This window comes from Eulemur rufifrons, chromosome 16, assembly GCF_041146395.1.
Source record: "Eulemur rufifrons isolate Redbay chromosome 16, OSU_ERuf_1, whole genome shotgun sequence".
NCBI lineage: Eukaryota > Metazoa > Chordata > Mammalia > Primates > Lemuridae > Eulemur > Eulemur rufifrons.
The window spans coordinates 14,081,292-14,203,353 of record NC_090998.1 but is presented as its reverse complement, the minus strand read 5'-3'; the positions used below and the strand labels follow the sequence as shown (position 1 = coordinate 14,203,353).

At 34.4% G+C, this 122,062-nt stretch overlaps 1 protein-coding gene and 2 non-coding genes across 4 annotated transcripts; 1 reads left to right on the top strand and 2 right to left on the bottom strand.

Annotated features, from left to right (window-relative positions):
- Positions 1 to 3,637: 3,637 nt before the first annotated feature.
- ATF7IP (activating transcription factor 7 interacting protein) lies at positions 3,638 to 77,448 on the bottom strand. 2 transcript variants are annotated; one of them, XM_069491791.1, is made up of 14 exons: positions 75,814 to 77,448; positions 69,805 to 69,891; positions 68,368 to 68,513; positions 66,299 to 66,436; positions 54,583 to 54,648; positions 34,530 to 34,603; positions 33,884 to 33,972; positions 30,710 to 31,348; positions 24,207 to 24,271; positions 17,227 to 17,305; positions 15,102 to 15,257; positions 13,158 to 13,340; positions 10,697 to 10,809; positions 3,638 to 4,686 (listed from the first exon to the last, which is right to left on the bottom strand). In XM_069491791.1, exons 1-14 carry the CDS (start codon positions 77,444 to 77,446, stop codon positions 4,267 to 4,269), a joined length of 3,888 nt encoding a protein of 1,295 aa, XP_069347892.1. In that variant the 5' UTR covers positions 77,447 to 77,448; the 3' UTR covers positions 3,638 to 4,266. The 2 variants fall into 2 exon arrangements, with proteins under 2 accessions (XP_069347892.1, XP_069347894.1); XM_069491793.1 differs by having other exon boundaries at positions 69,805 to 69,888.
- A 4,442-nt stretch (positions 77,449 to 81,890) lies between these two features.
- On the top strand, positions 81,891 to 81,952 carry LOC138397750 (U7 small nuclear RNA). Its single transcript, XR_011235864.1, has one exon. It is a non-coding gene; the product is annotated as a U7 small nuclear RNA (small nuclear RNA).
- Positions 81,953 to 85,775: 3,823 nt separating this feature from the next.
- LOC138397730 (U6 spliceosomal RNA) lies at positions 85,776 to 85,881 on the bottom strand. Its single transcript, XR_011235854.1, has one exon. It is a non-coding gene; the product is annotated as a U6 spliceosomal RNA (small nuclear RNA).
- Between the last annotated feature and the right edge of the window lie 36,181 nt (positions 85,882 to 122,062).

Below are 122,062 nucleotides of genomic sequence, written 5' to 3'. Positions count from 1 at the left end.
GGACAAAACCCCACTACAGTTAACACTTATACAGACACCACTCTACTGTACATTTAAAAAAGAAAGAAAAAAATCCCACAAAAACCTTCAAAACCTAATAAAAATAGGGCAATTCACTAAAGCCCAGTTTATATTAGACATTAGGAAGGTCTTACATTGCCTTACTATTTACACTTTCAACTGCAATGAACAAAAATCAGGGTGCTAGTTTCCTACAAAGGATTTATTTTTATTTTTTGTTTGAAGTGGCTGATAAAATACTAAAGCCAGGATCCCCAAAAGGTGTTTGATTGCCCAGTTACCTTATTTGCCCCCCCAAAAAAGACATCATTTAAATATAAATGACGAGTACTTAGCTGATTCTACAAATAAAAAAAGGAAAACATATTTTTACATGATAAAATTATTTGAAGATGAGAAGACAAAATGTGTTTGTATTATTGTATTCCTCCCCATTGGCTGGCTCACGGGGATGAATGAGTTTCAGGAATTAGGTAAGTCTGCCACACTAACAAACTCCTCATGAGAATTGCTCTGATTTATGTGTGTGTGTGTCTCCCAAAACTAAAAGAGAAAAAAAAGGCATTTACCCAGTAAATAGTAAGGAAGGTAGAATCGTACATTGGTTTTAGATAGAGTTACTTGCAGTATTCTAAGACTGGGACATGGTTTTTCCAGAAATTAGAATAAAACAGGCCAACCACAGGTCAGTGATAAAATAACACAAAAAAATCATAGGATACTGAGGATACTGAAATGGCCCAAGAAGGAAAATCAGGGAGAACACTCGGAAGGTCTCTGCAGTACCCTACTGTGCTAAGATCACAGTGTGTGAAAGTGAGAAATGAGGATACCACAGGCATTACTTTGTTGATCTTGTACAGTACTGGAAAACGCATGGAACAAATTAAATGCTACCATGCAATATTAGCACTAACCTTGCTGCATAACTGATAATTTGGAGAATTAAAGCAAAATAACAAAAACTAAGTTAACACTTACCCAATGCAGTAAGAGAACTGTAAGGTGCAGCCTGACTAAGGAGTTCTTCAGACAGATGCACCCAAGACTCTAAGCTCTTTGCGTTAGGTCATTTTTTTTCAAGATATATTACCTGGCAAGGGGGATGGGGAGAGTAAGGAACACCTACCTCTCTGTGAGGCAAACGGTATCTCAATAAATTTTCACTTTTCTAGGAAGAAAATTTTCCACTTCTCTAATAAACTTATATACTGTGTTAAACAGTACACAGTATTCTGCATATTTTAAAAGGTGAGTCCAGAGAAATAGAGGAATATAGTTACCTCATAAAGTTAACTGTTAACAACAGATGTCTTTGTATGCAACTTATAAATTTACCAGCAAGAACATAATTTTTTAAAGAGGCTTACTCACACTTAAAACAGGGTGAAAACTACTCTGACAAAGTGCAAAGTAACAAACATCACCATTACCATTAAATGCCATATAAACATTCTACATTTCAGGCTGAAATATCAGAGGTTTCCAGGATTTCCAATAAGGCAATACCTTAGTATTGTCAGGCTAAAAACGTAGCAAACGTGCATTCCCAAAATGGGATAATCAAGCTTATTTTTAATACTTTGTGAAAAGATACCATGAAATTTTAAAAAAGGTAACCATGGAGTGCAAACTGCTACTAAAAAGTCTGTTATCAGTAGCTATTTCTAGTTGAGTCCTCCATTCTCTCTCACTAAAGAAACAACCAAATAAACAGTCAGCGTTCATCAACATTGAAACCTGCCCCAAATAAAAGTCTAGTGTTCTAACCTAACACTTTCAGTAAATCCAATATCGCTGTTGCCCCTAAGTCCCATGGCAGGCTAATTTGAGGGGACTATGTTATAATAAATATATTTTTTCCTTAAATAATTACAGTCTTTCTTTGTACCTTCCTTCCACCATCTGGAATAAAATATTTTAAGTAATTATTTTATCGCAGTAAATCTATTTTAAGGGTTACCATTTGAGAATTTATTTTTTTTCCTTTAACAGAAAACACAATATAGGCTAAAAGAATGAAATATTTTCATTATAGTGAGCTTTCTTCACCTGATTATATAATGCTATGAAAGTTTTTTTTAGTAAATTCAAATAAAGATGTTTATCAAGGGAACCTTTTGTAGGCTACCTAAGCAAATTGTTACCATGTAACCATAAAAATGGCTAATAAAGACTTATTTGAACATGGGGCTTCAATTCTGTAGACAGGAATGATCTTGAATACATAACAACATTGAACCACTGTAGGTAAAAACATATATACATGCAGATATAGATAGGTGTTCACATACATTGAGAAGATCATCAATTCCTTCCTTTCAAAATGTTCACTGTTGTGACGTTGACAACTTCTTTACCATTATCATTAGTCCTAAAATGAGTAATATTGACATAGTTGATTGGAAAATTTGATTCATGGAAAACTAATTCTCACTGTGGTCTCATTTTCTGAAAGTGAAAGGAAGGTTTGGAACATTTACTTTTTGGTAATCTGTAGGCTTTCTCCATCATCAAACCTCATACCTAAGATGACAGTACACTGACCAGTTAAAAAGTCTCTAAAGAGAGTTTCTTTATAGCTAGAATACTTCCTATTACAAGCCATCAAAGTTGCAAACAAAACAGCATTAACAAAAGGGATAACCCCCTCCTGCAATTCCAGAAAAATGAATGACGAATTTATTTTGAGAAGGTAAAAATATGAACTCAAATATTATAAGAGAAGATAACTAGAAAGTTATTTCACAAATTTCATGACTTTCAAAATATTCTCAACCACATCCTTATTCCTAAAAGAGCCCAGGCCTCCAGTCCTAAACTATCTACACTCAAAACACCTACCTGACACCAGTATAGCTGGCACTCATATTGAAAATCCATGACCTAAGCTGAATTTTACTCACTTTGAAGAGGAACGGAGATACACAGGAGGTTATATCTAATTGTTACGTAAAATGACCTGAAAGGATACGCTTTAAATTCTATCTGAAGCTGACAAAGGGTAAATCGGACTCAACTTGGCACCATCAAAAACAAAGTTAAAAGGTTAAAACAGGAAGGATGATAGGAGAGTAGAGAGGAAATGAAGCTTTCCCCTTGATATTTTAGCTCACTCTATTCTGTGAATTTTATTATTTACTTCCTTTGAAAGAATACTAAGGGATTAGTATTGAGTGATAGATTTGGGTGGTAAAATGAACTAGAATTGCTTTCATAATCTCTAACACGGTGTGCAACATGGATACTAAAACAGGTTTGAAGGAAAATTTTCTTACACAATATGGTTTTCTCTTGGTCCACTTTACACAGAGCTAAATAGTGACCAAAAATAAAAGCATCTATATTCTTAGAAGAAAATAGCAAGTCAAATTTTTGGAGTTAAATGTAGTGACACCACAGATGAGAATAAATATATATATATATATATATATATATATATAAAATATATATATGTATGTATATACGTATGTATGAATATATGCATGCCTTGGTTTAAAAATTATTTGGGGGTATGCTATGGTAGAGATGAAGGAGAAATAAAGAGTGAACGGCTGAAAGGGAAGAGTAAACAACGACGAACATATGGCCATGTTTATTTTTGCAGTTAATTTTTAAGGCACAAAAAAAAAGTATAAGCCAGATTAGAAAAGGGAGGGGCCATTGCAGACCTTTTTCACCTAATTAACAACCCAGGAGAAGAGACAAAAGAAAAGATGAATAGATACTTTCCTGTGTTCAAATTAACCTATTTTAAACTACTTAGCCATTTTGCTTTTTATGTATTTCTTTGGGTTTTGTTTAGGTTCAGTTTAAATCACTTAACTATGATCTTACAGATCCCTTAGAAGCAGAATCATGCTAGTTACATATCTCAAATCTTTTGGTATACTTACTTCATACCGAAAGAGAGATAAATTTGAGAACAAAAATGGGAGATTCCAATGCAATAACACATAAATAGGGAAAAACCACACAAACATACAGACATATTGCCCAGCCTCAAAACTAAAGCAAGGTACACATTTACATTTCAAAACCCTGAAACTTAAATTGTCCAGGAAAAGATTCTTGCTTTGTGGGCTGAGTTTATTTTACTTCTGGTTATAAACAAATGTAGTGTATACACACATCTGTCCAAGAAATCTTGCACAATGTGAATTTTACATTGGGTATCATGCACAAGATTAAAAACAAGATCAAAAGTGGAACTTTTAAAAGAGGAAGAGATAAAGGCTCCAAGGTTTAACTGCTCTGGGAAGAAGAGATCACATCTGTTGACTGAGGATCACAGAAAGGTCCAAAACGTCCATAAATATCCTTGGCTCGTACTGCAAAGTAGTATTTGCTGCCTGATACAAACTGGGTGAGAGTACATGCCATAGGCAAGGGAAGTGCCTTTACTTCCCCAATCTTTTTCCATTGTGAGGGCACAGTGGCACTGGGTTCCTCATGGTAAGCATAGAGATGGTAGCTATCAACAGTGGCACAGCTTCGATCCACCTCCAGGACACTCCATGACAGTACTATGCCATTTTGACTCTGAACTCGTGCTAGCTTCAAGTGTGGCTTCTGAGGCAGAGATGTGCTGGCAGCTTCTGGGGGCAGACGTTGTGGCTGTGGGGCTTCTGGTAAAGGTGCTGGGTGCACAGGGCGTGGGGGCTCCTAAAAAAGGGAAGAGTTACAATGACTGATAATGATCCAAGAAAACTATTTTAGAATGCTAGAACTAAGAGACCTTGGAGATCATACAGAGAGATAGCATTTTACTTCAAGAATTCTGGGAAGTACCAAATATCCTAGCCAAACTGGCAAGTTCTAGTTGGTAATTTGTAACCAATATGCCCCAAACAATGGTACTAAGCTTACTCCTACTATAATTCCTAGACCTTAAATAATTGAGTTTTGGGATGGTTCAACATATGCAAATCAATACATGTGATTCACCTCAAAACAGAATTAAAAACAAAAATGATATGATCATCTCAATAGATGCAGAAAAAGCATTTGATAAAATTCAGCAACCCTTCATGATAAAAACCCTCAAAAAACTAGGCATAGAAGGAATATACCTCAAAGTAACAAAAGCCATACATGACAAACCCACAGCCAACATCATACTGAACAAGGAAAAGTTAAAAAGCATTCCCCCTAAGAACTGGAACAACACAAGGATGCCCACTTTCACCACCCCTATTCAACATAGAACTGGAACTCCTAGCCAGAGAAAAAGAATAAAAGGCATTCAAATTGGAAAAAAGAAGTCAAATTATCTCTGTTTGCTGACAATACATACGATCTTATACCTAGAAAGCCCTAAAAACTTCTCCAAAAGACTCCTATATTTGATAAATGAATGAAGCAAAGTTTCAGGATACAAAATCAACATACAAAAATCAGTATTATTTCTATATGCCAATAATAAGCTGAAAACCAAATCAAGAAGTCAATCCCATTAACAACAACTACAAAACACATACACACACACACACACACACACACACACCCAGGAATATATTTAACCAAGAAGGTGAAGGATCTCTACAAGGAAAACTACAAAACACTGATGAAAGAAAATGTAGATGACACAAACAAATGAAAAAACATTCCATCCAATGGATCAGAAGAATCAATGTTGTTAAAAATAACCATACTGCTCAAAGCAATCTACAGATTCAATGCAATTCCTATCAAAATACTGATGTCATTTTTCAGATTTAGAAAAGAGCAATCCTAAAATTACATGGAACCAAAAAGAGCCCAAATAGCCAAAGCAATCCTAAGCAAAAAGAACAAAGCTGGAGGCATCATATTACCTGATTTCAAATTATATACTACAAGACTATACTAACCAAAACAGCATGGTACTGGCATAAAAATAGACACATGGATCAATGGAACAGATGATAAAGCTACACGACCTGACAAAATTGACAAGAATATACACTGGGGAAAGGACACCCTATACATTAAATGGTGATGGGAAAACTGGATTGCTATATGCAGAAGAATGAAACTGGACCCCTATCTCTCACCAGATACAAAAATTACCTCAAGATGGATTAAAGACTCGAATGTAAGACCTGTAACTATAAAAATACTAGAAGAAAACCTAAGCCAAACTCTTTTGGACATTGGCCTAGGCAAAGAATTCATGACTAAAAACGTCAACAGCAAACACAACAAAAACAAAAATAGATAAATGGGACTTAAACTACAAAGCTTCTGCATAGCAAAAGAAATAATCAACAAGAGTGAAAAGACATCCTGTAGAATGGGAGAAAATATTTGCAAACTATGCATCCGACAATGGACTAATATCCAGAATATACAAGGAACTCAAACAACTCAACAACAACAAAATAACCCAATTAAAAAGTGGGCTAAAGACATGAACAGACATTTTTTAAAAGATGTACAAATGGCCAAAAAGCATATGAAACAATGCTCAACATCAGCACTCATCAGGAAAACCCAAATTAAAACCACAATATTGATATTCTTACACCAGTCAGAACAGCTATTATTAAAAAGACAAAAAATAACAGATGTTGGCAAGGATGTGGAGAAAAGGGAATGCTTATAAACTGTTGGTGAGAATGTAAACTAGGTAAAACCTTTATGGAAAACAATAGAGATTTCTCAAAAAACTAAACATAGAACTCCCATTTGATCCAGCAATCCTTCTACGGGGTATCTGCCCAAAAGAAAACAAATCATTATATTAAAAAGGTACTTGCACTCGTATGTTTGTTGCAGCACTATTCACAATCGCAATGATATGGAATCAACCTAAGTGTCCATCAATGGATGTTTGGATAAATACAATGTGATACACACACACCATGGAATAATATAATATATGATATAATATAAATATATATACACTGTGAAATAAATAAAAATAAAAAGCCCTTGCTGATGGAACTTCATTGTGAGAGACACTGAAATAATCATCTACTTGTAACAAAATAATTTAACATTTAGTTTTCTGTGCTACAGATTCTCATTTTAGCATTGTGTAACATTTTTCAGTATCATGTGGGGCAGCCAATATCACATGATATTGGTATGCACAGCTATACTTTCATTTTTAAGTTGTTTGTAATATAAAGACAGTAGCATATTCTTATAAATAAGCACATTAACACTTAATGTGTACTATGTTCTTGGCCAGTCTACATGAGAAAGTTGATATTTAAATTGGACTGTGAAAGATAGGATTTAGAGATGCAGAAATAGTTAACTTATCTTTCAGCCAATAGGTAAAGCATAAGCAAAGGCATGGGGATAGGAAAGTGAAGAGACTTATGGGCAAGAACAAGTGCTACCTTTTTCCTGGACACATGGCATATAAAGAATAGTGAAAGATAATTTGGAAAGGGAGGCTAAGACAGATAATGACAAAGCATGGTACTAACCTTAGGAAGCCCTACTGACTTGTCTAAGACTAGAACATCATCATCATCATCTTTATATCTGGGTTTTAAGATGACAGAATAACAATTTCTGCAAAATATGAGTGATCTTTTAAGTGGAACATATCATTGCTCACTGATTTATATTGGAAGTCAGAAAGCAAGTAAGATTACCTTAACTGAAATTCATCTAACAAAACTATGCTTTCGTATGTATTTCATTAAGTAGGTAGTTTGCATATTGTGAATTCTGTAAAAATCTTATGACATCTTTTAAAATCTCCATGGTTTCTTGAACGCCTGGCATCAAGTGATCTTCCCGCCTTGGCCTCCCAGAGTGCTAAGATTATAGGCGTGAGCCACTGTGCCCGGCAAAATCTCCATGCTTTCTTAAAGCTTAGTACCAACCAGTGCCTTGCACGTAGTAAAAACGCAAAAAGGATATGCTGATTAATTTCATAGAATGCAAATCTGTTGATGAAATGAATATACCTAGTGGGAAAAAATTCATATACATATCTGGAAAAAGGCCAATCCACTGTTAAAAAGCCAAAGAAATAAAGCTAGAGAAAAAAGAAACAAACTTAAATAAAACACTGAAAGCTGAAGAAGTAGAACTTATTTGAATACTAGCCATGTATTTCTTCTCTCAAATTATCTTTTCTCCTAAAATGACTTAATCAACTCAAGTAAATGACATTAAATTAAACATAAAGCTAGTAAGAGCTAACAGAGGATGGCTAAAGCCATGATCTTTGACTAGAGGGAGCATAGGAGTTTAAGGTGTTTGACAATAGCTTAAATGGCTACGATATCGCTTCTATTTCTTAAAATTTTAGGATTCTGAATCTGCTCATACCACAAAACTAGTTAAGTCAAATGAGTTTTTAGCCTGGGTGCTTGTAATCCTAGCATTCTGGGGGGCCAAGGCGGGACGATTGCTTGCTTGAGGTCATGAGTTCGAGACCAGCCTGAGCAAAAACAAGACTCCATCTCCACCAAAAATAGAAAAAAAAAAAAAAAAAAAAAATTAGCCAGGTGCAGTAGCACACACCTATATTTCCAGCTACTTGGGAGGCTGAAGCAAGAGGATCGCCTTGGGAGCCCAGGAGATTGATGACGCCACTGCACTCTATCTGGGGTGACAGAGCGAAACTCTATCTTAAAAAAATAATTAAAATAAAATAAAATAAGTCTTTGTATTGTTTTCAACACTGCAGTGCAGAATTCTACTGAAGTATTGCAGATAAAATAATGTGACATCAAGCATGTGCTTAAAAATAATCAAGTATTTGCATGAGTTGTGGGAATAGGTGAGTGGTAACATGGACAAAATAAAATTGGCTATGTGATGATTAATTGTTGAAAATGAGTGATGGGTCTGTGGGGATCATTATACTATTTTTTCTTTCATGTATGTTTGAAATTTTCCATTTAAAAAGTTATTAAAAGTTGCATTAAAAGAAAGAATATTTCTCCAGGGTATTCATCTAAGACAACGTACATGGAATGCTGGGTTTTTTTTAAATAAAAATTTAAAAAGCTCTGATGGGTTATAAAATTTGCAAAACTATGCTATAAATAGATTTTTGCCATATATTTTTTTGAAGAAATATGGAACGAAAGAACTTATTTGTAGCTGCAAACAAAAATAATGGCATATTTGCCGTATACCTTAATAGGGCCAGATCTGCAGCACTGTGAAAACATTCTGGAAGTGCTGAGCTCAGGCAACCTAAGCTTTTAAATGGCTCTGGCTCTGACACTAGCTTGGGTAATGACAATGAGCAACAATTTAACATTTTATACAGTATCCTCTTCTATCAAAAGGAAAATAATAACTCTAATTCTCACAGCGTTGTGAGGATTAAATAAAATAATACATGTAAACAATTTAGTAGATCACTTAGAACAAGGCCTAAAAAAGAAAAAAGAAAAAGAAAGAAAACAACTTAGTGGAGTGCCTGTTATATGGTGCTCCATTAATGATAATTTTTTTCATTGCAGTGAAACAATAAAAATAATAGGTATTAAGAGCATAACGTCTAGAGCTGGAATGCACGGGTTCTTGAGAGGTATGACCTTGGGTTGGTTACTCAACTTCTCTGTGTATAAGTTGCCATATCTGTAATAAAAGATAAAAAAAAAAAAAAAAAAAGTAGTCTAGCAACAGTCCTCTTAAAGGACTCCTGTGTGAGGACCAAATATATTAACAGCGCTTGGTACATGGGAAGCACTCAACAAATTACAAGCATTTAAAAAAAAAAGGATGTTTGCTAGATAAAAAGTAATATCAGCTGTACAGCTGATATAACTATTTTGATATAACTTCTTTAAAGAAAAATGCTAACTACAATAATATGCGATAACTTTACAATCTCCCCCTCACTTCTCTCATAGAGCCAGAATTTCCATTTCCATTATATTTCATACCAAATACTGTCATAATCATGTCACAGGATAATGTGACATTGCTTTGGAAGCTAAATCTAAAGAGAAATCTTTCTTTTTCTCTGTTATCTCTTAATAAATGATTTCCCAATACCATTGGATTACTTAAAACAATACATTGATGACAACACAGCAGCTAAAAGTGGTACAGGTTTGGAGGCAAAAAATAAAGTTAGAACAAAAAAAAAAAAAAATCAGAAATACCTGCCTTAATTTAATTAATGTGTTTATTTTTGAGACAGAGTCTTGCTCTGTTGCCCCAGATAGAGTGGTGTCATCATAGCTCACTGCAACCTCAAATTCCTAGGCTCAAGCAATCCTCCTCCCTCAGCTTCCTGAGCAGCTGGGACGACAGGTGTATGCCACCATGCCCAGCTAATATTTGTTTTATTTGTACAGATGGGGTCTCACTACATTGTTCAGGCTGGTCTCGAACTTCTGCCTTCAAGGGATCCTTCCGCCTTGTCCTCCCAAAGTGCTAGAATTATAGGCATGAGCTACCGTGCCCAGCCCCCTTCTTAATTTAACCATGAATTGGAAATAGTCTATTTCACTTCACATGTCCCAGCTGTGGACCTGCTTTTGTACAATGTACACCACAAGCAAACTCAATGATTCTTAATGATCCTCATCCCTAGCAACATTTGTTCATAATGGTAAGATCAACTTTCTTAAACTTCTGCTGGAAAAGGAGAAAGACCTATCATTTCCCTTTGTTATAACTACTTTAAAGAAAGATGTTAACTAAAATATTATTTGATAGCTTTACAATTGAGAATTTTGTAAAGCCAAGCATGAACACTTACAGTATGCACTTGCGGTGGTCGGTGATGCACTGTGAGCTGAGGTCCTGCTGATCCCAAGGTTAGTCCATTGTTTACAACATATGTTGTTGTTTGAGGCACTCGAACTGTAACACCTACAAAAGAAAATTAAGGAATAGAACCAGAATTCTAGGGGCCGGGAGTGGTGGCTCATGCCTGTAATCCTAGATCCTTTGAGTTCAGGAGTTCAAGACCAGCCTGAGCAAGAACGAGACCCCGTCTCTACTAAAAAATAAAAAGAAATTAGCTGGACAACTAAAAATATATAGAAAAAATTAGCCGAGCATGGTGGTGCATGCCTGTAGTCCCAGCTACTTGGGAGGCTGAGGCAGAAGGATCACTTGAGCCCAGGAGTTTGAGGTTGCTGTGAGCTAGGCTGACGCCACAGCACTCTAGCCAGGGTGACAGAGCAGGACTCTGCCTCAAAAAAAAAAAAAAAAAAGAATCAGAAATTCTACTGTTAATTTGGTGGAACACTGATTAAATACTTGAAGTCAATGAAGCAATGTTTTCAAACTACGAAAGGAAAAATATTCCCGACGTAGAAGCCTTTTAAACATGAGGATAAAGAAATTTTCATGTATGCAAGCACTCAAAATAAATCTAACTTCCATGAACCCTTTCTCAAGTAGTCACTGCAGGATGTGTGCCACCAATATGAGAGAGAAAATAAAGAAAGAGGAAAACATAAAGTACAAGAAATAGGAGGTCCAGCATGCCAAGAAATAAATGGATCCCCACTAGGAGGGCTATGAATAAAAAAAATCCTAGAACACTGACTGTGCACCACATGCAGAGAAGGCAAACAGGTCAAAATGAAACACTGCTATTCAGAGGTTAGACATATTAAAAGTATCTTCATAAAGATCCCTGCTGTCTCATCTTTTTAAGCAAGACAGAAAGCTCCAGTAAGTCATCCTTGATTTGTGTTAATGAGGTTTCTTTCTTTCTCTCCATGCCCAGCTGATCAGCTAAGGATACTCACCTCACCCCACAGAAAACTGCCATGACATACACCAGGGCAAAAGAAACAGAAAATTTAGAGTACCACTGCCTTGACCATATTCTTGCCATATATTCACTACCTGGCCCATGCTATCATTCTACCAGGTACCCTGACTATGGAGAGCCTAGTTTCTCAGAACGCATTCCTGACCCTGTCAACCAATTTTCTAAGACAAGGATCTTGGTAAACTTAAGAAAGTTGAAGCCAGACTATAATCCAGAGACTCTATTTAGTTTATTTTCTCCTGGAAGCTATCATCTAATAATGGCACAATTTCTTTAAACAGCTAGATTTATTCTTGCTATTAAATTTTGCAAAACTAATATATATATATATATATATATATATATATATATATGTATGTTAGTGATCCCTATTATTGGTGGCAAAATCATAAAGAAAAGCAGAATGACTGATAGAAAAGGATGGTGATTACCTCTAATGGAAAGGGAGACAGAGGCAATTAAGGAAGGGCCTGCAGGAGGGCATGTAGGATACTGATATAGTTCTATTTCTTAACCTGATGAAGAGTTCATAGATGGTTCATTTTATTATTTTTCTTTAAACCTTAAGTATACCTTTTATATAAACTTGTGTTTACATGATATAGTCTACTACTGCTAATACATATAGGATATGTTAATATATAATTATAATATATATTAGTTGCATACATGCATGGCATATATGTAACTAACATACTATATATATAGGAAACCACAAGTTCTCTTCAACACTTTCCCTTCTTTTATTTCTCAGGCATCTTCCATATCTTTAAGACTCATTAGAGGCTATTCTCTGCCATGATTTCTGTCACTAGGCTAAGTCACAATTGATCACTCCCCCTTAAATTAGGTAGGGTGCCTCTTAATAGAGTGGAGAATAAACCAACATCAAATAGGGTACTGTAATAGTACAGACCATAAATAATTAAAGTTAAATTAAAGATAACACATATAGCACAAATAAGGTAGTATACATGTCCAATGTTCTCTGGTTAACTCTCCTAAAAGAAGAAAAATGAACTAATAATAGCGTTTTTTTGGTTCTCTTGTCATTTCTTTTTAAAATCGTTATTGTTTTTTTAATGACAAATAAAAATTATATATATTTATGGTATACAACATTATGTTTTGAAATAGGCATACATTACAGAATGGCTAAATCAAGCTAATTAGCATATGTATTACCTCACACACTTATTTTTTTTGTGGTGACAACACTTAAAATCTGCTCTATCAGCTATTTTCAAGTATATAATACATTGTTATTAACTATACCACAGTCAATATGTTGTATAAGAAATCTCAAACATAATAATGGTTTTAATAAATATAAGAACTTTTTGCAAAATCTAATGTCAACATAAGCCACTCCAACTAAATGCTGGAGAGAGCAACATTTATCTTGGGGCAATATTTAAGAAAAATCTCTTACTATTTTGGGGATTGACCTGCCGAACAGCAGGAGCCTGCATAACAGTTCCTCGCAAGGGAGCCTGAGCTGGTGGTGCTGGGAGAGTTGTATAAACCACTTGGTGGTTTGCAGGAGCTCTTGGTACAGGGAGTCTTGTGGTCACCTGAGTTACTGGACGATGTGTTACATTCACGGTAGTTGGAGCTAATGGAAGGCAGAAAAAGAGATTAACAATGCAGTAAATTCGATGTTAAGCAAACTGTATTAAATGGTAATTACTTTGCATAGAATCCAATTAACTATAACAAGGAGAGAAATAGAAATTAAGTCTCTTTTTATAATCTTACAAGATAAAAATGATAGAGCCAACTAAAATTAATAATATTAAAATCCAAGACTCAGAAAAAGAGAACTTAACACATTCAATCCCCTTCCGACTCTTTAGTTTGACGAGATAATAAGCACGTGAAGGTTTAAAAAAAAAAGGAGGGAGATTTGCAGGCCAGAGTATGACACCACAGGAGTGACTTACAGCAATTTATCCTTCCTTAATTTTAAATTGTTCTTAGCAGAGTGGAATTATGGGTCCTCCAGGCCTTCTGCCAAGGGGGTATGAATCCAAAAGAGTATTTTTGTACTCCCACAGTTCAAGAAACTGCCTGGCTATTATAATTCACATTTTGTTCAGGTGAAGTAACCTATCTTTTATTTAAAACAGTAAAATATACATTAAAATACAGACTTCCCCCTCCTCCACTCTAGCATTCCTCCTAATGTATGTTCCAAAGAGCATCAATACCTTGAGTAATGTTAATTTGATATTTATCAACAAATGAGTCCTAAACATTCACTGACAGCATAGAACTACACTAATGAAGATTTTTAAGAGTTAACACTTTATTAATAACAACTCTTTGAATTGGAATCACACTTTACAAATAACCATGCAGTATAATAATTATGCAATGAAACAATAAATCTACTTTCATATGAAAAAAATTGGTTTTATAATAAAATAAATTTGGAGAAAAATACTAGATATAACCAAGATAAAAAGTTTCCTTTACTAAAGAAAGACTCCTCAGTCTTTACATATCCTAACTTAATAAAGTCATATAAGCACATTCTTTTGCCTGGCGATGCTAACAAGGTAAAACGTAGTTTAACTTGGCAGGAAACTCTGGATAAGCATCTAGAATTCTGAAATCCAAATCTAAACAGTAACTACCATAACTATTAGGCACTTAGGGTATCAACAATAATTTCATAATTCAAAGATTAATTAACAAATGGTCTGCTAAATCACTATAGAAAACATCCTTATTCCTGTAAATTATTATGGTAATTTAAGTATAAATTTCACTGGATAAAATACCATTTTACTCAATATTTTCCTTAATGAGAAGAGTGCTTATATAAGTATTTTGCAGATAAATCCCAAGCAATATACTGTTTTGCAGAAGACAAATTGTCTTGATTGGCTTCCAAACAGTTTAGGAGATGTAGGTTATACCTTGAAAACGTCTGATTTACAGCTTCTTGAAAGGTAGCAAGCAAAATATTTGTGCATACATCCTGACAGTAGTATTAGGCCAGTTAAAACTATTTCAAGATAAGATTCATTTAAAATTTCTGTTTGATCACTTATAACCTCTTGGTTATACTCTGAACAAATCATGATACTCATCCCTTCTAGAGAAGCTACATTCATTTCTGCTGTTTCTAGGACATCTGCTGGCAGATGACAAAAACATATATATAGGTTAAGTCTTCTTTATAACCATTCTCTACCAGTGCTACTACTTAAGACAGTGAGCAACACTAAGTTATACTACGTTCAAAAACACATACGTTGTCTTCAAATTAACAATGTGAATTATTCTTAATTTTCTGTCTTATCTTTCCACTCAATTCCGTAGTCATAGTTAGGCAAAACTAAAGCTTCTGCTCATTCAGCAAATTTACCTGTAGGTAGTAAGTGTATGGTTGTCTGAGATGGTCCACTTGTTGGTACCCCAGATGGTTGAAGAGGCGGTGCTGGTTGTATTGGTTGCAAGGGTCGTGACACAGGCTGAGAAGAACCCATGGTTGATACAGGAGTGTGATTTAGCTTTTTGGGGTCTGTTAATTAAAAGCAAGATGTTATGATTGACAGGAAAAAATTTAGAATACAGGTCTTTCCTTTTTGGGTAAATTTTACTTTTGCTTGCTACTTGGGTATCACATTTACCTCTAAGAGAACAATTTCTTTCTATTTTACCTATTTGCATTTTTTGCTGATTTGAAAATGAGGTAAGGAGCATACATAGTTCACTACTGATTCTATCACAGATTCTAATTCACATTTATAGGAATTCAGTTTTATGCTGGTTATTTTTTATGAAAGAATCTTACTTCTGGATTCAATATATCACATCAACTAGCATAATTTCATTGCTTGCATAATTATATATCCATATGCCTATATCAAGAACATTTTCCTAGACAAATACCTATAAATTGATAAGTCTTTCACCATGATCTTGAATTTCAATTACTCTACTGTTGTTTAGGTTCTTTTGTTTGATAACACAGATGGTTGCTATAAAATAAATAAATGTTTGCATATAAAATGTTTACATCTCTGATAAAACCCTTAAAAATAGAAAACCACTATGAAGCTGGTGAGCCAAAAGCCCTTCTATCCAAAATGATCCCCACTGATTTCCATCCTATGGAATTCCTCACTAAAATATAAATAAAATTTAAGGCTTTATCAACTGATACTTTAATTTGGTGCTATTGGAGAACAATGTACTTTAGAATGGGAGAATTTGAGACAGACCCAAAGGTGGGGCAATGGAAAGAGGCTCCATGAGGCATGGATGCTAGAAAAGGAAATGGCAAGAGCACTGAAAACAAATTTTGCTTACTTTACTTTTTGATCCAGAATCAGCCCTACCTGTGTCCTCTCAAAAATAACCTGTATTTTATTTTGTCCTATAGGGATCAATGGATAGTCAACCTTGTCTATAAAAAAATCAGTGAAAGCAATATAGATAATTTGAAACTTTTAAAAATAATCATACTGGTACGAGTTCAACCCTGATAAAGGACGGCGTAAATCTCCCACTTTTACTTCAGTTTTATACAACAAAACTGACTTTAAATCAACTGTACAGCTATTTAACTTTGGTTTCCTAAATCCAACTAAACTATTCTCCAAAATATGACCTTTTAAATCTTTGGGATTTTTAGAAATTTAATAATAGTTAACTTAGCACCTGATCTTAACTAGATTTTCCACATGTTAATTATCACCACAGAGTTTTGCAAATATGTCTGTGTACAAAGTTATTCTGTGCAGTCAAATAAGATTGAGAAATACTTTATATCTTAAATAGTTCTTGGAGATTTACACTATAAATTAGCATAGTAAAGGCTCAGAGAAGTCTGCCTCAAGAAAAGACCCATTTAACTTTAAATCAGCATTTTCCCAAGCATAATACCATGGGACTTTTTATTCATGAAACGCCTATTAACACTATAGAAAAATGAGAACATACTTTAATATCTATCCAATATAGCTTCTAAATATTGTAACTCAGAATAATACTGAGTATTTTGAATATGCATGCTTTTTAAAATTACTTTCATTTTTCTTTATATAACTCTAAATAAATTAGTTCAAATGACCAAAATTAAATGTATACACACAAGTTCCTACATTAACACACACACACACACACACACACACACACATTTAATGTAGAGTCTGAGAATCTGAATTGGATTCCCAGGTTCTTTAATGACTCTGACTTGTCCTCCCTAAGGCTAATATTAAGTTCCCTTAACTATAATAACAGATACAAAAACAGAGGTGCTCCACCAATATTCTTCTAATTACTATTTTCCTCTACAGCTTGTTCATAGTCATGTAAGATTTGATTTCTATTTTTTAATTCTAACCTAAAAACTTTCATTCTAAAAGGGATACAAATATACCAAGCATATTGCTGTAAAGATGTGTCTTCATAGAATGTTGTACTGTATTAAGAGTAAACAAAAAAAGGTATCAAAGCATTCCTTAGTATGATTACTATTTAAGTACCTTGGGAAGCTGCATTCTCTTCATCATCCATTGTGAGATCAATGACACCACCTGAATCACTGCCAGCAGGTTTCCCACTCTGAAAAACAAAACTTCTGAATTTTGCAAAGGAACCCCTGGCACATATTACACATAACAAAAAAATACAGTAATAGTAAAGTGAAATGAGAATAATGAGTAGCTTAGTTCAATCTGGACACCTGAATGGCTTTACCTAAAGAAACAGAGTTTATCAGATAAACATCCCAGGATACCCGTGAGTTAAACATCTGCCACATGAAATACAATTTTCAAAGGAAATTCTATAAAATTTTTTTAAAAAAATTAAGCTGTACGTGGCATAGAGCTTTTAGAGCAATACATGCTTTAAGTGACAAGTGATTAAACAAATATTATTCATTTTCTGACATTTAAAATGTTGATCAATCCCACTCTGAATTATCAATAATAATCCACCAACACACCAAAGGCAATATTTAAAGCCAGAATTAAAGAATCTAAATGTTTTTTCTCCCTAAAAAATAGTATGGTATGAAATAGAATGATAAAAATATTAATAGTTATGGTATGATATGCTATTTACTGGACATCCAATTTGACCAAAGTCAACCCATTGTATAAAATCATTAGAAATATTAGGATAAAAACACAACTTCTAAAAACCACATGATAGCAACAAAAAAAGAAGGAAGGACAATATAGACCTAAAGAGCCAGGACTCTGAAGTCAGGAAGATTGAGTACATCTTTATAGTTCCAACTTATGAACTATGTGAATTTATGTGAAGAGATACTGTTCTCAATTTCCAAAATGTGAATATTGAGGATTTTATGAGGATTAATCCAAATGTGTGTATATAACATCATACATGACACATAATTGCTTAATAAATTATAATCACAATTTACTTTGATACATTATACGGAGATCAACTCCAAATGATTAAGATTTTCGTTGGCAAAACTCAAATTTTATTGAAATTGAAGAAAATAATTCTTTGACTTTAGAAAATCCTGGCCCAATCCCAAGATAATAATACATTTCTAAATCTTATAAATCTTTCTACAATAACGATTTCATAGAAAACTTATAAACAAACAATAAAATCTGTAAAATCCAAAACTGAAAAGTCCCCAACAAACCTCAAAGAATGTAAAAAGAATCTACTCACTATGACACATTAGCTGTAAGGTCCAGTTTTCAAAATTTACTAAGTTTTGAAATTTATAAAAAAAATTATCAAATAAGTAAGCAAAGACCAGTAAAGTGGAAGCCAACTTAGGGACAAAAGATAAGTCAACAGAAAATGACACCAAGCAGAGCCAGATGGTGCATTCAGCAGATAAAAACTTCAAAGTAGGTATTAAAAATATGTTCAAAGAATTAAAGAAAAATGTAACATTAATGAATGCATAAACAGGAAATCTCAAAGGAGAAGTAGAAACTGAAAAACAAAAATGAAAAGAAAAGGGCTGAAAGAAATGATTAATAAAAACTAGTGAGGTAGGCACAAAAGCAGATTGCAGGGAGCAGAAAAATCTCAGTGAAATAGATGCTACATCTATAGAAATTTCCCAGTCCACAGAACAGAAAAACAGAAGGAAATATGAAAAGAACCAGAAACTTGTGCAATAATAAAAAAGTTCAGCAAAGCCCTAAATGAGAGAAAACAAACAAAAAAAAGGGCTAAGATAAATTATTTGAATTTGAAGAATAACCAAAACTTACCAAATTTGGTGGAAAACATTAATTTAAAAATCCAAGAGGTTCAATGAACCTCACCCAAGCGGGACAAACACTAAAAAATTCACTCCTACACACATTAGAGTCAAACTACTGAAATGAAAATTTTGAAAGCAACCACAGAAAATTACATATTACAAAGGACCAAAGAGTTATTGCTGACTATTGATCAGAAATTATGGGAGCAAGAAGACACTGGAACAATATATTCAAAATGCTGATTAAAAAAAAAAAAAACAACTTTAAAGTAAAATTCTATATCCAATGAAGCTCTCCCTGAGAAAAGAAGGCAACAGAGACAAAAGTACATTTTTAGATATACAAAAGCCAAGAAAATGCATAATTAGCAAATCTATATTGTAAGAAAACCTTATGGAAATTCTTTAGTTTGAAAAGAAATACCAATTCAGATTCACAGGAAGGAAAGAAGAGGGCCAAACAAGGTAAACATGAGGATAAATATTAATATTCCAGACCATATATCTTTTCTGTTCTAAAATTCTATAAAATTGTTTTAAAATTCAACAATTGAAAACAATGTATTTATAGATTTAATTTACAACACATGTAGAAGCAATAGAGTATAATATATGTGAAAACAAGACCACAATATACATGAAAACAAGAATGTGACACACAAGGAAAGCAAGAGTATTAACAGGGTAAATATAAACTAAATATAAAATTGCAGAGTTCCTATAACTTAGAACTAAGTAATTCAATATTAATTCTAAGTATATTGATATAATTTTTAAGACAGATACATACTATAAACTGCCAGAGTAACCCCTAAAAAAAAAAAAAAAGAAAGAAAGAAAACAAAACACATATAGGTAGAAAGCCAGAGGAATTAAGATAGAATACTTTAAAAAAACTGACATGAGATAAAGAAGGAAAGAAAACACACAGAAACAACAACAAAACGGATGAAAAAAACAAAAATCAAATAGCAAAATAGATCTAAGCACAACCATGTCAATAATTATATTAACTGTAATGACTAAAAAGTATCAAACTGTAGAGATTGTCAGATGGATAATTCAGCAAGAAATCAAGATATCAAAAATAATGTTTTTTAAACCTAGAGATTCACTTTAAATACAAAGACACAGACTGACACTAAAAAGCTGAAAAATATATATATCTCATAATAGAGCATCAAAACATATGAAACAAAACTGACAAAATTAAAGAGAGAAAGACAAATTCACAATCATGTTGGAGACTAAATGATCACTCTCAACAAGCAATAGATAAAACCACTAGAACAAAAAACAATAAAGAGTAAACATACAGAAGATTGAAAGGACACTATCAACCGCACTAACTTATTTGAAATTTATAAAACAAATACATACTCTTCTGAAGTGTAAATGATACACTATACCATAACACACAGCTAATATATTTTCTAAACACAACAGCATTAAATGAGAAATCAATAAAAATAAAGATATTTGCAAAATTCCCAACTACTATGAAATTAATCACACTACACAATCTAAAACCCAAAAGGAAGTAAGAAACTAAATGATATGAAAATGCAATGTATAAAAATTTGTGGCTTGCAGTACTTAGAGGAAAATTTATATCATTAAATGTTTATACAGGACAAGAAGGAAAAATCTGCAATCATTAATCTAAGCTATGAATTATGATTTTTATTGATCATAACCTGACTGACACAATTCATCCATTAACACACACTACAGGTAGTCTCCTGGATAGATTTTATTTTTCAGAAATAAAATTGGTAATTATTTGAATAATTATTAACTGCATTTATAAGATAGTCATGATAACTAGCACTATTCCTATCAGACTCCATGCTAAATGATTTGCATTCATTAACACATTTAATCTTCATAATAACCCTACGAGGTAAGTACTAGCATTAGCTCCATTTTATAGGTGAAAAATCTAAGGTGTTAAACAACTTGGCAAAGCACCCACTATTAAGTGACAGGCACCAGACTGTCTGACTATAGAGCTTATTATTTCTATGCCACTAGGTGATCAACAAACATATACAAATACATGTATCTTTACATTTTTTTTCCTGACAAAACGTATCTGAGAAACCTTACCTAATCAGAGACATGTTTATAACAGTTTAAACAGTTTTTAACACTACAAATTTATTTTATTAATAAGTTAGCTAAGTATGTGTTTATTCCCCCAAATGATCAGTCTCATTTAGTAAACACTAAGAAAATTTCAAGAGAGCAAAGATATTGGCTTTTTGGGGGGGGGGGTCGGTAATTAAACAAATAACAAGAACATATCTGAAAGGTCGGGGGGTAGGGCACTTCAGCAGTTGTTAACCCAAAAGACCTGGTTGCTCACTCCTTGAACATCTCTCCAAGGAAACTTGAAACCATAATTGAGGCTTGGTCAATTATCAGTAATGTGACCCTTGGAAGATCACACTAATGATTAGTAATTTTCTTATATACACCTTGAACAGCTGACTGTGCCATACTGGCTCATCAGGATAGCTTTGTACAAATATCAAGACTGATGATGTACACTTGGGTTTCATTGTTGGGGCCTGGAGTTTCCAATGCCATGGCTAGTTACATAGAAAAATGTGGCTATGTGATTAGCCCCTCCCAGAAAACTTCAGACCCTGAGTCTCTATCAGGCTTCTCTGGTTAGAGACTCTTAGCACATGTCCCAGAGGTTAATAAGCCAGAAAAAAGCAAATCCTGTGTGATCCCAGACAAAAGAGGACTTGGAAGCTTGTGCCTGATTTCTCTGAACTCTACTCAGTGTATATTTTTTTTTCCTGTCAACCATGAGTGTAACCTGCTCCTCCTGGGACTTATGAGTCTTTCTAGCAAATCAGCAAAGTTCAAGTAATCTTCAGTCCTTCAAAACAATATAACTACAGATAACTACATAAAGAATTCTACACTGTTTTATAACATGTACTGATAATTTTAATAAATGAATAAATGTATTCACTATATAAAATATATTAGCAATCATTATGTAAAATGATATATATGAATAAAATACATAATTCATTATATGAATATGTTAATGAATACTTATTTGGGGGACAGGAAAATCTTTAAGGAATAGAAAAAGAATATTTTACATATGTAATTATTTCCTAATTAGCTATGGCTAAACAACAATCATTTCCACACTAGACATCTAGATTTCTTCTAATCTAAATTGCCTTAAAATGTTAAGAAGTACAACTAAGTTGGCTTGGTAAAGAAAAAAGATGTTAGCCAAGGGTGTTTAACACATTCACTGCCATGTGAGCTGTATTTAACTCACGCCAGTTTTAAGTCCGGGCCTTGTGAAAAATATGTAACTCACATGTCTCTTCTCACCTTGGGAGCCTCAAGAACTATTTTTCAAGTTGCATATAACTCACACATAGAAAACAATAAAAAATAACAAATTTTTCATTGAATTAGATAGGACTATTTTTTTTTTGAAGTTTTTATTCTATTTTCGTAATAAAACACCATGGCTCCAAGGAAAAAAAATTTTTTTTCTAGTGTGGCAGTCAATGTGTTAAAACGGGACAATTCAAAGAATCACATGCTACCTGTTTCATACTAGTTTCTACCTGTTAATAAGAGGCATATTAGGGTAAAAAGCTAACAAGAATTGCTTAATGTATTTTCAAAAAACCAATAATGTAATATTAATGAAGGTATTCATCACAATGACAAAAATTATTTGTACCAAAAAATTCAAGCTTACAAGCATGAATTTATAACTGAAAGGACAGTTCCATAATGGTTTCTTATTCCATAATAAAGCTCTCCTACTATATTTTTTATTCATATCAATAATAGTACGGTATAAATTAAAATATTTTAGATTCTAAAAGCTGTGAAGTGTGGAGTACTACATGAGGTTTTAGATTTCCTAGAATATAATAAGCAGTTGGGTGTAACTAGATTTTGGATTTTTGTAAATTTTTCTTGAATTTTAAGTATAACAAACTTTTATATTTATTTTGATTTCACTTATGTATTTATATTACATACACTATATTTCAGCTAAAAAGCTCTGTAGACAGTACAGTCTAATAGAATTTTTAGCAATGATGAAAATTTCTATATCTGTGCTGTTCAAAATGGTAGTTACCAGCCACATGTGGCTATGGAGACTTCAAATGGGGTTACTATGACTAAGGAACTAAAATTTTAATTCAATTTTAATTTTCTTTATTTATTATTTTTTTAGAGTCAGGGTCTCCCTCTGTTGCCCAGGTTGGAGTGCAGTGGCTCAATCATAGCTCAAACTCCTGGGCTCCAGTGATTCTCCTACCTCAACCTCCCATAGCTAGGACTACAGGCATGTGCCACTACACCCAGCTAATTTTTTACACTTTTTTGTACAGATGGGGTCTCACTATGTTGTCCAGGCTCGTCTGAATTCCTGACCTCAAGTGGTCCTCCCACCTCAGCCTCCCAAAGCACTGGGATTACAGGTGTGAACCACCATACCCAGCAAAAATCTATCATTTTGAAGAAAAATAGCCATAATCAAAGATCATTATGCCCTTGTTTTAAAATCTACATCCATATCATGCCTGATATACTCAAGACTTTGTTTTTCCAGCAATAATATGAGTTTCTTAAAATAATTAAGAGGAAGGAAAGAAAATAAAACTATCAACAGTCTAATGACTTTGCTATAAATCTAATACACCTAAAGCAAGAACAAGAACACCGTTAATACAGGGAAAAAGTAGCTACTCCATTACTACTTAGATAAGATTTAATATGAAAAAGTATCAAGACTGGCATAGTGCTAATAAGCTATCAGAAAGACAAAAAACTTCTTCCCAAATGACATTTCTGATCACCTTTAAGGAAACAAAATAGTGGTAAGGAAGAGGCAGGGTGGTATAAGTGAAGGTAAGCCAGTTGGACCTTCTCCAAAGGTTGGACCTAGAAGAAATTCCATGTGTTTTCCTTTTGCAGACAATCTTTACAGTAAATGAAGAAATACTGGACTGTCAACTGTATAATCCAACCAGTGAGTTAAAATAATAAATATAACATTATCTCTAACAGAACTACTAAGCAAAAAAATCTCAATTCTCATCCAACATCAGAGAGGCTGTGAGAAACTGGATAGTTGTAAAAACAACCAGACATACAACAATTTTCACTGTATCAAAGAATACTGAGGAAAATCCATTCTTCCGTGGGCTATAATTAGAATTTTACTTTGAAGTGAAAGGAAAAAAAAAATCTTACCTGTGATGTGCTATCAGCCGCTTTCTTGTTAACAGAAGCATCTATTGTTTTGTTTGTCTGGTTTTCTAAGAAGAAAAAAAAAAAAGAAAGAAAGAAAGAAGACCCATTTTTTAAAACATCTATAAAATATAAAACGTTATAGGTTGCTTTACATATAATAATTCATATAATTTTCCCCAACTGTTTTTCTGTCGACATTTCACATAGGTAAATGAACTCTTTCATAGATCACTGCTATAGTATCTTTCTGAGGGGCAAATTCACAATATAGATCAAAAAACTTCCCATTGACCTAGCAATTTAAACTCTATCCTAAGGAACACCTTGGAGAAATAATTTAAGATATACATAACTTAAACATAAATTAAATATTCTAACATGAGGAAATGGTTAAACAAAATATAATTATCCCCACGATGCCAATGAAGATGGAAAAAAACAAAACAAAACAAACAAAAAAAAAAACAGAAAAACAAAATATAATTCTTCCATACTATGGCCCTTTGAAGACATTGAAAAAAATGTAATATGTCAAAATGTTTGTAATAAATTCAGTAGAAACAGTTGCAGTGATTCTGAGAAAATACACAACCATATTTCTTAGTAGTTCAATCACATGATTTTTCTTTGCTTCTTCATTTTTCAATAAATTTGTACAGAGTTTGTGGTTAAAAAAAATAATAAAGTTAGTTTGAAGAAGACAGAAAATAAACCAAGTATGTTTTGCCCCAATTTCCAAAGGGAGCAAAAGACAGAAGGTATTAAATTTTAGCAAATGCTTTTTGAGTCTACTGAGGAAATTATTTAACTTTTCCTCTTTGGTAATGTGGCTTATTATCTGGAGTTTTCTAATGTTGAAACATCCTCTCCTTTCATTCTGCAGACAAAATTTTCTTGGTCAAAATAAGGCATTCCTTTAATTTGCAAATTTTCATAACACATATAGACAGACTAAACCAATTATGTTTTTTTAAAAAATAGAAGATAAAACTATCTATGTAGCTCCATATGTGCATATATAAAATCTGAACATCTAAAAAATCAGGTAGAATAAATATTCAACTGGTAAAACAGGTATTCCAGGGTAGTGAAATAAAAATGAAGCCCTTCCGATTTCTCTCTACTTGTGCTGAATTATTTTAATTCCTTTTGTATGAAGAATACATTAACACATTATTTACTTTTTAAAAAATATTTAAATTACTTCGATTATTATAAATGAACACGTTTGGACTATGAAGTTCCTGAAAAACTAACACAAGACAAATTCCAGATTACCGATCCTACACAGTGGAGTACTAGGATATACTAGTGACATTATCAAAACATCAGTGATTTACTACCAAACTTTCTTATATACAATATTAAAACACATATGTTTGAATTTGAACCACTTTTGTTTTCAAATAAAAATAAAAGGTAACTTACAACTATAACAATATTCCTTATTCTAGATTTTCAATTAACATTCCCCATCCTTTTATTATAAATTCCTCCCCGCCTTTTTTTTCCGACAGGGTCTCATTCTGTCGCCATGGCTAGAGTGCAGTGGCATCACCATACCTCACTGCAACCTCAGATTCCTGGGCTCAAGCGATCCTCCTGCCTCAGCCTCCCAAGTAGCTGAGACTACAGGCATGCATCACCACCATGCCCGGCTAACTTTTCTATTTTTTGTAGTGACTGGTCTCGCTCTTGCTCAGGCTGGTCTTTGAACTCCTGACTTCAAACAATCCTTCTACCACAGCCTCCCAAAGTGCTAGGATTACAGGCATGAACCACCATGCTCAGCCCCGTGATTCTTAATGTAACATTTTACAGTTTCACTACATTGTTTTTGTTTTCTTCTACTACTATCTACCTTAGATGACTTCTGAAAGTAAAAAGTTATACTCAACCTATCACTCGACAAAATTGGTCAGGATGCAAAATCAGAAACTGCAGCTTAAAATCCTTATATCATATGGGCCACATTTCTATCTTGTTATCCTTAAAAGTTATTGTCACTTAACCAACACCACATTTTTACCATAGTCATAAAAGTATTTTATAAGAATTAAACTAGCAGTATCTCTTAGTAGGTGTGGAAAATTGTTATAGAAACAAAAATAGAAGGTAAAATATTCATTCATTTAACTCTGTCCTTGAAGAAACTCAAAGGAAATTATGGTTGAAGAAGTAATTGTTTGTTCCAACTCTAGTTTTCTTACACTCTTGGAATAAGAGATACTTAGTGAAACCTGACAGCATACATTATATATGAATTATATATAACTCTCCCCCAAATCCATTCTTTCTTTAATGTCTAGCTTGGTAAATAGCAGTAGCATTTAAAAAAGTCTTAGAAATCTGAGTCCTCTTTGAGTTTTCCATCTCTCTTACCCACACCTAAACTTTTATCAATAAATTGATATAAGTACTGCCAATTCTACCTTCATGAATAACTTTTACATCTTTTACATGATCACATCTCACATCTAGCTCACTAGAAGAACCTCCAGCTTCCTAACTGTCCTCTCTAACTCCATTCTTACCCCTCCAAACCATTCTCCACACTGCAGCCAGGGTTTATAGATATTACCTACCCTCCCCCAACCCCACAAAAATACTTTAACTCCTATTTCCCCCGTTCTTCCATACATTATCTCAAACATTCCCAGATCTCCCATGTCCTCTCAAAGAAACCTGCATATTTTAACACTCATCACATTTATAATTAATTACTTCTTGAATGGCAATGTTCCCTATTTGATTGTAAGCTTGGTGAGAAGAGGGACTATTTTGTATGTTTCTGTGTGTCTACAGGATCTTAGAACAATACAGGAATTCACTAGTTCATGAATGAATGAAATTAGCTATAATCTGAGCCCTAAATTTCCAAGCAGCCCCTAGGAGTACATTTACTTTACTATAAACAGAAAATACTGACTTAAAATCCATAAGGATATATTGAAATATAACAAAATATTAGGTCATTAAATATGAAATGCCTATTTCAAATGAAAAGCGTAGTTTATTATATCTCAAACAAGAAGCAGTACAATTAATCAAAATAACTATCAACACAGTTTTGCCATCTTAACAGTAGCTTGTTTATGCCAGCAGGGAAGAAGCCTGGAGAGCGAGTGGCAATGAAATCATGAAAGGCATTTTCCACAGCTTGCTGAGAACTAAATATTTTTCCTTGCAAGTGGTCCACAGCCTGGAAGAAGTGGTAGTCAGTTGGTGCAAGGTCTGGTAAATATGGTAGATGACAGAGTTTCCAAGTCCAGCCTCTATAGTTTCAGCAGCATTAATTGTAGGACATGTGGTCAAGCCTTGCCTTGCAAGAGAACTGGCCTGTCTCTATTGACCAATCTCGGCTGCTTAATTGCAAGCATCCTCATCATTTCATCCAACTGATTGCAGCAGATACCACTGTAATCGATTGACCAGGTTTCACGAAGCTGCAGTGGATAATACCAGTGCTAGATCACCAAACAGACACCATTAGCTTTTTTTTGATGAATATTCGGTTTTGGACTATGTTTCAGCACTTCATCTTTATCCAACCCTTGCGCCAAACACTTGGGATTGTCAAAAAGAATCCATTTTTCATCACATGGGACAATACGGTGTAGACATGGTTTCCCTTTGTGTCATGACAGCAAAGAAAGGAAGGCTTCAAGATGATTTCTCTTCTGATGCTCATTTAATTCACGTGGTCCCCAGCTTCTTTATCTTGCCAATTTGTTTCAGATGGTCCAATGTTGTTGGAACAGTAACATGGAATCTTGCTGCTATTACACGCATAGGTTGAGATGGATTCGCTTTCACTACAGCTTTCAGCTCATCATTATCCATCTTGGTCACAGGTTGCCCATGTGGCTCATTTGCAAGATCAAAATCACCAGAACAGAACTTCTCAAACCACTGATGTCCTGTGCATTCATTAGCCATATCCTTCCCAAACACTTTGTTGATATTTCAAGCTGTCTGCACAGCACTAGTTCCATGACAAAACTCATATTTGAAAATAACACAAATTTTTGACTTATCTATGGTTTCACAAAAATTGCTCTAAAAAAAAAAATTGAAAGATAATCACAAGACAAACCAGGTATTTGCAAGAATGAGGATGTACCTTCACAATAAAAATAAAACAAGATGTCAGAGATACCAACTGTCAAACTTAGTACACAGGGAAATCAGACATTTCATACTTAATAAAATGAATGCAGCCCAGTCATAGAGCATATGTTCTTATTAAAAGTAAATTTAAAAAATAAAAATAAAAAATAAAAGTAAATTATACCTGCATGAGTATAGGACTTAGAAAGTTTTAATTATATAATCTAATTACTTTATCACATTAGGGATGTATTAAAGTTGGCTTCAACTTTCATATTTACCCAAAATTTGTTATTTGGCTTCGGCTGGGTTTTGGGAAGCTAAACAGCCAAATGCCTACTTTAACATCATTTATGGCACCCTTGAAATTACAGCTTTTGGATATAATCAAAAAACATGTTTTTATATGATCTCATTTTAATTAACATGAAAATAACATACAAAGATTGCAATTCACATTTAATCATTTTCAAATGTAGGTAAGCATTCTAAATGGAACTTGAAATGAAGATCTCTTTAATATAATTTAACATTAAAATATATAAATGTGTTAGTATTCATGTTAAAATATAAAATTTCATATTTGAGTATCAAGGTATATCACAGAAGTATTAATAGAATACTATAATAATTAATGACTGTGAAAACTATTAATTTTATATACAAAAAAGTTAACAGCCAAATTAAACACTGTTTAATAGCAATAGGTACTATATTACTATTACTAATAGTATGCATATTACTAATAGAATGCATCAACTATATAATTTTGGGAATATACCCTTTTTGTTCTATCAAATGCTCATAAAAACTTTAAGGAAACAGAATAATGAAATTATAATTCTAATATTTGTACAAGTGTTCAGAGTATGAACATTCATAACATTAAACAAAATAGTATTTTAAGTTACTCATTTCTTTTCACGCCATGGTCTTCCAGGAAAAGTTCTATATTTAGGAATAGAACTCATCTTGTGACCATGAATTAAAAACAATGTCAACTTTGCCTCAAAACTTCACAAAGAGGAAAAACTCCAAAATTACATAAAACAATGTCCATCAATAAATCATCTGACATAATAAAAAATACTAAGACTTCAAAGAAAAGGAAATTACAGAAAAATGAAGTGTCACCCAAAAATATTGCTTGTCCACTGACCGCAAGTAAAAGTAAGCATGTCTTAGTGTTGCAACATGAAAGTGTCCAAAGAATAATGTGGTAGCAGATAACACTAAGAAACATTGTCCTTGTACTACATAAACACTTAAATTATGAATATTATTAATAATTACATTTTCATGTAAAATCAGTTTATTCTTATATCTCAGATGTTCATTATATGAGGGTGATATTCAGCTTCAGCCCAATATTAATTTTGATCTGCCACTCATTTACTTTCTTGACAACTCTGTGAAATACCATCACTATTTTATATGAGAAAACACACTTAGGGAGTTAGCACATTTCTAATGGCTACATGACAAATAAAAAGTAAGGCTTGTGGAAAAAAAAATAAAAAATAAAATAAAAAAAAAAATAAAAAAAAAAAGTAAGGCTTGTGTATCTCATAAAAGTAATTTTGTACTTTTGAATCTGTTGCACATATTTCTTGGTCATTTACTACATCAACAGCAAAGATCCTATAGCAATTTCATATACACATGCTATCTACCCATTCTTGCCTGTCTTTCCAAAAGTAGTGGGGATATGTGAAGTCAGAAATGAATAATCAAGTTCAAGAATACACACAAATTATATGTTTTCTAGGAACAAAGAAGACAGAGTTTGGCAGATTTTAAATACACATACAGTTCAAGTTCTCCTTTTTTGCAATATTTCTAAGTAAAATATAAACATAATCATATGTCACATGGGAAAACACAGAAAAAACAAGAAGGAATCATTTTGTAGTAAATGAGAAAAGGAAGAACCTATTTTTACATTGTTCAAATTTGGAAGACATTGAGTATGAATGCACAAACGATTTTCCTAAATGGGTAAGGAAGATATGTGCTTTAAATTTTTCTCTTATAAGTATATACTATGTAAATTAGATACTTCAAAATATGTTTTATTCAGATACTCCTGGCAAATGTATCATAAAAGTAATTCACGATTCTTGCTACAAAGATGAAATTAAAAACTCACCAAAATTAGGAAAATTACTAAAAGATAAAATGTAAATGCTAACTTCTCACCCAAAATAAACCCCCTCTCAAACCTCATTTTAACAACATTTCTCTTAGGTATCTAAAAAATTACTAAAAACAATCTCAAGGAAATTCTATTTTGTTCTTCAAATAATGCTAGCCACTTAACCAAAAAAAGTTCAATCATCTAAAGGCCATTAACATGCTTGCATTTCTATTATTAAATCTATGTGGTGACTTACCAATTCTTGGGGTGGCAGTACTGTTCTGTTCTGCAGGAGATGAAGTACTAAATGCAGAAATTGGAATTTTCATCTGTATAGAACCTCGATTATTTGGTGGACTATAGAGTCCTGATGGGCCCACTGTGGGTAAAGAAGTCCTTGTGGCTTGTACAATAGAGTGTGCTGTTGGAACAGCCTGTACAGCAAGTGTTGTTCCTAATGGTGCAGCACTGGCAGGAGGGTTCCTCTGAATACTAGGACTGGGCACAGACGGAACGTTGTTTGGTTTGGTGGGATTTGGCAAGGATGGCAAGGATACTGGATTTTTGGTAAGACCACTCACTGCAGGTGGGCTTTGCACAGAAATGAATTCAACATTGCCAGATGGCTGATTCGTCACCAAAGTCCCTGGATGGCTTTGTAGTAGCTGAGGCTGGGAGGATACCGCAACAGGTACATGCAAAATCACTGGCAAAGGTTGTAAAGAGATTGTAGGTTGGGGATTTCCACTAGGCACCTGAGCAGTAGCAACTACTGTAGCTGTGTTGGGTGCAGGAAGAACTGTCGTCGTTGTCAGAGAACCTGAGGTCACTGGAGTCTGCAATTTAGGTTGAGTACTGACAACTGTTGGAGGAGTGACAAGATTGGTTGAAGATACTGTAGAAAAAAAACAGAAGTCTCAATTTAAATGGCTATCTCAATTTATCAGCTAAGATAATACATTGCATTAAGTACAGTAAAGTCTTTTATAACAAAATTTTTTCCAGATTTAAATTCTGGAAATTCTTAGAATTAAATTCTTAGAAGCATTTTGCTTTGGTATACTTGGCATATAATGAAAACCACACATGATTTATGATTACCATGGAAGACAGCTATCTGGGTATCAAAATAGTCTCTAAAATTTGTTATAATCCCTTCAGAGTAGCTAACTGGAAAAACAATCAAAAATATACTGAAAACTAATTAGGTTAAAATGTATAGATATTTTGGAAACTACACTAAAAACATTATAAATGCACTACAACACCAGCAATATAGACTCGAATAGTAAATCTAGAAAGAATCAAGACCATCAATGAATAATAGGTAAATTTAATCATCATATTTTATCATTGAGGCCATGTGAAACCTGTGCCTGTGGGTGAGTTTTACTGAATTCCCTAGGAGAAGAACTATTGAGGGAAGGTTCCCTCTCTATTAACACTATCGACATTTTATGATATGGAAGACAGCACTGAGTGAAGGCGGGAGATGAATTAATTAAGAAATGAGGGAGCATATACAAAAGAGCAGAGGAAATCGAAATGCTAGTCATTAGAGTTTTATAGTAATTTTGCTTCAACTACTTGTGTTTATTCTTACTGGAACAGTTTTGAAATATAAGACCAAATTTTTTTTCTCATTGGTTTATAGTCTTTCCAAAATCACAGGCACACTAGGAACAGCAATTCTCAAAATATGTTCCGGGGGATGTATAGGGTTTTCTGAGACCCTTTCAGGGAGTTTGCAATGTTAAAACTATTTTCATAACAATAACGACATCATTTGACTTTTTCAATGAGTGGATATTTGTATTGATAGAGCAAAAGCAACGGTGTGCAAAACTTGTGATGCCTTAGTACAAAAATCAAGGTAGTGTAGTGACCAACTGTCACTGCATTCTTCATGCTTACAGTAAAAGACAAAGTCAGTTTCACTTAAGGATGTCCATGATGATGCAGTAAAAACTATTAATTTTATTATATCTCAAACCTTAAGTAAGAGTTCTTCTTAATATTCTGTGTGAACAAACAGGCAGTACTTAAAAAACACCACTGCTGCATACCAAACCAGTAGTAGACTCTGCTTGGGTGATTCAAGGAAAAGTGCTTGTGCAATTGAGTTGTAAGCTAAACTAGCAGCCTTTTTCAAGGTAGACTATTTTTACTTAAAAGAATGATTTACAGATGCACTGATTATTCACGTTTAAGTATTTTACAGATCTTTTCTTAAAAATAAAACAAGTAAGGCAGTCACTTCAAAGAAAAAACCCAACAGTATTCATTGGCAATACTAAAATTTGAGCTTTAAAAACAAACATTAGAACTTTGGGAAAAACTTACATCTGTCATTGGGAGCATGAAATGACAGCTTCCTAAATCCCTAAAGAGTTTTCTGAGAGGAATTGATAGTGAAATTAATGTGACTGAAAAAAACTTATTAATGAAATGTGCCAACATTTGGAAGATTTGCATAACTTAGTGAATATTTTTCAAATAATGAATGAATGATATTAGTGAAAGATCCACCCAAGTGCAAGGTAGATGAGTGGATATTTATGGAAGAGTTAGAAAGGTTCATCGGCATGGTTTCAGATTCCACTTTGCAACTAGCCTTTAAAGAAACTAATAATTAACAGTGTCAAAGAATATCCACAATTATTTATAAGGGCCAGTGCTTTGCACCTCCATATTTGTATGAGCCTGGGTTTCCTTCATATACTTCAGCCAAATCAACATATTAAAACAGACTGAAACCGGATATAGATGAGAATCCAGCTATCTTAGCTGTCTTAACATTTTAAGCAAAATATTAAAGAGATTTTTGAAAATATAAGACAGTAACATTCTTTCCACTGATATTTTTAAGCTTGGGAAAATACAGTTATTTTTCATTAAAAAAGTGTTTTTATGTTAGATATTATGGGCTTACTATGTTTAAATGAATAAACATTTTAAAAATTCATTTTAATTTGTTTCATTTCACTGATAGCAAATATCAATTGATATAACCCACATAAACAAAAGCTCTCTGAGGTTCTTAATAATTTCTTAAGATTATAAAGGGATCTGGAAACAAGAAAGTTTGAGAACTACTATGATAGAGATTTGAGTATCTATACTGTATTTTCATGCATACTTACCTGTGACCCTGAATTTTTTTTTTTTTTAAAGACAGTCTCACTATGTTGCCCAGGCTGGATTTGAGTTCCTAGGCTCAGGCAATCCTTCCACCTCGGCCTCCTGAGTAGCTGGGACTGTATGTGTGTGCCACTACATCCCAGTTCGATTCTGAATTTTTAATAAAATTTTGTACTTAGACCAATGTGCCCAGTTTTTAAATCCATTTCAACCACAAAAGAATGTAAGAAAAGAGAACCAAAGCTTTCAATTCCTAAGAAAATGTGTTTTTAGTGTTTAAAAAAGTTACCTGTATTCATAGGCGTTTGAAAGGATGGTGGTGCACTCTCGCTTACATTTCTTTTGGACTCCAGCATCTGTCTCACTGTGCCTGCATTTCTATGAAATATATATACACACAAATAGTAAATGGTAAGCCATTCTGGGGGGGCACCAATTGATGTATAAATTGATGTAGAGAAAAAGCAGTGGCACAAAGGGAAAAGGGGCCAGGTTTTGCAACCCTAAATTGCAGGCAAATGCACTGCGGCATTGCTGGCACACAGACTTCTAAATGCTGGCATCTACGGCATTAGCGAAGAGCCTTCTTCTTGTATTCTAATAACAATACCTACCTTGAAGACCAAACTTAGGCCCTAATAAATATAGACATTAGTCTTTCTCACCCCTAACAGAAGCATTTCTCCATTATATGAGAGAATACTATTTATGACAAGTGGTTAAAACCTAGAGTGACCAAAGAAAGCCTTACAATAAAGAAGCAAAAGTAATAACCGCAAATGAACAATATAACAAAGCAGGAAATATATTAAGTATATCAAACACTTATCTGTACATAAATACATGATTACATTCCAAGATTCTTCTATAAAATAAAGAAAATCAGAACTCTGTTCTGCTATTTAAAAACTAGACAGACCATTTATAATTCTCACCTGTAAGGCATTGTATTATTGCTGTTGACATCATTTACAGACTTTCCTGGTGATAGAGGTGGGTTTGGTGGATTCTGGGGAGAAAAACATCAATGTAAAAATAAAACTGAACATACAAGAAATTTTAAAAAAATACAAAAGACCTTTAAATGCTTTGTCAATATATGATGTTACTTTTAAAATATAGTAGAAAACATTACTACCTGAGGCAAGAAATTGAATCTTGACATTGCCACTGGTTAGTTGTATCTCAAGCAAATAATTTACTCTGCTGAAAGCAACTGCTTATGATTTGAAAGATTAATAATGTAATTCCTACATTTCAGTGTTCTTATAAAGATAAAGAATGTGCAAATGGCTCAAATGCTATAAGGGCTCAATAAACATTAACAATATATTAATAAATACAGAGAATAATTAGACTCATTCATTCAATAAATAGCTAGTGAATGCCTACTATATAGCAGGCATAATAAGCATGTTAGCACCAGAAGTCCAACAAGGAAAGTGGTGTCCAAGGTCACAAATCAAAATTCTCAATCAAAATAATTTGTAAGATTTTATTTGAAAACATACTACCTGCCACTATGTGACTTAAATAATTTCATAAAAAGATGTCAAAATTCTAAGTTTCAGTAACAACTTATTTCACCCTTTTCCTCAAAACCAGGAAATACAGAAATGGAATTCTAATACGTATGTATTTATTACCATTATTTAGGCCTCCATCATTAATAATACTAGAATCATTTATTTCGTAAAATGGTAAGAATAAATAACACAACTCTACTTAAGATTAAATCAAGTGTAAGAATGACATATATTAAACCAAAAGTTGTTAGTGCTCAGAATTACATCGAGCAGATGCCCCTGATCACTTTGGATGCCTAGCGGGCCTCAAAGAACAAAGGCAAGACCCTGAGCTTACTACAGCACCAGAGAGATTGCAGTAACACAGACAGACAGCATGGGAGTGCAAAAAAAACCCTGTTTGCTAAAACATCAGAGGCTGCAATACCAAAAATAGACACTAGGGGAGCTCCAGAGTAAACCCAGGCAAATCTCTTCAGGTGGGAAATGGTAACACAAACAAAAGTCCAAAGATGACACACCTCCAAAATAAGGTTTTAGAGGCCCACAGAATCTCTAGTCAGGATGATTAGTGAAGATCTTTCTGTGTACAAAGACAGTGTAAAGAGACTGGGAGAAAGGGCTTGTTTGTTCAAATGGTCAAATTTCAACAAAAGATAACAAGACATACAAAGAAAAAGGGAAATATGACCCAATCAGAGAAATAAATCTCTAGAAATCAATCATAAAGAAACAGAGATCTAAGAACTATCCACCACAGAATTCCAAATAATTGTCATTAAAATGTTCAATGAGGTAAAAGAGAACACAGATAGAAAACTAAATAGAGCTGGGCATGGTGGTTCACGCCTATAATCCTAGCACTTTGGGAGGCTGAGGCAGGATTCCCTGAGAGGAGTCTGAGGTTGCAGTGAGCTATGCTGACACCACCGCACTCTAACCCAGGCAATATAGCAAGACTCTGTCTCAAAAAAATTAAAAAAAAAAAAAAAAACAACTAAGTGAAATAAGAAATCAGGAAAATGGTGCATGAATAAAATGACAATATTGACAAAGATATGGAAACTATAAAAAAGAATCAAATACAAATTCTGAAGTTAAAGAATACAATGGAAATAAAAATTCTCTGCAGGGGATCGAAAGCAGACTGGATCAAGCAGAAGAATGTCAGAATTCTGAAGACAGGTCACTTGAAATTATCAAGCCACCAGAGGAACAAAAAGAAAAAAGAATGAAGAAAAAGCAAAGAGAGCCTACAGGACTCATGGGACACCAACAGGCCAATCAATATATATGCATGAGGGAAGACAAAGAGAAAGGGGCAAGGAGCCCATTTATAGAAATAATTGCCGATTCCTCCCAAATTGGAAGGAGGAGATTAAAAAAACAAATTAAAGAAGCTCAAATTACTCTATCATTAACCCTAAAACACCTACACTAAGATACATTGTAATCAAGCGGTCAGAGTCACAGTTAAATAATCTTAAAAGCAGCAAGAAAAAAGTGATTTATAACATACAACGGAGTTTCCATAATATTAAGAGCAGATTTCTCAGCAGAAACCTTGCAGGCCTGAAGGAGTGGGATGATATAGTCAAAGTGCTTAATGAAAGAACTGACAGTCAAGAATACTATATCCAGCAATACTGTCCTCAAAAACTGAGGAGAAATTAAGACTTTACCAGAGAAAGAAAAAATGGAGTTCATCACCACTAGACCAGCCCTATAAGAAGTTCTAAATGAAGCCATTCAAGTATAAATGAAAGCATACTACACAATAACATGACTATACAAAAATGTAAACCTCTCTAGTAAAGGTTAATACTGAGACAAATAAAGAATCCTGAATTCTTGTTATATTAGTGCATAAATTACTTAATTTTGGTATAGAATTTAAAAGACAAAAGCATTAAAAATAACTATTAAAATATGTTAATGGGGGGGATTGGGAAGATGGCGGAATGGTGGTGACCTCCTGGATTCGTGCTCCCGGAGTGGAAGGCATGGGTCTCGGACTGCCACAATGCTAGAGGTTCACTCCCCCACAAGAACGGCGGTGTGAACCCACGGAGAATCAGCGTGGGACAGAGAGCGAGCGAGAAAGGACTGAGGTGATCGGGAAATATATCGCGAAAAACTGGAGAGTGCGGACGGTCATTAGAGAAGGGAGCGCGAGACGGCTGTACCCACCTCACCAGAGAGTGGGGTGGGTTCAGCCCCACAGGAAAGCATCTTGTTCCCCCTCTGACCTCCAGACCCACTCAACTGGGGATCTGCCCGAAGTCGGTGCAGAATCGCCCCGCGGGAGACGTGGGCTCTGCAGAGGAGACATTGGCGGGAGGCATTTTGGACCTTGGAGTGCTGTGCGCCGCCGAGGCGCCTAGCAACTGTCTCCTATACGCGGACGGCGGGGCTGCCTCGGTCCCAGCTCGAGCAGACGCCGATCTGTCTCGTTTAGGCGGGTGGCTGGATTCTCCCCTCCCGGCTCCTCTGGCCTCTGCCGGTCGCTGAGCGTTCAACCCCAGTGACAGTGCTGCAGACGGGCGGTCGCCATTGTCGGGTTTTGCAGCCTAAACCCGGCGAAGCGATTGGGTACTGGGCGGCTCCCTTCCCTAGTCCACGGACCGACTAAAAGCTAAGCCTTTGTGTGAACACTGAGTGGTTCCCCAGTCACGAGAGAGTCGAGCATGGACCTTGCGGACATTGGGGCGGGGAGGACCATCGCCCGCGGGAACTGCAGCGGCTCGGCTCGGGCGCTGGGCGAAGGAGGGCGCCGCTCCCCTCCCCCTATCCACTGTCTTTCTCGCAGAGAGAGACGGAAACCACCTCGGAAGAGGAAGAGGAGCAGCCCCCCCAGCGGAGGTAGCAAAATCCTGAACAACACGTGAAGGGCTCCCCCTAGCGACAGAGGAGGCAGCTCACCTGGCGCTCACGGCGTGCCCCTATCCAGACTAAAGCTGAAAGAAGGAATCTTAAGGATTCATCCAGATGGGAAGGGCTCAGCGAAAGAACTCTGGAAGTATAAAGAATCAAGCTGAAACCTCACCCTCAAAGAGGATTACTAGTTCGCCACCAATTAACACAAACCAGATTCCAAATAGCAACATGTCACAGGAAGAATTTCAAACATGGATCATAAACACGCTGAACAGCATGCAAGAAAAAATGGATAATCAACGTAAAGAAACCACAAAAAAGATCCAGGACTTGGAAGAAAAATTCACCAAAGAAACTGAAATACTGAAGAAAAATCAAACTGAACTCCTGGAAATGAAGAATTTATTCAAGGAGCTACAAAACACAGTGGAAAGTCTCAAGAGCAGGGTAGATCAAACAGAAGAAAGAATCTCAGAGATCGAAGATAACACTTTCCAATTAAATAAGTCAGTCACAGAGTTAAAACAAAGAAACATGAGAAATAACCATAGTCTACAAGAAATGTGGGATTATGTGAAGAAGCCTAACGTGAGAGTTATCGGCATTCCTGAGGGTGAAGAAGACAATAAGCAAGGGTTGAATAAACTATTTGAAGATATAATTGAGGAAAATTTCCCAGGCCTAGCCAAATCTCTAGATATACAGGTTCAAGAAGCTCAAAGAACCCCTGGGAGATTCATACCAAATAGGAAGACACCACGTCATGTAGTCATTAGACTGACCAAAATATCCACTAAAGAGGCCCTTCTTTGAGCTGTAAGGAGAAAGAAACAAGTAACATACAAAGGAAAGTCCATCCGAATCACGCCAGATTTCTCAACTGAAACCTTACAAGCAAGAAGAGATTGGGGCCCCATTCTCACTCTTCTGCAACAGAATAATGCCCAGCCTAGAATCCTGTACCCAGCTAAGCTCAGTTTTATATATGAAGGTGAAATTAAGACATTCTCAGATAAACAAAAACTCAGGGAATTCACCAAGACAAGACCAGCTCTCCAAGAAGTACTCAAAACAGAGTTAACACATGGTCCAGCACAAGAAGGACCCTCGAATGTAACACTAATCAAGAGATAAATATAAAAACCCAGTTATCATAATGGCTCAAGAGAGAAAACAGATCAATGAAATTCAACCCAACTTGAGGAAAAGCAATCTGTCTCACTTATCAGTTCTCTCATTAAATGTGAATGGATTGAATTCCCCACTCAAGAGACATAGACTGGCCCAATGGATAAAAAAATATAAGCCAAATATCTGCTGTCTTCAGGAAACTCATCTAACCTGCAAGGATGCATTTAGGCTGAAAATAAAAGGGTGGAAATCAATATTCCAAGCAAATGGAACCCAAAAGAAAGCTGGCGTGGCGGTTCTAATCTCCGATAACGTAGTTTTTAAATCAACAAAAGTAAAGAAAGACAAAGATGGTTACTATATACTGGTGAAGGGTACAATTCAACAAGAAGACATAACTATACTTAATATATATGCACCCAACCTAGGTGCACCCAGATTCATAAAGCAAACCCTACTTGATCTGAACCAAATGATAGATAACATTTTAGTAGCCGGAGATTTTAACACGCCACTGACAGTTCAGGACAGATCCTCCAAACAAAAAATAAACAAAGAAATAGTGGACTTAAATACAACGCTCGATCAAATGGGCCTGACTGACATCTACAGGACATTCTACCCAAAAACCACTGAATATACTTTCTTCTCATCAGCTCATGGGACATTCTCCAAGATTGACCATATCTTAGGACATAAAGCATGTCTTAAAAAATTTAAAAATATAGAAATTATACCATGCATCTTCTCAGATCACAGTGGAATAAAAGTAACAATGAACCCTAACAGAAATCCTCACTTCTACTCAAAGTCATGGAAGCTAAATAACCTTCTCCTGAACAATCATTTTATAAATGAAGAAATCAAGTCGGAAATCAAAAGATTCTTTGAATTAAATGACAAAGGAGATACAACGTATCAAAATCTGTGGGACACAGCTAAAGCAGTCCTGAGAGGAAAATTTATTTCCATAAATGCTTATACCAAAAAGACAGAAAACTTACAAATAGACAATCTAATGAATACACTCAAAGTGCTGGAGAAGGAAGAACAGATCGATCCCAAACCCAGCAGAAGGAGAGAAATTATTAAGATTAAATCAGAACTAAATGAAAAGGACAACAATCAAACCATAAGGGAGATTAATAAAACCAAAAGTTGGTTCTTTGAAAAAATAAACAAAATTGACACACCTCTGGCTAGACTAACCAAGAGCAGAAAAGAAAAATCTCTTATAACCTCCATCAGGAACACGAAAGGAGTAATCACGACTGATGCCACAGAGATACATGATACCATATATGAATTCTACAAAAATCTTTATGCACACAAATTAGAAAACCTGGAGGAAATGGACAAATTCTTAGAAACACACAGCCTTCCCAGGTTCAACCAGGAAGAAGTAGAATTCCTAAATAGACCGATATCTAGATCTGAAATCGAAACAGCAATAAAAAACCTTCCCAAAAAGAAAAGCCCTGGACCAGATGGGTTCACACCTGAATTCTACCATACCTACAAAGAAGAACTGGTGCCCATCCTACATAATCTATTCTCCAATATAGAGAAGGATGGGATTCTCCCCATCACTTTTTACCAAGCCAACATAATCCTGATACCAAAACCAGGAAAGGATGCAACTAAAACAGAGAACTATAGACCAATTTCTCTTATGAATATAGATGCAAAAATTCTCAATAAAATTCTAGCAAATCGAATCCAAGTGCTTATCAAAAAAAAAAATCCATCACGACCAAGTGGGCTTCATCCCAGAGATGCAGGGATGGTTTAACATACGCAAATCTATAAATGTAATTCATCACATAAATAGAAGCAAAAATAAAGATCATATGATCCTCTCAATAGATGCAGAAAAAGCATTCGACAAAATTCAACACCCTTTTATGATAAGAACACTCAACAAAATAGGCATAGACGGGGCCTATCTAAAATTGATACAAGCCATATATGACAAACCCACAGCCAACATCATACTGAATGGGGAAAAACTGAAAGCATTCCCACTTCGAACTGGAACCAGACAAGGCTGCCCACTGTCCCCATTACTTTTCAACACAGTATTGGAAGTCCTTGCAAGAGCTATCAGGCAAGAGAGCAGAATCAAGGGAGTCCAAATAGGGACAGAAGAGATCAAACTCTCACTCTTTGCTGATGATATGATGTTATATCTAGAAAACCCCAAGATTTCAACCAAGAGACTCCTGGAATTGATTAATGAATTCAGCAAAGTCTCAAGATACAAAATCAATACACACAAATCAGAGGCATTCATATACGCCAATAACAGTCAAACGGAGAACCAAATTAAGGACTCAATACCCTTCAAAATAGCAACAAAGAAAATAAAATATCTAGGAATATATCTAACTAAGGAGGTAAAGGACCTCTATAAGGAGAACTATGAAACTCTGAGGAAGGAAATCGCAGAACATGTAAATAGGTGGAAAACCATACCATGCTCATGGATCGGTAGAATCAACATTGTTAAAATGTCTATACTGCCCAAAGTTATCTACAGATTCAATGCAATCCCTATTAAATTACCAACATCTTTTTTCACAGACATAGAAAAAATAATTTTATGCTTTGTATAGAACCAGAGAAGACCCCGTTTAACAAAAGCAATCTTAAACAACAAAAACAAAATGGGAGGTATTAATCTGCCAGACTTCAAACTTTACTACAAGGCTGTGGTTCTTAAAACAGCCTGGTACTGGCACAAGTGCAGAGACACAGACCAGTGGAACAGAACAGAAAATCCAAATATAAAACCATCCTCATATAGCCATCTAATCTTTGACAAAGCAGAAAAAAACATACTCTGGGGAAAAGATTCCTTATTTAATAAATGGTGCTGGGAAAACTGGATATCCACATGTAGAAGACTAAAACAGGACACACAGCTCTCACCCCTCACAAAAATCAAATCACGGTGGTTAACAGACTTAAACCTTAGGTCAGAAACTATTAGAATTCTAGAAGAAAACGTAGGAAAGACTCTTACAGACATTGGCCTAGGCAAAGAATTTATGAGGAAGACCCCTAAGGCAATCACAGCAGCAACAAAAATAAATAAATGCCTCTCACAAAAATCAAATCACGGTGGATAACAGATTTAAACCTTAGGCGTGATACAATCAGAATTCTAGAAGAAAATGTAGGAAAGACGCTTACAGACATTGGCCTAGGCAAAGAATTTATGAAGAAGACCCCCAAGGCAATCACAGCAGCAACAAAAATAAATGAATGGGACATGATTAAATTAAAAAGCTTCTGCACAGCCAAAGAAACAGTCCAGAGAATAAACAGACCACCTACAGAATGGGAAAAAATTTTTGCATACTACACATCAGATAAAGGACTGATAACAAGAATCTATTTAGAACTCAGGAAAATCAGCAAGAAAAAATCAAGCAACCCTATCAAAAAGTGGGCAAAGGACATGAATAGAAATTTTTCAAAAGAAGATATAAAAATGGCTAACAAACATATGAAAAAGTGTTCAACATCTCTAATCATCAGGGAAATGCAAATCAAAACCACAATGAGATATCACTTAACCCCAGTGAGAATGGCCTTTATCAAAAAAACCCAAAACAACACATGTTGGCGTGGGTGTGGAGAGACAGCAACACTAATACACTGCTGGTGGGACTGCAAACTAGTGCAACCCCTGTGGAAAGCATTATGGAGGTATCTTAAACAGATTCAAGTAGACCTGCCATTTGACCCAGCAATCCCATTACTGGGCATATACCCAAAGGAAAAAAGGTCATTCTGTAACAAAGGCACGTGTACCCAAATGTTTATACAGCACAATTCACAATAGCAAAGATGTGGAAACAACCCAAATGCCCATCAATACATGATTGGATTAGTAAACTGTGGTATATGTGTACCATGGAATATTACTCAGCTATAAGGAATGATGAAGATACGACATCTCTATGGTTCTCCTGGAGAGAGTTGGAACCCATTATATTAAGTGAAGTATCCCAAGAATGGAAAAACAAGCATCACATGTACTCACCAGAAAATTGGTTTCCCTGATCATCACCTAAATACAAATCTGGGAACGACACCAATTGGACATCAGACTGAGGTGGGGGGGTGGGGGAGGGGATGGGGGTATGCCTACACAATGAGTGCATTGTGCACCGTTTGGGGAGTGGTAACACTTGAAGGTGCTGACTCGGGAAAGGGGGGGTGGGGAAAAAATATGAAACTATTGTTTTTAACTTGCACTGTTCACTTAATAATTTATCATGAATATTTCCCATATTATTTCATATCATTGTACAAGAAATAATGTATACATTATGAGGACATATTGTATCTAACAAGATATACTGTTAGACTCTTTGATTCTGTAAAATTAAATTGAAAAAAAAAAATAAAGATGAGGGTTAAGAAAAAAAAAACAACAACAAAAAAAAAAAACAAAAATAAATAAATGGGACCTGATTAAATTAAAAGGCTTCTGCACAGCCAAAGAAACAGTCACAAGAGTAAACAGACAACCTACAGAATGGGAAAAAATTTTCCCATACTACACATCAGATAAAGGACTGATAACAAGAATCTATTTAGAACTCAGGAAAATCAGCAAGAAAAAATCGAACAACCCTATCAAAAAGTGGGCAAAGGACATGAATAGAAATTTTTCAAAAGAAGATATAAAAATGGCTAACAAACATATGAAAAAGTGTTCAACATCTCTAATCATCAGGGAAATGCAAATCAAAACCACAATGAGATACCACTTAACTCCAGTGAGAACGGCCTTTATCAAAAAGTCCCAAAACTATACCTGTTGGCGTGGATGTGGAGAGATAGGTACACTCATACACTGCTGGTGGGACTGTAAACTAGTGCAGCCCCTGTGGAAAGCAATGTGGAGATACCTTAAACAGATTCAAGTAGACCTACCATTCGATCCAGCAATCCCATTACTGGGCATCTACCCAGAAGAACAAAAGTCATTCTATAAAAAAGACACCTGCACCCGAATGTTTATAGCAGCACAATTCACAATCGCAGAGATGTGGAAACAACCCAAATGCCCATCGATTCATGAATGGATTAGCAAAATGTGGTATATGTATACCATGGAATATTACTCAGCTATTAGAAATGATGGCGATATGGCATCTCTTTGGTTCTCCTGGAGTGAGCTGGAACCCATTCTATTAAGTGAAGTATCCCAAGAATGGAAAAACAAGCACCACATGTACTCACCAGCAAACTGGTTTCCCTGGGTGCACATTTGGGATTCACACCAATTGGGTATTGGACAGAGGTCGGGGCTGGGTGGAAGGGATGGGTGTATACCTACTTGATGAGTGCGATGCGCACTGCCTGGGGAATGGACACGATTGAAGTTCTGACTGGGGGGGAAGGGGTGGGGGGAGGGGAGGAGTGCACACCTACATGATGAGAGTGATGTGCACTGTCTAGGGAATGGACACAACTAAAGCTCAGACTCGGGGGGATGGGGAGGCATGGGCAATGTATATAGCCTGATCTTTTGTACCCCCTTAATGAGCTGAAAAACAAACAAAAAATAAAAAAAAAAATTTAAAAAAAATCAATATTCCCCCACAAAAGGTAGCCAAATTGTGATTTATGTGGACATAATTTTGCCTGTTCTTTAACTTCATGTAAATGGAATCATACAGTATGATCTCTTTTGTATCTGACTTCTTTTGCTTAGTTTAATGTTCTGGAGAATAATCATGTTGTTTCGTGCATCAGTAGTTTGTTCTTTTGTTATTGTTGAGGAGAATTCCACTGCACAAATATAATACAATTTGTTTATCCATTGTCCAATTGATGGATATTTGTGTTGTTTCTGCTTTTTTGCTTTTATGAATAAAGTTGCTGTATACATTCAAAAAAAAAATATGTTAATGAATACACAATATAAAAATGTGGTATGTGGCATCAATAACATCAAGTTGTGGTAAGAGAGAGAGATATAAAGGAGTAGAGCTCTGATATGTGATTAAAGTTATTAACAGATTAAAGCAGATATAAATATGCCCATATTTATATAGTTATAACTTCAAGATGTAAAGGGATCAAGAGGGGAACAAAATAACCAAAAAAAGCCAAAATGAAAATAGTAAGTCGCTTCTAATCAGTAATTGCTTTAAATGCAAATGGATGAAACTACCCAATCAAAACATAGATTAGTTTAATATACAAAAAAAACCAAGATTCAACCATATGCTGTCTGTAAGAGACTCATTTTAAAGACACACAGAGAATGAAAGGGAAAGGGTGGAAAAGATATTTCAGGCAACCAGTAATGAACAGAGTAAGGATGGCCATATTTACATAAGACTTTAAGTCAAACTACATTGTCTAAAGAGACAATGAAGGACATTACATACTGATAAAAGAGTCAATTCGCTAAACATAACAATTATAAATATATATACACCTAACATCAGAGCCTTCAATGTGAAACAAACATTGAAACTGAAGGGGAGATGATCGGAGAATCAAGATGGCAGACGAGGAAAACCGCCAGCCAGAGTGTCTCTGCAAGAAAGACAGATTTTAGAAGAAAGTGAAAAAAAATAATCAGGCAGATGAACATAGATCAGATGAGGGTCAGAAGGAAGAGTGCCTGAAACTCCAGGAGACTCCACATGAAGAAGTTGCAGAGAAGAACTGGAAGGAGAAAGGCCCCCCGAGAGGCTTAGAGACCAGCAACAAGGGTAGATGGAGTAGCTACATTTCCCCTCCCTTGCGTTTTGGACTGCGGGTGGGCTCCTAAGCAGAGAGACCTGCCCACACCAGCCCAGAAACGGCCATTGCCCGTGAGCCATGAGCATCTTGCGGACAGGGCACCTCCAGGTCCTCAGACCCCAGCCAATCGCCATATTGCTTCATTCTCCCCTCCCCCTTTGCCTACCGGCCACTGGTGAGAGAGACAATTTAGCCACCATCCGGAGGCATCTGCAGGGAATGGGACCTCTCCTTTTGGGGACCTACAGCAGACTGAGGGGCACTCAGATTGTGAGCTCCCTACCCACCTGCCCTCCCAGGTGCTGCTTGCCTGCTGACTCCAGGAGAGCAGCGCAAATCCTGAGGCAGAGAGACACTGATCCAGCTTGGGCACCCCGTGGGTGACTTGAGACCAGCACTCCTCTCCCTGGAAGGGTCAGGGATTGATCTCCAGGGCCCAGGGGACAGGCCTGCAGACCAGATCCTGTACACCCAGGCCTCAATCGCATTGCTCTGGGGCACAGAAGGGTTATTTGTAACGACCCTACTGAGGGTGTGTGCCTTCAGGGGCAGATCAGCGTGCTTGAGGGGCAACCCTCCTCTCACAGGAAGGCCATGCGCCTAGCCCAGGCTGCAATCCTGGGCAACGAACCTCCTGGCCTGCATAACAGCCAGGGTAGATCCACTGGCTTGAGGTCCTGCCTGTGGACAGAGGCCCGGGAGAAACTGCAGAATAAGGGAGGGTGGAAAGGAGCAAGGCCTGCTCTAGACTGTAGGTCTCAGACAGCCCCACCCCCACACACAGGCTTTTCTGCTGAGAGGGCCATTCCAGCCCCTCACTGGCAGCTTTGCCCAGAGGCAAAGAACAGACCTTTGGCCCCTGCTAACAGCACTTGTGGAGCTTGAGGGCAGGCTCACCCATCAACCCAGCTCTGCCCAGACTCACTCCCTGACCTGCCCCCACTGAGGTGCAGAATAAGGACACACCTGGAAGTCCCAGGGCCCCACCCACCACGTGAGGCACTAGGGTGCCTTTCCAGAGGAATGAGAGCCGGTTACAGGACCCAAAAACAACACTGCAGCCTGCCCCTCCCAGCAAGCGCCACCTACTGACAGGGAGGTCATTCTGCACACCCTTTTACTGCATCTACTGACTCATAGGGTGTGGTCAAATCTCACCCACAAACACCACCTAGTGGCTCAGAGACTAAACAGGGTGTGTCATCATCCAAACGAAAATCTAAAGGCAAGAAGCAGCAGCTGATCCAAATGGGAAGGAATCAGCCAAAGAATTCCGGAAGTATGAACCATCAAATGGAAGGCACACCCCCGGAGAGAAACACCACCTCTCTAGCAATGGACATTAACCAAACTCAGAACACCAAAATGACAGAAGAATTTCAAACATGGATCATGAGAAAACTGAATTATATGCAAGAAAACATGGATAACCAACATAAAGAAACCACAAAAAAAAAATCCAGGATTTGGAAGAAAAATCCACTAAAGAAATCGAAATATTGAAGAGAAATCAAACCGAACTCCTGGAAATGAAGAATTTATTCGGGGAACTACGAAACTGAAGGGAGAAATAGACAGCAACAAAATAACTTTTTGTGATTCAGTCTTGGTAGGTTGTATTTTTTTAGGAATTTTATCTATTTCTTCCTCTTAAAATTTTTATGGTGGTTTTTTTTGTGTGTTTTTTGTTTTTGTTTGGTTTACAAGACAGAGTCTCACTGTGTTGCCCAAGCTGGGGCCCAATGGCATCATGATAGCTCACTGCAACCTCAAGTTCCTGGACTCAAGTAGAAACTTCGTTACACCACTTTCAATAATGAATAGAACATCAGACAGACAATCAATAAGGAAACAGAGGACTTGAACAACACTGTAGAACAATTCGACCTAACAGATGTATTTAATACTCTATCAACAGCAGAATACACATTCTTCTCAAGTGCACATGGGATACTGTCATGGATAGATCATATGTTACAACACAAGTCTTAACAAATTTAGGAAGAATAAAACCACATCAAATATCTTTTCTGACCATAATAAAATGAAACTTGAAATCAACAAAAGGAAAACAAGAAAAGTCACAAACATGTGGAAATTAAATAACATGCTCTTTTAAAAAAACCAATGGGTTATATGGGAAACCACAAGGGAAATTACAAAATATCTTCAGATAAATGAAAATGAAAATATAATATACCAAAACTTAAGCAGTGTAAGCAGTGTAAGAAGGAAGTTTATAGTAAACCCCTCACAAAAAAAAAAAAAGATTTCAAATCAATAACCTAACTTTATGGCTCAACCAGAAAAAGAAGAACAAATTAAACCCAAAGTCAGCAGGAGGAAAGAAAGAATGAAGATTAGGGTAGAAATAAATAAAATACAGAATAGACAAAGAGAAAAAAAAAAAATCAACAAAACTGAGAATTGATTTTTGAAAAGATGAACAAAATTAACAAACCCTTTAGCTACACTAACAAAGCCAGAGAGCTGCCTCAAATAAAAGAAAATGAGAAATGAAAAAGAAGACATTAGACTTATGCCACAGAAATGGAAAGGATTATACAAGACTACAAAACAACTATACACCAGCAAATTGGATAACTTATCAACATAGAAGAAATAGGCTGGGTGCGGTGGCTCACACCTGTAATCCGTTTAGCACTTTGGGAGGCTGAGGCAGGAGGATCGCTTGAGGCCAGGAATTCAAGACCAGCCTCAGCAACATAGTGAGACCACATCTCTACCAAAAAAAAAAAAAAAAAAAATTTAAAAATTAGCTGGATGTGATGGCGTGCACCTGTTAATACCAGCTACTCGGGAGGCTTGAGCCCAGGAGTTTAAGGTTGCAATGAGCTATCATGATGCCACTGCACTCCAGCTTGGGCAACAGTGAGATTCTGTCTCAAAAAAAAAAAAATTTAAAAAGCAGAAATAGATAAAATTCCAAAAAACATAGAACCTACCAAGACTCAATTACAAAGACAAAAGAAAAAAAGAACAAATCTGTAACTAGTAAGGAGATTTAATTAGTAATAAAAACCTCCTAACAAACAAAAGCCCAAGACCAGATGGCTTCACTGGAAAATCCTACCAAATTATTTCTTAAATAAGGAATAATTAACAAAAATTCTCCTAAGAGAGGGAATACTTCCAAACTTATTAGGCAATCATTACCCTGATACCAAAGCCAGACAAAGACACTAAAAGAAAACTATAAGCCAATATCCCTGATACATACTGATGTAAAAATCCTTAAAAAAACATTCTCAAGCCAAATTCAAAAGCATGTTAAAAAGATTACATATGGCAACCAAGTGGGTTTATCCATGGCATGCAAGGATTGTCTGACATGAAAATCAATGTAACAATAAGATGTTAACAGAATGAAGGACAAAACTCACATGATCACCTCGATGCAGAAAAAGGATTTGACAAAATTCAACAACTTTTCATGACAAAAAACACTCATCAAACAAGAAATGGAAGGAAAGTAGGTCAATTTAATAAAGACCATGCATGAAAAACCCATAGTTAACATCATATTCAATGGCAAAAAACTGAAAGCTTTCTCTCCAAGATCAGGAACAAAGCAAGTATGCGCATTCTTGCCACTTCTATTTAATAGAGTACTGGAAGTTCAAGCCAGAACAATCATGAAAGAAAAATAAAAGGCATCCAAATCAGAAATGAAGAAGTATAATTATCACTGTTCACAGATGATATTATCTGAGATGGAAAAAATCCTGAAGATTAAAAAAAAAAAACCAATCTGTTCAAACTAATAAGCAAATTAAGCAAAGCTGCATGATAAAAAAAAAAAAATCAACCTGGCAGGGCACAGTGGCTCACACCTGTAATCCTAGCACTCTGGGAGTCCAGGCGGGCAGATTGTTTGAACTCAGGAGTTCGAGATCAGCCTGAACAAGAGCAAGACCCCGTCTCTACTAAAAATAGAAAGAAATTATATGGATAGCTAAAAATATATATAAAAAAATTAGCCGGGCATGGTGGCACATGCCTGTAGTCCCAGCTACTCGGGAGGCTGAGGCAGGAGGATTGCTTGAGCCCAGGAGTTTGAGGTTGCTGTGAGCTACACTGATGCCATGGCACTCTAGCCCAGGCAACAAAGTGAGACTCTGTCTCAAAAAAAATCAACCTGCAAAAATCAGTTGCATTATCTATATACTAACAATGAACAATATGAAAGAGAAATTAAGAAAAAAATTCAATTTACAATAGCAGCAAAAAGAATAAAATATTTAGGAATAAGTTTAACCAACTTCAAAGAATTGTACAATGCAAACTACAAAATATTGCTGGAAAAAATTTAAGGACACAAATAAATGGAACGACATCCTGTAGTTTATTGATTAGAAGACAATATACTGTAAAGTACCTATATTACCCAAAACGATCTGCAGATTCAATGCATTCCCTATCACTATCCCAATGGCATTATTTCTTTTGCAGAAATAGAAAAACACTACAAAATTCATATAGAATCTCATGGGATCTTGAATTGCCAAAACAATCTTTATTTATAAAGAAAAACAAAGTCAGTGGTTCATACTTCCTGGTTTCAAAATATATTACAAAGCTACAGTAATCAAAACAGTGCGATGCTAGCATAAAGACAAATACACCAATGGAACAGAATAGAGAGCCCAGGAATAAACTCACATGTATGGTCAAATGATCTTCAGCAAGATTGCCAGGACCAAACAGGAAAAGAACAGCCTCTTTGATAAATGGTACTGGGAAAACTGGATATATATGTGAAAAAGAATGAAATTCTTCACCATATACAAAAGTTAACTCAAAATTGATTAAAGATCTAAACATAAGAAATAAAACTAAAATTCTGTAAGGAAACAGGGAAAAGGCCTCATGAGATTAGATTTGGCAATAATTTTTTTATATATGACATTAACAGCACAGACAGCAAAAGCAAAAATAGACAAATGGGCCTATATCAAACTTAATAACTTCTGTACATCATAGTAAACATGCCTGCAGAATGTGAAAAACTAATCACAAATCACACATCTGATAAGGGGTTAATATCCAGAATATATTAAAAAAACACCCACAACTTAACACCAAAAACTAAGTAGCCTGATTAAAAATGGTCAAAGAACCAGAATAGACATTTCTCCAAAGACAAATGGCCAAACAAGCATATGAAAAGATGTTCGACATCACTAATCATTAGGTAAATGCAAATCAAAACCACAAGATATCACGTCACATCCATTAGGATGGTCACTATCAAAAGAACAGAAAGTAAGTGCTGATGGGGATGTAGAGAAATTGGAACCCTTGAGTACTGCTGGTATGAATGGAAAATAGTGCAGCCTCTATGGAAAACATTAGGGAGACCTCCTCAAATATCTAAAGGTAGAATTACCATACAATCCAGTAATCCTTCTTCCGGGGATATACGCAAAAATAATTGAAAACAGGATCTTGAAAAGGTATCTGCACACCCACATTCACTGTATTATTCAAAATGGCCAAAAGAGGAGAGCAGCCCAAATGTTCACTGACAGATAAAAGATGAAAAAGTTCTAGAGATTTGTTACACATAATGCGAACATAGTCAATACTAATTAACTATATACTTAAAAATGTTTAATAAGGTAAATTTTATGTTGTGTGTTTTCACAATTAAAGACAAAAAGAATTCTTAAAATTAAAAAGGAAACTATAGTATACAATTTAGATTTAATGCAAAATTTAACTGGGAATCAATTAAGTGACTGATTTTCACAGATATAGAACAAGTATAAAAAATGTCTTGACTATTACTTTATAGAAAGAACTAGGCCGGGCGCGGTGGCTCACGCCTGTAATCCTAGCACTCTGGGAGGCCGAGGCGGGTGGATCGCTCAAGGTCAGGAGTTCGAGACCAGCCTGAGCAAGAGCGAGACCCCGTCTCTACTAAAAATAGAAAGAAATTAGCTGGACAACTAAAATATATATATACAAAAAAAATTAGCCGGGCATGGTGGCGCGTGCCTGTAGTCCCAGCTACTCGGGAGGCTGAGGCAGTAGGATCGCTTAAGCCCAGGAGTTTGAGGTTGCTGTGAGCTAGACTGACGCCACGGCACTCACTCTAGCCCGGGCAACAGAGTGAGACTCTGTCTCAAAAAAAAAAAAAAAAAAAAAAAAAGAAAGAAAGAACTAGAAAGGATGAAAGGCAGTGATAACAGTCATCAGTCAGTATAACAGATTAGATTATGAATGTGGTCTTGGTAGCAATCAGCCTATGAAGGTTTTCTGTCCTTATAGAAATTAAAGTAGAAAATATTTTAAGACAAGTCTGAATGGTGGGGTTTGTTTTTACTGGTTAATAGAGGACCAAGGAGCAAATCTAAATAAAAGCACCTAAAGTCATCCTGGTTTGGTTGTTTGTTTTTATAAGGGGGAGAACTAAAGAGCTAAACATTCTATATCCTTCCTATTTTTAAAACCTAGCAAGAAACAAGTGTAAAATTATAATGAATACCATAATTAGAGGGCAAAGAGTTCAGACCAAATAAAGAATTTAAATCATCATAAACAAACATGAGGCAGTGAGATAACTGACAATTAAAATGGTTATACGTAATCAAGTATACTTTTAAAAATCAGCAGGAGTGCATTTCATGCATATAAGTCACCTTTGTAGGAATTAAGAAATAAAAGAAAAAAGTTCTTGGACTTTATAAAAATCTGAGTGAAAAGGAGAAAAATATTAACAAGAATAGGTAGAAAGATGGCATTAACCACAAGCTAATAAAGAAAGGCACAAAATTTGAAAGATTCAAGACCACTTTAACATTTTTCTTCAAGTACCATACACCCTAACTGATCAAGTTAATCATTTCCAATCTTAAGGAATTATAATATATGGTATTTGTTCCTTGTTTCAATACTACTTCTAGTTCTCCAAAACGGAAACTCTTCAGGGACCGCAATACTTTCATCTTTATTCCTTAGAGTGTCTGCTAATAGACAAGAAGAATTGGAAAGCAGTTTTGAGAACAAATTTGACATGCACTAAAACTGAAAAGTACACACAGTGGGCTGCACACTGCTTAGTTCTGACAGGAATGAAAGGAAAAAAGTGGAAATTCATAGTGTACAAAACAAATGGAAAAGTTTCAAAGATAACTGTTTGGTTCAGACATAGCAAAGTTAGACTTTTTAAATAAAAGGTTTACACCCATATTCTAATATAAAAAATAAAATAGCTGAGCTTTTACATTATAACAAAAAAAACAAAACTAAGAAATGGAGTTTGGAAATAGACAGTTAATTGCATTATTTAAAGAGACAATGAAAAAAATCTTTGAGTCTGACCAAATAAAAGTTTGATGAGATTAGTCTTTACAGAACAAAGGCAAAAATCAACTATCAGTTGGCTTAAGAAAAGAAGTCAAAGCTTAAAAAGTTAAGTAAAAAGAAAAAAACAGACATAAAGAACCGATTAGTGAGGGTAAAACCATAAAAGGGTAACATGAGGGGGTCCATTTATGGTGTCAACCCAGTTCTATATCTTAGCTGTGGCGGGTGGAGGCTACATAAATCTATACACGTGATCAAATTGCATAGAACTAGACACACACACATAGACACGCATGCACACACACATACAGTGAATTCACATAAAAACTGGTGAAAACTAACAGGGACTATAAACTAAACAAACTTATCAAGTTTTTGGTTTTGATATTGTACTACAGTGATACAAGACTTAACCATTGAGACAAACTAGGTAAATAGTTTATAAGATTATGTCTATTTACAATTGTTGCAACTTCCCGTGAATCTATAATTACTTTAAACTAAAATTTCTTTTAAGAAGTAAAGAAGATATGAAAATGCATCAATATAGAAAAATCTCTAGGAATAATAACTATTGAAATTATTATTGTTATTGGCAATTACTACGTACCAGACAATGGAGCTAAAAAGACAAAGAAATGTAACTTCCTCAAAAAAATTCAAGAGGAAAAGCAAAGAAATCCAACTAAACACCACAATGCAACATACAAGTGCTATGTTAAAAACTGAATGAATAATAAAAAAAAATAGAGGAATAACAAGATAATAAATAAAGGAAACAAAAAAAATAACAAAGCCAATTTATTAAAAGAAGACAATTTATGCTGTTATGTTTGGACTTAATTCTATATACTAAAAAACATTTGCAGTGTTTAAGGCAATAAAATGACTTAATCTAATCCCCACATATTACAATTGGAGCATAAAAAAAGACTGACTACACAGGGAAGAAAAGAGGCTAAGAATAGGAATACTATAAGCCATGGAATACTAAAATACCTTCAGGAAAATAAGAGACTAGACTAGGAAAACTTGCAAAAATTTAAAAGAAACAAGGTAAAACAAATCCCAAAAACATAATTTTAAAGATGGATAGAAAACATAGCTTCGAGAATACCATAACATAAAATAACTAATAGAAATGTTGCAATATGAGTATAGTAAGTAAAGATTAGAAAAAGATTAATTAGTTCTAGAGTTGCAGATCCAGAAACAACATACAGGAGTACGTAGTATAAAAGCAAACTTAAGACTTGTAATAAAGAGTTTCCTTCTTCGAATTCAGCATTTCCTAAGATTACCACATAGAGCTAAATATTAATTATGCAAGAATAGAACTTCTTACTTCTTGTCTTTTCTTAAGATCTTCTTTGGCTGCTCCAAACCGTTTGGTTAACCTGGCTATCTTGGCCTGAAAAAAAAACAAAAAAAGAAAGACATGGAAATCAACTGGCAATATAATGTTAAAAAATAACCCATGTACACATAACAAGAAACCCACAGATAACAGGATCCTCAGAAGATATAGGAGTAAAGAAAATAAGGCAAGCTCATTATAAAATATATACTTGGAAAATACAGAAAATCTTAATGAAAAGTGAAGTGGCCCTGAACTCAATATCCAAATGTAAACACTCTTAACTAGGTTAGCTCGTTTCCTCCGAGAACTATGGGTATTGCTCATATATCAGTACATTCCTGAGCTTGTGTTTTGTGTTATTTTTTAAAATAGTTGTAACCTCACTTCGTTTTCTCACTGAAATTATAAAGTGGGTATATCTGTAAATCATAAAAGTTCCCTTGCCAATACTACTTATGGATGTGGGCACAGGTTTTTTACTAACTGTAATATTTTCAATAGCAGTGCAGAGGCATGTTAATGTATTACTTTTTGAAATACTTAATTCCATATTCTGTTAATCTCTAACAATCTGATAAAAATGTTAACCTGCTGGTATCAACATTTGTCACTGAAATCATTAATCATTTGTACTGCTTATATAAAGAGTCTGATCACATATTTTACCCAAATATACATTCAAAGGAAAATTGAAAATAAAAAGTAGAATAAAAAGAAGGAATTATTATCACATCATCACATGAATATTTGGTTGTATTTCCTTTCAGTCTTTTACTAAGATATAGATGTGATATTCAGTTGTTTCAGTTGTTATTGCTGCAGCTACCATTTTAAATTAAATATATTTTCAAGAATATTAAACTAAACTTTTCAGTGTGTTCACAGGCCTGCCTAACAAAGAGCTCTGCCACAGGATTTCTTTTATTCAATATAAAGGCATTCATTTCATAAAAATGAGAAAAAGATATCACTTATTTTTAAAGTTTCTTTCAGAAGCAGTCACTTCTAAAGGAGGCCTCAGATCTTACAATATATGTTAAGTGCAATAACATAGCCTAGGGAATCAGTCACCTATGACTCCCAAAGATGAAGATTTTTCCTCAGGACTTAATTATCTATGCATATCTTTTTTGTTTGTTTTTTCATTTTTTGTTCTTTTCTTTGTTTTATATTTATACATATCTTTAAAGGCCAAGGACATACAGCATAATTATATTCCTGAATATGGGTTTACCTTTCTGGTAACTAAAATATTTCAAGTAACTTTTTCAAAAAAGGTATATGGGAAGGTATTTTCTGTGCCCCAACTTACACAACAATGTCTTTCTTATTTTCTTTAGTCGATTATCTAGGTGAGTATCTATAAATTGTATAGTATGTATAGTATCATTATTATTCTATTATTTAAAAGTGAAAATTAAAAAATCGTTTTGTATATGTTAAGTATATGGGAAAAGGTCTAGAAAGATACATTCCAAAGTTAAAGGTGATTACCTCTGGATCACCTTTAACTTTGGAATGTATCTTTCTAGACCTTTTCCATAAGGTCTAAGAGTGGGTCTCTAGTTTGGCAAGTATTCTGAGACTTTTTAAAAATGCATAAACATGTCTTTTTTTAAGTTCAGAAAAGTAATATTCTATTTTGCCTTTGATTATTACTACTTCTATTTCCTTTATTCTTGGTTTCTTCCTTAGGTATACGTATAATTTCTTGTGTAATGGAACAATGGTAGCTGTTTAAATACAAGTCACATAAGTTGTTGGGAATCAGACACATTGGGCCTTGTTTAGCAAAATGGATAAACCAAGAATTTCTTTGTGTATGTACCGAGAAATCTCCTAGGAAGTAACTGTCTAAAACAAGTTAATCTTGCATCAAGTTTGGCCTAATAACAAAATATTAGTACCCAAAAAAGTAAGTGAATAAACTGACACACATTATCTACTATTCAAAACTATCTTCTATAGTAAGCTGCTACAGATTTACTTCATTGGTGGGGAGGATAAATAGACTGAAAGAAAAAGTAAAATAGCTACTGTTAGTTAAAACTACTTAAAATTGCATTTTCTAAGTCATAAACACTGTAATATTGTATTATGAGGTGTGTTCAAAGCTTTTCTATTTCCTTAAAAAATCCAATTGAAATTTTAAGTATCCTGAATTTGTACTGTATAGTGACTTGAAAAGAATCAAGTCCTCTTATCTAGGAACATGGTATATCATCGGTGACTCATGTTTTCTTTTTCTGTCCTTTTTCTTCATAGGCGTCTTAAAAATTTCTTTTTAGGTTTATTCTTAAGTACTGACTTACTTTTAAATAACTACCATATGTGAAGAAATCTTTTTCTCATTACATTTTCTAATTGGTTGTTGATGTATAAGAAAGCTACTAGAGTATGTTGTTCTTATATGAGGCAATTGGTAAATTTGCTTCTTCATTCAGTAGTTTGCCAAGTTAATTCTATTGGGTTCTCATTTACCAATCATTACTCATTTTTTTTTCTGTCTCATTCTATTGCCCAAGACTGCCACCAATGCTCTAAACAGCAGCATTTATTAATAGGCATAGTCTAATTCTCAACTTTAATGGAAATATTTGTAATGATCCACTATTAAATATAATATTTACAACTGGTTTCTAATAGCTACCCTTTATAAGGTTCAAGGCATTTCCTTCCTATTTTTTCCATGAATGGCTGGTGAATTTCAACAAATCCTTACTTGACATCTATTAAGGCAATCATACTATTTTTCACCTTTTCTCTGTTAGCATAGTCAAATATAATTGTTAATACTGAACCAGCCTTACATTTATGAGAGAAATCCATATTCGGGAGTAAAACTGGACTATGTTTTCTTCTTGTGCTATAGAACTTCACAGTTAAGCTTGCTTCATCAAATAAGGCCTCATCTTTCTCAATATTCTGGACCAGTATATATGAGATGTGAACTGTCTGTTCCTCATAGATTTGTCAAAATTTTCTGCCAAAGCTTTCTGGGCTAGATGACTTCTTCGGAAATAGATCTTTGACCACAGTTTTAATAGAGGCACTCAAAATTTTAGGTTTTCTACTTCCTTTTTAGATAAAATAGATTCCATTGGTATAAGGTTGTTAACATAAAAAAGGTCTTAAAGAATCTCCTCTGGATCTTTGTCTCCTTTTCCAATCCTTGTGTAGTTTATTTGTAATTGTTTCTAGGTCAAAGATTTACTGAACCAACTGAACAATTTGTCTCAAATGTATTCAATTGAAGAATTTGTCCCTGGTACAAACAGTACTAAAAACATGTTAAGTATGAAAGTCAAAATATCACATTAGTTAACAGAAAATTGTTCTGATATGTACAATAAAAGAGAAATGAAAGCATTATTTTCAAATTGATAATGCCACATAAATTCAGTCAAGTATGAGTCCAATATATCTCAATGAACTCCTCTCATGGTCTTACACTTTGCTTTACATGTGTTCCCATAGGACTGGATGTCCTGAGTATTTTTATACACAGCCCATCAGAGTCAATAGTAGAATCAGGCTGAACTACATGTTGCAAAATAGGCAGCAACATTTGGGCAGAATGCCAACAATTTCCAAATAACCAATGGCTGTACAATGGTTAGTATCTACAATACCAAAAGCCCATATTTCCCTACCCAGAGCATGACCATAATGATACTTGATTTTGTGGCTAAAACAGGACTTGTCAATTTGCAAATAATGGCCTGGACCACCAAGCTGTAACGGATGCAATTCAAAGAAATGCTTGCATGCTTCACAACAGAAATTACAGATATCGACTACAGTATGGGCTGAAATTACAGTAACAGCAGAAGTCGCTTTCTCTGTGACTTCCACAGACCATAAGAATAGAAGATGAAGCCACATGTTAAGGGAAATTTAAAATTTTTGAAAAAAGTTCCTTTTCAGAAGGAGACCCATGATGACTGGGAACCCATTTCTACAAATAGGTGTCTTTGCATTGGCATTGTACCATCACTGAAAGAGTTGGTGACATGAGGAACATTTAAGAGCCGCCAATAGCAAAATACACTGCTTCAAGGAAGGAAGCTAGGAAACCTTGGTAAATGCCAGACCTATACCTCGCCTCATTCCATCTCTCCAAATTATTGGGGCTGTATCTTTAAGGTGGAGGCTTGGGTACCTGGAAGAGGATCGTAAGTTTCTGGTCAACGGAAAGTGGTACCATGTTCAAATTCTAGCGTTTCATACACTGAGGTTCAAATTCTGATTTCCACTCTTATTAATGGAAATCGCTGGCTGGGATATTTGAAATGTTGACAATAATAGGCTGCAGCATATCTTGAAATAAACTATCCATTGGGAGAGGTGAAATGGAAATTTTCTCAAAAATAAAACCACTAAAAAAAAAAAAGGAAAATTTAAATTGGACCCACAGGGGTTGATCACAATTGAGGAAATGATCTGTAGGACCCTCAGGACACACAGGGACAAACAGTTTAACTGAAGACTTTCACCTACAGGGACAAACTATTCAATTGATCTGATTTATCTACCTTTAATCTTCTCACAAAATAAGCTGTTGCCTTATTCTTCAAAAAGGGTTTCGTTTTGTTATTTTTACTAATTCCTTCCATATGCTTGAGGTTTACTTTGTTATTACTGTTTTACCCTAGAATAGGAGATGAACACATAATGTTTCTCTACCTTTTCTGTTTGTGAATAATGCATTTAAGGTTATAAATTTCCCTTTGAATACTGCTTTAGCTTTAACCTATAGGTTTTGCAATTCTTTATGTAATTCTATATGCCATTCTTGAATTATAGTTCTAGTCTAAAGAGTTGAGGATTTCCTTTTTATTTCTTCTTTGGAATTATCTGGAAGTATGTTTTAAGGGTAGGCAAGGCCTGGAAGGGGTAGAAAAGCTAACTATTTCTTGGTAATTGCACTACACAGTTGCTACTGAATGAACAAAAAAATGACAATTGTTAGCATTTTAGAATTTTCATAGAAGTTACTACAGTTCTAATCTGACAATGCAACAAAGACATAAACCTAGAAATTATACGTCCTTCTGCTTCAATGATAAAAATTTTGGAAATAACTGTTGGGACTGACCTTACAATTTAACATCACTGAAAAAATTAAAATACATAAAATTTTCACTATTTAGAAAACAATCAATCCCTAAAATATCCAGAAAATTATTATATATAATTAATTCTCTATGTTCAGCACTTTTCATTTGTCATAAAATCTATTGGCTTTGGCCATATATTCCAATGTTGAAAATGGTTCCTGCTTTTAAAAACCTTTTTGCTATAGAGAAAAGGAGCTAATTATTAAAACCAGGATTTAGTAAGTCATGTGAACAAAAGTCGTATCAAGCCAATAATGATTCAGAACATTAAAATGACTTTAAATAATCCCAAACTAGTCCCTTTTAAAAATTAATACACAAAAATAGTTTAAAAATCCATAAAAATCTAATTTATCTACAGAGAACTCTGCACATTAAACATCACAGCAGAACAGAAAACATTATGAACTTTGCTCTAAAGTCTGTATTTCTCAATTCTATTTCTCACCAAATTTTTAAACATATAGTAAATTTTTACACTACAACAAAATGATCATAAGTCCTTTAAAAGTCTTTTTTTGTAACTACAGTGTAAAAAAAAAGGTCACTAATACTAAAATTAATTATTGTTAAATTATTTATTCATTAAAGCAAAACACCTAAACCATACTTGATTATTTATTTTCAAATGTGTTTTAAGTTTGAATTTTACAAAATTCTTACTGTCTTTTGCCAAAGTCAGTCAGATGTAATACACAAATGAATATAAATGCAAAACAGGAACATGTGCTCAACTATTAAAGTGAGATACAGAGTAGTATACATACATGGTAATATTTTTAAGAAGTTTATCGTTAGTTGAACCTAAAAAACAGTAAATAATTTAACAAAGTATATAATTATTTGCTTAAGTATGTGATGTAAACTTCAAATGGTAGAGAACCTGAAAGTAATAAATATCAAAAAATATTGGAACGGGCCAGGCATGGTGGCTCACACCTGTAATCCCAGCACTCTGGGAGGCCAAGGCGGGAGGATAGCTCAAGGTCAGGAGTTCAAGACCAGCCTGAGCTAGAGTGAGACCCCGTCTCTACTAAAAATAGAAAGAAATTAGCTGGACAACTAAAGATATATAGAAAAAAATTAGCCGGGCATGGTGGCGCATGCCTGTAGTCCCAGCTACTCGGGAGGCTGAGGTAGGAGGATTGCTTGAGCCCAGAAGTTTGAGGTTGCTATGAACTAGGCTGATGCCACGGCACTCTAGCCCAGGCAACAGAGTGAGACTCTGTCTCAAAAAATATATATATGTATTGGAACGGAATGAGTGATGTCACCAAAAGATGGCTGAGGAAGGAACTCCGGGGTTCAGTCCCTTCTCAAAGCAACTAATGAGCATGCCAACATGGTCAGAATCAAGTTTTGCACAACTCTGGAGTCCACTCAAAACTTACAATAACCAAAGGAAGACCTAGGGAGGATGAAACTGCTGCTTTGTGATAGGAGAGCACTGTGGCCTTTTAAATTGCCTATTCATCATTCTCCACACCCAGCTCAGCAACAGTTGCGCAGATGGCAACTGGGACACCTGGTTCAGGTTGCTAGTGCCAAAGGAAGCAATATAGACCTTATTTCCAAAGAATCGTGGTTTGTGAGTATTGGCTGGCCTAACTAGTAACTCCTTCAAGGACCAACACAAAAGCTGGCCTTTGTTTCATCAAAATCTGAGCAACTCCCAAGGCCGGGGCAGCTCTCTCCCTAACAGTTTTTCCCCAAAATATTTAAAGGCACAGATATTGTCTACAGCAGCCTGGAACAAATGACAAAAATGGAGAAGAGCAATAAACAAAAAGGCCTAGGAAGCAAAAGGATGAGAAAGGAGATATATGGAGGAAAAGGGGGCTTGTAAAACTCTTTCACATACCAAGAAATGGAGAAGGCTATGTGTGTGACCAGAGTAGGATGCAGAGCTCAGAAAAGGCCTTAAAAGACCCTAAGCTTTCAGGCTCTGGCTGGCCTTCAGATTCAAGGAAAGCAAGTAATAAAAGATAAGGCAGGTTGGATAAGGCAAGTTGTAATTGGCCTGGCTAGGCCTTGAAGGAGTACTCCAACAAAGAGCCAATCTACAAATGGAAGAACATATTTTTTTTTTTCTTTTCTTCTTCTTTTGGATCCACCCATTTAAGGTAACACCAGCTGATTGCTAGGATAATGAAACACAGGCTTCAGTGGACACACATGACAAAGAATATACATACTTTCCAAAACATTAGAAAAGCTAGTTTGGGGGGAAAAAAAAAAGTTAATAAGTTAGTCTAGAAAAGTCATTAAACAAACAACAACTCTCAATGAGCAGCAAAAACAAACCCTGAGAAGGGGGAAAAAATCTGATTTCCAGAGTTGCCACATTATAATACACGTTGAATATCCCTTTTCCTAAATGCTTGGGACCACAAGTGGATCCAGAATTTGGGATTTTTTCAGGTTTTGGAATATTTGCAATATGATTACTGATTGAGCATTCCTAGTTTAAAAATCCAAAATTTGAAATACTCCAGTGAGCAGCTGTTTTTCACATCATGTCAGTGCTCAAAAAGTTTCAGATTTTGGAGGCTTCAGATTTTAGATTTTCAGATAAGGAATACTCAAGCTATTAACAGTATTTGAAATGTCCAATTTTCAACAACAAAAACAAAAAAAATTAGGAAGCATGCAAAGAACCAAGAAAGTATGGCTCATTCACAGGAATAAAAAGAATTGAAGGAAGCTCAGGCATTGGACTTACTAGATAAAGACAAATCGACTGTTTTAAATCTGCTCAAAAAAGCTCAAGGAAGCCATGGACAAAGAATTTTTTTTAAAAAATAGAAAAATTGGGTCTCACCAATGGAGACTATGAGTAATAAAAAGAAGTTACATAAGGAACACAATTACAAATTCTGAAACTGAAAAATACAATAACTGAAATTCACTAGAAGGGCTCAACAGTACATTTGAGGACAGAGCTGTAAAGAAACAGAATTTTGTATGCTATTGAAAATAAGTAGATATTAATTCAAACCTAATTGCTATAAAATTCAAATGTTAAGTGTAATCTTCAGGGTAACCACTAAAGAAAATACTGAAAATATATAGAAAGAGAAGGGAATAAAAATGACATACTAGGAAAAATAAATCACAAAAGCAGACAGTAATGGAGGAACTGAGGGAACAAAACAGGTGTAAGACAACACATAGCGTGGCCGAGTAGTTAAGGCGATGGACTAGAAAAAAGGTATAAGACATATAGAAAAAAAAATAATAAAATGGCAGAAGTCTCTCTTTATCAATAACTACTTTAAATGTAAATAGATTAAACACAATAATTAAAAGGCAGAGATTGTAAGACCTCATGAAAACTTAAAACTTGTGTGTATCAAAAGACATTATTAAGAAATTGTAGGCCGGGCACGGTGACTCACACCTGTAATTCTAGCACTCTGGGAGGCCTGAGGCGGGTGGATCGCTGGAGGTCAGGAGTTCGAGACCAGCCTGAGCAAGAGCAAGACCCCCGTCTCTACTAAAAGTAGAAGGAAATTATCTGGCCAACTAAAAATATATATATAGAAAAAATTAGCCGGGCATGGTGGCGCATGCCTAGAGTCCCAGCTACTCCAGAGGCTGAGGCAGTACAATTGCTTTAGCCCAGGAGTTTGAGGTTGCTGTGAGCTAGGCTGAGGCCACGGCACTGACTCTAGCCCGGGCAACAGAGCGAGACTCTGTCTCAAAAAAAAAAGAAATTGTAGACAACACATCAATCAGATAAAAAGAAAAATAATTAAATAAAATTTTTTTAAGAAATTATAAGCAATTTATAGAATGGGAGAAAATATTTGCAAATTATGTATCTGATAAAAGTTTAATATCCAGAATATACCAAGAACTCTTACAACTCAACAACAAAAAGGCAAAAAATCCAAATTAAAAATGGGCAAAAGAATTTAACAGACATTTCTCTATAAAAGGTACACAAATGTTCGATGAGCACAGGAAAAGATGATCAGCATCATTAGTCATTAGGGAAATGCAAATCAAAACTGCAATGAGATACTACTTCATACCAATAGAATGCTGTAATAATAAAAAACAACAATAATAAACAAAAATAAAAAATAATAAGTATTCGTGAGGGTGTAGAGAAGTGGAACCCTTGCTGGTAGGAATATAAAATCATGTAGCCAGGCTGGGCAGGGTGGCTCACACCTGTAATCCCAGCACTTTGGGAGGCTGAGGTGGGAGGATCACTTGAGGCTAGGAGTTCAAGACCAGCCTGGGCAACATTGGAAGACCCCCATCTCTACAAAAAATTAAAAATATAAAGAATAAAATGGTTTAGCCACTCTGGTGGTACAGTTTAAAATAGTTATTTTGGTATCTGAATTTTATTTCTATAAAAAACAGAATGTCAAAACAATACAGAAAGAGATGGGAACTAAATCGGGAACTATTTTAAAGTATACAATTTAATGACATTTAGTACATTCACAATTTTGTGCACCACCATCTCTATCTAGTTCCCAAATATTTTTGTCAACTCAAAAGGAAACATTTAAAAAATAGCATGATGGGGGCGGATTATTACAGGTGATTGAACATAGAAAATGATATGAAGTCAAATGTCCATATGAACATTGATAGTACTCTGTAGGACAGTGAAGGAACTGGTGAATATTAGGAAGAGTAGATCAAAAACTAGGAGATTCAAAATGAAAATCAAAAATGAACACTGGATTGACTGGTACACAATTGAGGAACCTGGACTACACAGAAGAGAAAGAAGAAAGCGGTATAATAGAAAGATTAGTACAAGGCTATGGAAGGACCAGAAAAAACTTAAAAACTAGTACCAGAGTGGTCATGTAAAAGGTTGTTACTACAATTAAGGAACTGGGTAATGATGGCCTAGTGAAAAGTGAAAAGAATTGAGATAGATTTTTTTAGAAAATAAAGAAGTTGTAATTTGGCAACTCACTGTGTATGTGAAGTGATTGAGAAGGATCGTTTTATAAGAACTCATGAACTGTCGATAAAAGGAGTAATGTGAAGACATTCCCTCAAGAGTTTTCCAAGAATTCAGAAATTGTCACTAAGAGGAACATTTGTAGCAAAGATGACTGGTTTGGTGTTGGAAAGATTCAGAGTCTGAGACTACAAAAAAAACAACCAAGTGCAATGTTTGTTAAATGTTAAGAGATCTAGACTTGCACCTTAAGTGAGAATATAGGAGTCAAAAACTCAGGTTTTAAAAACATGAAATCATAATTGAAGCCATGGGACTGATGAGAAACAATTAATGAAATTATTCTTTCATATATTCAGACATTTTCAGATTTAATTCAAGATTTTCAATAGTACTAGTCAAATAAAGTTTTAAAAAATCTGCTAAATATGAGAAACAAGGCTGTTTTACCCTAAATGATCCATTAAAAATACAAAGAACTTATTATTAATAAAGTATCACATCAAACAAAATTAACAGTATGAAATCAAGGAAATAACTTTAGCCTGGGAGATATAATACACCTAATTCTAGTCATATTTGGCTACAATTTGGTTCATAACTGAAATGGTGATTTAACTTTCATGGATCACTTTTCTCTCATTTGTAAAATAAGGCTCTATAAGTGGTTTTACAACTCAGCATCTTTAGACTCTGTTCATATTTAAAATAGCCTAATAGAAATGATACTTTTATTTATGACAGAGTCAATGTACTGATTCAAATTTCCAGTTTCTTAGTTTTGGAATAAAATAGATTACTATAGCATGTAACTACATGCTCATTTCAGCTAAGCATAAGCTCTGGCACTGTATGTTAATATATAGCTCTATTTAATAAAAAATGAAAAGTAGTAATTAATAAATATGGATTAGTACTAACATCTTTGAAACACAAGGTCCATGAAATGAAGTAGACTAATATAATAAGATTCCCTCGCAAATATTATTTAGTACTTATTATGGCATGCTAAATGCTATCCTTTTTTCAGCGATGGAAAAAAATTAAGAAACACGAAGTTAGGTACAGTAACTTTTGAGTCTCTGTTATAAGTTCAATTGTGTCCCCTAAAAGTTCTTAAGTCTGAACCTTTGGTACCTCAGAATGTGACCTTATTCGGAAACAGGGTCATTGCAAGGTAATTAGTTAAGATGAGTCATATCATAATTAGTCAAACTGGAATAGGGTGAGTCTGCTAATCTGACAGGAAATTTGGACACATACAGGGATAACTCCATATGAAAATAAAGCCAGAGATCAGGGTGATGTTTCTACAAGCGAAGGAATACCAAAGATTGTCAGCAAACCAAGAGAAGCTAAAGGAAAGGCATAGAACAGATTCTTCCTTCCAGTACAGCCCTCAGAAAGAACCAGTACTACTGACACCTTATCTTGGACTTTTAGCCTCCAGAACTATCAGACAATACATTTCCGTTGTTTAAATCACCCAGTTTATAGTACTTTCTTTACAGCAGCCCTAGCAAACTAATACAAGCTTATATTTAGAAATTAAATGTATTTTACAGTCAACTTCAAATATATATCCCAGAAAATAAGGTATAAAAATGATGACACATGGGTATACAATTCAAATCAGTGTACAAACCTGAAGTTCCGTAAGAACTGTTTTATGCCTCTTGTTACAGTCAATCTTTTCCACTCGTGTTTTCAAGTCTGCCAAAGTCTTATCAAATACAGCACACTGTAGCGCACACAATTTTTCTTCCAGCAACCACTGCATAACCTAAAGAAATATTTATTCCTTTGTTATGCAAAGAAGGCATTTCGGCAATAAATACTCTTAAGTACAGATAAGATAGTAATGATATATTAACTAATTTAATGAATAAAACATGCTAGAACCCATTAACACATAGCAGATTTAGTTATCTGCTAAAATTCTCCACTTCTACATATATAATATCTACCTCAAGAGGGTAATATATGCTAAAAATAGAAAATTTCCAGAGGGTAAAATTTTGAAAATAATTTCAAGGTATATTTCATGCTCAAACTACTTAAAGGATCAGCTTTTAAAACTTCTGTTACAGACTGATATTTTTGTAAGATACACTAAGAATGTCACTGCAATATCAAATTTCTATAACATTCCTAAATGCTTACTCAAAATTTCCATATTATCTCACGATGGACTCACAACAAACAGGACACCGGTACATGTCCATGAACCATGCTTGAGTAATACTGTTGTAAAGAATTAAACTCTCAGCACACATGAAAGTTTTCAAAATTCTTTCACATAGCTACCTTCATAATTCTAACAGCTCTATGAAAAAGAATGAGCAAGCATTATCATCTCCATATGCCAAAGAAAAGAAATGGGGAAGAAAAAAAGCCACGTTTTTACTTCCTCACTAATCCTTTTTCTAGAAAGTGCAGATATTTGATCTTAGAGGAAAAACACTGGTCTAACACTTATTTACAATTTCATCATTAAATATATAAGACCTTAAAAAACTAGTATCACTTGCGTTTCGTATCCCTCTCTTACAAAAAGAATTTGCTATAAACATTTGTGAATATGCTTTGAAAAATCTAAAAAATACTGAATATTTTATTTTTTTCTGAGACAGGGTTTTACTCTGTCACCCAGGTTAGAGCACAGTGGTGTGATCATGGCTTACTTGTAACCTCCAACTCCTGGCAGTTCAAGCAATCTTCTCACCTTAGGCTCCTGAGTAGCTGAGATCATGGGCATGCCCCCACCATGCCCAGCTAATTTTTCAATGTTTTGTAGAGATGGAGTCCTGCTATGCTGCCCAGGCTGGTATCAAACTCCTGGCCTCAAGTGATTCTCCTGCCTTGACCCCAGAGTGCTGGGATTATAGGCGTGCAACGCCCCCAGCTGCATACTGAATATTGTAATTAATTCTATCTCTAGTCCAACAGATACAGGGGGAGGTTTTTAAAGTCTGTACTTTAAATGTTCGTTTCCTATACATACACAGTGAGTGTGATGCGCACCATCTCGGGGATGGACATGCTTGAAGCTCTGACTCCGGGTGGGGGGGCGGGGGGACAATATATGTAACCTAAACTTTTGTACCCCCATAATATGCTGGAGGGGGAAAAAAAAAAAAAAAGTTCCTTTCCGTAGTCCTTCTAGCGCACTGACTCTATCATTTTTAATACTAACCCTAAAGTACACAAAAAAGAGCTTAGAATGTATTGACTTACAACCATAAAATCAGCTTATTATAAAGATTAAAATATTAATATATATGTATATCAACATGGATGAAGTAGAGCTAAAAAAATTTTTAATGAAAATAAAATGTTAATATGTAAAACTCTAATATTTCTTTTTCACTATAAGATAAACTTCAATACGAGAAGAAAAAAAGAAAAGCTAAAAAATGATATTCACTTTTATTACCAAAGCAAATAAAGGAAGAAGTCATCATATCTCCAGAACCATTTTGATAATCACTATGATCTCTAAAAAAAATTATGTAGCCAAAAAGAAGTCAGAAAGAATTTTAAAATTAAATTATCAGAGAGAGTAATATACTTTAAGCTCAACCACTTTCTTCAAGTTCTCTCTTTCTATGAGAAACCGGATATGACAGTAAAATACAAAATAATGTCAAAACCTAAATGAAGAAAGACAATGGTGCTTTTATTCAATATGCTTTTTAACATAACCTATAATACCTTTTGAAGCTTCTGGTTAATGTCTCCTTTGGCTGTAATCTTTACTTGAAATTCTGCCTCATATTCTTCTTCCATATATCGTCGACGTTTAGACTGTATGTTGTCCATGTCCTCTGATTTAGAACGTTTTCTTCTGGAAAACTCATCTGAGAACAAAACCCACAATGATCAGTCAGGTGTTTTTATTGCAGACTTTAATGCCTATTATCTATCCTCAGCAAAATATTATTTCTATCTATTACAACAGCATTCTTAACCAAGTATTTTATAAATTGTTTTTGTGATCAGAAAAATAGGTATATTGCTTTTAGCTTTAAACTTGAAATGATTTCAATATTCTAAATAAGAACCTCCCAATGGTTAAGCAATGCACACTGTGAACATAGAACATTCTTTGCTTGAAAACATATTAAATGGAGAACTACCTAACAATTGTATCAGGCAGAAGGTAAAAAAAATCATCTCATATTCATTCCCTTAGCTAAACTGCATAGTGCATATGAATCCTTCGACAAACTATTTGTTCTATCATAGATTTCTAATAAAAAATTCTTCCTCCTCAGTAAATACAGAAAAAATAATCATGACCTTAGGAAAATAGCATAATAATAATTATTCTCAACATATCCTAATGAATTTCAATTATACAAAAATAAAATTAATGTCATTATAATACTACATTTGGCAAAGAATATATACTCAAAAATCTTCACTTAGAAAATTTCCATTTCAAGTATTATTAATATTCAAGAGATCATAGGTAAATTTTATCTGGTTTCTTTTGTAATACTTAAAAAAATTAAAACACTAAAATCTCCACATTTTTTAAAGGCAAATGCTATTATGTGACTACAGCTATCCTTGTCTATCTCACTCTGTATCCCTGTCTATGTGCCTATTTTTTAAAATCTAGTTCTACTCTACAACTTCTCTTATAATTATCACTTACCCATGTTCATACATGGAGAGCAGCATGACAGGGAGAGTTACAGAACCCTGGTTTCCTGACTTCTAGTCCAATCTTTCTATAAACCTAATAATCGTCTGTCATTTCCCCCTCCCATGAAGTTTAACCTTAAGTAGACTGCAACACATACTTCCATTTACTTATATCAGCCTAGACAAAATTCTTACAGTCCCATTCTAAACATATATCTAAAACAATTTCTCAAGATACTCAATACCTTATTATATTTTAAGCTAAATCTTTCTTGTGGAACAATAAAATAAACAAACAAAATAAAATATTGAAGTGGATGAAGTAATACTTTCAGAGATTCTTGAGTTAGCCATCAATGAAATGATGTAATTGTAGCTTACTTAAATTGCAAAAGTTAATCATTTCATGGGCAGAAAAGGATACTCCATGGTCTTAAATACAGAAATAATTAATTATGATTTTTCAAACTAATGCAAGTTTGTTTTCTACATGCATACTTTTCTCAGAAGGTCTTTCATCTTCTTCATGTATTACTTGTTCTTCTTCCTCAGGTTTGCTGTCCTTTTCATTACTTTCTACTTCTGCTGTAACAAATATAAAAAAGGAAATCTTACTTTGATTGGGATTCTTAACAGCTTATTAATTTACAATTTTGGTTACTATCTGTTACCAAACTAACCTTTTATGAAATCAGAGTCCCAAAATGTAAAATTTTTCGGGGAGAAAGGGAACAGAAACAGATAGAAATGAATGACCAAGTCCACATTCAACTGTTCTACAATTCATTACAAATTCTATATGGGAAAAAAGTATCAGTATAGATTTTAAAAGAAAGAATCTTATTCAGTAATTTTCTGTCACCAATAAGATTAACAAAATGTGAAAGCACTTAGATTCCTTTACATTCACCTGTTAAAACTAGAATAGTGGCTATGACAATTATAAAAAAAAAATTACAACTACTGACAAATTCAAAATACCTAATATTTTGACCAGACAGGTTGAATCATTAAGTTACTTTAATGGTTATGGGCTAGTTCATAAATAAGGAATTGAAAAGTATCCTAAATATAATAAAAACTTTACTTAAAAATAATACTTACTTTGCTAAAAGTGCCAACAACTGAGGCAGGCACTTGATATATATAACTTCATAGCCTCAATATAATCCTACACTGTAAAGTATTTTTTGCCATCATATAGATGGGGAAAGTAAACTTCAGAAAGGTTAAGTAATTTTCACAAGAGGCATACAAGACATAACAAAGAATGCTACCAAAAAGATTGCTAAAAATGTCTATGGAATTATATTATGTTACAACAAATAAATCTCAGAAGTATCAGAAATGGCCTTTGATCAATCTGTCTCCTCAGATAACATAATCCTTAAGTGAGTGATAATGGGGCAATAAATTACTAATATTTGAACTTCGATTTTTCCCCCTTACATCACTGCAACTAGCTTCTCAGTGGCTTCAATAAGGTACGCTGTTTCATCATATTCTACAAATAATATTAAATAAGCAACAGAAAGTATATCACACTATATAAAGACTTTGATATGACAGTTCTTCTCCAGATATCAAGGTTTTAATCACAACAGCCCTGAGAATAGAAGTCAAGGTTAAAAAAATTTAGAAGACCTTTTAGGTGAAAATAGGCAGAGACAAGAATCACTGATAAACCTATTAAGGTTCTATAAATATTTTATTCACACTAAGATAAAACAAAAAAAGCTAACACAGTACATAAAAATTATTAAATTAACTTTCCATTTACTGCTGTTTGTTCATTATAAATATTTTAAGATCTCATCTCTCAACCCCAGTTTCAATGAAATGAAAATTTGTTTTGCTTTCTTGTAGATAGATCACAAACTCATTACAACATATTTTTTTCTATATATTTTTTTCCATTTCTTCCTGATTTTAACACTGACAGTTAGAAACTCCTGAACTTCCTAGTCCCCAGAGTTTCCAGAGACATAGAGTAATTGGGTTGCTTGACATAAAAGGTTTACATAGTCTTTATTTAGCAAATCCTCACATCACCCAAAGCACAAAATTAGCCATGGCTCCAATTAGAATAACTGCAAGCCACAGCATCCAGAACACAGCAAAGTAAATTGGCCTGGTTTGATCTGCCTCTTTTATGCATATGTTAATTCCCTCTCTTCTTACAGATATGTGAAGTTTACCTTGAGATCTCTTCATTTTACTCAAAACTTCGTCCTATCATCCAATTCCCATTTTCCAAGTATACCTAGATGATACTACTGGATTCTCAATACTTAAAAACACTCATTGGGATTATGGAATAGATTCACAGAACTAAAATTTATGCTAAACTTTTATGTAATGGAAAGAACTTGGGATAAGAAAAATGGTATTAACAGATTCTACAGGGAGGGATAAGGCCCTTTATTTCTTTAATTTTTTTGTCCATAAAGCCTCCAGAAAATCTGAGAGTGGGCCCCCTTCAACCCAGAATAATAATCAAAGGCCCTTGCACACAAACAATTTTATATATAATTTCAGGTAGTTCTCAGGACTCTTGAAACTCATCCAAATAATTAGATTAATGATGTCTTTTCTAGGATCTGTCCTTATTCACAGGTAAGTTTCTGTTGTAATCCCTCTGGTCTTCTGGAGTACAGCCTCATCACAAGTTGGCAAGTTTTCATGGTTCTATGTGTGGTATTCTTTCCTTACAACCATACTAGACAGTAAGCTCACTAAGGACAGGTACCATATCTTGCAATTTTGGTAACCCTAAAAATACCTATATGATGCCCGTTATCTTTAATAAGGTTCCATTAAGTAAAGGTAGAAAAGTGTATTTGTAAAGGATTACCAGATAGAATTTATATTAGGAAACTTAAATTTCTCATTTTCAGAATTATACCATATAGAACTTTATCTTAAGGAAATATTGACAAAAACAGCTGCCTTAGATCAAGGGTTAGAAAACTTTTTTTGTAAATGGCCAAAAAACCAAGTATTTTCAGTGGGCCACATGGTCTCTGATACAGCTACTTAATTCTGTACTTGTGGCAGGAATCAGCAATAAGCAATATGTAATATGCAAACAAATGATCATCGTTATATTTCAATAAAACTTTATTCACAAAAACAAATGGGGCCCACAGGTCCATGGTATGCCAATTCCTGCCTTAGATTACTGGTTCCATGAAAATATCTAAAACAAAACAAGAAATTCCTACAGAGTAATTAAAGACAACATACCCATTAGAAAAATGGGCAAAGGAAATGAAAAGGCAATTCATAGATAAGAAACTACAATAGGGCAATTAACATACTAAGATTCTCAACCTCACAGACATATCAGAAAAATGTGGCATGACTGGCAATTTTTTCCAGAAATTTCTTAAAGTCTTATTTAACCAATGCAAAGTTGCAAATAATATCCTCTATATGAATTTTTGTGCTACTTGTTAAAGCAAAACTCAGAGAAAAAAAGTTACATTTTATTATCTCACATTCTTCCTCTCCCATTCTCTCTGAAATCCAAATCAGCCTTTCCATGCTACCATTCACCAAAACTGCCTCTTGTCAAAGTCACCCATGATCTCCAGGTTGTTAAATATTTCTCTGTCATCTAACTCAGACGCATAGCAACGTTTGATATACTGAAAGGTTAATTACTCCTTCCTCAAAATAGTCTCTTTACTCGGCTTTTGTAATACCAAAATGTCTTGGTTTTCTTCCTACTTCAACGGCTGTTCTTTCTTGGTCTCCTTTGCTGGTTCTTCCTTATCTCTCCAATCTCTAAACGTGGAATGCCAAGAGCTCGATTCCTGGATCTTTTCTCTTCTCCATTTATACTCTGTCTGAGGTGATTTCATCTAGTCATTTCACTTCAACTAATGTCTGTATGCTACCTACTCCTAAATTTTTCTATACAATTCAAGCCTCTGCTCTGAAATCCAGACTTATATATCTAACTTGGGCAATAGTAGTCATTTGAAACTGATCTTCCTCCTATATTTCTCTTTCCAAAACCTGCTTTATTTTTGGTCTCCTTCAACTATAAAAAGAAAAATCTGCAACTTATATACTAGTGTATAGGACTAAGAGACTCCACAAAGAGAAGCCAAACACCTAAATAATAGCTAAATATAAATGGGTTGAGATGATAAAGGATTTTAGCTGAATACAATAAATAGTGACAACAAATTATCAGTAAATTTTGATTGATTAAATCATGCTATTTCTGTCACTGCTAATCTAAAGCAAAAATAAAAGGAAACCTTGAATTCTATTCCCATACAATTATCCTTATTAGCCTCAATTCATGTTCATCCTATTTATCTTAAAGATTCAAGGGACCAGGCGAAAAAAATCAACCACAGATTTTTTAATCTGGAATAAAAATCTGTAAGGAAATTACATCAGAGTTTAAAATCTGGTTTACTCTAAAACAGATTTTTCTTCTCAAAAATCTTACTAAGAACTAGTAGTATTTTTTAAACAGCAAGTAGAGGAGGTTTATAGAAGAAATGGTGCTAGCTTTGCTAACATGACTTGAAGGATGGTCTTGAGAGGAAAGACATGGAATAGTAGCTAGAGGAAAGTATATGGTACGGAGAGTACATGAAAGATACAACTGATAGATATACCTCCTCTAGTGTTGTCTGAAGTTTCCCAGAGAGAGAAATCTTTATTCTTTTTTCTCCTCTGAAGGAGGACCATAAGGCTTTTAAAGAACTTGCTCCAGTGTCACATTCTGTATAAATATTTATTGAATGAATGAGTGAAGTTCACCCTAAACAGTTATCTATTATCTTTCTAAAATGTAAATTTCATCATATCATTCTCCTCTGCTAGAAATCTTTCAATGGCTCCCTAGTGCCAATGCTTTGGCATTGTAACCAAGGTCTTCCATTATATACTTCTCTTACATCATCAATTATTCATTCAATTTACAAATATATCCTGGGCACTTACTGTGTGCCATGTACTGTTTTGGCCTGATGATAGTGATTCAGAGCAGGGGTGATAATAGTTATGAATTGGATTCTAGATCTATTTTGAAGATAGTACCAATAGGATTTCCTGATAGATTGAATATGGGGCATGAAAGGGGGGAAAAAAAAAGAAAGAATGGTTCCAAGGTTTCTGGCCTGAGCAAGTAGGATGGAGCTACCATTACAAGGAAATCAGACTCATTAAAACCCTATATTATACAAATACTGAAAGGCAAGGCTTCCCTGACTACATCTTGTGCTCTCTTAAAGTTTATCCTTCTCCACACTCCCAGAATACCAATTTAACATTATCATTGTATTCACAGCCTTGTATTTAATGACCTGTGATTTAATTCTTGTGTGCATCCTGAGGGCAAGTACTAAATTTTATCTTCAAATCTCTAAAACCAAGAAAGGCCTGAACTGTCTCTCTCTGTAAGTTTAGTTGAATGCTCTTTGGAAATAAAATGTCATCTTTAAATAAGAAAAAAATTTCTACCTCCAAAAGCTAGTATGATATACTGGGGAAGAAATTGTTCTGTGTCTCCTAGCTCTGCCACCGTTTTTGTTTTCTCATCCTTGATCACTTTGTTTCATGTTAGCAGTGTTTCACGTTAGCAAGGTAACTCCTTTCATAGATGTCTAAATCTGAGAGAATGTGATACAATGGGAACAGAAAGGTACTCTTGCCAATCTGAGGAAGACTGAGAAGGTTTCATGCAGGAATAATGTTTTTGAGTGTGACCATGAAGGCAAAGTAGAATTTTTCTCATTCTCTGGGAATAACAAAAGAGATGGGAGAGATAGATATTGAACAAATCATGAAGTTTATATACCTTTTACATAGGGAGTTTGAATCAACCCCAAAATAAAAGGGATCTAATGAAAGAGAGGGACAATAAAACAAGAGAATTGGTCATAGAGAGATTATCCGGAAGATGAGGGGAAGAGAGCAGGTTGAGTACGAAGAATCAAGAGGGCTGAGGAAGCAAATGGATAAAGTCTACTGAATAGATAATCAAGCTTTAAGCTTTCTGGCTTACAATAGTGATGTCATTCCCTGGACACAGAATATTAAAGAATAAGATTTCATTGTGAAGATTAATTGAAAATATGATATTTTACACTTGAAACAAAGTAGCAGGCTTTTGGATTCTAAATTATTTGTTCCCTAAGTGACAGCAAGAAAGAACAATTGCTAGGACTCTGATAAATTATGTACAGACTTCATTATCTCAGCATTATGGTGGTCCATTTTATCTCTATTCTCAGACTGTAAGGGCCATATTTTCTACTTATTTTATCTCCCTTTTTAGCACTTAGCACATGTTGCTCACAGAGTGGGTACTTTGTAATTATGAATTCTATGAAGAATCTATGAAATTAGATCCTTCTGTTGAGTCACCACCATTCTCAACTTTCTCTACAACTAAAAGAAATTTAAAAGTTTATTATAATGTTTTATTAGACAATTCATTAAAGTTAATAAAAATCTTAAAAATTTAAATGATATGCTAACCTGGAGAGCACGTTTCATTCTGTGATATAACTTCAGACTCGTCTTTTTCACCTGAAATATCCTCTTCATCAGAGAGGACCAAAAAGGCTTCTTTTGGCAAACTTTCACTACTTTCTTGTTTAGATGGTGAACCAAAAGAACTGTCCATTTTCTCTTCCAAATCTGGATTCGTCTCATCAATTGGGAGGAGAGAAGTTTTAGAAAAGCAGGTAAGTTCATCCTCAGCAGGTGCAAGCTTTTCCAAAATAGGAATGATTTCATCTGTTTCCATAGAATCGGTATTTTCTAAGATATTCTCATTTTTGTCATCTTTTATAACACTTTCACTAATGGTTTCTACAAGGTCTGAAGAATTTTCATCTTCATTCTTTTCACTTTGATCAATTTCCATACTGCTTGATATAGCCTCTTCTCTAAGAGCAAGCTCTGTAATAGTATCTTCCTCTACCTTCTTTTCATTTTCAGGAGGTAGATCTGAACAAATAATTGTACCATCTGTTTCTAGGGTTTCTTCATTAGCATCAAGATTACTGTCAGCTTTATTTTTCTCATCAATTGAGTCCTTACTTTGAATTTGCTCTAACTTTTCATCATGCCCATTTTTTCCAAGAAAATCATCATCATTATTGCTACTTGGTTCTACATTGTCAGTTTCAGGAACTGGTTCACAAACTGGTGTAGAACTTGGTTCAAAGGTGGGATCAAAGGCTGATTCAGAAGTCAGTTCACCAGAGGCCAGCTCACCAGTAGCCAGATCATCAGAGGCAAGTTCACCAGAAGCAGGATCACCAGAGGCCAGATCACCGGAGGCTGGATCCCCAGAGGCCGGATCACCAGAGGCTGGATCACTAGAGGCTGGTGCTACAGACCCCGAATCAACAGAGGCCAGTGCTCCAGGGGCCAGGTCACCAGAGGCTGGATCACCACAGGCACTATCACCAGAGACTGGTTCACCAGAGACAGGTTCACCAGAACTGGCATCACCAGAGGTGGCATCATCAGAGGCAGTATCACCAGAGGTGGCATCACCAGAGGTGGCATCACCAGAGCGGGGATCACCAGAGCGGGGATCACCAGAGGGGGGATCACCAGAGGGGGGATCACCAGGGGAGCAATCACCAGAGGTGGGATCAGCAGGGGAGCCATCACTAGAGATGGGCTCACCAGAAGTGGGATCGCCAGAGGCCAGTACTCTGGGGGCTAGATCTCCAGCAGTCAGATCAGCAGGGGCTAGATCTCCAGAAGCTGGTTCAGCAGTCAGTTTAGAGATTGGTTCAGGAGTTACGTTATTAGGAGACAAAGGTTCACAATTTAAATCATCATCTTGCTTCTTTTTTATGTTAACATTTAGGATACAGGGTGTTTCTTTCCATTCTGTTTTACCTTCTTCAGGGTCAAAACAAATCTCTTCAATGCCATTTACCTCTTCCTTGTCTTTAATATAATCCATATTTTCCAAAGGTGAGGTTGGGTCCAAATCTCCATTTTCATGGTTGCCATTTAACAGCTTGACATCAGTTTTCAAAAGTTCTTCTTTGACCTTGTACACTACTTCAAGTTGTTGACGATCACTCACTCTCATCGTTTTTCGAGCTTTAAAGACTTTTTTCTGAGGTTCTTCTATACTATCCATTGTGAATCTTTAAAAAAAGAGAGAAAGAGAGTTTAATAATTAGAACAGAAACTATCTAATTGTAGACTCACGGCAAATCTATCTTATAAGAGAAACAACCAGCATACTTCATGTAATTTTTAAATAAAGACATATAGAAAACTTAATGATCCTTGCTGTGGATTTTCATATTTATTAGATTTATGTAATACAAAATTGATAATGGCTACAGTCTATACTAGTAAATAAATTACTAGGAAATATTAAAAAAGGGGGGACTAATTTTCAGCCAGGCGTGGTGGTTCACGCCTGTAATCTTAGCACTTTGGAAGGCTAAGGCAGGAGGATCACTTGAGCCCAGTGAGCTATGTTCATGCCACTGCACACTAGCTCGGGTGACAGAGCAAGACTCTGTTTCAAAAACAAAACAAAAAAGGACTCATTTTCATTCTCAATATTAGAATTCAGAGTATGGGGGAAATGAATAAACAAAGAATGTAGATGAATTTAAAAAGGACATGAAGGCTGGGCATGGTGGTGAGCATCTGCAGTCCCAGCTACTCAGAGGCTGAAGTAGGAGGACCCTTAAGTTCAGGAGTGTGAGGTTATAGTGAGCTATGATCACACCACTGTATGCAAGCCAGGGCAACAGAGTGAGACCTTGTCCAAAAAAAAAAAAGTACATGAAGAAAAGGAAAAGAAAAATAAAAGCGTAAGAATAAAAGCAGTAGAGGAATGAAAAACAGGTATAGAAATAAGGGGAAAAAAGAAAAATTAAGGAACAGGTAAGGAAAGATAACATTTACAACCAGGCACATCTAGATTGACAGAATGTAAACATGTATTAACAAAAGATTACCAAAAAGAAAGTGAAGACAACTCACAACTGGAGAAAATATTTGTAAATCATATATCTGATGAGAGACTTGCATCTAAAATATATAAAAACTGTTACATATAAAATATATGAAAACAGTAATAAAAAACCAAATAACCCAATTTTAAAATGGGCAAATGAATAGACATTTCCACAAATAGGCCAATAAGGCAAATAGTACGTACGCAATAAACATCCTTAGTCATCAGAGAAATGCAAATCAAAACCACAATAAGATAACACTTCGCACACATCAGGACAGCTATAATCAAAGAGAAGTATGAGGCAAGGATGTGGAGAAACTGAAACCTTCATAAAAGGCTGGTGGGATTGTAAAGTGGTGCAACTGCTTTCAAAAACAGGCAGTTTCTCAACATATTAAACCTAGAGCTGCCATATAACCCAGCAATTTCACTCCTAGCTATATACCCACCAGAAATAAAAACATATGTTGACACAAAAAAATCATATACAAATACAAAAGCACTACTCATAATGGCCCAAAACTAGAAACAACCCAAATGTCTAGCAACTGATTAATGGATAAATAAAATGTGGTATTATCTATACAATGGAATATCATTCAGCCACAAAAAGAAATGAAGTACTGATACATGCTGTAACATGAATGAACCTTGAAACATGCTGAAAGAAGCCAGTCACAAAAGGCCACATACTGAATGATTCCATTTATATGAAATGTCCAGAATAGACAAATCCATAGTGACAAAGTAAATTACCAATTGCCTAGGGTTGGAGGGCTTGGGAGGAAATGAGGGGTGGCTGCTAAAGGGTACAGGATTTCTTTATGGGATAACGAAAATGTTCTAACATTGAATGTGGTGATGATTACACAACTGTGAATATGCTAAAAACTACTAAATTGTATACTTTAAATAGGTGAATTATTTGTATGTGATTATATCTCAGTAAAACTGTTACAAAAAAAGAAGAAAAGGGTTTAAAAAGTATACTGTAATGTGTTCTCTTTTTTGGTTAAGTTTTGCTATAGTTTTATCAATTCTATTTATTCATCAAAGAATGAACCCTTATCTTGGGTGAAATTTCTCAGTTTTACATTTGCTTTCTAGTTTCGGTGATTTCCCCTCTAATATTTATTTCTTTTCCCTTACTTTTTTTTGAAAGGGTTTAATTTGCCATCTGTTTCCTTAAGGTTCAAATTTAATCCTTAGTTTTCAATCTTTCTTCTTTTGGAATGTATGCATATAAAGCTATAAATCTCCCTCTAAGAGCTGCTTTAGTTGCATCTTGCATTTTAATGTATCACATTTTCATCATTATTCTGTTAAAATATTTTCAAATTTCGACTGTGATTTCCTCTTTTATCTGTGAGTTATTTAGAGGTGTTTCTTAAAAAGATAATACACTATGACCAAGTGAAGCTCATTTAAAACAAGAAGGTGGGTTTCACATCCAAAAATCAAGCAATGTCTATCATGAGCATGTTATGAAGCATTCTGGCTTTATTTCATTCCCACCAAGCGGTCTAATTGGTAAGTTTTGCCTAAACTCAATGAATGTCTAGTACCAGGTTGTTATTGACTGAAATGTGCAGCTTCCCCACTCAAAAAAAGATATACTGGAGTCCTAAGCCCCAGGACCTCAGAAAATGACCTTATTTGGATAGGGCCTTTACAGAGGCCCCATCAAATTAAAATAAGGTTATTAGGGCAGGCCCTAATTCAACATGATTGGTATCCTTATAAAAAGGAGAAAATCTGGACAGACAGACAGACATGCACACAAGGAGAATGCCATGGGAAGACTGGAGTCATGCTGACACAAGTCAAGGAACTACCAGAAGCTAAGAAGAGGCCTGAAAATAGACTCTTCCTTAGCACCTTCCTTAACATGGCCCTGACAATACCTTGATTTCAAACCTCTAGCTTCCAGAACGTGAGACAATAAATGTTTGTTGTTTAAGCAACAAAATAAATAAATTTTTTTAAAAAATCAAGCAATTTAATTCACGACATAAACAAAACAGAGGGGAAAAATAAAGGATCAGCTCAACAGATAAAGAACATTTATCTGATAAAATTCAACACTGATTCATAATTAAAACTTTCAGGAAACTAAGAAATGAAGGAAACTTATTCAGATCTGATAAAGGTTATCTACAAAGAAAACTACATATATCATACTTAATGGTGAAACAAGATCAGAACCAAGACAAAGAAATTTTCTGTAACCATTTCCATGTTAACACCTGATCAGTGCAATAAAGGCGAGCAAAAGAGGGCAAGGATTTGGTCCTGAAGAAAGACAATGTCACCAGTGAATAGTGGAATAAAACAAAAGTCCTTTAAGGACTAAGATGTACAGGAGCCAAGAATATTGCTTTCGTATTGGATATTTCACTTGCCATCACCATCACCAATAGGAATGATAGCAGCATACACTTGCTTTGGCCTGAGAAAGAAAAAAAAGCAGCCCCTGATGTCTAGGCTTAACTGATATAACTAAGGCTCAATGTTTTTAAAACTAGTCTGGTACTTGCAGCTAAGCCATGTTGTTCTGCTGCAGGACATAAAACCATCTCAGAGAACATTCAAGTCAGGCAAGGTCACTGTGCAATCCACAAAATACCAATATCCCAACCCCCACAAAATGAGTGACAGGAACTTTTTTACCAATTACAGCTTTATCCTCACAATAGTCTGTCCTCCTGATATAGATAAGACTTATTAAGATAAGACTTATTAAGATACTGAAGTATAGAATTGTCCCCATTTCCTGATGTCACCCAATCCACAGTAAGGATTGACTTCCTTAAACTCTCCCCAAATTAACCCAACCTATACTATACTATAACCAAATCCTATGCTAGGCTTTTTCTAATATCCTCTTACTGATATGTACCTTACAGTTTCCCTAGTGAACACTCCTCCCTCCCTGCAACAAAAAGTAAACCTAACTTGTTAAATTACCAGAGTGTTCCTAGTGTTCTTGGCTGAAGGGCATAAAACAATAAGCCTAGCCTATTTGCTGGAGGCCAATACACCTTGAGAATCTTATCAATTTGCCACATAACTCTGTGGTACATTCTATCTTCATTCTCTCACATTAAGCTGATTACTTAAAACACATTTCTTAGTCTTCCTAGCTATTTTATTTAAATTATGAAACTAAATAAATCTACTTAGAAAAATTACTTTTCAATTAAACAGAAACCTCAATGCAAAATTATAACAGGCATTATTTTAAGGGTCATTAAATAAAATTTAAAATTTCACTTTCAAGGTTTTTCCCTCCCCATCCATTACAAAGTCATGTTACCTGCAAAATTTTCTGCAAAGATGATATAATACAATGCAAATTTTGTCACTTTTCCTTGCTGATTCCAAACATACAAAATAATTAAATTTATAATATTAATATAAGCAGTATGCTTACCCTTTAAATATTTTCAAATACTGAACTGTCATTCTTTTGGGCTTTGATCTCATAATTTCCACATTTCTCAGATGTGATATGAATAGCTGGCACCAGTTGCATTAAAAGTAAGCTTCCTTTAAAAAAATTTTTTTTCATATCTTTTAGTAATCCAATTAAGAGCATGAATTCTAGTGTTATCGCTCTTTTAGAATTTGTCTAGCAGGTTTTCCGGTCCTCACCAGAAGACCACACCATGCAAAAAAAAAAAAAGGCATGAACTTGTAGACTGTGGAGAGACTCAAGGATTTGAATTCCAACTTTTCCAGATACTTACTGTGTGACACTAGGCAAGTTACTTAACATTTCAATTTCTTAGCTTTAGCTACCTTAAAAGGAGAATAACATCAGTAACTGTCACAGAGGTTGTGGTGAGGATTAAATGAGATTCTATATGTTAAGCACTTAGAATGTACTTAAGCACTCAATAAATGTTGTTATCATCATCATCATCTATACATATTCAGGATAATGTTTTTAGGATAAACTAAAGAGTCTGAGACAAATTTCTCTTAAATATTTTTGGTATTTCATATATGAATCAGAAAATCCAACATGTAAAAGTCACATTTAATATTAAATTGCTACCACCAAATAACATTTAATAAAAATAAATATAATCCAAAGCAAACTGGTTTTATCAACAAAGCTGCCATTAAATTCAGTAATAATAAAATACTGTAGAAAGAATTACAAAATAACTACCATCCATACCCACAAGGGAGCACACTACAGCCATTTACCAGATCTTTTATGGGTTCTAAGTGTAATGAAAAACAGACAAAGCAGTAACGAAGAAGCATGAACAACCAGTTTAAACTAGTTCGGCCATATCTGTGCAAGCCAATCAACGGTCTGCTCTTAGAAATCTATTTTGCATAAGCAAAGCATATTTAAGAAAGATACACATTAGAGAAGTGTATGTTACCTGCAAACAAGTCTCCATGGCTATAGTACCCGAATAAAATATTTAATTCTCCCGTCTGGGGCTACAACGCCATTCATAAAACAATTCTACAAAATAAATACCACTTTTTAAATGGCAACACTAGAATCATGAAGCTTTCAAATGACCATAATTCATTTTCACAGAAAAAAAGCATTTGTATTTTACAGCAGGAAATGTCTGCCATATTTAGAAGTAACTGCAAAACATGATGAAATAGTTTCTCCTGAAACTATTTTTTTCATGAGTAAAAGATTTTTAAAAAATGTTTTTAAGTCCCTACTCTATATATTATACATTCAGATTCAAGAATTGGGGGGCAGGGCAGGGAAATATTATTACTAATAAAATCTTTTCTACAAGAATTTATATTTAAATAACCAGAGGAGGGCTGTATTACCTGCAAATAAAGTCTCTATGCCTTAGAAATGTTTTTTAAATTTTTGGTAAATTATTTTTAAGGAAAGCCCAATGAGCCTCTTCTTTTACAAGTGAAAACACTACTTTCTTTTCTGCTTTATCCCCCTCCACCCACTCCTTTCACTCCTCTTTCTAGCAAAGAGATCATAGCAAAGAAACAAAGGGAAGCTGTTATGTCTTAGCCTAAAATCTGCCTGCTCAAAAAGCTCAAGAATTTAAGTGGCTGTTCAAGGGCTGCTCACAAACTCAGCCAATCAGCAGCCAGCATTCTGATTCCTGCCCAGCAACAGGAGACAAGACAATAAGGTCAGAGAAACATAGTTTAAAAAAAAAAAAAGAAGAAGAAAAAAAGAAAAACACCTGTATTTGCAATACTTCAGTGTGGTTCTTTGTCTGAAATAAGTAATCTAGAACATGGTTTACATAAAATCCTAAATCCATACAATATGCATTAAATATACACATAAATGAATATTTCTGTATCTTTTATGCTACTTTATCTTGCTTTAATAAATATTTTTGAATGTTTCCAGAAATACAAATTAATTTCCTACTTGGGAAATGAATCAAACATTGACAATATATAAGAACATATTTTTCTAAACAATGCAAAACTCAAATGTAAATTTGTAAAAGAAAACCTCATAGTCTTTACATTTATAAAACATTTATAATCAAAACTCCAGCAAAGCCTTAAATCTGAATGACTAACAATTACCTTCATACCCACCTACCACTATTATTATAGATTTCCTATTCCAAAAATTAACAGCATTCTGGACCCAAAGGATTACTAGGGATAGCATTACAAAGTGTTGTGTTACGCAGAAAGTCACATATCCCATGTTCTCACTCATAAGTGGGTGCTAAAAAATGTTTATACAAATTTATAAAAATGTATATGGATAAAGACAGTAAAATGATAGGCAATGAAGACTCAGAATAGTGAGGTGATGAAAGGGGGTAGATGATGAGAAATTAATTCATATAAAGTCCGTTATTGGGTGATGGACACCCTAAAGCCCTGACTTGACCACTATGCAATCTACGTGTATAACAAAACTGCACTTGTACCCATAACTTTATACAAACAAAAATAGTGTTGTGTTGTCTACTGCACTGAATGAACTTAGTTTAATTCATCCAGTGAAATTAAAATGTCTGATTCTTGACAACCTATATTGAATAGTATAAATACAATTAAAATTAATATATCCTTTTCCCCTTAACTGCCTTTTGCAGCAGGTTATAAAAAGGTTATCAGTTATCCTTTTGAAACTACAAAACAAAGGCGTGAATTACAAAGTAAATATTTATGTAAATTGAAATTATTCTTATATTATTCTATAGTTCTTTAGGTGTCATAAAATAAAGAGAAAATCTGTGATCAGAATTTTTTTTTCTCAAATCCACTACCTATTAACAAGTTTTAAAAAAATAAACCTCATTTTTCCCCCTTCATTACAGATGAACCTTGTAATTTTTCAAACATACCCAAGAGGGAGCTTGCTGCAGCCATGCTCTTAGTTATATAATCTCCCCACAGGAAAAATAAATCAACAGCTGCTTCAATGCTTCAGTCCAGTGAGAGAACTGAAATTCACCACCTGATTGGCTCAAAGCTATAGCTGTCTAAAACCAATCAGACATCAGCGTCACAAACCTTGCCCAGCAACAAGGGAAGTAGATGAGGGCAAGTGCTCTACCAAAAATCCAAAGGATGTGAAAATAAAGGTAAACAATGAAAATGAAACATATTAGTAATATAACCCCGGATGCTTTGTTTGAAAAACAGGTCTATGGTAGGATTTCTCTGATTAAATAACTAGGGTCCGTACTGCTTTCCAAGAACAGCCTTAATTAGGTACCAAGACTGTTGAGTCAAAAAGCATACAAACACAAACACTATATTAATTCAAAGTAATGTACATCTGATGAAATACACTTAAAAATAAAACCTAAATACTTAGAAAACATTAAGCAAAACCATTTAAGTAGATGTGGTACTTCTATCTTTGATAAAGTCACTCCCAATTAAATTCATGCTGTTAGCTGACATTGGTATAACATTTTTCTGAATGATAGAATACCAAAAATAATTTTATCCAAATTTGTTTTCATTAAATGGCTTAACTAAATATTAGTCAACGAGACTGAGTAATAATGACCTACTCTTAAAAAAATCACTTTATGCTGATGATTAGAAATGCAACTCTGTTACTAGTTTCTTTAAGAACCCCACTCTCAGTTGAAAACTATATGATTTTATTTTGCACAAATAAATTTTGCTTCAGAATTCTGTAATACTTCTGAAAATAAAATCATAAAGAATAATGTATTGCACAATACACGCTAATAATCTGCTTTGCTGTTTACTGGTGAACCTGACAATGCAATGACTCTCTCACTTTGACACTTACCTGCTCAAATTTAGAATATAGATTTTTAAATTTTTTTCATAAATACAGTTGTCCCTCAGTATCCATGAGGGATTGGTTCCAGGACTCCCCATGGATACCAAAATCTGAGGATGCTCAAGTTCCTTATATAAAATGGTGTAGTATTTGCACGTAACCTGCACATATCCTCCTGTATACTTTGAATCATCTCTAAATTACTTTATAATCCCCAATACAATGTAAATGCTATGTAAATAGTTGAGTTTTTTTTAAATTAAAAAATTTGTGTCATCCTTGCACAGGGGCCATGCTCTCTGTATCATTCCAATTTTAGTATATGTGCTGCCGAAGCTAGCACAACAGTTGTTATATTGTACTGTTTTTCATTTGCATTATTTTTTATTGTTGTGTTGTTAGCTATGAGTCTCCTGACTGGCAAAAAAGAAGTATCAATAGCTATTCTGCCATGTTTTAAAAAAATAATGATGAAATCTGTTCCTTATCTATCAAATACTCACAAACTCAATTACTGAGTGATCGTAATATATGATACCTCCACAAATTACCCCCCCCACCTATCATAAATAAACCTACTGATATTAGCTCAGATATCAAAATATGGAATGGAATATCCTCAAAACTAAATTTTAAAAAATAACCAACAACAAAGGAAATAAGGAATTGCTTTGCCAACAATTCTTTGAACAAGGTAGAAGTAAATCATGCCCTTGAAATTTTGATTACATCAACACCACAATAGTCATTACAGTCTAACTTCTTATTGCATTCACTGCTATGTTTTGAGAAATTCTAGGATGGTCCACATGAAAAAATGTAAGATACCTTAAAATCACTTCTCTAAGTCTATTTTTGGGATCATTCTGTTTTAAGGGCAAATTAAAAGTAACTGGCCTGATGCAACAAATGCCAGTTTAGGATATATTGATCAAATTACACCTCCTTACAAAATTAGGTAATTATCCATTAGGGCCCTACCCAAGAGCTTAACAAACTCCACCACCACCTATGCAGATAAGGAGTCAAATTACAGAAGGCTACGTATTTATTTCTTCAAGAATTTAAGAAATCATCTGTCCAACCATATTTTTCACATTTTGCTTGGGTGAATTAAAACACTCAAAATGATTTATAAGAAGTTGATTTATAAGTACAAATGCCAGGAAATAGCTCTTACTTTTCTTAATTACCCAACCTAAGGAGCAAAATTTGAGAGCTTACTTTCTTAACATGTTACTAGGTAGTGATGCAGTAACAAGAAAAAGAAAGAAACAACACAAAATTTCATTGGCTAATAAGAACATTCCTCTTCATTGTAGGACATCAGGCTGGAAAGGAACAGTCCCCACCCTGCAACTAGGTCCTGTGGCAGGTGGAAAAGACAAGTATGACAGTCATACAATATACAATGGCTTTTAAAGCTTTTGATTAGACATGGTATACATCACTTTCACTCACATTCCATTGGCTAAAGTCAAATTATTAATAGTCATTAACAGGGTGGAGAAACAAAAGGCTCCCACTTCACGTCACAAGGCAAAAGGCGGGATACATAATCCTCTTGCAGGAAGAGAGAATAATTGTGAAATATCATATAATCCACCACACTTTAAAATACATAATTATAAAAAGCTTAGCATAACAGAAAGACTTCTAGATTAACAAAACTGGGTTCTACTCCACATTCTAACATTAACACAGCAATCAACACTGGATAAATTACTTTAACTCTCTAGATTTCAGTTTCCTCAACTGTAAAACTGAAGAAGTTAGACGGAATTCTTGCTAAGTTCCATTCTAGCTCAAATTTTGTATTATTTATTAACGTCTGACTACACTGACACTTTTACAATTTCTTTTTCATTATGAAAAACATGCAGTAAGACATGAAGTCTAATATAATGAACATCTGTGTACCCAACACTCAGATGAGAATTATTAGAAATAAAAAAATAGGCCAAGTACAGTAGCTCACACCTGAAATCACAGCTCTGTGGGAGGCTGAAGTGGGAGGATTGCTTGAGGCCAGGAGTTCAAGACCAGCCTTGGCAATACAGCAAGACCCTGTCTCTAAAAAAATTTTTTTTAAGAAATAAAAAATAAAGTCCCCTTTATAACATAATAGCATACTCCTCCTCTATCCCTGACCCCTAAATGCAAAGATAATAAGCATAATCTTGAATTTGTTGTTATTATTCCCAAGCATGCCTGACAACCCCCCCACCTTTTAACTAACTAAACTATATATATATTGAAAAGAGAAAAAGCAACTGATGCTTATCAAGGAACAATTATATGTTAGACAACCAAGGCATATCCCGTTCTCATTTATTCGACAATTTATATAAACTCAACTTTACATATCATCTGAAGTAATAAATCAATAACCATGCTGCTATCATCCATTACACAGATAATAATTTTAACTTGGTAAGGTAAACAGACACCTAATTCAGCACCACAATGTTTTCATCAGTATAGACACCCTTTTTGTGCATTTTATTCTCTAAATTTTGATACCATTTTATCAGACTATTGAGCAACAAACTACATGGTTTTTGCCACAATTTTCTTCACTATCTCTTTGAAAATGGAGAAGTCAGTTAAGATAATTGGTAAGGCTTGTCTACTCAGCAAATGAGACTTGACAGTATACTCCTTCCCCAATTTGACCAGTCTGTTGAGAATTTGACCAATACTGTTAAGAAGCCAATACTCTTCCAACTGAGCTACAAATTCAAGACAATCCCTATCAAAATCACAGCTAGCTTCTTTGCAGAAATTGACAAGCTGATTCCAAAATTCATAAGAAAATGCAAAGGTCCCAGAATAACCAAAACAATCTTGAAAAAGAAAAATAAAAGTGGAGGACTCATACTTCTCATTCTCAAAACTTATTACAAAGCTACAGTAACTCAGACAGTGTGGTACTACTAGCAAAAGGATGGACATATAGATCAATGGAATAGAAATAAACCCTCACATTTACAGTAAATTGTTTTGATAAGGTCTACAAGACCATTCATTGGGGAAAGAATAGCATTTTCAACAAAGAGTGCTGGAAAGACTAGATAGCCACATGCAAAAGAATGAAGTTACACCCCTATCTCTTGCCATATACAAAAAGTAACTCCTAATGAATCAAAGACCAAAATTTAAAAGCTAAAACTAAAATCTTAGAAGGAAACACAGACATAAACCTTCAATGACCTTGGAATAGGCAAGTGTTTCTTAGATATGACCCAAAGAGAACAAGTAACAAAATAAGAAAAAAGAGCTTAACTGGACATCATCAAAATTAAACTTTTTTTGTCCTACAAAGACCATTAAGAAAGTGAAAAGATAAATTACACACTGGAAGAAAATATCTGCATATCATATATCCAATAAGAGACTTGTGTGTAGAATATACAAAAACTGTTACAACTCAGTAATAAAAAACCAAATAACCCAAATTAAAAATTGGCAAACGACTTGAATAGACATTTCCACAAACAGACCAATAAACCAACAGTACATAGCAATAAACATGAAAAAATGCTCAATAGCGTTAGTCATCAGGGAAATGCAAATCAAAACCACAATGAAATAACACTTCATACACATCAGGACAGCTATAATCAAAGAGAAGTACGAGTACTGGCAAGGATGTGGAGAAACTGGAACCTTCATAAAAGGCTTGTGGGATTGTAAAGTGGTGCAGCTGCTTTGGAAAACAGGCAGTTCCTCAACATATTAAACCTAGAGTTGCCATATGACCCGGCAATTTCACTCCTAGCTATATACACAACAAAAACCCATATACAAATCCTCACAGAAGCACTACTCATAATGGCCCAAAACTGAAAACAACCCAAATGTCCAGCAACTGATGAATGGATAAATAAAATGTGGTATTATCCATACAATGGAATATCATTCAACCACAAAAAGAGGCCGGGCGCGGTGGCTCACGCCTGTAATCCTAGCACTCTGGGAGGCCGAGGTGGGCGGATCGTTTGAGCTCAGGAGTTCGAGACCAGCCTGAGCAAGAGCGAGACCCCACCTCTACTAAAAAATAGAAAGAAATTATATGGACAGCTAAAAATATATATAGAAAAAATTAGCCGGGCATGGTGGCGCATGCCTGTAGTCCCAGCTACTCGGGAGGCTGAGACAGGAGGATTGCTTGAGCTCAGGAGTTTGAGGTTGCTGTGAGCAAGGCTGACGCCACGGCACTCACTCTAGCCCGGGCAACAGAGTGAGACTCTGTCTCAAAAAAAAAAAAAAAAAAAAAAAAAAAAAAAAAAACCACAAAAAGAAATGAAGTACTGATACATGCTGCAACATGAACCAACCTTGAAAACATACTAAGTGAAAGAAGCTAGTCATAAAAGGCCACACAATGAATGATCCCACTTACAGTCCCCTTTTATACACAGGAGATGCCTGAAACTGTAGACAGTACTAAACTCTATATACACTATGTTTTCTCCTATACATACATATCTATGATAAAGTTTAATTTACAAATTAGGCACAGTAAGAGATTAAAAATAACTCATAATAAAACAGAATAATTACAACAATATACCATTCATCAATTCATGAATAGAAGATTCTTCTTAAGGTAGATCTTAGCAACCTCAGCATATGATTTTTTTCCTTTCCTTCAAAAAGGAAACAAGAACTTTAACCCTTACACTTAAAGGGAGCACTTTACAGCTTCTCTTTGGCATATCCAAATTGCCAGCATCACTACTCTTATTCTTTGGGGCCATTATTAAGTAAAATAAATGGAACTTGAACACAGCACTGTGATATCTCAAACAGCCAATCTAATAACCTAAGTGACTGATGAGTGGATAGCATATACTTGTGGTTACACTGAACATGCTAGACAAAAGGATGGTTCACATCCTGGGTGGGTCGGAGCAGGACAGCATGAGATTTTTATCATGCTAATCAGAATTGCACCCAATTTTAAATTTATGAATTATTTATTTTTGGAATTTTCTATGTAATATACCTGTGGTTGCCTGTGAGTAGCTAAAACTGCAGAAAAGAAAACCGCAGATAAAAAGAGAGTACTGTATATAAAATGTCCAAAATAGGCAAATATATTGAGACAGAAAAGAGATTAGTGATTGCCTAGGGTTAGAGGGTTTGGGAGGAAATAAAGGGTGGCTACTAAAAGGTACAGGCTTTCCTTATGGAGTAATGAGAATGTTCTTACATTGATTATGGTGAAGGTTACACAACTCTGTGAATATGCTACAAATCACTGAATTGTACGCTTTAAACAGGTTAGTGGTACAATATGTAAATTGTATCTCAGTAAACCTGACATTTAAAAAAAAATGAAACTTCAGTTGAGTGTTTTTCATTTCTTTTTAACTTAACAATGTTTACTGAGTCACACTTTCAACATGGACAAAACAACTACACTAAGAGAATTGAATGTTGGTTTATACCTTAGAGAGTTCACATTTCTAGGCCAAAAAGTATATCTGTAATTATAACAGCGATGAAAGGCATTATACATTAAATAGCACCAATCTTGTTCCCTTGTGTCCTCATCTTAGATAAGCCACTTACTCTTTTTCCCTGCCCTAAATGGTACATAATTCCACAGTATGTTTATTTTGCAGGATTTTTACTAATTGGCATGAGTTACCCAGACAAGATAAAACAAGCCAAAAAGTAGTACCGAGGATGATACAGGTGAATACATCAAGTACAAATATTAGTAAATAGTAAAGTCTTCTACACACAGAAAATGCAATTAACTATCTTTTAGCAGAAGGACTAGAAAGTCTCAACTGAAACAGAATCATTCTCTTCTATTATAAGACGGTACTATAACCAAAAGGTTCCATGTAACTAATGCTGATAAATTTGTTTTAAAATGAGGTATACTTCTTAAACTTTCTAAAGTTACATATGGCTTTGACACATCTTAACAATACTGTCATTATTCAGATGACTTATCTTGCCACCATTTACTGTATTTGCTAGTACTTTAAAGATACGCTTTTAGTAATAATTATTATAAATGGACTCTAATGCTTACATTTACATGTTGTTTAATGAAATACTTGGCACCTTTCACCACATACCTTGTATAAGATTAATACACTTTAAGTATAAAAGGTTTGATGTCAGAAAATATCTTAAATATGATAACATTATGATGTGCTTCTAAAGTCATTTCACAAAAGAATAAAAGAGGAAGTATTCTGGTATAATATTAATGAGCTACATAGTGTTGGGAACATAGGATACACTTACTAAACATTGGCTAAAAGAATGATGCACTATAAAATATAACTGACATCTAACATAATTCTTAAGTGAAAAAACTTTTAGAAAGCAAAGACAATAATCTAGGACATTTTAACAAACATGTAAACTAATACACTGGCATGTTTACATAAAAAAAAGTAATAAAATACAACCACTGATACATTGCCTAGAAGAGGCAAAACATAGCACCATTAAAATTAATCAAATCTGACAAAAGAGAGGCATTTTTCAGGCTTATAAACCTTCTTAGTTTGATTTTCCATTTCAAATATAAAATACCCCTTTAAAAGAAATCTACATTTGCTTATCACTACATAATGATGAAAACCCTCTTTAAAATAAAAAACATACCCCAAAGGGAGCCCCCTGCAGCCATCTTAACAGTTCTTTCATAGCAACTGAAACTGAAATACAATTTGCATAGTCACTGTGGTTGGCTAATGAAAGCAGGGTCATGTAACCAATCAGAAACTAGAAGTTGGGCAACCACATAAGAGGAGAAATTTTAAATCTGCCTGGCAACAGCCTAAAAATAGAAACAATATGCTAGTATGAATCCTAGAATATATGTGTATAAAAGAGCAAAACCAGCAACCAAAACACTTTATTTTCTTGAGGAAAAAATATGTGCCTTGCATTTTATGACCTAAAATATTAATTTGACACCTTTTCTTATTAGGTACCAATTAAAGAAAAATGAATGCTAAGGTAAATAAATGGACCGTTTTCAAGTAACCTGCCATTGTCTATATTTTAATTGCACGTGTGTGTGTGTGTGTGTACATCCATACCTATATATTAATTGTTTTTCTATTTTCAGCAGAATCATGAAGCACCTGAATCACAGTTCTGATACATTCAAGGCTCTCTAAAATCTCAAAATCTGAACAGTTCTGCATTTTTTCTAGCACTTTTTTCTTGCAATTATTTGGGGAGTTGATTTATTCGTTAAAAAATCGTTTAGTGTGTATTAAAAACACAAAATTTAAATACTTATCAAAGCAGAGCTCTAAATAAGGCAGGAAGCACGCCTTATTCATTTTTTAACACAATCTTGTCCCAACATAGTGTGTCTTAAACATAGTAGGCATTCAATAATTATTTTCTCAATCAAGTTAAAAAAAATTCTATCAGTGAGAAAAACAAATTATCTTATTGCTTGTGTCAAGTAAAAGTTAAACATGCAAACAAATAATCTGTACAACACTGCTATTTTTGATTTTCCAATTTTGTCTGAAGTGGGGTAATGTTGACAATGCTTGAAATTTCTTATTCTGTTATTCAGATAACAACGTATTTTTACCATTCTAACTTTCCAACCCAAAAATGCTTAATATGCATGTTTCTTTGTACATTACAAATTTACTCTGGAGTAGATTTTAAAGATGTCAAACAATGTGCAGTCTAACATAACAACTATGAAGACAATTATAGGCCAGTAAGAAATGACCAAATGAAAAATTAAATGAAAAGGAAAGAACAAAAGAGAAAACAAAAAGAAAAAAAGAACACCTTTCAAGAATTTAAACTATAACTGCTGAAATGAAAGGCTGGTTAAACAGTCAAGTAATGTTAAAACAAATGCTATTTATTAAAATACATGTTCTATGCATTTCTTACATCAAATCCTCCATTAATGTGTTTTAATGAGATGATAAGTTAATTTTAAAATGTTTTCTTTGAGGAGGGAGGGAGTAGGGAAAAATAAATAAATAAAATGTTTTCTTTGGTCACTATTTGTTACCTAAAATCCAAAATGAATCCAAACATGTGACACTAAGAAAAGTCTAAACACTTAATATGAAATGGACTATTTTGATCATGAGTAAAGCTCGGAAACAATGTCTTTAAAACATACAGGCGTTGGGCAGAGAGGCTCATGCCTGTAGTCCTAGTAATTTGGGAGGCCTAGGCAGGAGGATTGCTTGAGGCCAGGAGTTAGAGACCAGCCTGAGCAAGAATGGGACCCCTGTCTCTAGCCTATAGTCCCAGCTAATCGGAGGCTGAGGCAGGAGAATGGCTTTAGCCCAGGAATCTGAGGTTGCAATGAGCTATGATGACATCACTGCACTCTAGCCCAGGTGACAAAGCAAGACCTTGTCTCAAAAAAAAAAAAAGAAAGAAAGAAACAGGAACACAGAGCAGTTTTAAGTAACAGAAGTTCCACTACAGGAAGGATAAAAATTAAATAATCAATCCATTGACTAATACTCTTTGTAATCTAAACATCTAACAGTGGCTAGGTTTTAAAATTAAGTTTAACCAAGGGTTTTTTTTTTTTTTTTTGGAGACAGAGTCTCGCTCTGTTGCCCCGGCTAGAGTGCCGTGGCGTCAGCCTAGCTCACAGCAACCTCAAACTCCTGGGCTCAAGCGATCCTTCTGCCTCAGCTTCCCGAGTAGCTGGGACTACAGGCATGCGCCACCATGCCTGGCTAATTTTTTTTTCATATATATTTTTAGTTGTCCGGTTAATTAGTAGAGACAGAGTCTCACTCTTGCGCAAGCTGTTCTGGAACTCCTGACCTCAAGCGATCCTCCTGTCTCGGCCTCCGAGAGTGCTAGGATTACAGGTGTGAGCCACCGCGCCCGGCCCTTAACCAAGCTTATAAAAACATAAATGCTGTTATTTTAAACATTAGTCTACGCGAAAAGTAGCTTTTTTTCCCTTTAATGTTACATTCATATGTGATGAACATCTAGAATCTACTTCAACTGTATTTATATCTTTAAAATATCTTAAATCTTGTATTTATATAAATCTTGTTTACTTATCTGAAAAAACTATTGTCCTCATCACAAAAGAAAGCAATGTGAATCAACCTATGAGTTACAATTAGTAGGAAAGTATATCACAAATAAATATACCAAATATTGCTAATAAAGCACAAGTGAGAAAAATTCTTTGATAATCCCAGGTATCAAATATCACCTTAAATATAAGTCTCAGCACTTCATATTTTCTTAAGCAGTATTTAAAGCAGTTATAATGCTTTTTAAAAAATTTTTTTGCTTATATTGGCCAGTTTTGTTTCCCAAAAAAATGAAAAAGCATGATGTTTGCAGAACATTATTCAAGTAGTCACATATCACATACCAATCAGAATTTGTGGGGAAGTGAATAATCAGGGCACTTTAGAACAACTAGTATAAGTAACTAAAATGCCCTAGGGAAATTTAGAGAGTTCCAGAAATATCATCCTGAATCCCTATTCTCTTCTTCCCCCTCCTACTCTTCCCCACACTAAAAAAATAAAATAAAAACACCACAGGAGTTTAAAATGGCAGCTGAGAGCCAGATGTTTTGAGGCCCTAACCTTTGTGTACAGAGGTCTACCTTTAATAACAAACATAACTAAAGAAAGAACCTTAATCCTCTTCCAGATTCTGGAGGAAACTTAAATTCCTCTTTGTACCAACTATTTTTCTTTTCTATAGTAGAGCGATATTGCTGGTTATCCCTCCTTGAAAATCTAATTAAAATTATTTTTACCACAACTTTGCCAGCCAATTCTATTTATAAGTCTACATCTTTCTTAAGGTAGACCTTCCAAAAAAAAAAAAAAATGCTTTTGATAGCAAGATCTCTACTGGGCATACAACAAAGAAGAGACCAGCATCTCCTCTGGGAGCAAAAGAAAAAAATTATGTTTCCATTCTAACATTTTCCTAGCAACAATGCAAGAATACAATCTCCTTGTTTCTGGCAAATGCTTGTAATTGGCTTAGTTTCATAGGTTGTGCCGTTAGAAGGTATTATCAAAAGTTTATAATGTATTTTTTAAAAATACAGTTTCTTTTATCCAAAACCAGGAATTACCACTTAGTTTTATCTTTTAGAACCTAGAAACATCTGTAGAGATCTGACCAAGAAATACTATACTTTGAAAATTCTCTTAACCTCTCCTCCTAATTATCATACCAAATGATGCATTGACTGATACCCATAAATACTGATAGTTCACATTCTTCAGCTCTCAAGTAAACCTGTCCATGAGCTGTGCTTGTTACTGAATTCAATTGTATATTTTTATTATAAATTACAGAATTCAATTAAATTTTGTGTAAACTGATGAAATATGAGTGCAAAAAAAGAGATATAAAATATGCATCCACAAGAGAGACAGATGCCAAAAAAAAAAAAAAAAACAGACTAGGTGTGAGAGATCTTAGGCAAATCATTTAACATCTGTAGGTCTAAAGTTTTCCATCAGAAATATAGAAAAATTAAATCAGAAGACTTTAAAGAATGCTTCAAGTTTTGGTTCCCTAACAACATTTTAAGAAATTACACCCCAAAATGCACTGCTCTTTAAACAATGATAAAGACAGATGGATTTATTCATGTATTCAATATTCATCAAATGCTTACATGGTCATTATTATAGGACAATTTTTAAGCCACGCCAAAGAAATGATGTGACTAAAAGTATAAAAATATAGTCTAATAATAAGTGTTACTTCATGTAGATTTGAATATACCTGTGGAAGAGAAATATAGGCAGTAATACAATGTATGGATATTTTTCTACATATACGACCATGAAAATTAGTTCTCTAATTTCAATGAACTGCCATGTCTCCATTACAAACTGTTTAATCCTAGTAATCAAAAAAATGTTTTCAAATGTGTAATTACAAACAAGACCTCTACAGAGCTGTTGTCTTCCTGATAGGGTTAGTATTCCCAATTTTTATGAGCCAGATTTCTGAAAACTGACACTGCATTAAAAAAAAAAAAAAATCACCCAATACCAAATGGGGGAGGAAGAGTATGCCTTTCTTTCCAATCTCAATTTCAATTGCACTTCTGCTCATAACCCTATTTATAATTCAGTTATAGTCACAAGACTTCACAAGTAGTTGCTAAGCAACAGCAGCATGCTGAGTTCAGGGCTATTGGAAATCTGGCTATCTGCCACATGAAAATATTATTTAACTGAGCCTAGAGCCTCCAGAATTTAAAAAAGAACAAGGAGGTGGTAGAGGAGGGGGAGGGGGAGAGGACAGGGAAGGGGGGGGGAAAGGGGGGAAAAAAAAGAAAAAAAACTCACAAGGAAATTCAGTGATAAATGCAATAAGCTACCTGGTACAGATAACTAGGCTCTTTCAAGGGTTCACAAATTTAGATCTAGGACCTTATTTGGTATTTCCAAATACTGTATTTCTCTTCTAAATTTTTTATCATACTTCATATATTGAGATAAAGACTCTGAAGCTATTCTACCATAAACAGAAAAAAATTCAATAAACCACATCACTGTCAACAGCACAACAATCAATTCAATATACAATATACATATTGGGCAAAGAACAGCACTTAAGAGAGACTAGGAGAGCAGTTTGTGGGAACTGGCTGTGACTGTGAGATCTTTAAGGCAAGGTGACAAACTATATATTTTCGTCAAATTCCTTTATCCTCATATGCCTGGTTAACTACTAAAAAATAACTTTTCAATCCAAATAGTACTGTTTTTCAATTTTAAGCATCTCTCATAACTTAAAAAATAGGTGTATTAGGAAACTTATTGACAACCACAAAGAGTTACAAAAATTAACTCATTTTTCAACAGAAATTGAAAAGACACTAAATGTCTTTCAGTATCCATTGATGAAAATAAAAATTAAAAACATAAATTGCTCCTTAACCTGATAAAAATCACTTCAAACCAACAGGAAACTTCATATGTAGTGGTAAAGTGCCATAGGCATTTCTATTAAAGACAAAAACAAAGAGTGTGATACCATATTCAATATTGTTACAGAAATCTGGACCAAAGTAGTAAGAGCACAAACAGGAGATATAATAAAGAAAACATTCAGAATTACAAGAAAAAGGCATCTAGAACTGTTGACATGAAAAAAATTCACAGAAGTAAGAAAATATGCTAAATATTAGAGTTCTTTTATAAAATATTAGAGCTAAGACTCAATGTAAAAAAAAATCAGTTCCTCCTGGATAAATTTTTTTTCTTTTTTGCCTAGCTAGGATCTGAACTTACTGGATAAAATTTATTAAAAGCAATTCTAACGAAAGTTCACTTACATATTCTGTAACATGACAAACTTTAATCTATAAGAGAAAAAAATGCTAAAAATAGGAAAAAAATTGAAATCAAAAGTAATGAAAAATGATGTTTGCCCTCTCATATGTGACAGCACATGACAGAGCAAAAATTATCATAAGCATTTTAAAAATGAGTACAATAGAAAAATTATCCAAAAGACAAAGACAAACAATAAAAGAATGTAATATGTGACAGAGGAAGTATCACAAATTAATAAGGAAGAAATGGATTTTGAAATGAATGATTGAGAATGGATCAAAACAGCAATTGAGTGTATGAGCACAGTATCAAACAGACTAGATATAAAATAATGGAAAATTTCAAAGGCACAAAAATTATTCCAGATAACCACAAATTTTGAGAAATACTTGAAAAAACAAAAGGCATAATGATCTAGGATTAGTACCCAGAATAAAAAAGAACATCTATCAGTGAATAAAAAAAATAATTCAAAAGAAAAATAAAGAAACAGCAAAAGACAATTCATAAACAACAAATATAAGAAAAGACATTCAACTTCACTAATAATCAGAGAAAGACAAAACAAAAAAGAGAAAATACATTTTTATACATCAGATTGGCAGCTATTTGTGGTTAGCATTAATGTACAGAAGTGAGTAGTTTCACACACTGGTAGTAGAAAAGTTAACTGTCACAACCATTTTTAAGGGCAGAAAAGCAGGAACTGTTCATCACTCTGACACACCAAAGGCACTTTAAGGCATCTACCTTAAGATATACTAGCATGTTTTACAAGAGAATGTATCAAGATGCCCACTGCTGCACTGTAATAGCAAAAAATGAAAAAACACGAAAAAACTTAGTATCTATCACTAAGAGAAAAGTTTTAAAAACCTACTGGAGCATCCACACTAAAGAACACTAACGAGTTTTTTTCAATGTGGTAGATCTCTTTCATGGGCATAAAAAAACTCTGAGAAATAAAAAATATTACATGTACAAAAAAAAAAATCATGGCACCACTCTTAGTAATTAATAGTGCAAACTCTGGGGCTAGACATGTCTTTTTAAACACCAATACTATCGTTTCCTGGTTAAGTTACCTGTCCAAGACATATATATCCTCTCCTTTCCTCGGTCCTCATCTATGAAACTGATGCTAATAATGTCTGTCCTAATAGAAATGTTATGGGAATTAAATGACATAAATAGAAAGTAGTTATATAAGCAGTCAATAAATGTTTCCTGTTTTTATGCCATTACATTTTAAAATACACAAAAAAATCTAAACATGTACATAGGCACCCAAATGGTATTTTTTAAGTCTAGAAGGATAAATGTCAAATTAATTAAAGCAGCTCACTGTGCAAAGACAAGGAGATATAAATATCGCCTTTTGCTTAGACCTGAGATGCCAGTTTAAATCGTCACATGAAAACATTCATATAATTTGTGTTTGAACAGTTAAATTAAACAGACTTTCTCTCTTCCATGCTAGTGCTAGGCCAAGGCAGCAGTGTCGTTTATGAATGTAAATAGGGAAATGACTGACACAAATACTATGCCTCAGAAGAGTGACAAATTACCAGCATATCCCATGTACATCAAGTACCATTTCCCCATCCCCCATAATCAGCTGAATTATTTGCATCCAACTAAAGTAGAACAGGAAATCTCAAATACAGAAAAAAATATAAACAAGAACCCCCAAAAAAGAAAAAGATTAGGTTGCCAAAGCCCACAAAAGCACTAGAAAATTAGTAGTTAGTGTAGAATGAACACAAGACATTTTAAAATAGTATATTTAAAAAATCCTCAAAGTGTGTGAGATCCTGTTTCACCCACAATAACAAGTAGATATAAAAAGAAATCAATCTGAAATCTTAGAAATTCAAAATATGAGCTTTATGAACTATATGAACACAGTTGTAGTGATCAAGTTAATCAAGACCAGAGGTTCTCTCCTGTTATACAAAGGAAGAACATACAAGCTAAGAGACATGGGGGATATACTTAGAAGTGACAACTTTCACTTAAGAGGAATTTTAGAAAAAAAGAACCAAGAAAAAAAGGAGGGGAAAGATTAAAAAAATTCAGAGAGCTAAAAAAAATGTACAAGTTTTCTAATAGTAAAGGACTACTGAATACCAAAACAGACTAAATTAAAAACAGCAAAATAAAAATTTTGGACACCTAGATGTAAGATTTCAGAAAGCCAGTATGAGGAAATATTAGTAATTTAGGAGAGAGTAAAAAAAAAAATCGTTTAACTACAAAGGATTAAGAACTAAACTGACATCAGACTTGTCATCAGCAATACTGAATGCTAAAGAAAAATGACAAATACCCTCAAAGTTCAGGGCAAAAGTTATTTTTACCCTGGAATTCTATTGCCAGCTAAACTAGCAATCAGCAAAGATGGAGAAATAAAGATATTAATTCTGAGCAAAGACAGAGAGAAGACACCTTTGCTAAAATAATTACATGAAGATATGTTACAGGTACAAAACAGCAAAAGATCCTAAGAAGGAACTCAGATAAGTAAACCAGCAAAGCTCCAAAATGTAAGAAAAACTCATGGACAGGCTAAAATAACTGAGGCTCAATCATCTTTATTATAAATATGTTATCTGTCCCAGATAATTACAATGTAGGAGTTAGCAGATTTAGAGTTTGCAGAATCTGTGGCAGAAATAAAGAAAACTATCAATCAGGGAAAAACACGGCAAGTTTCAAGATGGATCAAATGACAAACATGTCATTATATATGCATGATAAAGAAGAGACACATCTTATAATAAAGTAGCATAGAAAGGTTGAAAATTGAGGGATAAAAAATGATGTGCTAGGCAAATGCTAACCCAAAAAGAGGGTAGGGGTATATATATAAAATCTATATAGAACATATAAAAAAAGAATTCAAATTGAAAATCAAGTAATGGGACAAAAAAAGATATTTCCCATTGATAAAAGATACAATCCACTAGAAATGTGTATCTTTGATGTACTTAAATAATATCACTTAAAATCACATTAATCGAAAACAGGTTTAAAGAATTCAGGAGGAAACTAATAAACCTACAATCAGAGACAAACATACCTCTTTCTAAAATCTTCAGATAAAGAAAAGTAATAAAGAATGCATGTTCCAAATAACATTTAGAATAATAAAAAATAAATATTGTATTACATACTCAATAAACCCAAAATATAAATTTTTCACAAATACATCCCACATACATTAATACTGACCAGTTATATGATGACAAGAAAATCTTAATAAATTCAAAGACAAAAAAAAAAAAAAAAATCACACAAAGCCATACTCTCTGGCCATAATGTAATAAAGTTAGATATACCAAAAGGATGAGAGAAAGTTGTCTCTCTATAAATTAAAAAAAAAAAAATTTTTCAAACCTTTTAGATTAAGGCAGAAATCAGTGGAAAACAGTAACAACAAAGCACTAACAGAGTACAATCTAGGGAATTCAACTAAAATAATACTCAGATGAAAACTGATAGTCTCAAATGTACATCTTAACAAAAAAACACAAAGTCAAAAACACTACTAGTTAAGACAGAAAAGTATAACCCCAAAGCAAGGAAATATATAATAAGAGAAGACTCAACAAAATAGCAAGCAATCAATGAAACCAAAAATTAGTTCTTTGAAAAGACTATTAAAATGGGGGAAATTTAGGCCAGGCACAGTGGCTCACATCTGTAATCCTAGAATTTTGGGAGGCCAAGGCAGGAGAACTGCTTGAGCCCAGGAGTTTGAGACCAGCCTGGGCAACATAGCAAGACCCTCATCTATATAAAAAAATTTTTTTTTTTAATTAGCAGGTCGTGGCAGTGGTTGTCTGTAAAACTACTCAAGAGGCTGAGCCAGGAGGATCACTTGAGCCCAGGAGTTTGAGGTTCTACTGAGCTATGATCATACCATTGCACTCTAGCACAGGTGACAGAGCAAGATCCTGTGTCAAAAAACCAAAACAAAAAATGGGGGAAATTTAGCAAGGAAGATCCAGAGAAAGCATAATAAACAAACAATATTAGAAATTATGAAGGAGATATAACTATAAATATAATATACTTGGTTCAAATATTCAAGTGTATTAAAGTTTATCAATGGAATATAAAGAAAAGACCGAGGGATTTTAACTCACTGCAAACTCAAAAAAATTCAACTGCACAAGGTGGCTGCCAAAAATGCTAATGCCAAGTTAAACTGCAGAACAAGCATATAGTCAAGGAGAAGGAGGATATTTTTAAAGTATTATGTTTGGTTCTGAGCATAACAGATAAAGAAGGACTATTTTTAATTGTCACTTCTTAGAATGTATAGCAAGGAATGACTTTGAAGTTTTAATAACTGTAGAATGAGAGGATGAACATGCTAATCTGGAATGTGTTTTAAGAAAAATAACTGGAAAAAAATGGAGGATATTTAGCCTAAAAAACAAAGAAATTTTAATGGGCTTTCCTTTAAATAGTACAAATCTGTCACGTAAAAGACATACAGATACAGAAAAAGAGAATGAGATACAGACAGACAGACGTGAGGGGCTATAGGAGGCAAAAATAAAAATAATGAAAGACAACTTCATCTCAAAATCAACAGATGTTAATTTGTTCAGATGCCCAACAAAAGAAGAAACTGCTTTAAGAAATTATAGACTCTCGCTTCTGTCAGTAGAAATGTTGAAGCAGAAACTAGATAATTACCTGTCAGGAATATCAAACAGTAGATTCCTGTGCAAAGTGCAATATTGGAACTACTGACCACTTAGATTTATTTCATTTCAGAGATTTTGTGATTATACATTACTTGCTAAATAAATTTTATTATCTATCAGTAATATAAAAGCTAAAAACTTTTAATCCCCAAATTTGGATCACTCATACTCAACTTCAATAGTCTCAAAGATTATACATCTTTATCCTCCTGACTTTTATCTTTATCCTACATGCTTCTTTTTAGGTTTGTCTATACACAAAATACACCTCTGTCCTACTTTCCCTCATCTTTCTTTGCTATGACCCCCATATAACAGCATTCAATAAATTCCTGTTTTGGTCTAACAACTCCTTTTCTTTTTTTCTATATGTAAAAACCAGTCCATCTCAACTATCTTCCCAGCTCAACATTCTTCCAAACAATATAATAGCTCAAGAGAAGTTTCAAAAACCATTTCCCAACTGTTTTCAGACATGTATGTCCTACACACATACATGAGAGAAGCCTGACCTCAAACACATTAAGCAAAATTGATTTCTTTCCACTGTCACCATTTACCAGTCATAGTGAAATGGTTTACTGAGATAAAACACACAAAAACATATAAATTTCTACAGTTGAATAGAATACACATTAACACAATTTTTTTTTAAATCCAAGCAACATTGTCAAAAGGCAACAAGTAACAACGGCATGTGTCCCTGAACATGGAGTACAGCTTCTATCATATCTCGCCCCAGTTTTAAAGTACACAACCATGTACTAATAAATGACCGATTGCCTTTCAGATGTTAGAGAAGTGGAAGTCCCACCTAAAACTAACACTTTAATATTGCAGAAAGAGGCTGCTGCTTAATTTCTAAAGAGGAAGGTAAAAAGCAAAGAGCTAACGTAATTCCTTTCTTCCACTTCTCTAAACTAACCTCACTACCACTCTTCACTTTATCCTACTCACTCAACTCCTCACATCCATTCCCCCTTCTTACATCAATCAGTAATTTATTTCATCTCTGGCCATACTGATATGAATGAACATACATACTTGCATTTCTTTATAAGCATATACCCTCATATCTTCACAGTAGTGGTAATATATTCTTTATCTTATATAGTGCTTTATTTTTATTTCAATGGGATTTTGTTTTTCTGTATACAATATTTCAGGCATACAAAAAAGAATAACAAGTGCCTATATACCCTTAATCCATTTTAAGAAAGAAAATAATAGAGTCAATGGAATTCCTGATTAACAAATTCATTTTAGACTCTTTCAATTCACTTTGTTAAAATGGTAATAAGTTTAAATATGTGGAAATGGGAAGAATAAGGCTGGAACCAGAAAACTTGACATGTTACATGTATAAATTCAAATTATCTAATGTCAATGAGCCAAAAGTAAAAGCATAAGCACTATGATTTGTAATGGTGAATTTAAAGTGGTAATTTTAAATTAAAACTTTATACTTAGGTAAGGTTATAAAATGTCATCTCTGCACGTACCAGTTGGTGTCACTACAACTGAGAATATAGTAACAGACCATAATGAAAAAAGACCTACAACTGATTTCTATGTAATATGAACATATTGTATGCATGAGTAATATTCATATATGAAGCCTACTGCTAGTTCATTTCAATTCAGACGCGAGAAAATAAAAATGACATTTTTTTAAAAGACCAAATCAAAATATGGCATTCAAATCTCCTCAATAGTAACATTAAAAGACCTACCAATCTTGTTAGCACTAGAAGTAAAAACAAACAAATTTTTTAAAACTTCTCAATGGTGAGAGAGAAATATAAAGCCTGGGAGTTGGGGGCGGGGGGGGGGGGGTGTCACAGAAAAAGGACCTGAATCTCTTACCTGTGGGCAGAGCTTGATACTGTGAAAAGGACTTCCTCTTCTGTAAACCACTGCTATTTAATTCATTTGTATAAACATTAAAAGCTTAATGCAGACTTCTAGGTCAGCCTTCTTGAGTCTAAATTTCTTGTTTGGTTCATATTCATAAAAAAAAAGAAACAGGAATACAGTAGGTTGGCTACATATTAAAATTCCTTTCAAACAGTGGTTTACATCTGTTGTGTAGTTTGTGCAGCAAACATCCCATTAGCCACAAAAGCCAGAAACCGTCAAGACAGTATGTCAATGAAGCTCACAGAACACATAAAGTATATCTTCAAAATGACTGTTTCAAGTGAAAATGCCTAGAATCAGAATTCTTTGTACTGCTTTCTATGCTGCCAACTATTAGGTCTGCAGCAACTGTGTGCAGTTAAGTACCTCCCACATATTACCCAATAGCATCAATAGGTATAAATCTATAAAAGCAGAACTAAGCTTAAAAGGCTTATAGCCTCTCACTATTCCACATATTCACTGTCAATTGTGGTCTCACTACTCCTATTCTAATGCATCAACTCTGTTCTTTCAGTCCAAAAGGCTAAATTCTTACACGTTCCAAACAGAAAATCCAGGACACATATTATTTGCTGCCGTAGCACAGCCAGACTGCAGTTACAGCTAGCTGGCGCCAGTAAGAACAATTTACATAAAGCAATTCTCTTTTCATGACCAAACTAAAGGAGAGTACTGCTGAGTAAACCCTCCCCATTTGCTCCCCAACATGCACTGACTGGTTCTAGAATGTATCTAGTTATCTATTTACTGATATAATTCAAATCCAGGTAATAAGAGAAAATTAACATAATTGTTATATAACTGAAATTCCACTCCCACCACACGAAAAATATTTTTAACCCCCAGAGATATTCAAAAGCCTTAGCTTACTTGTGGCATAGACCAATATGATTACATAAATGCAATGGTTGCTGTTCTTAACAATCATTAAAAATACAAATTACAACTCACATTACTTAGAAGCTATTCTCATGCTACTCTACAACTACCTTTCAAATTTTGTCAATTAATTAACAGTAAATATCTTTAAATAGATTTGGTCTTAGAACCATATTGTCTAACATTTCACCGAATAATAAGATTTGTGCATCTTCAGGTATCACTATTATGATGGTTAAATAATTCAACACATTTACATTTATCACTAGTTAATATTACGAAAGCACATGCTCAGTATCAAAACCTAGGCATGTTAAATTACAATTACCTTCATAAGAACACATTCTGTCAGTGCCACATTCTTTTTGAAACTATATCATTCATGTATTGTTTTTACTGGCCAGATCTGACTGGGCAAGAGTTGAATTATTATCTATGAGGTCCTTTGTTTAAATTTTTTTTAGTTACTTTATGACGTACTAATACAAATTTTTTTTAGTTACTTTATGATCTACTAATGCATTCTTCTACATCTACACTGCTATTTTTCCACTTATTTTGTTAAGAGTATAGATATATTAAATTGTATTTTCCAATAACTATTCAGAAACTATTTTAGTGCCATATCTGAAATGGTAACAAAATGAAAATGTTTTTAAAATGCTAACTAGGGGTTATCTAAACTGTTTCTTATTTTTATCTTATTTCCAGCTGTTTTAAAACATACTTCTTGGCCGGGCGCGGTGGCTCACGCCTGTAATCCTAGCACTCTGGGAGGCCGAGGCGGGTGGATTGCTCAAGGTCAGGAGTTCGAGACCAGCCTGAGCGAGACCCCGTCTCTACTAAAAATAGAAAGACATTATATGGACAACTAAAAATCTATATAGAAAAAATTAGCCGGGCATAGTGGCGCATGCCTGTAGTCCCAGCTACTCGGGAGGCTGAGGCAGTAGGATCGCTTAAGCCGAGGAGTCTGAGGTTGCTGTGAGCTAAGCTGACGCCACGGCACTCACTCTAGCCTGGGCAACAAAGTGAGACTCTGTCTCAAAAAAAAAAAAAATAAAAATAAAAAATAAAACATACTTCTTAAGTTACCCTTACTATATATAAAGATAATGGGGCTCTAAATGAGGGGAATGATAAAGCTATAGCAAATAGTAGACTTCGAATATATAGATAATAATGTTACCTAGGTTTGATAGACTTCCTCAAACAACTATGTTCTTTTCTCAGGATCTGTGCCCCACCAAAAGCAAATGAAGTGACAGGGACAAATATAATTCACGTAGTATATGTTATATAAATTACCACTTGATGGGAAGAAAGGTCTTATATCAAAAGAGCTTTCTATGTACCGTGTACTGATCATAAAATCTCAGAGTTGAGAAAGAAACCTTAGAAATCATCTAAGTATTATATTCTTTATAAGTTGTAAATTTTTGGATGCTTCCTCTGTCTCTCTTCCCACTTGTATCATGGACCCTACTCTGAATAAAAGTAGGAAATTTTAGGTCCTTTGATTTTCAAAGGACCTAAAATCATTTAGTCTAACATAAAATACAATGTAAATAACAAGTATTTAATTATTTTTAAAAGCCCCAAAAGCTAATTATCTGACAGCAAACCAATTAATCAAAAGAAACTCAAAATCTCTACAACCTGCTTACTAAAAGTACCAACAATGGAAATTGTTGATCTAGCTCACTACTTCTCAAATGAATAACATTAAAAGTCTAGTGTTCTATTTCCAATCCACTACTTTTGTAAAATACAATGAAAATGAATTACTTGAAAAAGGAAATAAAAAAGGCATAAAAATTATGAGCCTCAATTATTTTATTATTTGATTCAAATGACAAAATTGCTTTATCAGATTGATACAAAAATTTCTAGACACTCTCGATTTCAGTTTTCATCTCATGGAGGATCAGAAACAAACAGTTCTTAGACTTACCACTCGTCACATTTTGAGGAATGCTTATCTAGCTTTTGGCTACCTATTCTACCCTACTCCCCAGTATACACAATCCTTTAGTATTTGCAACCTTCTCTATTATTTATTGTCTGTGTCTTCCCACTCTCTCCACAAATGTCAACTCCATGAGGGCAGGGGTTTTGTATGCCAAGCAACAAAACAGCGCCTGGCAAATAATAAGTGCACAATAAATGTTTGTTAAATTTGTTGAGTCCATTGATCAATTCACAGTCAATTTTTGTTTTCTTTCTACCATGCTGCTGTAGCACAAATAAAAATTCTTGTTTTGTCCCCTTTGACACTTCAAAGTCTTTACTTTGAGATTCTAAATACCTTGCTCTCTGGCATTTCTACTGCACATCAGCCAGGCCTCTAACAACCCCCTCTCCCTAAAGATCCTTTTCTAAAGTATCCAGTAGCCCAGATTTCTCCCCAAGTCCATTCTTCCAGAAATAATGATTTAAAAAGAAAAGAAAAAGAAAAAATATCTGTGCTAGAGGAAAAAGCAACCAATATTTAACTCAAACTTATTTGTTACACACCCTACACTAGTCACTATATATTTGTTACCTTCATTTAAATGCCAATATTAACTCTGTATGATAAACATTATCCCCATTTTATTTTTTTTTCTACAGTATCCAGCCATTCCAAATCCCCATTTTAAAAATACGAAAAACTGAGGTTCTAAATATAGGTAACTTGTTTCATCCCATCAAAATAATACTTAAGAATTTCTGAACACTTACCTATAAATAGGCATTGTATTTTTACGTACTATATATCCATTTTTTTACATGACCTCTAACTAGTGAGTGGAAGAATATGGATTCACCCTGACTGTTTGACACCAAAGTTGGTGTTCTTTTCTGACTCCTTATCTAATCAAACCACCTCTCTCATTTAATGGTAAGGGAATGGCACAAAGAGGTTACGTAATTTATCTAAACTATACAATTACTTTAATAACAATGCCAGAGTTGAAATTCTTGACTTCTATGCTAATGCTTTCCATTATGCACGTCATGGTACAGATACTACTACATCCAGCAAAGGAAAGCACCAGGTCAGATAGTTCTATCTGGCTTACTTCAGAAGACAGATCACCTCAGGCAGATGCAGAATCAACTCAGATCTCTACCATTAAATTCCCTCTTTCATTAAATTCATAAAGATTAACAGAGACAAGTAGCACGGTTATCACCATTTCCGTATTCACAAACAGTTACAAATCACCCACAGACAACACTTTGTGAAAATTCTAACCTGAGCAATTACAAATCACTTATTTGAATAAACATTAGGCTTTCTCCCAAATCACTTTCTCTTTGGGGAGTGTAAAGAGCGGTAAAGCAGAGGAGTCAACATTTCCTGTGCAAGTTAACCATTTTTTCAATTTTCACTCCAGTTTTACCTCTAATGTGAAAGCCATTTTCCAAAAAAGGAGTAACATTGTTTTAGCATTTCCTTGGAATTACCAATGTCAAGTTATGAATGTTAAGAAGCTGGCTTTCACTCTGGGAAATGTGGAGTTCTAATTTAAATCAGATTAAGATTATAAAGCATCATGTTTCATGCGTCATGAAGGCATTGGTACAGTGAACGTTAAATTAATATGTAAACAGATGTAAGTTTTCAACAAAAATAAGTTTGTAGTGGTCTCTAATATTATCTAGTCTAGTGTACATCCGTAGTTAAGAAAATTTTCAATTAGGAAACTTACTCATTATTTTAAGTGCTAAGACTTCTTGGCTCAAACTATCTGGGCACGATGTGTTCAGTAAATTGCTTATTTTGAATACAATTTAACTTTTCCTTATCCAGTATCACCATGAAGAACATCAAGTTCATAGACAGTGACGTCTTTTAACACAGTGGTAACATTTAAAAGAAAAGAGAATTGATTACCACATAGAAGATCTCAAGGTATTTATGTTTCTAATTAGTATTTCTTTAATCTCTTTACTTGCAATCATCACTTTTTGCTGATGTCACTGGATCTCCTTCAGTCGCACCATGGTATCTACGTAAAAATCATGATAAGGTGAAAGGTTATCAAAGGTGCCCTAGCTTCTAAAGAGTAAACCAACTTTACACATGCTAATTCTCTCCTACCAAATAAAATAGGCTAGATTTTACTTATATTTACTTTCTTCTGGATAAGAAACTGTATTTTACATATTTAAGGTTGCCAATAATCTATCAAATAATAGGATAGGGATTTAAAAGGAAGTGCCTTCGGAGGCTGGGCACGTAATGTGATTCAGTGAAGAGGATCAGAGGTAAGCAAGAGTAAGCCCTACCTGAAGGAGATAGCATCTACTTAAAGGTGGATTACTGTTCTCAAGCAAAATTGAAGGCCTGGCACTGCCCACTCTTCTGTTTTTTAAGAGGCAAGACATCAAGGTTTTTATATGCAATCTGACAACTTTCAATGTTAGCAACTAGAGAAATCGGGGAGTAGCTAAAGGATAAGTCTGTTGGTTGCCAGTTAGAGGCCACTGAAGCAGCACTTTACTGCTACTACTGTTTCTTAGATTCTCATCTGTACTGAAACCCAGAAAACTCCGGCCCTGAATTCAAGTCATTTCTTTAGAGAAATTATTTTCTCAAAGTATGTGTGGAGGGCTCAGCCAGACTAGAACTAAAAGATTTCTCCTACTCTTCTAATTCTGTATTGTCAACATTCTAGATTGGCTTTACCTAGTAAATAAATCTGCCACTACCCACACACAGCAAACAATGGCTAATTTATGTAATAGAGTAGGTCAGTAGTACAAACGTAAATATATACATTACTAAGTAGATACAGATATTAGTTAGCACTTCTTCTGAGAATGAGTTACATGAGAAATTTCCCATGCTTTTTAAATATACACTGCTCCAATCACACTTGACAAGCAAATACACTGAAAAACATTCAAATGTTACTGGGAAAATTAGCACTCGAGGAGAAAATCAACATGTGAAGTATTTTCCCAGTATTTCATGATACTATTCAGAATCATTATGTAAACTCGTTCTCAGCATATGCTCGCCAAATAGATAGGAAGTTTCCACCATTTTATAGACGAGGAAACAAAAATCAGAAAATAGAATGAGCTGGTCAATATTAGAAAAATGTGGCCAAAACAGGATTCAAATTCAGATTTGGACTACTAGCCAATGTCACCACCACAGTATTTCCCTTAGAGGCTTATGCTAACAAATGGCTTGTGAAAAAAAAGTAAACAAAGGGGGAGAAGAAAAGAGAAGTGACAAAATAATAGCATAAAGCCAATTATCCAGGTCCCAAATTTATTTTGCTCTCAATTATCCAGCATAATAGCTAACTTGGAATTCAGCACAGAAAACTTGAAAACTGTCACCAATCCCAAAAATAATAATCCCAGTGAGGTGTAATTAATGCCTACAGTTGCAAAAATACAACATGGCAGCAAAAGCATTAGCAATAATATCTTCAATAACCACAGGATGTTAGCACTTCTTCATATAAAAGTAATGATCTTGTGGAGGGTGAAGATAAATTTTAGAGTTAGCAATAGAAGGCAAAACAAAGTGAGTCACTAATATTTCCCTATGGTCTCACTCTGAAGACCAACATAAATTGCTCAATAATTGCAAACTAGCCAGTTCTTCTCCAGCATTAAAGAATACCAAACTAAATAGCTGGTGTGCTCACATAAAATTTTTTGAAGCCAGGCACAGTGGCTTATGCCTGTAATTCCAGCACTTTGGGAGGCCAAGGTGGGAGGATCACTTGAGGCCAGAAGTTCAACACCAGCCAGAGCAACAAGGAGACCTAGTCTCCACAAAAAAAAAAAAAAAAAAAAAGTTTTTAAATTTTTTTAAATGTTTGAAAGCCACATATTTTAAACACTAGAATCTCCTCCTCCCCACTCCTGCCACCAAGACAGTGAGCTATTATTACAAGAGGGATGAAAATAAGAGTGACTGAAGTCACAGCACATTCACTTTCCTATGTCATACTTACTCCAAAGCATAAACTTACAGAAAGTAATGATTGATAGAATCCTTCACACATATTGATTTTTTTTTTCTTCTTCTCTTTTAGGGGCAAGTTCATATGACTGGATGACTCACATAAATTAATATTCAGATTGTGGGGATCCACTACACATCATATAAGATAGTCCTAACAACCTTACAATGTAGTAATTTAATAAAAGTGAAAAAAATGTTAAAAGCTGTTGATGAAACTGAAAGATGGACACTGATTAAGTTAAGAAATACAATTATTTTGTTTTAAAAAGAATAACTAGCAACAAGTGTAAACACAAGGTTGTGACAAAGCAGCAATTTTAAACTAAGTCATATACATGTAGATTTTATACTCTACCTTCATGGACATAAAAAAGAACATAAAGATACATTCTAGAATAATTTTCAAACTGAATTCCACAGTGCCTTAGAGGCTACAGTTCTACAAATAAGTGAACTAGATCTGGACACTAATATAAGATTATAATTATCATATATAATCTCATTTCAAAGTTTTGTTCCTCATGTGCTAGCCTAATTGTTTTCATTTTATTAAATACAGATGACAAATATTATAAATGTATACTATAAAATAAGTACACAACAATAAAATACCACATGTATCCCTTTTATATATTGGGGTCCTCCTTAAGATCTAATTTGCAAAAAAGTTGCTGTTTTTAGAAAATTGCTCTACTCAGAAAGTTTAGAACCTACTGTTCTATGTCATATATGTCAGGGGTATATTCATGATATTCTACTGTCAAAGTCAGAGGCGTAAGTGTGTACTATACCATTTAAAAAAATGTATAAGTATTACAATTTAAGTACTGGCGCTTCAAGTATAACTGTTCTGCTATCTGAAATATTATGTGAATAAGAATTTCATTCTCCCACCTTTCTGGATAACCACGGATAGTATCTCAATAAACATCTCTATTTCAGAACAATGTTAAGAAAGCTTTTTGAAAATTTTGAAACTAAATTTATAAAATCATTGAATTTTATTACTTTTAAATATACCAGAGGCTTAAATTAAGACTAAAGTGAATACAACAATAACAGTTAACTAAAACAATTTAAGTATTTACTTCAGCTCTGATGGCATGTGAATACATTAGACGTTAAAAATAGAGGTATCCAGGCCTAGACGTGAACTTATTTCTATATTCAAAATCTGAATAGTAATGCCAATTTAAGCAAAGAGTAATTATAACAAAAAAGTGAAAAAGCATTAAAAATGTGAAAGAGTTGAATGGCAGAAGGAGGCAGCAGCATGATGAGAAAGAATTGAAACCCATAATACCAAAAAAAAAGACAGTATTAAAAAAATTTCTAACTATGACTTATATAGAGAATTACTATCTTCTCAAAAAGCGTTCAAACAATACCTCACAAAAACCAAGAAAACGCATACTCTTCGTAGAAAACAAGGCTTATTTACAACTTTTAAAAAAATCTATTCAAATAATATATTGTTTTAATTTCTACAAATAAATATCAAAACACTAAAATAGCCAATATAAAAAGAGAATATTAAGTTAATTAGGGCCAGAAAAACACTACTATGGTGATCAAATGTTCTAGCAAAACAGAACAGAAATTGGTGAGAAATTACAGGAATTTAACCTTTGACCTACCTCACCATCCTATGTACTGTTACCACAATAGAGGCTTAAAGGTTCTAGCAAACATATCAACTTTTTAGCAAACAAGCTCTAAGTTCGCCTTCCTATGTAAACTCAGTTAAATTCTATTTTTTTTTAATGTAAAGATAAAGAGTACTGGTTCTTACCTCTGGTCCTGATGCATGTGACAAGTCTCCTCACTGGCATACTTGCTGCCTAAGCAGCTACAAAGACCAGGTTAGCAGCCATTTTGAGACAGCTGCACAGTCTCAGTTGCACAAAAGTGTAATTAAAATGGCTGCAATGTGCACTCAAGAACTCACACAGTGAAAACTCAGCTATGTATCAAAGCCCCCCTCCCCCATTTTGTCAGCCTGCAGGAAACTGAACACAGACAACAGCTAATGCATATACTGCAACAAACAATGCAGCTACTCAGGACACAGAAAAAGAAATCAGAAGACAGCAAGCCAGTTTTGTAACATAATGCCTGTGAATCCGGACTTGCAATACAGACTTTAGGTACAGCCAGATCCCAGACAACTTTAAGTCCATGCCACATATTAGCAGTTACAGAGATAGAGCCAAATCACACAGAGCAAACATCAGGGAATTCGCCTGAAAGAAAGCCTCCATTTCAGTCCAGAAAAAAAAAGTTAAACCCTGCTCAAGGCCTTTTTTTTTTTTTTTTTTTACCTTTTATAGTACTTTTATCATGAAAAGAATTTCAATTTTATAATTCTAGAAAGTTAAGCTTAAATCTTGAGAGTCATTTGATCAAGTTAATTTCAATTTATAGACGGCTAAAGATTTCCTCCACAGAATCTAAACCCCAAAGTGCTCAAATCTAGCAGAATGGTTTAAGCCTATAATCAAATTTTTGAATATTGACAACAGAGTCTTTGTAACTAATATGGCAACAAAGCTTATTTTGAGTAATTTATAAAGATAAAAACAATCCCTTCTCTTCCTTAGTACAGATGGTCACAAACATTCATATCCCCAGGTAAGTGTTTGGTATCAGGGCAAATTACACTTCATGCCCTGACATAGACCTCCTAACATTTTGATACGAGTGAAAAGCGAATAAAAACAAAGAATGTAGACACTTGAAAAAAGTAGGGAGCACAAAAGGGTAAAATTCAGCCTAAAATTGAGTACATTAACAAGACAAATTTAAAAGAAATTCAACAAATTTGGCTTGGCAGTAACATAGCCATCAAGAGAAAGGAAGGACAAAAGCACAGAAAGAATATCAGCGATGGAATCCACATTTTCTTTCTGTCTTCCTCAGTCTACCATCCTAAAATTTAGCTACCCTGTGCTAGCTTGTCTCTATCTATCACTAAATATAGGTATTTATTAAAATTTTTTCAAGGGTATATAGGGGCATTAGGGATATAGCTAAAAAGAGATTGACCCTATGACTTGATAACGGTTCAAGATGAGCAATGGACACACAGGATTCATTATGTCATTCTATTTCTATCCATATTTGAAACTTTCCTAATAAAAGGTTTTTTTAAATTACTCATCTTTAGAAGGTCCTTATTTATTTTCCATGAGGCAAACTGGATAATGTAATAACTACTTTATTGCATCAGAAAAAAAAAGTTATACTTGATTCAAGCCGTATTAATTCTTCAAAAATATAACTGATTCTCTGAGGGTGTCTCAAGCAAAGTCTAATTCATTAAAACCAAGATTTGGCAAACTGGGAAAGACTAGAACAGGAAAGACATTGCTGTAGCCCTGGAATCTAAGTTTAATTGCTGGGGGAGGGAGGTTGTGCACAAATAGCCAAAACACTCAGAGCTGCCTGATGAACAGCTTCTAACATTCTGGAAGCAGATTTTTTTGGAAGTCTGGTCTACAAAGATTTAAATTATGTAACACACCCTCAAATAGATGATACCCCCTTCAAGCCTCCTCCCTTGTCTTGCCCAGTACCTTTCCAAAGTAAATCCTGGCTACTTTTTTCTTAGTCTAACAAGGTAAAGCTGCTGGCTACAGTTGAGCATCCCTAATCTGAAAATCCATAACGCTCCAACAAGCATTTGCTTTGAACATCATGTTGGCACTTAAAAAGTTTTAATGTTGGAGCATTTTGGATTTCAGATTTTCAGGTTAGGGATGCTCAAACACTATCAATTCTGCAAAAATATCTAAAATCAGAAACACTTCTGGTCCCAAGCATTTCAGATAAAGGATACTCAACCAGTAGTGGCTATAAGCGCTATTTTTCACCTGATTTAGATTTCAAAATAAGAAACATAATGTTTCATCATTGTACCCTTCCTCCTCCAGCTACTACAATTATCTTACTAACAATTTGCTAGATTTTCTCTACTATATCAACGCAGGTAAGTCAAATTAATAAATATGCCAACTGCCTACCACATGCAAGATGCTTTGGAAGACAAAGGAGTAGGAAGGTACATTAATATGTATCAAGCCTTCAGGTGAGTTTTATATACATTTCAATTAATTTTCACACTAACCCTAAAGGTAAAGTTTTTTTCCCCAATTTGTGATAGAGGAAACAGGCTTAGTTGAGATTAAGTAACTTTATGAAATTGATAAGAGCTGAAATACAACTCGGACTACACTTAGCCCAAGCCCATAGAGCTTTATCCACCCCTTCACACATCGGCTCTGTTTCTGTGTCTGATAAAATAGGTTAGGAAAGAAAAATGATTATTCTGATATTCAGATAACTGGTGCCACTGCCAACACCTTTCACTCTATATCCCATAGAAACTATCCTATTTCACCTAATAAATCCTACTCATGATTCAACCTACACTACCTTAATCACTGACAATCCTTTCCTTACTCTCCTTTCTCCTTACTATGCCCATTCCCAAATAAGATGTAACTGCTCTCTCAAGACCTTTTATGCATATCATCATTACATTTACCATATTTTATTATTTATATCATTATCTTAATTCATATTCCATTCTCTTCCATAGCATGAAACACATTTGCTCAATAGATGGTGTGCTGAAATTAACTCTCAGTGTTTTTGTTTCTACCACAAAAATCTCAGAAAATTCTACATCTTTAAGAATCTTCATTTTTAGGATCTCAACTCTTACTTTCCAGGAAGAAGTAGTCAACTAATAAGTCATAAAAATTTTTAGTGTTCACTTAAAGGAAATCTGCACTTCAGAATTAAAAATGGAAAAAATATCTTTTACAGCATTTTCAGTATTTAGAATGTTTTTATAGGCACTACACAACAGGAGCTACTATGTGCTTAGAATAGCTAAACTCTGCAAAAAGTCTATAGGAAACTACGTAACATAATTATATTTACTTTTAAATTTTACTAATATTACTAAGAAAGTAGGATGCAGCTTGACTATATAATGTCACAGATTATCTTGGAAGAAATTTGTTTTTGATAGGGTCACCTGTAATGGGCACAATAATCATTTATTTGTAAAAGTATACATATTTGGAAACAATTTCTTTTCCTTTTCTTTTTACGTGGTTCTCAGCGTGCACAGAAACAATTTCTAATGTTAGATAAACATTTCCATGACTACCCAATGTTTCATCTCTTCCTACGTAAAAACTAGCACTTTCACAAAAGTTTTCTTCATTTCACTCTACAATGACCATCTAAAATAGGAGTGCTACAATCCGTAATTTTTACAATCAGAGAATGTAATCATTTTGCAGGAGTCACAAGTAGCAATGGAAAAAAAACCTAGAAGAGAATTAACTCTAGTCAACTGCTACATTTTTTATATATCACACTATTTGAAAACTTTGCATATGAAAATTCCACAGAACTTAAAAGTTTTGTTGCATTTGGTAGGAGATAAATACACGTTTCATTTTTTTAAGATGCTTTAATTATAAGCTATTGTTAACATTATATATTTTAAAAGGAAAAGGAACATTAGAAGAATCTTAAGATGATGAAATGAAAACAGCTGATTTCACTCCCTCAAATCCCACTAAAACTCCAATAAAGGGGTTTTTCTTAGGCATAAATCCTAAAAAACAGAAAGAAAAGTAAGAGACAATAGCTACAAAGAAAGCTGGGAAGCTGGAAAACAAGAAGGACCAGTGGTACCTAACTTAGCAGTCCCTAAAACACCATATTCTAAAGTGCAGTGGTGACAAGTTAAGAACCAATCTGGGCCAGGCACGGTGGCTCACGCCTGTAATTCTAGCACTCTGGGAGGCCGAGGCGGGAGGATCGCTCAAGGTTAGGAGTTCGAGACCAGACTGAGCAAAAGTGAGACCCCCCGTCTCTACTAAAAAATAGAAAGAAATTAACCGGACAACTAAAAATATACAGAAAAAGCTGGCCGGGCATGGTGGCGCTTGCCTGTAGTCCCAGCTACTTGGGAGGCTGAAGCAGCAGGATTGCTTGAGTCCAGGAGTTTAAGGCTGCTGTAAGCTAGGCTGATGCCACTGCACTCTGGCCTGGGCAACAGAGTAAGACTCTGTCTCTGTCTCAAAAAAAAAAAAAAGAAAGAAAGAACCAATCTGTTTTACATGGAAGAAACCTCAAAAAACATGGGAAGCAGAAGAACCAAGTACCTTTGGAAATTGGGGTGAAGGGAGCAAAGAGTAAGAAGCTATGGCTAAAAGAAAAGAATACTAGTGAAATCTGTTTGGAAAGCAGTAAAATACCCTAGATGACCTTACCAAACACATTACTTCTCCCCAACCCTATCAAAAGCCTGAAGATAATATCCACAGTTAAAAATTAAAGTACTATACCAAAAAGAGAGGGACTCAGTGCTGACTGCAGAGATTACCTAGTATTCTTCCTCCATTAATCTTCCAGAACCAGAATGCTGGCAATCAGACCCTTATTCTCTACATATGAAAATAGAAGATACTCAGATACTGTAGGAGTATAAGACACAAGACCTAAGGTTTAGGGGGACCTCCCCCAAAATGGCCCACCCAAAGCAGCCTATAGGGAAGTTCAAAACTGCCAAATTTAGATATTCCAATCAACTTTTTAATCTTCCAAATCACATTATGCAGTGAGCCAAGGAAGAGGAAGGCAACTGAGAAAAGTCTGACATAAAAGACAAAGACAAACCTACCCCCCTCCCCAAAAAAATACACAAAGCAATAGACTATGCAGGAATAAGAAAATTTCCAAAGAAATTAATTGAAACACAAAAAAGACTGCATTCTTAAGTCAAGAAGAACATGATAGGAAAAATGAAAAATTCGATTTCAGAACTGGATGATAAAAGTTGAAGAAATCTACTTTAGCAAAAAGACAAAATTTTATATAGGAGGAAAAATATAATTGGAGTTTCCATCCAGAAATTCAAATTGGAATAACAGGATAGCAAAAGAAGGACTTCACCAATAAAATTATGTAAGAAAACTTTCCAGAATTGAACAGCAAGAGTTGCCAGACCAAAAGAGCCCAATGAAAGCCAACAAACAATAGTAATCAGATCTACACCAATACATGTTACAATGAAATTTCAGAACACTAGAAATTAAGAGTCTATGAGCTTCCACTGAGACGGGAAATCAGAAATAAGAATGCCTTCAGATTTCTTAGCAGTAATAATAAAAGCAAGAAGATAACAGAGCAGTGCCTTTAAAATTCTAAAGGGAAATAATTTTAACCTAGATTCTATACCCAGCCAAACTATCAATCAAGCATAAAACTAGAGAATGACATTTTTCAAACATATATGGTCTTAAAAAATATACCTCCCATGCACCCTTTCTCAAAGCCACCAGAGAATGTGGTCCCCTCCCCACAAAGACAGAATAAGTCAATAAAAAGACATGGCATATGGAAAACAAAGGTCCTAGAAGATGGGTGAAGGAAATCCCCATAATGGTGAATAAAATTCTAAAGATGACAGTCATATACAAAATATGAAGAGCAACTAGGCCAGACTGGAGCAATGACACTTAAAAAACAAACATGAGGCCAGCACAATGACTCACACCTGTAATCCTAGCACTTTGGGAGGCCAAAGCAGGAAGATCACTTGAAGCCAGGAGTTAACAGACCAAACTGGCAACATAGCGAGACCTCATCTTGACAAAAAATTTAAAAATTAGCCAGTATGGTGGCATGCATCTGTAGTCCCAGCTACTCAAGAGGCTGCGAGCTATGATGATGCCACTATACTCTAGCCTAGGCAACAGAGCAAGACCTCATCTCAAAAAATAAATAAATAAATAAACAGAAAGAAAAAGAAACAAACATGAGTCAAGATCTGCTGCTACTGGACTTATGGAAATAACTGTCTTCTAAATAAATGTCAAAAGATCCTTAATAAAGAACTGTACCAAATCATCTTAACTATTACTATTTATTATATGGAAGAGACTCATGTATACTGATATAAAGCTGACATCATACTCATGAGTCAACAACTATCATAAACTATATCAAGGAAATGGGTCAAGATTTTCATGATTCTGTTGTGCAGAGCAGTCAATTTTACATAAGTAGATTACTTAATGCAAAACTAACAAGACAGGAATTACCTAGGACTAAATCAATGATTTGTGATTAATATTTTATTTTTAATAGTCATAACAGAAAAATACTTTCTTCTTTATCTCTAGTCCCCAATTTAATATTTTGTATAAATAGTAATTTAAGTAATATCTTGATCCAATATCCTCAGAATTCATGTGGGAAAAATATTCTATGAAAGATCTTAATATAGGTTATTAGCTAACAAACTACCAAAAACATTTTAAGAATGATTCTGCAGAAAAATACTGACTATATTGACTTTGTCCAGAAACTGATTGAAACAATGATTAATATTATATAAAGCATCATAACTCCTTTTACTTTTTATGAATCAGTTTACGTAGTTTATAAGAATCTGTTTTCCCTCCCACCAGGATAAAACTGGATAAATCAAATTTGTGACCATGACCACACAAGAACTGTGACATTTAAAAACAAATCTCTTAATTAGGTATGACAGGGAACAAAGGACTGCATCTCAAATGTAGAAATTATGCCTACTAAATCTTCACAGGAAAATCATTTAGTTATCTCTTCTATAGCTTATGCATTCCAAGCTTTAAAGGGAATAAAGAATAGTACTTCCCAACAGGCCAGAGACACTGACAAATGTTGAGAATCTCAGAGAACCAAGATACCCTACAATTATAGGTATTGTAGATGAATGCTGATTGAGATAAATCAAATGGCTTGGCTCCTGATTGTATAAATAAGCTGATAAATAAATTATAACAATTTACAAAACATCCAGACAGAAGTTAAACTCTTACCCTCATGTCAAATTGATATAGTTTTATCAGACAATAGGAAGGTCTTTCTAAATTAATCAACTCCTCATTAGACCTATATGAATTAAATGGCCAAACATCAAAATATACTGAATCAAAAAATCACTAAACAGACTTATACAGCCAAATCTGTGCCACTAGAGGCAGGAGTTTAATCACAAAAAGGGTTATGGAAGAAAAATAACACTTTACCTCAATTTTGGGTGAGCATGTCCAGCAAGAGATTAAAATAAGGGGGTGGGGAGAAATCCTGTGTGGATCTAGTCCCCAAAATAAATTACTTCATCCCTATCTGGCAATGATGACTGTCTGAAGAAATGTGACAAATCTTGACTGTCAAATCGTTTGACAATTTATCTAGTGGGTGCCTGCCATTTAAGTAAATTACATGTTTATTTTTTTAAAAAGTTCTGAAATCTATGGATGAGTTAAAGAAAAGAATTAGAATATCTTACTCCCTTTTTTTGTACCTCCACCAAAAATGAACAGATTCTGTTCTTTCAATAAGTAAGTATTTATTGAATATTAAGGTAGGCACAGTGGAAAGCAATCTTATACTTTTAATAGTGGTCTTATACCTGATTAGAAGCAATTTTCCTTTAAAATGTGACATTTGTCAAATTAATCAATAAAATGTAGTTCCTAACCCCCGGAAGCTTATAAAGTACTACACCAAATATAAAAGTGGAAAGGAATAAATGACTTTAAAAGAGATACAAAATAAAGCAAAGAGAAATTAGAGAACTTCTAGCTGAAAATAACAACATACTTTATTGGACATATTATTTAATATGTAGGTACCATGGCAGCAATGAGTCTTACCTTCAAAAATCAAGGATTTGTATCAGAGAGCTAGAATTCTCCTAACATATTATGACCTTCTTTCTCCCCTCTGAAATACTAAACATGCTTTACTAGTAAGTAAATAATGCTTATTGGAATGGCCTTCTAGGAAGATGTCCTCAATCTCTCCCCAGTAGTCTCACTTTCTGCGCCCTACACAAATATCTATTGTTTTACTTATCATATTCTCCAAAAAGTTATTTATTTATTAAGCAAGTACATTTTGTCTATACAGAATTCACACAACTCCAATCTTTTCACTTGTGTATAATACAAGGTCCTTAAAAATCTCATTTTCTACCATGAAGATGTATATTTTATGTACATAACTTTGAATGTAAAATAAGCAATTCAAACAATTGTCACTCAATTTATCTGAAGTCCTTTTAAATTAAGCAAGTTAACCTGGAAAGCTCAAAAATACTACACTGAGTTTTAAAAATTAAGAATTCCAATTCTTGTAAAACTTATCATAATTTAATGTTTTCAAAGGCAAGAAAAGAGGGGAAGAATTCTATCAAATAAGATAAATATTTCTAATAACTAATTTCAGCCACAAATCACAAACATAAAGGTCCAAAAATACCATTTCAAAAGAAAATATACAGAGCTATATCAAACTGGACCTAACTCTGAAAACAGAGAACCAATTTTTAGCATCTGATTATAAATTACTTTGAGAGACCACTTCCCCAGCTTCCTCAGAGCAGAAAATGCTATTCATTAATATCTATGTCTCTCTTTATTTTATAAAATCTAATTTTAGCTGAGTACATGATTATCCATTTTGACACTGCATTTCCCAGGCTTCTCTTCCTAGCTACATATGTCCCAATGACAAAATGATCATCCATAAAACATGAGTCAAAGTGAGATGTGTCACTTCCATACCATGGCTTTCAAAAGAATGAGTGTACACTCCCATTGCCCTTTC

Excerpts from the sequence above, each read along its gene's own strand:
- ATF7IP (XM_069491791.1), bottom strand. The coding sequence starts at position 77,446 with ATGGATAGTATAGAAGAACCTCAGAAAAAAGTCTTTAAAGCTCGAAAA. Across the intron at positions 17,306-24,206 it reads CGGCTGATAGCACATCACAG|AGTGGGAAACCTGCTGGCAG; the intron begins GTAAGATTTTTT and ends TTTGTTTTTCAG. Across the intron at positions 15,258-17,226 it reads AGAGAATGCAGCTTCCCAAG|ACCCCAAAAAGCTAAATCAC; the intron begins GTACTTAAATAG and ends TTTAATTAACAG.